Below are 144,179 nucleotides of genomic sequence, written 5' to 3' on the forward strand. Positions count from 1 at the left end.
AAACTCATTTCCTGTAAATATTAATGCACTGGAAGCCTCTTGGAACCAGTTAAAGTTGTTTTTATACAAATTTCTATGTTTAACCGCGGCTATCCAGGATGCTCTGAGTGTACTGTGGGAGGAAGCATGGGGATATATGGTAAAAAATCAGTTTTGTGTCCAGATTGAAAGAAACAATAGAAATTACACTTGAGAGTTATGATATTATTAAAAGGCATAAATATTCTCCCCATTTTAAATCACATTTTGCACATATTTCTCCTAATAATGTGTAAAATCATATGGAAAATCAGAATTACCTCCCTTTGACATAGTGTATTTTTTTAAGCTGTGTTCCCCATGTTAAGTTGTAGATTATGTTGTAAATAAGCACTTTTCAAGTATTTTAACACTCGAATAATCTGACCGTATGAAGATATTCATTTATTTTTACATAATTCATTGCGTTTCTTTAAGTAAAAAAAAATACTAGACAACTTTTCATGATTATATACCCTTCATCTATAAAACTAGTGTTGAAATGTTTGTAATTGGATTGCTATGTTAAATAATTGCTTTTTAATATTCTAAATTGTTACTTTTATGTTCCAAATGCAAAGTTTGGTCATACCCAGTCTTATTTTTTTCATATTTGGCACTTTTTTCTACTTCAGTTTTGTCCGCCTAGTTTTGGCGAAGAAACCATCCTGATGTTGGGGTAACAGGAATTTCTGCAGAGTGGTTGTCAATGACATTTTGTGAAATTTACAAGTAATTAAAACACAGATTTAGTAAAATGAAACATAATTGTTGTTTTTTATGGTATGAAACTGCTTAAAAAACCTTTGAAAAGTCTTTTTGTGGTCTTTTTCAGGGTATTTAATTAAAATCTTCCATATAAGGCAAAATTTAACTAAGAGTACATCAAGACTTTAGTTCCGAGATGTACTTGCAAAACTGATCAAAGCAAACACAGAAAACAATTCATATTTATTAAGCATAGTATTTTACACCATTCTTTTAAAAACAGTCAGTGTGCAACTTTATATACCAAATATACATTGGCCGCAGTATGGGCTGTAGTATAAATTTTCCTCCCGCTTTACAAGTTCAGCCTTTATGAATGTTGTATTGAAACTGGAACTTGAAAATTGGATACATTACATGATTAATACAACAAAAATAGGAAAAGAAGTTAAAAAGTCCCTTATAGGGGTAAATTCAGTAAATAAATATACGTCATCAGGGACCACCCATTTGGGGGAGAGCTTTCTGTACAAAACTGAAGTCCTGTGCTCTTCTGATTGGTAGATAATGTTTGTAATAAATATTTTTTGATAGATGGATCAAAACTAGAGTTAAAAAAAATTAAAAAATGAATGCTGAATGTACTAAATTTTTTTACTACAGGGTTGAAAAGTAATGGGGGTCAGTAAAGGAATTAAGTGCGAATCTACAGTGTTTGTAAACAAGGCCATGTGAATGCCCAAAAATGCCGCATGACCCTATGTTTTTATTGTTGCAAAATATAGGGCTACATTTGTACTTTCATGAATGATATATGAAAGCTCCCAATTTCTAAAGGTAAATCAGGTATAAATTTAATTCAAGACATAGATTAGCATTAAAGTCAATGGGAGATTTTTTACTGAATTTACCCCTAAATAAAAAACATCCAGGTGACCACCCCAGGTAGTATATAACAGAGAGCGTGCTCCTGCCTCGTGCTTTTTGTACAAAAGGCCATGTGTACGTTAGTTAGTCAAGTTGATACTTAATATTGTGAAATTCATTATGGATAAAAGTTCTTGTAACTTAAGCGACATCAGTTCAGTAGAATCTGATAATGATTTAGACCCTACGGTGCTCAAAATTTTTGATACTGACCAGGAGGAAGAAAGTTTCTCTGGCTTTGAGCCTGTTGACAGTGCCAGTGTTTCTTGTTTAGTAGTGCCTAATAAAGTGGCGAAAAAAGGGTCTAATGATTCACGACGTGGTCGTGATATTACAAAACAGAAGCCTTCTGAGAAGGAAATAGTCGCTAAGAGACCCGGAAAAAGGCCCTGGCAAGAATACCAAAGGCAAGGCACCGTTGAAACGGAAAAAAGTAAGTGCTCCTATTAAAACTAAAGCTAAAAAGAGTAAAGACGATTCATCGGAACTATCTCAGATGTTGAAGACATTTTTTCAACAATTTAGTAATGCACAAATGCCTTGTGCAAGTCAGGTTCCAGGCACTAGCCAGACCGGAAATTTACCGGAAATTGATTTTATGCAAGGTCAAGGTGACGACGAGCATATAGAAGAACCTGCTAGTGAGAGGTATGCATGTTCAATGAACGATATTTTTTCAAGCACTGACCCCAATGATAATCAAATTATTAATGCTGATTCAGCAGGTATTAAACTTCCAAGGATTTTTGAAGATCAAACCAAATTTTCAGACCCCGTCACAGAAAGTTTGGCAGAGTTTGTTTATTATGCATGTACATGCAAGGCGGACATAAGTAAATTTTTAGAGGACAAGCAGGTCCCAAGCAATTGCAAGTCGTTAATCCCTTCAACTATAAACATTGAAATATGGAATTGTTTATATTCCAACATACAACAGAGAGACAGATCTCTACAGGAAGCTCAGAAAATCTTGGGTTTAAGCATTGTGCCTATGATTCAAATGGCAGAAATTTTGAAGGGCAATCAGATTGACATTTCCAAATTTAAACAACTCATAACGCAAAGCATTGCGTTGGCAAGTAATGCATTTTTTGAGATTAACATAAAACGGAGGTATTTCATTAGACCCTATGTATCCAAAAAGTTCCAACAGCTATGTTCTGCTTCATATCCTATAGAGGAGCACTTATTTCCAAATGACGTTGGGAAGAGGATGAAGGAGATCAATGAAGCCTCACAAATTAACTGTCAGGTTTGCTCTAATGGTTCAAAAAACTTCAGAAGACCTTGGGGATGAGGTGGCCAAAGCAATCAGCCCCAAGGTTTATATTGGAACAGAGGCCAATCATGGAGATCAAACAGAGGCAGAGGCTGAGGCTACAGAGCCAGGGGCTCGTACAGAGGAAAATTTTAGAATCTAAAGTAAGTTTTGATTATGTTAATATACCATTTCAAGCGGGTTCTTTAACAAAGAAACTTCAAAATTGGCAATTGCTTACTGAAGATGAATGGATTTTAAATGCCATTAAAGGTTATAAAATAGAATTTTTTAAGACTCCATTACAGATTTCATCACCAAAGGTGATAGATTTTGGACAAGATAGAAATGATATCGTTGATCAGGAAGTTTCAGATCTTTTAAGATTAGGTGCAATATCTCAATGCGAACATGAAGAGGGTGAATTTATTTCCAATATTTTTCTTGTTACGAAAAAAGGGGGAAAGTTCAGACCTGTTGTTAATTTAAAAAGGTTAAATGAGTTTATTGAATACAACCATTTTAAAATGGAAAATATCGAAACAGTGTTGAAATCTATTAAAAGAAATAGCTATTTTGTGAGTTTTGATCTTCAGAATGCATATTTTTCTCTTGCAATACATCCTTCAAACAGGAAATACCTAAAATTCGAATGGAATAAAAAGTTGTATAAATTCAATTGTTTATGTTTTGGTCTTTCATGTGCACCTAGAGTATTCACAAAACTTATGAAGGTTATTTTTGCACAAATTCGTAGACTAGGCATTTCAGCTTTTTATTATATTGATGACTCACTGTTTGAAGCAGATTGTGTTGAGAAATGTTTGAATCAATCGCAGATCATAATAAGAATGATGTCTGATTTAGGATTTTATATAAATTATGAAAAATCCAGTTTAATTCCATCAACTAGGATGGTTTATTTAGGTCACTTAATTGATTCAGTGGAATTTAAGGTATATTTACCTGATGAAAAAATTGAAAAAATGCTGAAGGCTTGCTCAGATGTTATAACAGCTACTTCATGTGGAAAGCTTACAATCAGAAATGTTGCTCATTTAATTGGTCTATTTACATCTGCCAGAAATGCAGTGAGACTGAGTGCTTTGTTTTTTAGATTTTTGAATAGAGATAAAGTTGACTGTCTGGTAAAAAATAATGATAATTTTGATTCAAAAATGTCATTGTCTCATGAAGCACAAACAGAAATTAAATGGTGGCAGGAAAATATTAACATAAAAAATGGAAAAGACATAAGACCATCGAAAGTCAGTTGTTATTTAGAAACAGATGCTTCAAAATCTGTTTGGGGTGCTACTTTTGAGAGTGTTCAAACAGGAGGTAGATGGATAGAACAAAAGTCTTGTCTGCATATCAATATTTTAGAAATTAAAGCAGTTTATTTTGCTCTTTTGAGTTTATGCAAAGATCTTCATGACACTCATTTGTGTATCAAAAGTGATAATAGATCAGCTGTTGCATATATAAATAATCAAGGTGTTTCAATCCAGTCCTTGTTTAAGATATCAAAGTTAATATGGCTCTGGTGTGAGGAGAGAAATATATATGTCACAGCAGTTCATGTTGTTGGTAAGCTTAATATCACAGCTGATTATATGTCTAGACATTTCAGTGATTCCACAGAGTGGAAGCTCCATGAAAAAGTATTTGCAAAGATTTGTCATTTATATTATGAACCAGATATTGATCTGTTTGCTACAACACTTAATAAACAAGTTTTAAGTTATGTGTCTTGGTTTCCAGAACCAGATGCAGTGGCATCTGATGCTTTTAGTATTAGTTGGTCAGATTTTAATCCACACATTTTTCCACCTTTCAGCATGATCAGCCGGGTGCTACAGAAAATCCAAGACGATCAGGTGAGAACAGCTATTCTCATTGTACCAATGTGGGCAACACAACCATGGTTCCCTCATTTACTAGATTTATTAATTTCTGTACCCAAAATGTTACCAAACATTCAAAATTTATTACGACTAGTTCACAACAACCAATTACATCCAATAAACAAGAATCTCTTTCTAGTCATCTGTACTGTATCAGGAATTACCTCAAAAACAAGGGGTTTTCAGAACACGTTATTAAACTCGTACGTAAATCTTGGAGAAATTCAACATCAAAGCAATATGATCTTGTTTGGAACAAGTGAATTATTTGGTGTAATAAACAGAAAATCAATCCCGGTTACCCATCTGAAAGTCAAATTTTAAGTTACTTATCTGATCTTGCTTACAGTGGCAAATCTTACAGTGTTATCAATACTCATAAATCTGCCATAAGTCAGAATTTGTCTTTATGTGACAATGAAATGATTTCATGTAGTACAGTTATTTCTCGATTCATGAAAGGTATATATGTTGATAATCCACCAAAGCCTAAATACACATTCACATGGGATGTAAGCATTGTTCTGAGGTTTTTGAAAACATTCTGGCCATTAGAAGAGCTGTCTTTAAAAAATCTTACATTAAAACTAGTGGCACTTCTTGCTTTATCTACAGCTCAGAGAGTTCAAACTCTCAATTGTCTAAAATTGAGCTTATTGGACAATTTTGGTGACTACGTTGTCTTCACCATTGATGAATTGACAAAAACATCAAAACCTGGTAAAAAATTACAAAAAATCAGGATAGATAAATTTAGTGATAAGGCTTTGTGTGCTATTAATACACTTGCATTTTACATAAAAACAACCTCAAAGATTAGAAAATCTGAAAGATTATTAATGTCTTTTAAAACTTATAAAGAAGTTTCTACTTCTTCTATAGCCAGATGGCTTAACGAAGTTTTGAAATAAATACTAGTATATTCTCAGCCCATTCCTACAGAGGGGCGTCTACTTCATGTGTAGTTTCATCTGGTGTTTCTTTGAAGGATATATTAACAACCTCAAATTGGACTAATGCAAAAACATTCTACAAGTTTTACAATAGAGATCTGCAGTGTTCATTTTCTAATGATGTTTTGTCAACCATGGATTAATATTTTATATTTGCAGTGAACGGAGTGACATTGACATGAGAATTGCGTTGGATGAACATTGATGTGATGATTTCGTTGGATGGACACTGTTGTGACTATTCTGATTGATGAAATAGAGACTATTGACTGTTTAGTGTTATGATATAGCAGTATATTTGAACTTTAATACATTTATTGTTTTCTGGTGGGATAATGTTATTTGGGATTACCTTATTAAAGGTTATTGATGGTATCATGTTTTATTCAAGGCCTTTTGTTATACGATTTGTTGGGCTTTAAAGATTCCCAATTAAACATGAGATAGCCTGGAGGCTATATGATAGAGAATATAAACCTCATCCAAGCATCCAAGGGATGTAATGGATGAGGATTATTCTCTGAATAAGCCGTAAGGCTTCGAGGGTTTAATTTCCCTCCCTAGTAATGTTGACCCTCCCTTATTCAACAAATCATTACTTTAAATAAGCACGAGGCAGGAGCACGCTCTTGGTTATATACTACCTGGAGTGGTCACCCGGATGTTTTTTATTTAAATTAGTTCTTTAAATAGAAAGGCACGTGGCTACTTTGTTGACACAAATTCCCAATTAAACCCTCGAAGCCTTACGGCTTATTCAGAGAATAATCCTCATCCATTACATCCCTTGGATGCTTGGATGAGGTTTATGTTACTTAATATAAATCATGAAAAATTTACTGAAATGGGATATTAATAGATACAAATTATATAAATATATCTTTCCAGGGGTCAATGAAAAAGGGAACTCTAACAAATGTGATTTAAACCTAGTTATAGCTTCTGCTTTTAAAATAAGAAACAATGAAGTAATTTCTAATTTAAAAAAAAACTTATCTCAGAATAAAATCTCCAGATTTTTGCCTGACATTTGACAGGCTATTGTTTTATCATTTTTATGTTTGTAAGCATATTACCTTTCCTATAATTTGTTTATTCATGTAAATGTTTGGGAAGGGTTACATGCTTGATAATTTACACAGATCTTAAAACAATAAAATGATTTTAAATTAACAGTCTAAAATTCCAGCAACTGTAGATTGTACAAACACTTCAAATCAACAATCTCTCAACAGTAAGGTGTTAGATAAGATACAAATGCCCCTTTTAGTTGAAAGGCTAGTTTTTACATGGATATTGAATGTTAAAGCAACTCTTATAGATATCAGTAACCTCCTTTCTCACAATGATAAGATTGCTATATATTTACAATTGATCATACATTTACAAAACCGTTTTTCTACTAATTCTTTGGACAGTACATACTTTGTCACAACCTTTTTTCCTCAAATCATTCTTTTATACATCATAGATGCATCACTTTTAACCATTGGTTCTTACTTTATATTATTACTCATACATTTGTATAACCTTTTCCCATTGGTCCTTTGGCCAGTAGCCATTGTGTCTAACATTAGGAGCACTTGATTTCCAATCCCATGTTTTTATTTGTGTCTGCCACTGATTGCCATAGTTTGCTTCAATGTATGGTTGAGTTGGACATGGCACCCTAACTTTTAAATCCAATAATGTTGTCCAACATAATTTAAATCTTGGAAATATATATCTGAAAAAAAATTGGTGATATTAAAGTCAATGTATGTTTTATAATATGTGTTTTATTAATGAAGCTACCATTTGATTTTTATGGGAGGGGTATGGGGAAAAATGTTGTCCTGCATTTTTTTGTTGTTGTAATCTATTCGGTCCTGCCTTTTTTTAAGTTGTAATCTCTATTCGATCCTGCCTTCTTTTTATTAGTTTATCCTGACTTTTTTTTACATAAATTGTCATCCTGCCTTCTTTTTTGCTCATAACTCCTGTCCTGCCTTTTTTTTAAATTTCATTCTAACACCCCCCCCCCCCCCCCCCCCCCCCCCATATCATCCATAAAAATCAAATGGTAGCTCCCTTATACACTTCCAGTTCACTGTATTACAAAAATTATGAAAATACTTGCAATAAAAGAGAAGGTATGATAAGACCACTGTTTTGTGCACTATAGAATCCTAAAATCAAAAAGTACTATACATCTAAATTTATTCATAACCATTCTCCATCTTTATATTCACAAGGCATTTTAAGTCTGGTCACATAATTGATTTCATACCTTTGAATTTTGTCTTTAAACAAAACATACTATCAAAATCTATGCATTTCAGGAATAAAACCACTAATTCATAGCCACATAGCTTTCTATGTTTAATTCTGCAGTTTCAAGCATTCATTGCTATTTTGTCTTATTAAAGTTCAAATAAAGTGACAGTCATTTCATGCCAAAACTATACCTTACCCTGTCTTGTGCTGAAAAATTCAACATACTGGTACCTTTAATTGCATATTAGAGCACACTGGTTCCAGGAAGTAGAGAAGTACAAAAACAGGTATTTCTGATCTGAACAACAGGGCAAATGTGCCCTCCTATCAAAATTTCATACTCCTTTTTATTATTAATAAGAAACTTTGAACAAGGGTCCTACCGTGATCCAAAGATCTTAAGCTTTCATTTCATACCAAAATTACCCAAATATTTTACTTATTGACAAAGTTACAACTATACGTAGGAACTATTTTGTTTCAATATGTACTATTTTCTTGTATGTTCTTTCAGACTGGGCCCAAATTAGTGGTTCTAACCTTAAACTGAAAAAAGGCCAAAATAGCCTCATTTTGAGATCTTGTCATTAACATTAGTCATTTATATAACTCTTATAAGAGATCATGTATTATATAATAAGATATTATGCTGCAAGATGTCTTATACTGTACAAAGATCTATATCTTCTTGGGCAGGGCTGTTTTCCCATTTGTGTCAAATAAGATTATAATTCTGACAAGTTTATGACATCACAAATGACATTTATGCACACAAGTGAACATATTATATCAACCTCTTAACTTGACAATGAAATAAACAATTTAAAAAGATTGAAGAAATTAAATATTTGAGCACGTTCAGGGGATAATAATGGCTCTTCTCTAACCTCACCCTTCCTGAATTTCAAACTGAAGATCAGTATTTTTCATCTACATTTTTCTTATTATTTCATTTTGATTTAATTCTTTATCAAAGAGGATTTACAACAGCTAATGGCTATAAGTGTTTTTTCACCATAAATACACAATCATAATTAAACAATATGGTCCCAAAAACGATTTGTTTAGAGATAAGACAAAAAGTACAAGTTCAGAAATGAAGATGTAAATTTCAAATTCATCCAAAATCCCTCTGTTATTCTCATTATTTATTACTATACCTTCTTTTCAAAGGAATAACAAGAAATGTATGAAAATGTTTCTCAAAGATTTTAGATTCAGAGTTAGTTAAAAATAAGTAAACTAAGCTTAAAAGAACCATGTTTGTAAACCCTTGTACCACTTTCAATTTACCAATGCAAGTATGAGGAAAGGCTTAAAAGTATCAATTTTTATATCATAAAGCATAATGGAAGAAGTTCATTGACATTTACATAGTTAATATGTAAAGTAGTCATACAACAAAAAAATAATTAAAAGCCAAAGCAACAGTATTTTACTGGAGTATTTTTAAATGATTATAAAACATGGATAAAAATGCATCAAATCATATAGCACTCACCTAAGTTTCTCTCCAGTTTCTGTCACTGTTGCAGCATTCCACATAGAAGCATCATCTTCATAAAAGAAAAATATGTCAAGTTTGACTTCCCCTGATAAGAATGCCATTTGATAACTGTCTTCTACCTGTAAAATTCATTGATAACATTAACTGAAAAAGAGAAAAGTTTTTAATATTTTCATTTTTCTCCCAAGAGAAGTAGACTTCACAAAAAACAAGTTTTACCATGCCACAAATGTGTGTGTCTGTCTCTGGTCTGTTCTTGCTCTTTGGTGTAAGTGCCTGTCATTGTTTGAAGACACCTTGGTGGATTAAATATGTCTATGTTTAGTGAAGTTGTGTTTTTGAGATTAAATAAAATAGATATTGCAAAATTTCACAATTTTTGCAAGTATTTCTGTCAGCATTATTTTATTTGGATATGAAAGTAGGATATTTTGTGTCCATAAACTTTTGAGACATATAAGGCAAAAATCATTTGGCTCCCTCTGGAATGTCTTTCATATTAAGAAATGGTTTCAATATAAACTTCAGATCTTTAACTGAAAATATATTCAAACTGTCTTTTTCATGTTAAACAATAACAAAAAATTCCATGCTCAGTAATAAAAATTAATAGTACTGTCAAAAGCCTGACAGATCTGAACATCAGTAACATTGTACAACTTAACATAAAATTCCAGACCAAATATCACATCAATCTTTGATACAGAAGCATAATTAGAGATGAATAAACTTACAGGTTTATATTTTTGCAAAAGCTATCCTCTAGCAATTTCTGCGATAATAAAAACATCCCAAACATTTCCGAATTTACATTACTTACTTTTCCAAATAAAAATCTAAGAGGAAGCCCTGCCTTCTCAAAACCTTGAACCATTTCTGGCTTATAATCTTTGATCCATATACCCAAGTCTACATCCTGTGAGTAAGGTATTATATCACACTGTCTGAACCAACCTGAAATAATAACCAGTGTTATTAAATCTAACAGTTATTTTAAGCATTTTATATTCTCAATAATTTATTGTAAAGTCATCAAAATTAAAATCTGAAAAGCATTACACTTGTTAACAATTCATTTATTGTGACAAACTTGGATAAGTCAAGGTAATTTGTCAGTCCTGGTAAAATTCCAATTGTTTAATGCATTTCTGACTCTGACGAATGGAATGATTGATTCGAAATCTTTGTTTACTGGAGTATGTTTTGAAGTTCTCTCAAAGAAAAATCAACATAAATTTACCTCGAATGTTTTGAAGTTTGAAGTACAAGAAAATTTGGAGGAGTAAAATCAAATTTGTAAGAAAAATTTATATTGTGCATCAAAATGAGTTTTCTTAATTAATGCTAAGACAACATGTCATTAAATTAATTTTGAAAAATCTTACCCAAGGTAGTACCACTACTTATCCAGAATCTTATACCAAGACCATCTAATACTTTTTGTGCTGTTGATATAAGTTGCCTTGCTTTTCTTTGGAAATGTATAGCCGCTTCAGATTTGTCTCTTGGGTTTTTCATATAGAAAGCTTCAGCTCTTGCATAGTTACATTCAATAAATTCCGAATGAGGCACTTGTTGTAGAAATGTTGTGATAGGTGATGGCACGTGTAACTGAACATTGTCTATTGTCTTCTTTTGTAAATTAAAACTGTAAATAAAATATATGATACATTTAAAGGATCACTAACATGCTTATCAAGAAAACATAGCATAACAAATTGTTAACTGTGAACTTACGTTTACCTGTATAGTGATACTATAACAGGGCATCATTGTATGACTTTCTGATTACTATTAGCAACAATATAGTGTTTAAATACATATATAGACTTCAAATCACATAACTGCTCTTTAAAACTCAAACTAGTTTAGTATGAAAATTGATCAACACTTTAACATATGATTTAGATCATATAGGTTCACTGGGGTATAGTAATATGGTACTTTCGACATGTCATCTTCTTGACATCCTTTGTTTGTTTTTTTTTTCAAATGGTAAGAAAACATTCTGAAAGAGATCCTAAGAGCAAACAAAAATAAAGTATGTCAAGTTATATAACTATTAGCTTGCTTACAGATCATATGCTCCAGCTGTTGAACCAAAAGCTATATCTGATGTTGCAATCTGTATTTGACTGTGCCATAAAAAGCCTGGTTTTCTGTTGTAAAACACAACGATATGAATGGTTGGTTCTGGGTATTTCATATGTTGAACAAAAATGTGTGTGGTAATTTTGACTGGTATTCTATTTTCTTTGGTATTAAGTGAATCAGGATGTTCATCCGATGAATCTACAGCTGAAAAACCATCCTGTCTTAACTTATGAACCATTAAAGACTGAAAATAAAAAATATATATAATGTTATTCTATTAGTTTCAGAAACTACATACAATATGCAATCTGATATCATATGTATACATGTATGTCAAGGACAATCAATTTCATCAACCCAACATCACAAAAAAATTACATCTATTGGTCATCTCAAGGTTAATTGACTATTAACACATCCAGAACTTGGACGATTTAAATAGTGCTTGGATTAAGACAGTGCAAATGATACTAACATCAACCAATACATGCAGAAATGTGACCTATAGGTTGACATGTGCTTATAAAAGGATTCATATTTGTGTAAATGTTTGTAAACAGAGACAGAAAAACAGTTATTTAAATTTTCTTTTTTCAGCTAAAAAAAATCAACTGTTCCCAAAATTATCAAACTGCAGTCAACATTACCTCAATGAATATAAGTAACCACAAACAATAGAAAACTATATCTAAAAGACACAATATTATAATTTCATTGAATATCAATTCTTTATTGATGGACATCTTCCTTTTCTTAACAACCAATAATCTTTAAATAGTATCAATAAACTTTTGTTTGTTTTCATACATTGCTGATGTAACCATTTATGTCTAACTGTGAAAAAAAGAACAATAAATTGTACATATATGTATTTACTATTGTTATATTTATTTACCAAAGTTTTGGACTGGTTTCCAATAATACCAAATGTAATAACTTTGTTATTATTACACAAATAAACACAATCTTCTTTTGAGTTGGTTCCAGCTGACACTGCTGATAAGATTGAAGGCTCTATTAGAAACAAGGGACTGTCAGTCCATGACTTCTGCAATAACTCAACCACTATCTAAAACATAAAGATTTAAAATTCATTGTGTTAATTTAATTTTCTTAAAGTCATATGAAACTTCAAATTTTAAAAAAAAGTTGAAAATGTTTTATATACATGTACTTGAATGGCTAGGTTTTACTATAAAACAAGTGTACATCAACTTTCTTGTAAAAATCTGCATAAATGTACTGCTATTGAATTATTGTCTTATTTTATACTAATTTGCAGATATTTTCCTGTATGCAGTGACCTTAACTTCAAGACATGTCGCTAGAACTTCAGCCACCTCACAGCACAAGTGCGAGGGGAAAACCAAATGAAAGAATGTAAACAAACTTGCACTTGCAATAGTAATAACTGATTCTTAAAGAACAAATTTAATACAACAAATCATTTCACATGTACAACTGTTCAGGAAAAGTTTTATTAACAAATTGGATCGGAACACATAGAAAATATAAAAAACAATTATCATGGCTCTTTCAATTCACTTATTTGTCACATGCTCCACATGCTCTATGTTGATTGTTTATCAATGTCACGATCCGGTAAACTTCAGCAACAAACTCGAAAGTTAATTAGCTTGCAATCAACAATCACTGAATGAAATGTTATTTAACGATAATACGTTATAAATTCATATTAAATATAATAAAAAACGTGCATGCAGGACTTAGTTTAGTATACCAGCATTCATTGGTTCAATAATTTAGATAACATTGAAATTACAAGAAACTCGTTTCATATGACTAACTATAAATAATTTATACAATGTAATACCAATACTTGATTTGTCTTTGTAAAATATTGTTACAAAACTGGGTCAGGTGTAACTATAGTGATTTAAATATCATATCACGGATGATGACATTCCTCCTAAGTTTAAATCCACTTTTCATGCTAAACTAGTAATTGTGGTGTTGCTGAACCTGAAGGTTTTTCAGATGTCCATAATGTTCATTTACTTTTCAGACATGAAATTTCCTATTTCATATTATAAAACTATTTCATTTACATTTTTATTCAATGAATTTTTTTGTAATTGATTTAAAAAAAGATTTTAAAACTAATTGTTGAATACAGATGATTTGTTCATTATCCTGCTGCTATTGAAATAATATAATTAATGCTTTCCTAAATTCTAATATCAGTGACTGTACCTTTTTATGAGTAGATTTTAGAAAGCAACATCATGAAAATTTGAAAGACATGAGTTCATGCTGAGGTACAACTTTCTATACAAATGCATACTTTACCTTGCCATTATGGCTATGGGTGTCTGCATCACCCTAAAACAAATAAACAATTTGTATTATTGTACATCAACATGATATATATTATACATGTATGTAGGTAGAAAATAAGCAAAATTTGGCATGCAAAACAATCTCTGTACTGCAATTTCAATGGAAAATACTGACATTATTAGAAAGCAACTGTATGTCTGACATGGTCAGTTTCAATTTCAATTTTGGCGGCTTTAAACAATTAATGTGTTGATTATGAGGGATGTATAATGGACATATGATGGAGATAAAATTGGAGATAAAATTTCAAATGTTTAATTAACTTAATCACCTCTTTTGATCAGGTTTACTTTTCTATAAAGTTGTGTCATTTTAAGTAAAAAGACTTGAAGCAAGAAAACAATCAAGGATTGTAACTCATTTGAGAAATGGTTCCCCATTTGGCCAGTTGAGAATTCTAGACAGTTCGGCACCCAGACAAATCGGCATCCGGACAAATCGGCACCCCAGAAAGACACTTCGGCCTCCAGACAAATCGGCACCTGGACAAATCGGCATCTAACATAGACAAATCGGCACCTCATAAAGATAACATCAATTATTAAATTTTTGATCAAAATAATTATATGAACCAAAAATTAAAGTTACCTGGCACTGATATAGGTATGTGGGCATGCCTATAATGGTTTACTTTTATAAATTGTAACTTGGATGGAGAGTTGTCTCATTGGCACTCATACCACATCTTCCTATATCTATGAACTCAATTTGCAACTTTAGTGTTAATATAGCAATTATTTTCGACTGTTTTTACAAATTACCAATTTGATTCCTGCACTATTTATGACATTATGTATATGGTATCTTCGAAGAAGTATCTTATGAAGTGGTTTATTCTTTTTGTTGTTTATTTGTGAAGACTGTATTGCAGCCAAGTCATTTGGGTAGCTGTCTTATTTGTGTGTATTCTTTTTCCTGATGCATGAAAATTGATTTTATAGATTTCACCATTCATGTACTAGTTTTAATTTATGCATAGTTCTATTCCGATAGTATTCTAAATCAATAAAACACATGTAGCATAGTTACTTATAATATTTATTTTATTAATATTTATTATAATTATATTCAACAGTTTATGGATGCATTAACAGCACTAGATTTGCATAAAAGGTGAACATATGATAGTAATGAAATATTTAAAATGTATCTACGATTATACTATTACTGTAACAATTCTTTTATTTTTCTTTATATATAGAGAGAGAGAAAAATGAGGTGTCGAATTGTCTTGGTCCCGAAATGTCCTGATCCCGAAATGTCTTCAGACCTGGGTGCAGATTTGTCTGGGTGCCGAAATGTCTTGTTACCGCCAGTTGAACCATAAATCTATTGAATATTGTTATTTTAACAACTTTTATAGATGACAGTTGAAATTTTTAGTTTTAACGGAGCCAAACATATAAAAAAATGAAAATGAACATATAATTGCAATGTTTTTTTTAAACTCTCATCCAAAGTGGTTTGGGATTTAAAAAATACCAGTCTTGAAGTTGAACTCGGGAAATTTTACCTACTCTCCACAGGTAATTTATGTAAATACCCCTCCTAAACTTTTAAATTTACCCATAACGTCAAAATAAGATTTTGAAACTGGGTTTGTGATACTTCTCAGCTATTCAGCTATTATATATTCACAGCTAATCAATAATTTGAGAGAGAGAAAAATATGTAAAATTATCTCCCTTGTTGAAATAACCGTTTGATGACCAATATTCACCTGGTTTGAACTTAAATGAATCAATACAAAGAATTGGAGGAGTAGAAAAAATGCAGCAGCAATGCAAAGGGGTTTAAGATATTTCCATCTCCTCATTATTATGGCTGTGGTGGGACATATTCTTTTAAACCTTCATCTGTCAAACTTGATGGTCGCTGACATATTGTAGTACCGATACAAATTACATGATAAAAAAGGGTTATTTGAATATGAAATAATCAGATGTTTTAAATTTGAATTTTTATTATTTCAAGTTATTGTATTTTTATAAAATTTTCAGTTATATATTAAATAAAGTTATTTATATCCTGTTGGAGATCAGCTTAAATTCACCGCTGACTATTTTTATCGTCGGCAACGTCACACGTGTACAAACTACCAGATGTTGACATTTGACAAAACTGTATACATGTTTTCTACAGTATAACGCAAGGAAAATGTAATCTGCTCACTCAAAAAACTGGCCATGGATAGTGAGGCCATATTTTATGGCATCAAGCTGGTCTTGGTGTGCATTGTATGGTACATTTCCAGTGCGAGCGGAAATATTATTGGAAAGTTAGTTTTGACAGAATTTCCGTATCCTATGACAGTGACTCTCGTGCAGCTTACATCAGCAGCAGTTTATTTAGGCCCGATCCTAGGACTTTTAGGTGTCCCTCACACAGGCAATGTTCCTAAAAAATATTACTTCACCATGATTATTCCACTTGCATTGGGAAAATTTTTGTCATCACTGTCTTCTCATGTCAGCATCTGGATAGTTTCTGTTTCATATGCTCACACTGGTAAGTAAATATAAAAGAATTTGGTGATAATTAAAGTAAATGATGGTTGCAATTTTATTTTAATGAACAATTCAACTGTATCCTGCTCAAATCAACACCACTAATGGCACTATAAATTGTATACATTGTCATAATTTTGTATCCTTGTTGTTCACTCAGTACATTTATATTTACATGTACATGGCTTTATAATCTACTTGTTTGTTCATGTAATATATGTGTATGTTGTCTTTATATTTCTTTAATTTATATTACAATAAGAAAAAGAACCAATTAAAAATCAAGTGTTTCTTCTTACAAAAGTATGAAAACATTTACTGACAATTTATCAATAAGGAGATATGTACATGTATTCATCATATACAGGGGAAATGAGTTGCAGGTAGAGTTGAAAAAGACATCATCCCAGTACAGTAACTATTCTGATAAAATTATTTACTTTCTATACTAGGAGATTTAGAGCTTTAATTGCTACATGTGCATGATGTGTTGTATAGTACTCTGCCTTGTGAAGTTTTCTATTGTTGAATATGTTTAGGAGCATACATGACCATACATGTACATGCTGATGCAGTTGTCTTTTGGTTTTTGATTGGTGGGTAGCTGTTTCATTGACACATTCAAAAGTGTACCCGACAATTCATTTTGTTCATCATGTCATACAAGAATGCTTCATGTACATGTATCAATTCATTAAAGACATGCTTGTCAATACTCAAGAATGTACATGTAAACATGATAAAAATCGTTGAAAAAAAATCACATGATCTTAATGAATGTTAGCATAAATTACATGTAAAAATGTAAAGTAGCGAAAGAAAACGTCAGTTTTCAAATCACAATATGTTTAACCATGCAATATAATGAAAGTAATCCTGCAAATGGGTAAACAATTAGCCACAGATGTTAAGCTGCAGAAAATAATTTTATTTTACAAAAGAAATTGTACATCATGTACATTGGTACATGGTTAAAATAAATATCATAAAATACAATCAACCATGTACATTGTACAGTACACATTAAATAGGGCTTTTACAGCTGACTACAATGTATATGGTTTGGGTATGGGGTTTGTAATTTTTAAAGGCCATACTGTACCAAATGATTGCTTAAATCCACATTATTTGGACTCTGTTGGATAGTTTTCTCTTTGCAATCATACTGCATTTCCTCTTTTTTTTACTGCAAAGTAAACATTTCTTATATCAGACTCCCTTATTGTTGGATGAATGTTAGGTCTACATGTACATTTATTTCCACCTAATTGGACTAAGTGAAAGAAACAATTGCATTTTTAGACGGGCTGTACAATTAATAAATGAATGAACTTGGAACAATATTCTCATACATTTCAGAAATTATTTTCTGTTAATTTCACATTTTTAACATTTCACAGCTTGTACTTAAAGCCTTAAAGCTTTAAGACTAACATACATATAGTGACTTACACTTTTTACCATGAATTTAAAATTGCACAATTTGAAAAACATTTTGGGAAAATATGAAAAATTAGCATTTTGTATACATGTTAATACCTTAAGCTTTTGAATTAATAACATATGTTTATAACTTTTTTAGTGAAAGCCACCTTGCCATTATTTACTGTTGTTCTTTCAAGAGTTCTGCTTGGGGAAACACAAACATTGCCAGTAAGTATATGAAAACTGAATTTTTTCAACCACAACACAGGATACATTGTACATTCATGACATTAGGTGATCAGTAAAAAATGAAACTTAAAAAGACATTTTGAAGTAGGTAACTCATAAATACTGGCGTAAATTTGGAGGGATAAGTTGTTGTATTATTGTTTTAAACTTATATAGTAAGGAAAACAAAATTAAGAACTTTATACATTATATTTCTATAAATGGGTTTAAATATTTTATTTTTATTAGCCTGTAAATCTTGTAAAACTGATGTACTTTTATTAGGACAGTCACAGACTGCAAATAAAAGAAGGACATTTTATAGTGTCCATGACTGAAAAACCAAACCAAAACAATTTTTCCAGTTTTTGTAAGATTTTAAAATCACAAAGATAGTGACTAAGAGTCTGTAAAATAGCTCTTTGAACAACTGGGTTTCCTTAAAAATTACTGATACTTACCAAAAATAAGATATGAAACAAATGATTCGAAACAAGAATTTTTTATTTCTTTTTTTCAGGTATATTTATCATTACTGCCTATTATTGGAGGTGTTATCATTGCTACATTAACAGAAGTATCATTTGAATTTATGGGATTACTTAGTGCTCTTGGTGCTACACTAGGATTCTCATTAATGACAATTTTCTCTAAAAAGGTAAGTATTGTGACTATATTTAATGTGTATAATATGACAGGTAAAAATAATCAGAGTTTTGTCGCTCCAATCACCCTGTTTCACAGTGAAAATGTAAACCAAATTCCATCTCCTCTGAGAGACTTAAGTCTGCTGTTTCTGGCGGCCTCAACAATTGATTTTAAGTTCATGATTTGGTCTAATTAAGGAGAAAGTTCTACCAATGCTAAGTAAAGAATAATTGGTATGCAGTTTTTTTTAGCATTGGCACATCTTATTTCCATGGATATTATTTGATACTAAGTCATGAACCATTGTACATTGACTTTTGCATAGTTTATTATTTACATGTTTAAAGTTTGTGTTTGGTCAATTTATCATTATAATCAGTAAATTCTGTCTTGGTATAGTGTGATTTAAACTGAATTACCCAGTACTTGCATGAATCCATCAAATACAGAGTATATAATATTCTTTTTTTCAGTGCCTACATGAAACTGGTCTTCATCATTTACGACTACTAGTGTTACTGTGTAGAATATCAGCTTTATGTTTCTTCCCTGTTTGGTTGATGTTTGACTTCAGAAAAATTATTTACAGTGATGATACAGTAGTGAGTATACACCTTTTTGTAAATGGTACATGTACACGAGACAATAAAATGAATGCTTAAAAAGATAAATAGCCAAATAGATGTCACCTTTGACATTATGAATGCTATATAAGGGTCAATATGGCAATGCACAATTCATTCCAAGCAAGCAGTGATAGCAATTTTTTTCTTAAAATGTTGTCTCAGCATGATGACGCATTTCAAAATTAAGATATTTTCACATATGAGATGAAGTCATATCTTTTAGAATGATCAGATAAAGCAAATATTTGTACAGTGAAGTAAAATGTAGTTTGGACGTTAAATCGGCAAAATATGGAATTCTTCCATTTCCATATTACAAAATCTTGGTCAAAGAAGCGTTTTCATGAATGTTTTAATTTAAGACAATTAAAAAAGCAGTATATTGAATAATGTGCAATGAAGATGGCATCTCTGTTTGTTTTGTTTCATGCCAGATAGTTTCTGATGCAATATTAAAAGAATTCCTCCCTGCCCCAACAATTTTTTTTTAGAATTTGTCTGTGAAACCAATATTGGTAAATTTATTTGTATGGCTTAAATTATATGTTTTCATTACAGGTAGAGGGAAAATCACTGACCACCCCAGTATTATTATTGTTTTTTGATGGCTTGTTCAGCATGTTACAGAATGTATTTGCCTTCACTGTCCTGGCTATGGTGACTACGCTAAGTTATGCTGTAGCTAATGCCACAAAGAGAGTGGTTATTATTGGTGCTTCCCTGTTCGTTTTACAGAACCCTATTACTATGTCTAATTTTGTTGGAATGATGATTGCAATATTTGGGGTATTAGTTTATAACAAGGTTAGTATGAAAAATATGTATTTGTTCACAGTTTCCATGTCTTGCCTTCGATGGTAGAAAGGCATTAGCTTTTCCAGTCTGTCTGTTTGTTTGTAGTCCTTCGGTCACATATTAGGTACAAATGTAAGTGCCAAAGGGGAATAATGACCTATGGGGAAACATTCTTGTTTTTTTTTTCTGGGAGGGGGGTATTTTCATTTTGAAAAACTGTGTTATACAAGATAGCATCATCTTTGAATTTAAATGACTAATTATTTTATGGTTACTTTCACAAATAGAACTTAATATTGAACTGAAGAATTTCTACTAAAAAATTCAGAGTTTATTGAATATGAGCTAATTTCTCATAAAAAAAAAATTTATATTTATTGCTTGGCTATACACTAACCTAAAGTAGGCATAGCATGACAGAAGGAATTATTTCATTCCAATTGATAAAGGGGAGATAACTAATCAGTAAACAGTCTAGTTAGTTTCATGTGATATCTGCTTTCAATCAATTTAACATTAAATGACATAAATTATTTTTTGATAATTGACATTCAAAAATGTATATCCATTCTTTTTATTTATATGTCTTTATCAAAGTCTTTCCTTTTTTTCTATTTTTAATTCTCAAGTTACAACTGCATAAGGGTTAATTTTAAATACTTACTGCCTTTATTTTTCTTAAGGTGCGACCTATATTTGCGCGAATTTGAATATGACAAGCATCATTTGTCTGTAGTTCTTGACGAATAATTTTCGACGAATGTGGGGAAATGTCAGAAGTATTCATTTTTATTTTGTTACAATTTGCTGTCTTTTTAATTTACTTTAATCAATATAATGGTTACATTCATTTGTTCCCGTCAGGAATTCCTGTCTACATTTGCACAAAAATTTGTGCATCTCCAGAAAATGTCTCCATTTTTTAACTTAGTATCAATACAAAAAGTTTATGCATAAAAAAATCATGGGACTTTTTATGCCCCACCTATGATAGTAGTAGGGGCATTATGTTTTCTGGTCTGTGCATCTGTTCGTCCCTTCGTTAGTCCGTTCGTCCGTCTGTCCCGCTTCAGGTTAAAGTTTTTGGTCAAGGTAGTTTTTGATGCAGTTGAAGTCCAATCAACTTGAAACTTAGTACACATGTTCCCTATGATATGATCCTTCTAATTTAAATGCCAAATTAGAGTTTTGACCCCAATTTCACGGTCCACTGAACATAGAAAATGATAGTGCGAGTAGGGCATCCGTGTACTATAGACACATTCTTGTTTCTTTTATTTGTTTGAGAGATAGTAAAGTCCATCTTGTTAGTGGATTTTCAACTTGTATATGGGCAGACAATTAGTGAGAACAGATCAATCATTTTAAAACAAGTATATGTGAGATGACCAATAAAGCAGTTACAATTAATTTCTTTTCTTTTTTATACGACCCCAAAAATTAAAAATTTTTTGGTCGTATATTGGTATGACGTCGTCGTCGTCGTCCGGCGTCGTCCGGCGTCGTCCGAAGACACATTGGTTTTCGCACTCTAACTTTAGTTTAAGTGAATGGATCTCCATGAAATTTCACCATAAGGTTCAATACCACGAAAGGAAGGTTGGGATTGATTTTGGGGGTTATGATACCAACAGTTAAGGAATTAGGGGCCAAAAAGGGGCCAAAAATAAGCATTTTTGTAACTTTCAGACAATAACTTGTGTGTAAGTGTATGGATCTCTCTGACATTGTACAACAAGGTTTCATATCACAAAGGGAAGGCTGTAATTGATTTTGGGGGTAATTGCCTCAAAATTTTAGGAATTAGGGGCCAAAAAAGGGGCAAAAAACAAGCATTTTTCTAGTTTCATGACAATAACTTGTGTGTAAGTGTTTGGATATTTCTGAAATTGTACTACAAGGTTCCATATCACAAAGGGAAAGCTGGAATTGAGTTTGGGGGTAATTGCCCGAAACGTTTAGGAATTGGGGGCCAAAAAGGGGCCAAAAATAAGCATTTTTCTAGTTTCCAGACAATAACTTGTGTTCAAGTGTATGGATCTCTCTGAAATTGTACTGCAAGGTACCATACCACAAAGGGAAGGCTGGGATTGAGTTTGGGGGTGATGAATCATAAGGGGGTTCAAAAAATTTGGGGGGGGGGGGATTTTTTTTTTTTTTTTTTTTTCTTTTTTTCCTTTTTTTTTTCTTTTAAAATTTTCCATTTTAAGTTGGTTATTTCTGATTTATATTTAAAAGCAAATAATAATGATATGGTAGGAGATACACACCAAACAGGATGTGTAAATTATTATATAATAAGTATTGTGCAATAGCAAGAAATTTTCAATTGCACAGTATTGCACAATAGCAAGAAATCTTCAATTGCACAGTATTGCGCAATAGCAAGAAATCTTCAATTTAGTAGTATTGCGCAATAGCAAGAAATATCCAATAACACAATATTGCGCAATAGCAAGAAATTGTCAATTGTACAGTATTGCGCAATAGCAAGAAATATTCAATTGCACAGTATTGTGCAAAAGAAGATACTTCGTATAAATTGCTTATTTCTTGATCAATTTCAATGGGGTTTTATTCTTGAATTCTTGGGGTTCTTTAATATGCTGAATCTAACCGTGTATTAAGTTTTTGGATTTTGGGCCCCGTTTTTAAATTGGTCCACATTGAGGTCCAAAGGGTCCAAAATTAAACTTTGTTTGATTTCATCAAAAATTGAATTATTGGGGTTCTTTGATATGCCGAATCTAACCGTGTATTTAGATTTTTAATTTTGGGTCCCGTTTTTTAAATTGGTCTACATTAAGGTCCAAAGGGTCCAAAATTAAACTTAGTTTGATTTTAACAAAAATTGAATTCTTAGGGTTCTTTGATATGCTGAATCTAAACATGTGTTTAGATTTTTGATTATGGGCCCAGTTTTCAAGTTGGTCCAAGTTGGGGTCCAAAATTAAACTTTGTTTGATTTCAACAAAAATTGAATATATGGGGTTCTTTGATATGCTGAATCTAAACATGTATTTAGATTTTAGATTTTTGGCCCAGTTTTCAAGTTGGTCCATATTGGGGTCCAAAATTAAACTTTGTTTGATTTCAACAAAAATTAAATATATGGGGTTCTTTGATATGCTGAATCTTACCATGTATTTTGATTTTTTATTTGTGGGCCCGCTATCAAATTGGTTCATATTGAGGTCAAAAGGGTCCAAAATTAAACTTTGTTTGATTTCATCAAAAATTGAATTATTGGGGTTCTTTGATATGCCAAATCTAACCGTGTATTTAGATTTTTAATTTTGGGTCCTGTTTTTTAAATTGGTCTACATTAAGGTCCAAAGGGTCCAAAATTAAACTTAGTTTGATTTTAACAAAAATTGAATTTTTGGGGTTCTTTGATATGCTGAATCTAAACATGTGTTTAGATTTTTGATTATGGGACCAGTTTTCAAGTTGGTCCAAGTTGGGGTCCAAAATTAAACTTTGTTTGATTTCAACAAAAATTGAATATATGGGGTTCTTTGATATGCTGAATCTAAACATGTATATAGATTTTAGATTTTTGGCCCAGTTTTCAAGTTGGTCCAAATTGGGGTCCAAAATTAAACTTTGTTTGATTTTAACAAAAATTGAATATATGGGGTTCTTTGATATGCTGAATCTTACCATGTATTTAGATTTTTTATTTGTGGGCCCGCTATCAAATTGGTTCATATTGAGGTCAAAAGGGTCCAAAATTAAACTTTGTTTGATTTCATCAAAAATTGAATTATTGGGGTTCTTTGATATGCCAAATCTAACCGTGTTTTTAGATTTTTAATTTTGGGTCCCGTTTTTTAAATTTGTCTACATTAAGGTCCAAAGGGTCCAAAATTAAACTTAGTTTGATTTTAACAAAAATTGAATTCTTCGGGTACTTTGATATGCTGAATCTAAACATGTGTTTAGATTTTTGATTATGGGACCAGTTTTCAAGTTTGTCCAAGTTGGGGTCCAAAATTAAACTTTGTTTGATTTCAACAAAAATTGAATATATGGGGTTCTTTGATATGCTGAATCTAACCATGTATTTTGATTTTGGACATTGGACCATAATAGGTAAATTAAAAAAATTGAAGTTCTTAGACCACATTCTTTCTGTGTCAGAAACCTATGCTGTGTCAAATATTTAATCACAATCCAAATTCAGAGCTGTATCAAGCTTGAATGTTATGTCCATACTTGCCCCAACTGTTCAGGGTTCGACCTCTGCGGTCGTATCAAGCTGCGCCCAGCGAAGCATTTTATTTTAATTAAAAGTCAATTTGTTTAATTTTGGAAATCATAATTTGTTCATAAAAAGTCGAAGGATTTCTTTTTTATAATTTTTTTTAATTAATCCACGCAAACTTAATGCTTTTTGTGGCGCAAACATGGATGTGTTTCAGGCAAACGTAGGATGAATTTGCTCAAATGTAACGCATCGCTCTTAAGAATTTATAAATATCTCCTTTACTCCTTAGAGCACTAAAGGCAGCTGCTGAAACTTAATAGTCTGTTTTATGCTTCCTATTTTTTCTTTCATCTATGAATTTCAAGAAAGACCTCTCTTATTTTTCTAAACTGTTAATACACAGTTATATATCATGTATATTGAAAAGAAAAAAATAAGTATTAGGAATTTATAATAATTATGTCTTTTTTAATTTTTCTATTTGATTTTCTAGGCAAAATTTGACCAAAATCGAGAGAGAAAGAGACAACAAATTTTGCCACAAATTCAAAGTGATAGCAGCATTAAAACACTTTCAAATAGTAGCTTTTCACATTCAAAGAGTGGGCCAAAATTACATAATAATGATCACAATGTATAAAGAAAATGAAAGAGGGAATTTTGGATTTTCAGATTTATATATTCATTGAAGAGGTGTTCAGATAGTGTGATATGTTTTACATTTTAAAATTTTAATCCTTATCCAGAGGGAATTATTTGCACATACTGGGACCTTGCTTTTTTGTTTTTGAACTTTTAAATAAATAGAAAGTGAATTTTTTTATGTACAAACGAGCGTGTGTAAAGTATCATAGGAAAAATGCTTAGATATTTTGGTATGTATTTGCATGTGGCAAATTATTTTATTATGTATGTACTTTTCATGCACATAATCTCTTTCAGGCACAATTCATCTTTTTTATTTTGGTCTTTTTACATCTATATAGAATTTCAGGTTGGCACTTAATATTAAATATTCATTATATTGTCTTTTTCTGAAAATAACATACTAAAAAAACGTAAAAATAATTTGAATGATTGCCAAGTTCTTGACAATAAACTTTTTGTTTGCATGCTGACTTCAAAAACTTCTCAGTTTATATTTATCTTTTCTTCCAGTTGATGTTTTATTTATTGTTTAAAACCATATATCTATTATATATATAAATGTGTGTGTAGATACTAATGAATAATGTCAATTCTTTTTGCAAGCTCTATTTAAAATGCCCCGAAAGAATATTTGAAATTAACTCTGATTTTCACTTCTAATAAAACTGTGTTTCTGACTTTTTGAGAGTAAGGATTATAAACATCAAGCTCAATTCAGTCTTAAATGTAGGCACCAGTGGCTAAATGATATAATGGAATAATTTGTAAATACCTGTACAAATTCAGATTACAGTAGTATTTGAACATATAAATAAGATGTGGTAGGATTGCCATTGATACAACTTTCCACCAAAGACCAATAAGTTTAAGATTGATTGATTGATTTTTGTTTGATTAACACCTAGTGGCAAATAGTTCATTCAGATTAAGTAGACAAAAGTTAGTTTATTATACATGTACAGTGTCACTTGACATTTACAAAAAAATGAATGTTGACCTGATGCTCTTGACTGTTTATCTTATGTTGATATATTAATTTTCTCTGGTTATTTATGAAATTATTCTAGATTGAATGCAATTTATACAGGCTAACATTTTGATATTTTTTTAAATACATTCTGGTAGCTTATACCCCTGTGTTCTCTGCCAATAAATTTATTGTGTTTTAAGATGTCCAGAATTTTTTTATTAAACAATTGAACAAACATTTCAAGCTTAAAGCTGATAACTATTAAAGCAATAGTATAAGGCACCCTTACTTAAAGCTTTGAGAGTTGCCAAAAAATTATTTTAGGTGCCAACTTTATTTGATCAAGAACTCAAGATAAACCACATAAAAAAGTTGAAAGTTTAACTTGTACTAATCACTTGAGTTAACTATTGATCATTCTTATATTCATATTTTCAGGCTAAATATGACCAAAACCAAGCAAGAAAGAGAGAGACGATCCTACCGTATATTCATAGTGACTCGAATCTCAATGCACATTATAAAGGCAGTCTTCCTCATTCCAAAAGTATGTCTAATCTCCGAGAAAATGGATATGTCCATCCTGATGATCATATATTGTTACAGAATCAAATACAAATGGATCATGTGACGTTACTTCCACCAATGAAACAGGAAAAAGAAAGAGGCAGTTTTGGACTTTCAGATTTGCATTCCAGAGGAGTTCATCATGTGTGATATAAATGTTTATATATAATTTACGCAATGCAGAGAGATCTATCTAAGAAACTATTTGTTTTTTATTGTCGTTCTCTTTTTTTGACTACTCATTTGAGGTTAATTCATTTTTAAACTGTGATAAAAAAATTAGAATATCATTATGTTGTAGCCATTCTGTCAAAGTGAAACCTGTCCAAACAAAACCCCTTTTAAACTGAATTTTTAGTTATTTTTACGTAATGTTGATTCATTATTATTCATGGGATACTAATTTTAGGGGATTTATTGGGTACAGGTAAAGAACAAAGAATTTTAAATGTTGAATGAAGCAGAAATTTTCAATAGACTCATATGCAAACTTTCTTAAAACAACAAAATTTTTAAATCCACGAAAATTGGTACCCATGAAATTATATGAATCCACAGTAGTTTGGTTTACAGAGGTTTCATTACTTCAGAATATTTACTGTATAACCTATTTTAGTTAAATCTAGGTTCTGGTTTATGCATGGTTTATTTCAACAGGTTTTGAATATGCATTAGAAAAATTAAAACATGTATGTACTTTTCATAGCATGTGAAAAACTTTTTAGCTGTACAAAAAACGTATGTTTGTTCATCCTATTTGACTTTCCTTGTGGGAAACAAAGTATGGTTAGTATAGACCAAGTCTTTTAAGTTTTGGCTCTTTAAATAAAGAAAATTGTGTACTTTAGAATTTTAGAAATTTTTGAAGAAAAAACCTAAACAGTAATATTCTTTTTACTTTGTTTAAACCAGATATATTAATATATTTTATTGCTCAAGTTAGTAATCATGTTTTTTTAATAAGCATTATTGTTGAACCGAAGTTTTACTTTTAAATTCCACAATTATTACATAATCATGTGTTTGAAGACTGTTGCAGAAATGATTATAATTGAATGGGACACTTATAAATTTTGTTACATATTTTATATTTAGATATTTAAAGCATTGGAGCAACCTGTTCTGAGTGAGTCTTAATAAAAAATTTCAAATGAATTATTATGTACAGCAAACATTTAGTTTCTGTCACCCTTTATACAACAGGAACAAACAGATTTTTTTTCTGTTTTCAAAAGAAATTGGTGATAAAATAAGCATTTTTGGTTTTATCAACTATGATATTTTTCTTCTACTTCGGGTAATTGTTTATGATGATGCAATATGAATATCATTTGTTTGAACAAAAGGGTGCAGGAATTCATTTGATAAAAGATATCTGCATACTTATTTTATAACTAATCATAGATTTGTTGATGTGAGATTACCTTCATTGGCTTTAGCTTGCTATCCAGTATGTTCTGAATGAAATTGAAATATGTTGAATTTATTTGTTGTTTTGGTATTGATGACTATATTTGGGTTTTTTCCCCTCTGCTTGACTAAATTTTAGTTTGAAGAAGTATCTTCTTGTATCTTCCACATCAAACAACTGTCCTATATCATTGGACTCATCACCTGTTGGACATGGTTCAAATCCTATTGTTTACCATTAAGGTGATTGACCAATATCGATGGGAGGGAGCCTTCTGATCATTCTCAAGCTTTCTGGAATCTCACCCGCAGTATTAAGAATTTATAGTTGTTGAATTTGCCATCTTTGCAATTGGAATGCATTGTTGCTTTTTATCTTATCATAAACTTTTTAAGAGATCATTGTTTCAGTGATTTTTCTGTATTTTTTTTAAATATTAAAGAGAAGGAAGGATTTCCTTCCATGACATTGTCCATGTAGGTCACCTTTAAACAAGAAGAGATAAAATTTACTCATCATATTCAAATGCTTTCTATTTCATGCATCAACAGTACATCATGTAAAAATAGAATGCTCTCATAGATGACAAATGTTATTTTATTTTACACTATCCTAAATCGGATCTAAAGAGAACAGTATTATAATCAAATCTGACACAATATTTGCCTTTTTTTTTTAGGACAATTACAATTTCTGAGAAATATTTTTAAATAGGTTTCATGATATTGACTAGCTTCTTAAATAGAATGTTGTTTTTTCGAAATAGTGATTAAGTGCCCATAAAATGGTGTGAAAATGACAGTACAGGAAATTTCCCTACTAAACATGTTTATAAGAGGGAGGGACATCTCCAAGTTTGAAACATTAAAACACAGAAACTTATGGTATGCAGAATTTTTCAGAGCCTTTGTATCAATTTTATTTTTCAAACTTCTTTAATCTTGAATATACTGTAATACTGTTCACTGCATGTAAATGATCCTATAATCATGTCCTTATTCTAGTGCATCTGAAATCACAAGTCTCATTTTGATACAATCAGGAAATGAAAGATTAGAACTGCAATTGTTTTAAATTTGATACTACTGGTAATGCAACAGTTTACATGACTAAAAAAACATTTTAGTAAAAAAATTATATCTTTCTCAAACAATACCTGATATTTAACACCAAATTTTTTCATATTTTAAAAACTATTGCAGTATGTATTTTTTCCCCCAGATGTATTAATACTCCCTCAGCAAGGGTATATAAAGGAATCTAGTCTAAATATTATTTATTTATCATATTTATACATGAAAGTTATTTGTTAGTGACAATTTTTTATTAGTTGGTGTACTGAAATCAGTCATTATTAATGATAAGCTGATATTGGTGAAGTAAAGTTGTATCAACTATAAATATTTTTTAAACTGAGTCACTTTTTTTTTGTGAGTAGTGTGAAGTGTATTAAACGAATTCTATAATATTGTCTTGAAAAAAGATAGTAGCATGGAACAGGATAGAAATGCCAGGCAAGCATTAAATTTTTACCTGATTAACTAAAATCAAGAAATGAAAAATCCACAAAATACATCTTTTCCTCAATCCGCAAAATTGGTAATTATGAATATAAATGTCTATATAAAGATATGAATTGCCTTGGTCTTCCAGTTTTTTCTAATTGTTTTTATAAGAAATGTTTAACAAACCATGACAGCATTAGACTTATCATGAAATAAAAAAATATATCTTGCCACTGAGTCCTGGAAAATTTTTCATTGAATTTCCAGTATTACCATAACATTAAAGTAATGAAAGATAAAAACAATACTATTCTTTCCTTAAAGTGTTGGTTTATATTAAATGTTATTTGATATCTTTTATTTTGAATATTTAACCTTGCATTATTGAGTTAAAAATTTATAGTGATAAAATGGAAGGAATGCATCCTAATAATTTATGTTACGAAATATTTGTTATAAGTGTTTATTAATATCAGTTTTGAATGTAGAATTATTTAAATATATTTATTGTTTTGTATCATTGATATTTGTCTTACATTTTTATGATGGTTTTAATTGTGTTTGCCATCACTGTTTTGACCAACATTTACTTTATAATGAAATTGTTGATGTTGAATGCAAAGTTACACTGTTAAAGGTATATTTTATATTGAAGGATTAAAAGGAAAAATAAAAAAGTTTTTAAAAGAGATGAAAGTGTTTCTTTGATGAAAATTATCAGTATGAAATATCTCATACATGCTATTGTTATGTAATACTTAAAAACAAACATAACAGGAAATACAAAAAATAATGGACAATACAGAAAGCTCTACCAAACACAATGGACACCACAGCAAGCTCAACCAAAAACAATAGACACCACAGCAAGCTCCACCAGAAAAATGGACACCACAACAAGCTACACCAATAACAATGAACACCACAGCAAGCTACACCAATAACAATGGACACCACAGCAAGCTACACCAATAACAATGGACACCATAGCAAGCTACACCAATATAAACAATGAACACCACAGCAAGCTACACCAATATAAACAATGAACACCACAGCAAGCTACACCAATAACAATGGACACCACAGCAAGCTACACCAATAACAATGGACACCACAGCAAGCTACACCAATATAAACAATGAACACCACAGCAAGCTACACCAATAACAATGGACACCACAGCAAGCTACACCATAACAATGGACACCACAGCAAGCTACACCAATAACAATGGACACCACAGCAAGCTACACCAATAACAATGGACACCACAGCAAGCTACACCAATAACAATGGACACCACAGCAAGCTACACCAATAACAATGGACACCACAGCAAGCTACACCAATAACAATGGACACCACAGCAAGCTACACCAATAACAATGGACACCACAGCAAGCTACACCAATAACAATGAACACCACAGCAATCTCAACCAAAACAATGGACACCACAGCAAGCTACACCAATAACAATGGACACCACAGCAAGCTACACCAATAACAATGGACACCACAGCAAGCTACACCAATAACAATGAACACCACAGCAATCTCAACCAAAACAATGGACACCACAGCAAGCTACACCAATAACAATGGACACCACAGCAAGCTCAACCAAAAACAATAGACACCACAGCAAGCTTCACCAATAACAATGGACACCACAGCAAGCTACACCAATAACAATGGACACCACAGCAAGCTACACCAATAACAATGGACACCACAGCAAGCTACACCAATAACAATGGACACCACAGCAAGATCAACTAATAACGTTGAACACCACAGCAACCTCAACCAAAACAATGGACACCACAACAAGCTCCACCAGAAAAATGAAAACAACATCAAGCTCCACCAAAAACAATAGACACCACAGCAAGCTCAACCCCAAACAATGGACACCACTGAAACCTCTGCCTAAAGAAATGGACACCACAGAAAGCTCTGCCTAAAGACATGAACAGAAAACTCCAGGGAAGACAAAGGACAAGACAACAGACAGCAGACTTCACCAAAACCGCCATTTTAAAGTTCTTGTATTGTCATATTAAACATTACATCAATAATGGAGTAAGCCGTCATTTGTGGTTTTAAATCAAATTTATGCAGACCCCTTATTCCCGGTCATCCTACGCTTCTTTTCGTTGAAAAAAGAAAGATACAAAAGGGGAAACTGACAAAGTCATGGCAAACACGAAAAACAACAAAAAATAAGACAAATAAGTCGAGAAAACACTACATAAAAGACTACAGACTGAGCCTCATTAACCCCACAAGAAACCGGGTAATATCAGATGTTCCAGACGGTAAGGAGATCCTGCTCCACATTTGACACCCGTCGTGTTGCTCATGGTAATTAATCTCATTCCGCCATGTCACAATCTTGTAAAAGAGGACGGTAATGTGATTAAGACAATTTAAGCCTTTTAAATCTACTTTTACCCAGGCCGTAATTACTTCCCGCCCATCTCTATAGATGACTTTGAAGTACTCAGAAATCGTAAGTATTCATTCAGAGTGATTTTAAACCGATGCATGCGTGGCTTACTATCTAGTATTATACAATCCCTAGTTTCAATATGCATTAACTTAATCCGACACTTATTTTTCTGGATTGAGTGTTTCATGCACACATTCTGCACTCCGATAACTGAGTGAAGTTGTATGACCGAGAGCCCTGATGTTGCAGTGGCGTAGCTACCATTGACGCAACGACGCACTTGCGTGCACAAACGAAATGGCCACAAAAAAAATCATATTTAAAAAATCATAGCAGTCAAAAAAAGAAAGAGTGCGATTGACTGTCACTTTATATATATAGGTGTTTCAACTTGTCAGAAAGGTTTCCGTGTTTTCTATCAGTTCAGTTTTGTTGTGCGTACATCGGTATATACAATTTTTAGACCATCTACTTAATGAACTACGAGATCGTCTTGTCAATTCGGAAGAACGTTTTCTTGCCCAGATGCTTCTTCCAAACAATCTGAAAAGTTTGAATCGGGACCATCAAATTCGCATATTTCGCGCCTACGAGTCCGATCTTCAATCAGAAGATCAGTTTCTTCTCAAAATTAAAAGGTGGGTTGCGCGATGGGATATTTATCCATCTAAGAAACCAGACCATCTCTGTGCAACATTGAAGATGACGCCGAAAGAACTTTGCCCAAATATATTCTGTATTCTGCAAATACTTCTCACCATGCCACCCTCAACCTCTACTGCTGGACGCTCTTTCGGCGCTCTGAAACGCGTAAAAACGTATCTGATATCGACCATGGGACAAGAAAGACTTTCTTCACTTGCATGCACTGCTGCACGTTCATTCTGATTTTGACATTGACACTAAAGAAGTTATTGACACGTTTAACAATGCTAGGCAAATGAAAATGTTACTCTCCTAAAGGACCTCGGTTGTTAACTTCAGTCTTACATACGGTCTTACATACGAACGTCACATTTATATATCACCAAACAAATTAAAAATTGATTGTTTGAATTGCTTTGTTTTCGTATGTTAACATATATGTCATGAGATGATCCAGTTCTCTAGCCCTTTCTTTCTTTGAAGCATAATAAATTGCAAAGTTTTTAGAATTTTTTAGTCAGTTTTAGGTCTTTGATTTGATATACTAGTATAGCAAAACACTCAGCTGTGCATACTTCACTTCAAAATTAACCATCTTAGATCCAAAAAAGGTTCATTTTCTGTAAAAAAAGGGTTCAAAATTTTTTTTCGCCTCGCTCCGCTTGGCGAAATTTTTTTGCCTCGCTTCGCTCGGCAACTTCTGCGTGCAGATCATTATAAGTCTAGCTACGCCACTGTGTTGCATTTGTTTTATAAAAATATTGCCAAATGTTGCAGTAAAACTTTGAACTGCCATGATATTATAAATAATGTAAATTGATAACTTTCGTCTATCAATCAGACAAAACATCTTTGTGTTCGTGTGTCGTTTTTAATTCCACACCAATTTGGGTTTTTTTCCGAATCGAAAAAAAGTGTTTAAAAAAAAGATATGCAAATTTACCGGCATGTAATATTGTAGAATTATTTCAACATTGTACTTTTTCTTTTGTATTTACAAATCTAAATAATAATATAATACATTTAAATGTATAAAGGAGGGGATTGTTACCGAAGGCAACAGAATTCCACCCATTTATTGAATAGGCAAAGTTCATCAATTTACTACCGATGACTGGTAACTGAGTTATTTAGGAGATTCCTTAAAAGAAATTAAAAACTTATATTGGGGTACCAAAAAGCAGGGAGTACGTATATATATATACCAAAGTTAATTCAACAAATAAACATACATGAAAGCGGCAAACGTATGCCACATACTTCCAAAAAAAAATAACCTTGAGGATATATATTTCCTCTAAATGATTTTTTTTTAATTATCTTTTAAAACATACCCATGCATTGTGAATACAATCAGTTGATAAAAAAAATCATCTCTCAAAAATGCACAGATAACTTCTGTTTACTTGTAGGATAAAAAAAACTTAGTTATTTCCCTTACAATAGAAAAGGAATTAATTTATAGTCTGTTGAAATGATATACCATTAATTAATGCAATTTCTAAATATCATATGGACATTACAGAACAGAATACAATACTGAATTCCAAATAAAAAGCAAATTAAGTGGTTAATAAGCGCAATATTTTTAGAAAATTTTAATTCTTAGAAATCACATTGTTTGGTTTAAATTGCTCTAAAAATATAATATTTCTTCGGGGATCGATAATTATGCCTTAAAATAAAATTAATTTCTCGTTTTTAGGTCAAAGGAAGTTATTTCATTATTTTAAAATACAATCAATGTTTATTGTTCTGGAAATAGCATTCTGTTGTAGCTTTTACAGTTTCCCAAAATACAACAATCTGCAAATAGACATCATTTTGCTTTTCTATGTTTAGATAACATTTTTGATTATTGTCAATATCAAGACAACAATAATTTGCCATAATTAAAGAAGGGTATTTAAAGTTGGAAAAGGAATATACGAGCTAAATACATGTTCAGTAAAATTACGGTTTTTTTCGAAGTCGGAATTATTTACCTATTGAAGTCATATTGAAATGCCAACATAACGGTGGCAAAATAGAAAGTAAGAAAACACTAGGTTGTCCTTTGCATGATATCAATGATCTAGAAATAATGCTTTTATTTTTTGTTAAAAAAAGTGAAAGACATGTTAAGAAGTATTGTCTCGTTCAACATTCTAATGTGTTAGACATTTTAAGAAGTTTACTCTGGTTCAATATTCGAATGAATACTGTTTTCACCATGAGTTTTTAAAACACAAATGCAATAATCTGTTACCTGAAAAATACCAATTTTATATGATTTACTACGTCGTTCAGGCACAAAGATCAGTGGAATTTATAGTATATGATATTTTTAACATTCTTATCTGTCATCTATTACATTATGCATTTATACATTTATACAATAAACAATGCACGATGCAGATGAAGCAATCAAGAAGACAAGTTTTCTAGTTTGTATGAGATAATTCTTTGAAATTTAACTTTCATTAATTTATTTTTCATTTATTTGTGTATATATATTCTTGTTTGGATGGGAGGGGGATTGGCTGGCTTGACATAAATTAAAAGTCCTTAATTTTTGTTACAAATTACAAATCAAATAATAAGAAAAGTCGAAAGCGTTACTTTCGGGCTGGAAGTTACAATACATTTGAAAAATCAAAGTTTCGCCCCATAATTCGTATCAAAAGCATGATATGCCTGTGTATATTATTTCGTTTAAACGTTTTCACATTTTTTAAAAGAATTGTGTTTCTTCAAAGTGATATTGATAACATCAAATGTTTTAACGTAGAACCGCTAAACAACTGTCTTTTCGCAGATAGCATACGGTATTCTTATGCACTTGTATGCTATGCACTATATAGATGGTTTTATTTGGTTTAAGATGATCATTTTCACTGCGATTTCTTTGAAAACGATGTTGCTTATTTAAACAAGTCACAAATATTTCAAAGTGCATTTGATCTCTCTGCTAAAAGTTTTCCTAATTTTTATACATTATTTTATAAATTAGATGACAGAATATGCAACAATGCTGACATCTTGAAAAATAAGAAATTGTCCGTCCTTGTTCTTTGAACTTGATTTGACGGAAATTGCACCGTACGATTTTTTACGACCGGGCAAAGCAGAAAGTTACGATATGATTTCGAATGATATATGATATAACCCCTACTATTATAATAAATATATAAACTGAAACGTCATTAGAGACCATTAGAACCAAATTAACAGGTCGATTGTCATAGTGTCTTCACTTCTTGAGTCGTTAAAACATTTTTAAAACATTTTCCTTTTGCCAAATGTATTCTACCAAACCAAAATATCACCTGGATATCAGTTTATCAACATAATATACAGGGGATGTGTAAAATATCTTCTTTCAGGAAACTGGTTGGATTGTTATTATGCATGCATGATGATTTATCGGTAATTAAGTTCGACAAAAAAATTTGGTATTAGGTGCTTTCTGAAATGCAAGATTACCACATGTTAAGATGACCAGCACAGCCTAATAAATACTTAAACACATAATGAACTCTTTTAGAAAAACAAGTAAAAGACATGTTTTGCAGATTACATTCATCTTCTTCTTCCGGTAAGGAGTTGACCTCATACTTGAGTGATTTAATAACTCCGCTCGGTAAAACAGGAGGCTTCTCCATTGAATTAAAGTAAATATTAACCAAATTTTGTACAAATTGGCAAGCTGGGTCCAGGGCACACTGAATAATCTAGCCCTGAACTCTTCAAGTTTTGGTGCAGCTTCTACTGTGTCTGGCAGTAGGTTCCAGTCTCTTATAGAGCGCGGGAAAAGGAGTTGTTGTAAACTCCCTTTGTTGCTCTGATCTGTCTAAATCTATGGCCAGCCCTTGTTCTGCTGTCCCCAAGTATGTAGTAGATAGCTGGTTGTATCTCCACTAGTTAGTTCTGGATCTTATAGCTTAGGACGAGTTGCTGGCTCATTCGTATTTACTGTAGGGTAACTCCAAGATATTTTCCGCTATCAACAACTTCTTGTTGGTGTCCGTGCAAGGTATAAGTTGTTTGCAGGGTGTGACACTTGTTAGAAATCCTCATGACAGTGCATTTTTCTGGATTCATGTCATGAGTAAATGATGTTTTTCCAGTCCATCCTGAAAGTAAATTTAATGCCGCTTTGAAATTCAAGATGGTTTTCACCGCAGAATTTATCTTAGCATAGAACCCTGTGGATTGGGAGAACTTGTAAAGGTAAACAGAGTTTATACATATACTTGCAAAACCGTTTCCCGGAGACAAACTATATTAATGTCGTGCGTGCATGATGGTATAATGGCAAAAGATACTGACATTTATTTTTTTGGTGGTGATTCAAATTCCACGGAAACCATCATCGTAGAATATTGTTTAATATAGACCATTTCCTTGTGAATGTGTTGCAATAATAATAATAATTAATCACTATCATCATCGGCAATAGTTTATTACGGTCGTAACAAAAAATAACAATGAGTTCCTGAACGGAAGTAACAGCAATTGTTATAAAATAGATCAAAAATATGTATTTACAGTTGATTATTATCTATATATAATACTTGACACAGATATACCAAAATTCATAAATGTTTTTAATGTTCAGTGCCAACTTTCGTCTATGTCCTTCTGAAATGTGATCATCTACGATCTGTTCGGCAGTAAAAGTAGTAGCGGTTGTTAAGTACTAGAATTTTATCTCGCTGTAGTACTTACCTGAAGCAATGACATACTTATCCACTGTTTTGTCGGCTAGAACGATTACCCGGAGTTTTTAATATATTGTTCAGCCTTAGTATATATAAATGCTTTCAAAATCCAACGGATGCGAGAAGAAAAAAGGGACTGACCATGGTTTTCGAGGCAATGCATATATACACTACAACATGTATATGAAAATCCTTGAAATATAACTTGTAAGTATATGAGTAAATAAACTCAACATAGATACCAGCGACTCATTTCAAAAAAATCTTTACGAGAAAAATTACTCGTAAGTCATGAACATTTCAGTGCAACTTACGATCAATTGTAGTCGTAAGTTTTTTTGTGAAAAGAGCCGCTGGCTTGAAAATTTGTACGCCAGACGTGCGTTGACTCTTCAGTGACCCTCGAATCAAGGTTAAAAAGTCCAAATAAAGAACTAAGTTTAAGAGCATTGAAGACCGAAAATTCCGAAAGGTTTTACTAACTACAGCTAAGGTTATCTATTCCTGGGGTAGAAAATACATAGTATTTCGGAAAGTTCTAAGTTTTGTAAACACTTGATTTATATAAGTATGACACATACATGATAAGTAGGTTTATCAACCTGGCTGTACTTTTTTTCATAAAAAAAACCATACCCCCCGTAAGATACCATAGGATACCGTAGGTTACCGTAGGATACCGTAGGTTACCATAGGATACCGTATGATACTATAAGATGCCGTACTAAGGTTACAATATGATACCGTACGATACCATAGGATACTGTAGGTTCCCATATGATACCGTAGAATACCATACGATACCGTAGGTTACCATAAGGTAGCGTAGGATACTATGATACCCAAGGTATCATATGGTAACCTAAGTACTATAAGATGCCGTACTTAGGTTACCATATGATACTATAGGATACCGTAGGTTACCATTGTATACCGTAGGATACCGTAGGATACTATAAGATGCCGTACTTAGGTTACCATATGATACCGTAGGATACCATAGGATACTATAAGATGCCGTACTTAGGTTACCATATGATACCGTATGATACAATAGGATACCGTAGGGTACTATAAGATGCCGTACTTAGGTTACCATGATGCCGTAGGATACTATAAGATGCCGTACTTAGGTTACCATTGGATACCGTAGGATACTGTAAGATGACGTACTAAGGTTACCATATGATACCTAAGGAAACTATAGGATATCATATGTTACCATTGTATACCGTAGGATACCATAAGATACCGTATGAAACCATAGGGTGTCGTATGATACCGATTTCGGTGCGCATGACAAGTTCATCTGGTACTCTGACCAAAAGATTGGCAAGCAAAATATATAAATCAATTCTTATAAATCATCGCAACCTAAAAAGACACAAACAGAGACACAAAAACTGTCTATGTCTAACTTTGTCTCATTAAATTGTAACATAAGGTTAAGTAAACTTAGTACATCTATACAACAATATTTATATTCGTGCAATACTGTGGAAGAATAGATATTTAACACATCCGGCCAAATACAGACCTACTACAGTAAGATATCAGGTTTAGTTTTGTGTTTTTTGGCGATACAATATCGAAATGATTATGAATAAAACCTTGACAGAAAACGGATACATCGCATAGATGATATCTTAATTATCCCAATAGACCTAGCTGTCTCCTAATTACAGACCGTGTGTCTGAAAATTCTAATTGAAATGGGAATATGTTAGATTGCTTCGGTTTTCTCCCTGTCATTAGTTTAACGTGATTTATTGACATCACTGATCGTTCCTATGGTAACTGAAAAAAAAATACATACCAGAAACGTCGGAATATTTCAATTATTGACAATTCAATTCTTTACAAGCATGGCAAGTTGTTTATTGACCAAATGCAAAGTAACATAAATCAATGTTTGCCTTCAGTTTCTAAAGAATGCTGTTTTACTATTTCCTGGTACGACATATTAGAACCTAGTCCTATCTCTTATTGCGGATATGTACTGTTATAAGAAAAAACAACTTGATGAAACCCATGATTAGAAGCTTACATTTAGGTGCAATATACTGTGAACGTTCTAACGTTCGTTATAACTACACGCACTCTATATAACTAAAATAAATACATACTTGAGGCACTTCCAAAAAACTTTCTTTATTTATTACTTAATCCAGTGATGTGCTTTGTTCATTTTCATCAAATATGAATGGTAACGTTGTTAATGGAATGTTTGTATCAAAGAGTAAATATTTGTTTGACCTTGAACTATTATAATCTGTTATGAGATTCGTCACTAACAAGCTGTTTTATGTCGCATATTTGTAAATGGCCATCCAGATTTACAGTTGCAACCCCGTCAGACAAAGTTCAACTGTGACGGTTTTGTCTTTTCTGTTTATGTCATAAAAAATTAAATACTTTGGCTTTGCAAACACTCTCGTGCTTCATATCTTTGGTGCGTGGCTGTCTAAATAGCAATTGCATCTCTCCATTTTTTTCAAATTTTCATTAATTATGTTATTTTTTACATGAAATGTATAAGAGACAAGGTGTAAAACATGAACGTTTTAACAATTATTAATACACTACTTAAACTAAAATTTACTTTCTCAGCCGTGATCGAATATGTTAATGGTCCATCATCTTACTTTTTTATTTTTCTTCAACCAGTTACAATGATCATGTGAAATAAAATCTCCATAAAAACAATTTTTAACCTTTGAAGAAGCATGTTAAATTTAAAATTGTTCTTAGTTCCAGACCTATAGCATGTATAGATGATAAAAAATATTTTTTAATTGATTGGCATGGGAGCATCCCGGTGAACAAAATAGTTATAAGGATTGGATAATAATTTTAAAACAACTACAAACGACAGAACCATGCATGTTACTTTCCCGATTTTCCGAAAAAGAACAATAATGCCCGTGAATGTATACATAAAACTTGGAAGTATGAAGACTTTTAGTTAGTCCTCCCCTGAATACCAACTTAAAGGTAACTTTATATTACAACATAAATATCATAAGCAAAAAAATGTCTTGAATCATGTCCCTGTATAATGACTACAAAACTATACTCAGTCTGGTATTTGCCGTAAGACAATTACTGAACAGTAAAACCGTGTTTAAGTAATGATCAGATCATATTTTCAACAACATATACCTGCAGAAATCAATACTACATATTCTGTTGAAATAATCAAAATTTTGCTGATTGAAACAATGAAACTTGTCCACTATAAATCCCATATTGTATTACTCAATATAAAGTGTTTTTTTTTTTTTCCCCTTGATATCAAAATTTCTCATACAAATCCGTACATTGGTAACTGAATACCTTCCTTCTATACTTCCTTTCTTTGATGGTTGGCTTCGAATTCTTGACAGTAGCATCTCGAATTTTTATTTTAGTAATGTTTTGATTAAAGATTTTTTTTATAGGGATGAGGTATCATAAATCTATTACTATTTTTTATTTAATCATTACTAAATCCTAAATTCAAAATGATCATCTTCATTTTTCACCTTGATATCAGAATTTCAGAAATCTTTATACAGAAATATATACTCAAATTCGTATATAATAGTGTTCTATATAAAACCAGGAGAAGTTATATATAATTGCCAAAAAGATAACAATCCAAAAGAGTCCAAATAACGTGGATTTTAAGCAAGTATAGGTCACCGATGGACCATGTCCACTTTTGATAAAAATAAAGATAGCTATATATTTTAGATCCAGGTGCAATGATGTATCTTACTATAGCCATATATGATACAAGAATTTTACGTTCTATGATTTTTTTTTAAGAACCAAACTGTTTATCTCTATTATAAATCCAGAAGTACAAGTAAAGTTATAAATGTATCAGATAATTCATGCGTGAATTTAAGTAAAGTGTGATGCTAGTTAGCTATTTCAAATGCTTGAATGATTCCGTCCACCAATTCTTTAGAAACCGTTGAAGATGTTGTTTTTTTTTTTAGTTTTTTTTTTTGTGTGTATATTTTGTACACTAAAATATCACATAACCCTTAATTGTGGTTGCTATTTAACCGACCAATCAATTGTTTTAATCAAATTAAATATGAGAGCAACGTTACTTATGACTGATCAGTAAAAAAATCATCTTACTGTTATTCAGAAACTATTGCATAGTCGTATTTAGAAAAAGCCAAAATCCATGTTAAACAGTATCAGCCTCTCCCTAGCTTAAAAAAAATCTTTTGAATCAAACACAAACACAGTCAGATTAATTGTTTATGACACAAAACCGATTCTCCGATTTCCGATAAGGTAGAAGTTTTTTTACCCCATATTTTTGCAATAGGAATTCATTAAGTATAAACTTTCTTCATAACTAGAGGTGCTTTATACAATGCTGTTTATGTTGAAAAAAATGAAACGATCCATTAATTAAACCAGGATTTTGACTGAAAAAGGCTGCCCACTAACAAGGCAACGTTAATGTATGAATTGTAAAAAGTCTGTACATTAATCATATATGTAACTCCAGAAAGTGGACCGGGCCCCTGCCAACATCCCCTAAATCCGCCTCTGCTTTCAAACACATAATGCAAACAAACCCGATCGTTTAACTAACATTATCAAACAGATATTTGACTACTTTGAGTCAACTCATATATATATATAGGGAGTTTTTTATATAAAATATTCACTAATGAATAACGCACGAAGCAACTGAACTGAATTAAAAACGCGAAGACACTACAGAGGTTTAAGAGAGATAAAAGCAAGGATCGATCGAATGTTATAAATATAGATACAAGAAGATGTGATATGAGTGCCAATGAGACAACTCTTCATCCAAGTCACAATTTGTAAAAGTAAACCATTATAGGTCAAAGTACGGTCACACGGAGCCTTGGCTCACACCGAACAGCAAGCTATAAAGGGCCCCAAAATGACTAGTGTAAAACCATTCAAACAGGGAAATCAACGGTCTAATCTATATAAAAAACGAGAAACGAGAAACACTTGTGAACCACATCAACAAACGACAACCACTGAACATCAGGTTCCAAGTCATTAAGACTGAAGCAACATGTTAGTTGGTATAAAAAGTCATATAGATGAAGAGAAATTGTAATAGGAAAGAAAAATAGAATTAGCATGCAGATAATTGAGGAAATCCTCTTCTGTATATTATACTACAGTGAGATTAAAATGTTTAATATTATTAATCGAACATTTTTAAGGATTTGTGATTCGTTAAAACACATGTACATTTGTATTTACTCAGTTTGCACGCCAATACTGTAGTGGTCAGCTTTTTGTAGGTCAAAAACAGCATATTGCACAGGGCATTCAGCATGTTACTAAAAATTCATTCTAGAAATCCCAATGCAATAGTTGTTGATTAATAATATAACAATTGTAGCCTTTGGTTGAGGTCAATACGATGTTATATCGACCTCATATAAAGGCTATAATTGTATGGTTACTGTATTAAACTAATGTTTAATTTTCTCCCAAATGACAATAACTAACCTATACCAATTAGAATGTCTTTAAAGAGCATAGATAATTAGATTATATCAAGGGAAAAGAAGAAAACGTGAAGGCTTTCTAAACGACGCAAAAGACAACAATATACATATATTATACATACACACATATATATATATATATATATTAAGAACATCAGTTGTTCGACCTGTTAGTCAAATGCGTTTTGTTAAAATATACTTTTTCACGTTTTAGGTCTTTTGGAAAATGTTGTTTGTGCTGTATTTAGACCCCTCTACCAAGAAATTTGTTTTGCATGCACACGTATAAAAATTGCGGTTTTTATCCAACGCAATCATAGGTTTGAACGTTGTTTTCAATTTAGACTTGTATATATATATATATATATAAGTGCCTATAAATAGCAGCACATGACATACAAATCTATGGGAGTGTGGATTAATCAGTACAGAGATTAATTCAATTACACAAATAAAATTATAGATTGCCTAACAATGTAATTTTAACACACTATTTAGTATGTAAATATAAGAATGTTTAAAATATTTACAAAATGATGAAAATAAACGCAATATTTCGCTAGACTAACTAGCTTTATCAAGCGTGCATCTATCCAGGTGAAATCGGATGTAGATGATAAGAAACTTTTGCAGCTCAATGTATATGTTGCACTTGAATTTAGCTGCCTTGAAAATAATACATAATTTGGATGAAGTTCAAGATTTTTACAAAATTGGTAGTTGAAGTTAGCAACGTCCATTGGCCAATATTACAGGATAAAAAGGACGATGCTGTGTACTAAATCGTCTTTTTTATCCTGTAATATTGGCCAATGGACGTTGCTAACTTCAACTACCAATTTTGTAAAAATCTTGAACTTCATCCAAATTATGTATTATTTTCAAGGCAGCTAAATTCAAGTGCAACATATACATTGAGCTGCAAAAGTTTCTTATCATCTACATCCGATTTCACCTGGATAGATGCACGCTTGATAAAGCTAGTTAGTCTAGCGAAATATTGCGTTTATTTTCATCATTTTGTAAATATTTTAAACATTCTTATATTTACATACTAAATAGTGTGTTAAAATTACATTGTTAGGCAATCTATATATATATATATATATGTACAGTCGTGTTGATAAACAATTTAAGAATAAACAAGTGAAATTGTTTTCTCTTTTTTAAATTTGCAATAAAGGGATTGAAATGGGTTTTGTGACATAAACAGAAACCATGATTGCTGTTTTAAAATAGAAAATCATTACACAGCTTGTTTGATATAAATTTTAAGACAGGTGTCGAAAGTAAAATGAATGACTTGTACAAATAATTTCATGAGCAGTGGCAATACCTATTAAAAATAACTGTTAGGACAGTTCTAATACTACGAGTATCCAAGTATTATTAAGTATGATCTTAACATAAGTATTATTTACTAACATAATAGTGTATTATATATATGAACATTAAAATAAATTTATATCAATCTGTCCATTTAAGAGTTACTACGGATAGACAGTAAAATGACAACGTATAACTAGTGTCTCCTGATAACAAGTCCCACCCCTTTCCACCTATACATATTAGCTAAAGTTTTAAAATTACCAAATTCCTAACAGCTTTTTTTTATTCTTGTGTGGATATAGGTTTAAATGTGATGTGTCCGAAGCACTTTGCTGGATTTACCTCCACCAGGAACGCTCAACAACAAACATTTGAATGCTAGCGATGTCTAAATACTGAATACTTGAGGAGCGCTATATATGACAAAAAGGGGACATAAAAAGACTGACTATATCAAACTAAGGTCAACGTGCGGCCTGAAATCAGCATAGTTGTATGCTAGACTACTCTCTCTTTTTTACGAGGATGACCGTGAGGGACAATGATTCATTGAATTATGTTAGAGGTAACATAACATGTACATATTACAAATAGTTGAGAAAATGACCATATCAGTGCCCTACAATTGTATATACAGTGTAGTTGTCTCATCGGCAATCATGCCACATCTCCTCATTCGCGATCATACCACATCTTCTCGTTGCCAATCATTTCACATTTCATAACTTTTATATAATATATAAGATTATGGAATTGATCACGCGACATGCGTGCAGATGACGGGGAATGCACTTAATTCGTCGTCATCATCGAACGATACAGTATCACTTACAATCAGGGACTTGTTAAACGTATTTACATAATTGATAAAGTATCTCATATAGATACACTAATTTTTAAATAATACATGAATGTATATATTTAGAATATATATTCATATTTATATAATTATGATATGTTTTCAGAAATGTTTTATTTGTCCATCGGTGATTTTTTAAATCATTAATTTCAATATTTCTAATTTGAAATCAGTTTTCAAGAGATTTTTTTTATCTCATGACTTAAATTACAATTATAATTTTATACATTCTTAACATTATTCTATATATCTAGTTAGCACCGTGGAGAGAATTTACTATCATGAGTATACACTTTTAGAATCTATATATTTTGAGTTCAATACACCGTTGACACTGAAGAAATGTTTGATAACTAAAAAAAGTATTTAAAAAAAGAATCATTTCAAATAAATGCAAAGAATAGCAAAAAAGTAATGTTTCTTTCCTTTAGCTTTAAGCAAATGCATATTGTGGTATGTGTCATGACATAATGCACAAAACCCTCATTTCTAGTGAATAGAATGAATATTCGAGTGAAAAATTGCTCGTGTTGTGTCGAGCAGCTGATATTTTACAAAATCAATAATGTGATGAAAATCTGATAATCGATTTATCGGATTGTATTTGTGTGGTTTTTTTTATGATAGACCAATAGTTTTTTCTTTGTTTCACTAGCAAACCGGTAGATGACTTGATAAGTAATGGTCAAACTTAAATATATCAACGTCGGTAATAAGTGTGGGTCAACTTATTTGATACCACAAAGCCATGCTTGATATGCATCTTTACGAAGAGCGGAGTGATAAAAGCATAGGGAAGTACGATAAGCACTTGTTTCCGATCGACTCTCTGAATTTTCAATATCGCAAATAGTCAAATTTATAGATGTCTTTGCTGATTAACTTATTGTGTTATGTTGCTCACTCAATCTCTCATTTTGAAAATGATGGAAATCTGTATCATTTACTACCTAAACTTCAGGTCTATGGGCCATCCGAGTTAACAGTACGTCAGTAGTTTGATTGTTATTGTTTTGTGTTTTTATTTTCCGTTCTTATAAGAGAGTACAGGATTTTTTTTTAAGGAGTGCGTATCTTTTTAGTACAATATTGTTCACTGAAACATTTCAGTCATAACACATATAATAAAATTTCCCCGTCAACTTCTCGAAGTTATACACGCGGCCATAGCGAAATCATAGATGTGATTATAATTAGATTTATTAATTACTATTTATTGTAAGCTGAACATGCATGTAACAAATGTCAAAGGGTAAATTAGCAAACGAAGAAGGGGACCAGTCCAGTGTACACGTAGCAATTTAAAATAGCAAGCGAATCCACCCCTTTCTGGACATATACAGCACTGATCAATGATATATTTAAGATAACGTACTGTGAGATAGTTTTGCTATTCTATTTACTCGCATAATATTTTGTTTTCTACAACCTTGTACCAAATATAGTGTTAAAGAATGTGCCAGTAGAGTACTCGACAGTATTTAGGATCAATAGGTTCAAACGATGCGCGTTCCATAGACAATTTAGTGTCAACCTTCCTATTACACGGATTTCAATGGTCACAACACGAATATTATAGACATATATTTTCGCTTACTTGGAAACATGACCACTAAAATGTTTTCCGGTCCAACAAGGACTTCCGCCGATGCAATAGTTTCCTCACGGATGTCCTTGTCTGTCATGCTTAGAAATTCATCCCGATAGAACTTGCTGTAAAACCAGTCAAGTTGGTGTAATTATATTGACTCTTAGTGTTGAGTTTTTTTGTACATGTGCTAGTAGTCCGAACACCGTAAGAGCCATGCAAATCTAAAGATGTTATGAGGAATTCAATGAAATAATTTCATCCAAATTGCAAGAAAACTAAAAAAGCAATTGCGTATCATGTTAAAATATTTTCGGCTCCTTAAACCATTAAGAGATGTTCGTTTACCACTTAACCTATATCCAATATGATTTTAAAACTTCTAAAGAATATTAAAACATACACTTAATCAAATTAAAAATTCAAAAGTTGAAATACTAAAGATCAAAATCTACTGGCATACTACCAAAACCTCTTATCAAGAGGAATTCTTTAAAAAAAATCAATAAAAGTGGATCAAATGTAACCATTCCCGTTATGGAATTAATATGATATCCCTTTTTTCGTCCAACATTTTTCCTCATATATAACTTTAAAGTCATATGTGTTGAGCAAAATCTGTTAAAATAATACCGAACTTCTTTGCAAGTAGAACGCAATGAAAAAAATCTCATTCACATTGAAAGAACACTATAAAAACAGTATGTATACCCAAGGGGGGGGGGGCTTTTTTGACGATCAATGCTTTTGAATGGGGACATATATTTGGAACACCCCCCCACACTTTTTATCCTGGGTTGGAACCCCCTTTTAAAAATGGCTGGATCCGCCTTTGATATCAAAATATGTAAAAGTGATATTTTCTATCTCCTTTTATGTTCTTATAATATATCCTTTAGGGTTTCTACAAATGTTATTGAAAGTGCAAGCAGACATTTCTTATGAAATTCAAAGAAGAACACCACATCAAAGTTAATCTTTAAATGAGAAAGTCTTTGGTTTGGACCCCGAGGGTCCCTTTTTCTCGACAAAGCAAAGATTGTATCTAATGTGCTGACCCATGTAGGGATTTGTATGCACAATAGAAATACTATATCAAAATCTGATGGGGGAAAAAAACTCATTTTAGATCCTTTTTGGTTCTTTTTTTAGAAACGGTTGAGTCCTATATCCCACAAAATTAATTGTTATTTTTTAATGAAAAATAACTTCAAATCTAAATAGGGATAATTCAACTACAACTAACACAAGTTTGAACAACTAAAACCTACGCTCCATCCATACACCATGCCCGCATTTAAGCAAAACGATGAAAACCTGCAAAAACGCATTTGCAGATTGCCGGAAGTACTAGTTACATATAGCTTTCTTTTTTAGATAATTTTATTTTTTTTAAAAGGGTAAATTAACGGCCTGATTTGTGCAAAAACAATACAGGATAAAATACAACAGACAGCAACCATCAACATCCACTGGATTACAGACTCTTAAATTTGGACGGACATATAAAGAATGTGGTGAATATAAACATGTTTGTGAGCGCTCAACCCTACCCTAACCTAGGAAATAGGTGTAACAGCACAACATAAGTACAACTGTAAAAATCAGTTGGAAAGGGCGCAATTGACGCGTCATGCCGGTATAAAGTACAAATACTAACAAGACAAGACACACAGTACTCCCATAAACTGAATGCTTTTTCAAAGCTCAATTAAAATATCAATCAGTACATCTCCAATGGATTTATTGTAAAGTCGTCATAACTTGGCAAAAGATGAGACATTTATAATTATTGTAGACCTTTTCTTTTTTCTGTCGCTGGGTTGCTGTCTCATTATTCACATCTTCTTTTATTCATTTGTTTTAACGCTCAACCCACACCTGACCTTGGACAGAAGTGCAACACCAAAACATGTTTTTTCCCCCGCATTGACATACACGCTTGATTGCAGATGCATGCACATTATAGATGACTGTTGTGATATTGATTTCAATATAAGTTATTCCATCTGTCATACACATTTAAGTATTATTTTTCATGTTTAACACATGTTGTTTATTACTGTATTCAAAGGCAAATAAATAAAAAAACGATATAAACTTAACTTTATTGAGCTTATTTAAAAGAATACCACAACACACTTTATCGACACAAACATTTGGCAATACGGTGATGAGTATTTTTCTTCACACTATGAAATATGATGAATATTCATTCTCGCACTTCTTTGTAGTATCAGTATCATCGCAATATGTTACATTTAGACAACAATGTACTTTTGTTTTCAAACAGAATAATAACAAATCATTTATGTTAAACCTTATTTGTCTCAAAATGACCATATTTATTGTAGGAGTTTCCGATTCGATTCTATTATGTTTTAAAATTCCTTTGAGTATTTCGATCTTCTCTTTTTTTTTAGCAGACACAAACATAATACACATTACAACTGATCAATAAATATATAAACATTTACATTCCTGACATTCCATTCCATTTCACAAGTATACATATAGTTAGTATGTAAAACATTTACTATGGTATAAAACATTTCATATAATCATTTACAAGTTTTTGTCTCGGATGGTTCCATTTCAAAATATGCAACATTTGTATGTTCGGTTCGACCCTCTACCAGTCAGCGAATCCTTCCCCTTGTGCCGATAACTAGAACGAACTTTTTTCTTCTTGGATAAGCTTATGATAACATATAGTAAACACTGCCGTTTCGCTATCAAGAAAGGGAATTGCAGTAAGTCAATCTACACAAATACATTAAACTGATGAAAATGCATTAAAAATTCTCACAATTGCCTAGACCTCGGAATCTGTTGTCGTCATAGGTCTATTTTCCTTAAATCTCGCATATAAAGTAACAAAGTTTGAGCAATGATTAGAATTTAGATCCCTAAAATCGAAAATTACCTGATGTGTGCATGCTTCAATTTATAATGCATGGTATTTTCAATATAAAAATAGACACGAATAACACAAAAATGATAAAGTAAACAACTATTAATTATGGCACTAAACATGTAAATAAAATTATTTTTAAAACTTTCTTCCATTGTTTAGAACCCAATGCCGGTATTTTCACCCATACATACGATTTTTACAGTTTTTTACTCTTAAAAAAAATCATATCTCGAGACATGTTTTTTTGTAGAAATTTCAATAAATTACAGGATTTTAGGAGCTTCAAAAGGAAGAATATTTCGAATACTGCTTTGCCTTTGAAAATGAATTGATAGGTTGAATAATTGCAGATATCGCATTTGACATTTTTTACCAGGTTATATTAAAATTTTCTTCGGTTTGTCATTTCTAACGAGATATTTCATTGAGCTCGATTAAATATCACGTGAGAGTAGAAAATAACATCTCTCTTATCAGCTTCATCTGCATTAAATTTTTTAAGTATTCAAATAAAATGTATAATAGTAAAAAATACTAAATATTTGCCAAATTCTTTCAAAACTGTAGTTTACAGTCAAGTATAAGAAGGACTGCTTGTGAGGAAATAAACATACTTGAGAAATTAGACCATTTAATATTTTATACTTGTGATCAAGGGTTTACGAAGGAAAGTCGTCATAATGACCATTGCTATACAGTGCGCAAGTTCACAACAGTAACAGTTTGATTCTACAAATAACAACAAAACAAAACACTAATAGCCTAATGGCAAGACATTGCAATACAAAGCATATAAAACAACTACAAGCCTGGACTCTTTCCTATATAACATTGTACAATCAGTTTTCATTGTAAATATCCACAAGTTTACATTCGGAATATAACAAACAGCAAGCGTTTTTTCACATCTCGACTTTTTGAACCAGCTTATCTCCAATTACTACAGAATCTTTATGTGAATTTACAATTTCATGATTGAAGTTGATAATTCGGGCAATGCTATAGTTAGGTCTAATCAAGTTCGATACTCTAATTTCAAAAGCAATAAGTTATTTTTCTGGCTAAAACAATATCCCATTTTGATTAAAATTCCTTTAAACTTTTGAGTTTATAGCCAATAATGCAAAGTCAATGATAGAAAAGGTTAAATTTGTTGATTATATCTTAAAACGCTTCTGCAGTTATTTGATTAGACGAAGAGAGACGTATGAACTGTCAATGTTAGCTGATGCTACAACTTACTTTTCTATTCACAGATTAATCAGCTAATCATCTAACGAATTACTTGAATGTATAATGCGAGGTCACGTTTCATTTCTATTAGATACATAAAATAATTTCATTTCGTTGTAATCTGACTTTGGTATTGATGTTGTAAGAAAAAATATCTGGTTATAAACCCTGCACACATATAACAACTAAATTCTTGACAATTAACAAAGCACAAATATAAAAGTTTCATTTATATTAATCAAAACGCTTTTGGCAAATTTTAGAGAATAGCTTTACAAATATCTCTTAAAAAATCTATCGCTAATACAACAAATTGCAATAACTATAAACCTTACACTAATTGTAGTAAAAAGCATTACACTAAAATAGATACGGAACAATTCTGTGTGGTACTCTCTCGCAATAGTCCGTCCAGAAGGGGCCATACTTCAAACTACATTTGTCGTCGTCTCGGTAGCTACGGTGCGTTAAGAGTACAGTGAGGAAAATGACGTAAGAAAATGGCATGAAATTCTCAAAGCCTGCTGGTAATGTCCAGAACAAGGCTAACAAAATCTCAGGTATGTAGTGGAAATGGCGAGAAAGTCCCCACCATCCGGAGGCTAGAAGTATACTTTCCTTCTCTTGTCCATCCTCAAGCGTATATTTGGCTCTTATGATGTTCGGTTTCTTTCCCCATATGAGACAATCACCGTCTGCTGATCGCACACGTTGTTTCTGCCAGTCTGCGAAATAATTAACAGAGATCGCCAGTAGTCCACAGGTTAAAATAAATGTCGACCAGAACCAACCAAGATAAACGGGGTTGTTTACTAGATAGAGGCTAACTGAGGCATATAAAGAAGGTACATATACTAAGCATCCCCAACATATATAATATCCAGCGCGGTCAACCATGATGTCTATTGTGCTTAGATATCCTGCTTCCCACCAAAAGAACTTTGAGATATATGCCAATTGCAAAATTGCTGATACGACCATACTATCAACAAATCCATGAAGTTCGTAGCTCTTTAAAGCATGTATATAAACAAGCACGGCCCAAATTGTCATTCCAAATCTACAATTAGTGAAGACTTTGATGTCAACTCCAAGTACACGAGGATAGAGTTCGGTTCCCCAGTAATAGTCAAATATGATGTTTCCAGAAGACCCACAGTCAGTTGAAGACGGTGAATATAACCCTTTAATGTATAGAAAGATGCAAAATATAGCACTTAAAACATTAAGTGTTCCGAGAATGTCACCAAAGTTATCATAAACTACAGATGGCGACAAGTTATACGTCTTAAGAATAACGGTCAAAAGAAATAAAGTAGTCATGGTAACGACATAATGCGAGAATCCATTGTCTTTGTAAACTGGAGTGTTTCCTTTTGGAGTAATTGGACCTCTGACCTGCTTTCCTGGTAAAAATTTCATCAACAGTAATGCCCAGATGCAATAGCCAAATACGACAGAAAGTGCGAAGTTGCTGCAAATATTAACATCTCCCCATAACTCCTTTAAAGAGTCCAACATTGACGCTTGGGTAATGGAATGGACCATGTTTCCGTAACTCCCTTTGTGTTTTGTAGCTGTGTACCATAACAACATAACGAAATTTGGTGTTGATACCATCAGGAACACAGGAACAAATATTTTATTGAAAAAATCCCGGTTACGCTGTGTAACACCAATCTTTTCCAATTTTTCATATCCTTCTTTGTAGCCATGGAAACCATTACTCAACATGTCTGATCCCGTTACAAGGTCTTGTTGCTTCGAAGCGTTTTCCTTTCTCTTCGACATATCTTATCTAAAATTAAATCAAACTTAAATAATCGAGAGGGTATATACAGTGCTTTTCGTCTGGTAAACATCAATCAAAGTGATGAAGTTCGGTGACAAACAGTACTTTTTCTTACTTTGTTGTAATTTTAAGCTTTTTTTATTAATCTGTTGTGTGTGATGTTGTGTGATAATGGATATTTCTGTATTCGCACTTAATGGTGTAAATGCAAATAGAATTATTTTTAAATTGTTAATTACTAGTAGACTCGAAAGATATGATAACAGTCAGATCCTTATCTCAATTTGAGAAGGAAGTGGTTATCTTCTTACAAGGACTGCGTTTCCGGTACGATTTTTAAAAAAAAGCATGTAGCGTTTATGCAGTGATGCATAGAATTTTCAATCGCATTGATACATGAATTTGGCTATCTTTGATGTCAAATATATGCAGGGGATCCATTCCTAATATCAATTATCAAACTCATGCATGGAAGTAATATAATAAATCCATGATTTCTGCAACAATTTTTGAAAAAGACTTCTTTTTCCGTAGAATCAATTGTTTATCTACGTTCTGAGATATTGACAGTTTTATATAAATGCTGAATTAGAAGTTAACTAGGATTTCAACTCACTCGGGCTAATTTGTAGTCCATTAGATGTTCATTATGTATTTGGTTTCTCAAACATTTGATGGCCAGCGTTCCTTTGGAGGGAGGGACAATATAGAAATTGGATACTGACGTGCAGTTGGGATTTAAATAAACACCAACATTTCATAAATTGAAGTTCATTTAAATATTTCAATGAAGCATCTATGTATACCCTCTTTTTTATGCTTGTTAGCTCCCTCCTGGTTGTAAAAACTCAAGGCGTTCTTAATCAAGATTAACTGAAAATGTGTACAGAATTTTCCAAAAGCTGTGCAGTTTGCTTGTATTACTTCCACCTGTATCAACATTCACTCGTAAAACACATTAGTAAAGTAGAAATAAAAGACAACAGAGGCTCCCGATGCCCAAAAATGAGGTTCTTAGTGTCGCAAATCAAATCGATGGGCGGGAGTGTAGTTAGACCTAGACCTGAGCCAGGGCTGAGTGGTGCGTGTGCCCCCAATTTCATTGTTGAAATGGAAGCAAAACTGTGTCATTTTTTTCAAATATATAAATATATATGCATATCTAATAACCGTGTATAATTAACTTTTCAGTGGCATTTGAAATACATTTTAACAAAGTGCACCTGAGTACTAATTAAAGGATACACGAAAGTTTACTTCATGAACTCTCAAAATCCATGTACTTGAAGTATTTTTATCTTCATGTAAAATTATATCATATGCAATTAAAGTAACTAGTTGCTACGTCTACATGTTGATATATGTATATATGAAAAATGTAAATTAACTTACAAGCTGTGCATTTATCAGTCCATGTAGATATTTATAAAACATGTACACTCGGCTTGTCGTGTGTTATAGCATAAGTTTATACTTATGACGACCTTTTAAGCCATCACATTTCTCGTGTATGATCTCTTATATGACATACCTCGTTTATTAATTTGTCCTTCAGGTAGAAGCCTCTGGCTCTAATCCTGCACACGACCAGACCAATACACTTCTAAAAAAAGCATAAAAATGTCATCCACTTAACAGATAGCTATGAAAAAGGTGATCAAAAGAAAATTCCCTGTCACTAAAAAAAATATTTCAAAAAGAAAAAGCACCACGTTATAACATGTGTCAGTCTGATAAATACTACGAGCAGATTATACGAGATAAATCAGAATTATACACAGATATGTATCTTCCTGTTGAGGGAAATGAATGACTATTTATAACTGTATATAATACGTTTTTTGTTATAGAACATTTCGAACAAAACGCAATTCTTCAGTACTATTACGAACTAAAGCTTTTATCGATCACATGTCCAGTTATAAACAAGAACTGACATGAAAATTGCATTTCCCATCTCATGGAACAGAAGTTCCTTTAAAATGTAAGTTCTAAATAGAAGAAATATTCTGGACTATTAATTCTACTCGAAGAAATATATCAGTTTTTTTGTTTCTGACGGAATAAAAAAAGTATAGAATATTTATTCCGACAGTTTATAGCAAAGTTTCCAAAGGAAATTTTGTCAGGTAGAAAGAATATAATTGACTCTCGAACACCATGAAGGGTGGATATGTAGAAATATCATTTTGTCACAAGATCCCACGAGGGTACGGTACATTAGGAAAAAAGTCGGATGTAAAGATTTATATGCTAGTAAGTCATCTGTCGGATTGCGTTTCCTGTGTCATGGAACGGAAGTTCCTTTTTAATGTAAGTACTAAATGGAAGAAATTTTCCGGAATATCAATTACATTGGAAGAAAAATTACAGTTTTTTTTGTCCCTGACGGTATTACAACTCAAGTATAGAATATTTATTTCAACAGTTGATAGCAAAGTGTCGATAGGAAATTTTGTTAGCTGGAACAAATACAATTGACACTCGGACACCATGAAGAGGGGTTAAGAAAACAATAGCATTAGTCACATGATACCATCAGCTAGGATAGTACAATGAAAAAAAGTCCGATGTGAAGATTTGTATACAGTCTATTGCCGGATTAAACTTAAGGGATTTTGACACGTGTAACACGAATGTTCTTGTCTTCCTTCCATCACTACAGTTAATCAAGTACATTTCAAGTGTCCATGTTCTCTTTGAAGTGTTTTAGTTTAAGTGTTTTACATAACACCAACATTAATATTAGCTTGGCAACAGACCACAACTTGGCCTTATCACTTTAACTTCCTTCTTCTTATGTAGAAGTGTTCACTTAACAATATTCATTCTACCGATTTAAGATTGATCGTTTGGTTGCTATACTTCAGTGGCAACTATTTCAGGCTACTTTAGAACGAACAAGTAAGACCATACAACAGAGTTTTTGATATGCATTGAAAGAGAGAAGACAAAGAGAAGAACAGCATAATTTTGTCTACCCTGTTGGGACTATTACATTGCATACAATGTATGGCAATTTTTCTGCAAACAAGACCCATACTGGGTTTGCACCTGCGTCGCTGAATTCAATTGATTGAGGTAACATATACACTGAAACATAACTGATGAAGATGATTTCCAAAACTATGTTCAATTTAACTTCAATTAAAGTACTTTCAATGATGTAATGTTAAGGGAGAAAATTTTCCTTGTACAATGAGTGTTACAAAATTTCAAACAATCAGCAAACGAGAAATGGTTGCACGGCAGATGTAAAAATTGCTTATTCGCTATTACTCAACATTATCAACCTCCAGACAAATATAAAAGCATTCCCTTCCATATAGAAGCCAAGGAAATTTTGACAAAAAAAGAGTATTGTAAAATTTCAAACTATCAGCAAACAGGAAGTGGATGCAAAGCAGTTCTAAAAATTGCTTCCACGCTTCAACACACCAGTATCAAACTTTGACGAAAGCTATCTACTGGCAAGGTCTTTCGGACGGATGGACGAACGCGGACAGATCGACGGAGTAAGGCGGTTACTAGACTTGCTTTCACTATTAGCGACGAAATTAAAATTACTAGCGAAATTTCTAAAAGAAATTGCCTATTTTTTTTGAACTAGTTAAAATCTAGCTTTTTTCTTATGTATTTCTGTTTTCAACAACTTACCAAAAAAAAACCTAATAAACATGAAATAGCACAATATACTTAGTGAGTATAAAAACACATCCAAACTGGAAAATATAAAAATGTTGACAGAGTATAATGAGAGTATATGAATAAATAAATGAATGAATGAATGGATAAATTAAAGATTATTTCTTAAGAACAATTACATTTTTACTAAAAGTTTGTGGGACTGATGAAGGTAGGGTAATTTTACAAGCCACTGGAAAATGAAGGCCCGAAATTAGCCTTGCAGGAAAAAAAGTTCAACATAAATCGCCTTTTAACAGACAAAGAACGTGACATTCTTCTTTTTAATTTTTTCAGTAAAACAGTAACGAGGTCACAGACTGTTCACAGAACGTCCACATATGCACTTAATATTTAGGATCCATTTATACAGTGTGTAGGTTTCAACTCCATCACGAAAGTCGACATTGGATGGATTTGGTTATTACCTTTATGTCCTTTTTGGTCATATATAGCTTTACAAATGTTTCGGTTCTCATACATTTTTGACTTTCAAATATTCGGCCTTGAACATTCTTGATTGAGGTAAATCCAGAAAAGCGCTTCGGACGCATGAAATTTATAAAGTGTTTTTTTTTTTATTTTTCCGATACAGTGTGTAGAGGTAGAAATACTCTTCTTCTTATTTTTTGTATAAATAATGCATGTATTAAAAGTTCTAAAAGAGCAGAAATGCTAACATTATGTGAAACTATAATGTTATGGATCCATATCATTGTGTACGGATTTTGCCTAATAAGCGATTTTCCCTTTTTCTTCTATCTTTTTTGAAGTTTTGCATATATATCATATATCAGAGTGAAAATGTCTTACCTTATACGAAATCTTTATAATGTATTAATGTCCTTTTCCAAAATAGTTATGGATTGATATATAAACCTTACTATTCACTATAGCTGTAGGCGCTGAATTCAACAGATGTCATTTTTTCATCGTTTGATCGATAGATCGATCGTTATCATCTGGCGGAGCCTATTAATAATGCTACCAAGAAAATATTGCTTTCAATATAATAATTTCACAAACCGACAGTGCCTGTAGCAAAATATGTCAGTTTATCACATGATTAATTCCTTTCAGTATTCAATCTTATACTATTAGGATATTTTTATATTGGATATGATAAAAGTGTCACCTCTGGTCACTTGGTGGGTGAAAATTGGACAATTAAGGCCTTTATTGTTTACAGTTTATAATTTGACACGAGAAGTTTCATGACTTTTTTCTTGTGGCCTTGTCACTTGAGTTAACGATCATATTTTTTTTTATTATTGATCTAAAAGGAATGACCACCTTTACCGATCAAGGCAAAAAGACCAACTTTCATATGCACAACAGTAAAAACACACGCAAAAAAAAACTTGCAAAGTATATATCAGAAGAATAAGCTTTGACAAATGTGGATCCTATTTTCGTAATGCTAATGACTACTTTATAAAGATAAAGACTGCTGGAAAAATTACAAATTTCAGCTTAATAATTTCTTGTATTTGTTTATTTATAGGACAAATAGTATCAAACCCCAATACCGCGTGTTTTAGAGTGCTTGGAATGAATCCGAGTTAAGTGTGGCTTGATAATTTTCGGACTTTGCTCGACATTTAAATTCTAGACCCTCGACACTCCCCCCAAACCACAAAATTAAACAATGAAAAGAAATTTTGAGGTCAATGTTTTGTCTGAATGTAACAACATTTTCTATTTAAACAGGATTTGGCTGATTTCAGGGCTTTGTTTTGATGCTCTGAGATTTTATGTACTGCATTCCAAACGTAAAATAGACAGCATACCTGATGAAAGTTCTTCCAAGTAAACCTGTGCAAATTTAACAGAATTCAAAAATTCAAGAAATCAAAGAATTTAGATTTTATTTTCGTTCTTTTATATTCTAGGTTTCTTTACAAAGGAAAGTGTTAATTGCATGCCGAAACACAGAGGCTCGTATCATAGATGTTTTTGGGTCTGAATTAAGTGCCATCGACAGGTATGCATTTTAGATTGTGTATGTACGCAATCTAGAACGCATACCAGTCGACTAGCACATATTTCCAATCCAAAATCATCTATGATATTGACCCCAGTGCCTGAAATGTCATTTCTGTCTCTTCGGTGTTTTGAAAAATGCATTTCTATTTGAAATTCCAATTTCTTTAATGCTTTGATTATACCGAAATGTTAACCACTTTGCTTGATACTAATTTTTTTGGTGACCTTGGGTGTAATATGACTAAACTATTGAAACCAAATTACTCATCCTCATCCACGATAGAATCACTTTTAACGGAATCATCTTCGTTGCAGCTTTGTTTTTAAAAGTTCGACGACTCAGTGGTCGATCATCCGAATGACATCCAAATGACATTAGCATGCGTTTCACGGCGCCTCTTTTTCAAACACAAGACACGAAAGAACTATATAGCTCGACTACACGTTGATAATAACGCTGACAAATTGAATCCCCTAATGTAACATTATTATATTTATTAGCTGGACCGGTTTTTCAGTAATGATGTTGTGTTGTGTTTGGGATATTTATCGTTCCATTATTGGAATATAATAAAATTGTCTGGCTTTCGGACTTCTATGAATTGATTAATGCAGATGAAGATGTAAGAGACGTGGTTAGGATCAATATTACTCCAGCATGATTTTCAGTTTATTAAGACTGTATAATATGAAGACTAAAAGGTTTTTTAGAAACATCAGTAACGATGCATTTTGTCTAGGTTTTGTGCAGTGTTCATACTATAATTTTAGAAAATCTATTGTCTTTGGTTAAAATTAAGGAAAATTGAAACAAATGATGGAATTACCAACACTGAAATTATTTTCAGATACAGAATGCTCAGGCCAAACAAATAAGTATGTGAACGATTTCCTCCTTTAGAAAAATAGGGTTGATACGTAAGTTTTTAACCTTGAGTATATTAGAACAATCTGCAATTTTCAGTTCAAAAAAGGAAATTAATTTTTGTTCAAGGTAGGCATCTTGGGTTTTATAAGGAATGAAGATGAAACACTTAACACAAGAACAAGAATAGCAGGTAAGAGCTGAAAATAAGTTTGCACAAGGCACGATGAACATGAATATTCCGCAACACAAAATGTCGGAAATAATTGTGTACAAAAGTGTAAATAAAGCTTCGGAAAAAATGCGAAGCAACAGATGAAAATGATATATAGTCAATCCGCAACCCCCCCCCCCCCCCCGCCACCACCCGAATTTCAAATGTTTGTCCCCCTTGCACATTGCATAGTTGTAGCCGTAGATGCTATATGATAGCTGACTTTTGTTAAAGTTTTAGCTAAAAGTGATCTATGTGTACTGTTGTTATCAATGTAAGCTGGCTGTATGCATGGAGTTGTTACTTCTATTTGAGGTGATTGTGAATCTTTCCTTAGTAAATGTCTGCAATCATCGCAATTCAACTTTTTAAAGAATACAACAGTTTTATATCTATTCTGTAATTTCAAACGGTTCTCTTTAAACATCTTTAATTGTGAATAAAGTGACCCCTGCTAGTCTGAGTCTTAACTTTGTTCGCGTTTTCCGCACAATTTAAAACATTCCCGTACAAACATATATTTAATGCATCATCCAGGTTCAATCATCTGGATTTATCACGACTGCTGCCTCTCACACACGTGTGCATACATTTTTGGCAAATAAAGCATTATTGCATTAATGATTTAATAATTACAAACTTATGTTCATTTCGCATTATACTTAAAATTTGTTGGGGCAATCGCTGGGTATAAACTTCTTTGTTAATTTCTAAGGATATATTAGTGGCAAAAAGAATGATTGCCCCGAAGTAGAGTAAAATACGACTTTTGAATGTTATCATTATAAAAAAATATTTTTCTATAATTTATATGACGAATATGCTTAAATGTTCCTAACAGCAGTGCATGCGCATGATGCACCTTACTAACATATAATAGACAAAAAATTATTAAAGAAAATCTTAGAGAGAATTTTCCATCTGAATATATAATCGTCAAATTTGCCAGTATATATGCCTTAAAAAATAGACAAAAAAACGTCTTATGTATAAAATTCGAATTTCCTTATTTACTCAAGTGGCAAACTGCGAGCAGAATTAACAATTTCAAACGCCCTGCTCTCATCATCTGAAAATCCATCCTGTCACTAATTTAGGATTAGTTGATGGACAGAAAATGCCTACTACTGCTTGTCATGTTTGCGGAATGGATAAGTCTATTGGAATCTCCAAAAATTAATCGGATCTAAACATAATAACAGATGCGAAATGATATTATGCAATAGATATAGATGATAAAGAATTTATGTTTGGTATGATCAAGGAGGTTGTTACAACTCCTTCATTAGTATGATGTTGGCTCAGTATACCCATGGGTATATAACAAATTCTGGTAAACCAAGATTTCTAAAGCTCTGTGACTGTAATAAATATTTCCATTTTAGAATACTAAATGTATACACCTTCTCTTCACCCCCCCCCCCCCCCATGAAAAAAAAATTGTCATGTTTGCAGTTATTGCTAAGTACATATTTGCTAGAGGGAACCACAAATGTCAATGAGATAAATAAAAAGTACATGAAATGGCAATATTTTCTGAAGTTTTTTCTGAGAATTTTAATCAAATCTAGCAAGCGGTTTAAGAACAGTAACATTCACAGAGAGCTGGGACGATCGATCAAACGAACCCACGCCCGGATAGCATAAGGTTTCAAAATAAAAGACACCATTTATAAAATATCATCGTCGTAGCCAGAAAACAAAGTTTTAGCATGAAGCAATAAAACAATAATGAATGGCAATTAAATGCTCTTCCTATGTTCTTTCCTAAATGCATCTGTTACTAAATACTCAGCTCCTTAATTTATGTATGTTGATATACATAATGTTTCAGTTTCCATCAACACGTTAAATTGGTATCGCTAAATCCGATGCCTCGTGTAAGGTGAATGTAACGCTTTCAGCACGTAAAAGAACCTCCGGCAACATTTCTCTGAGTGGTCCGTATATACGTGTTTTTGCAAGCGTTCTGCATGTTAAAGAACCCTTGCAACAACTCTCTGAGTTGTTCGTGTACACGTGTTTTTGCAAGCTTTCTGTACGTAAAAGAACCCTTGCAACAACTCACCGAGTGGTCCGTATACTAATACCACGTGTTTTTGCAAGCTTTCTCCACGTTAAAGAACCCTTGCAACAACTCTCTGAGTTGTCCTTTTACACGTGTTTTTGCAAGCTTTCTGTACGTAAAAGAACCCTTGCAACAACTCACCGAGTGGTCCGTATACTAATACCACGTGTTTTTGCAAGCTTTCTGCACGTTAAAGAACCCTTGCAACAACTCTCTGAGCGGCATGATATACATGTTTTTGCAAGCTTTCTGCACGTGAAAGAACCCTTGCAACAACTCACCGAGTGGTCCGTATACCACGTGTTTTGGCAAGCTTTCTTCAAGTAAAAGAACCCTTGCAACAACTCTCTGAGTTGTCCGTGTACACGTGTTTTTGCAAGCTTTCTGTACGTAAAAGAACCCTTGCAACAACTCACCGAGTGGTCCGTATACACGTGATTTTGCAAGCTTCCTGTCCCTATTCAATTGCAACATTACTCCTTTCAAGTGACCGCCTAAATGTCTGGCATTTCATCCAGTCCAGTCTTCTCTGTGAAAAACCTTTCTATAGTATTTATTATTATTTTGTTTTCGTCCTGAATATGCATGAAATATTTGCCACTGGACTTTAATCAAACAACAATCAATCAATTGATTCACACTGTTTGTTTCTTACTAGTCAGATAATAAACTGGACATTGAATACATCAAATATACATGAATTTACCTTTATGTAAACGTAAATTCAGTCCGAGAACTCGTACCCGTTCCACCGATATTGCATCTGTTAAAATTGGTCGTGTCTTTTTTTAATTATATATTTAAAGTACTGAATTTCTTCTACTGAGAAACTTTTCAAATTTTTAAGAGGTGTTGTATCATTAAACATTATTTAGACAATGTGCAAAGTTAGTCGTTAAAAACTAATAAAACACATTTAAATAAATGCGAAATAGACGATCGTTTAGAATATATAAATCAATAAATGACTTTTTCTAAATCTAGATTCTTCACGCATATTGGGTGAATTTCAAGTAGGATATAAGAGCCACTGAGAAAGAACGAAAAACACGAATGCTTTATTGTGTTGTTTAATCTAGGTACGTGACGAATTGTTCTGGTTACACGTGACGAATAGTTCTGCAACAGCATGAAATTTTGTTTGCTTCATTTTGATTTGAAAAAAGTTAAACAGGTTAAGACAATGGTTTGATGGGGTTCGCGTTTCTCAGTCTTTAGTCTTTGAATGTAGTGTATTAAATATAAAAAGAAGATGTGGTATGATTGCCAATGAGACAACTATCCACAAGAGACCAAATGACACAGAAATTAACAACTATAGGTCACCGTACGGCCTTCAACAATGAGCAAAGCCCATACCGCATAGTCAGCTATAAAAGGCCCCGAAATAACAAATGTAAAACAATTCAAACGAGAAAACTAAATGCCTAATTTATGTACAAAATAATAAACGAAAAACAAATATGTTACACAGCAACAAACGACAACCACTGAATTACAGGCTCCTTACTTGGGACAGGCACATACAGAATGTTGCGGGGTAATACTGGTTTGAAGCCCCCCCCGCCCTTAACCTGGGACTTAATTATAGACAGTATTTTGTTCTTTCTTTATTTATCGTTTTACTCATGGTTTTGTATGTCTTTCTTCGACTTGCGAGATTTGATTGTACATCTGGTATCTTCCGCCTCTTTTTAACGTATATTGTCGAAATTGTTACCTAGCAAGAAACCACAAAAGAAGTAAATTAGTTACGTAATCTAAATTCATGATATTCACACACACAAATAATTTAATTCCCCTTAAGATATCGTGTTTTCGTACATATTCATCCTCCTTTAAAAAACTATTTAAATATACATTTATTTACGAAACGGGTTTCAAACCTAGGACTACAATGTTTAAAAGGTAGGTTGTGATTTTCTCATCAAATGATGTCTATCAAATTAACAGGAGAAGGTAATCTAAAAGAACAAAAAGTACATATATTGAATCTGTTATCCGCTTTGATGAGAACCTATATCATGATGACATAGATCTACACCTCGCCACGTATTTAAATGTACTAAATAGCCATTTAACAGTGCCATTTAAGCGAGTGTCATTATAATCCTCTAATTCATTGCTATTAGCATAATTTTCAGCTTATTAATCAAAATTACCATACAGCGGACGTATTTTAAATGTATTTATACAGAAATATATCGAATACAACGAAAATCACACAACTACGACAGATGAGATATTTTACCAACTTGGTTGGAATACAATGTATACTCTCTTCTTTTACTTGAGAAAAATTCACCTATATATTATGCGGGAACTTGGTCCCGTCTTTGTAATCTGTGTTGTAGTCTTTCTTTCATGATTTTATCAATTCTTTTTGCGGGGAACTGCTCATATTGATGTTACATTATTTGGGAACTAGCTTGGACTCGGCATGACAACGGGACCTTAAAAGACAATCCAGTCTGCTAACTACATTTTTATTCTGGTTCACAGTCTAATCTTATTTACAACAGTTACAATACAAATTACATTTCTTTTCCCAACATAGTTATACACCAAATATTCCGCGATCTAAATCGAACAATAATACAAAACCCGACAATAGTATATACGCGCCATAAATGAACAGTCAAGTCATTTGTTATCTCCACTTAACTCGTTTACTTTTAATATTTAATCAAGTATCAAAATAAGAATTGTATTTTCAAAAGTTATCTTTACAAAGAAGTTTAATATCCTTTTTATAAGTTAAGAACCTTTTATTTAAATCATTTACCTTAATATTATTTTTAACTTTGCCTATAATTTATTTAATCTATATCACGATTTTACTTGCGAATATGAATAAAATTTACTTTACTGGAAAACATCTTTTAAATCTTTAAACTCATTTCTTCTAAATTTATAAAAGCAATCTATCAAACAACAGTAAAATATTTACTAACCTTAAAAGACAATCCAGTCTGCTAACTACATTTTTATTCTGGTTCACAGTCTAATGAACCAAATAATTTTGCACGACTTTATATAGCAGAACTGGACTTCATCTGACACGTGAATATTTTGTTACTCAGTACAATAGTTTTCTTTGATCTATTCTAAATAAACAATGAAATATCGGATAAGGGTAGAATTACTTAATCTTAATTGTTCAAGTCTATTAATTTCAAAAGTATGTATAATTATCTTTATGCCTTCTAAGCTGACACATTTATCAATTAGCCGGGGAATATGTTTGAGACAACGTTATTAAATATGTTTTAAAAGATAAAACACTTACATGATAATTTTAGGAAATTGTTCTATACACAAATTAAACTTTCTTAAACTTGTTTTATTTGTTTTATTTACGTTCATTTCTTGGTTTACTTATTTTGTAATAAATATTCTCCTTAACTTCTGTGCATTTTTCCATTATTTAACAAAACTTTACTTGTAATTTATTAGTAAATACTATCTTTAAATATCACGCATTTTTGCATCATTATATATATAGTTATAAGATTCTATATGTACGTACAGTCTAAAAGTGTACATTTTGCCCACGTTTCTTTGGAAGAAATGTGACTGCCATATGTTCAAGCGATTTTCAACCAAAAAAATGTTTACATTTTAAACACCAGAAACAGAACTTATTTAAAGAATTATAAACAATCAGTCAGAAAATATAACCAAAAGTTCTTGTCATAGAAATTCGATGAAAAATCCCGATCCCTTTGAATTACAAATCATTCGAGTATATATTATGCGTAACATTTCAAAGTGTTATTGTCAGTCTCATTGGCAATTTTCGTATAGCTCTGAAATAAGCACTGCTATTAAATGTAATCAATAACTATTAAGCAAAGATTCTATCAGGGGAAATTGTATTCAAATAATTTTGCTCCAGCATTACAAATGTCAAATTATACCGAACGGGCAATCAGGGACCAACATTAACTATGTGTGTAATAATTTACACCGGAAGTAAAGCCACCAACAATCAATCAGTTTTTGTCACAAATTTGATAAATTACTACGCACTTCAACTTACTTCTCATTCAAGATATTCTCTGTGCACATTTATACATCACATAAGCAACAAAATACCAACATTTTATTTTGCGCATATTTAGAACCGTCTTTGAAAATCTCGAGAACTAGTACAAATGTAGTCTTTAAAAGGTTTGTCAGTTCGGTGGTATATGTATATTAATGAAATTTCAACAAAATAGGTTGGAATCGCATTCCATTTTATTTTTTTGTCACAGTATGTACTTCAAATCGTGTTTTTACGGCAATGCTTAAAAAGTTTGATTGAGCTAATATTTCATGCCCGTTTGTCATACAGGACAATGGACAAAGTTTAAAAAAACAGTCACACACACAAAATTGAGTCAAATTCCAGTGACGTTATTTAATGTCGGTATCTATTGTGACCACCATGTGCGGCTAACACTTTTCTACATCTCCTTAGCATCGATCGAATCAACTTTTTGATTATTCGTACTTGTGATATCCTTTGACATTCATATTGCAATTTTGACCGAGTTGGTCTAATGATTGACTTGGGGGTTAGCGTTGACGGACGCGTCTATCAAGTTCGACCCATAGATGTTCTATGAGGTTCAATTCTGGTCATGGCAATACAATATTTGATGTTGTTCTGTGTAAGGAAATAATGTATATTATATACGTGGGTATCTTTGCTGTATTGGGCCGAGCTTTGGCCTGCTGAAAAATCTCCCTCTGACATTGAACCAGTTTTATACGCGATAGTTTCACGGTGATTTAATAACAAGTTTCTTGTGGAATACACAAACAATTTGTCTTGCACACTATAACCGCAACCTTCATTTTTCAGGTCTTATATAAAAATACACTTGCGGCGAGTTTCGAAAATACTCGTACCGGCATTTTGTATTTTAAATACTAGTACACTTTTAATTACTCGCTTACATATTTAGATATTTAATACCATTTTTATTTATTCATTTTCAAATACAAGTATATTTAAAAAATCTGACATGTTTGTTTCCTTTTTAGCAGAGCATATTTTTGATTAGTTACACGTGCATTTTTGTTAAAGTTTAATATAGGTATGTTTAAACAAAGACAAAGTAAAAAAGCAATCTTTTTTTCATTTTAAATAGTATGTTATTTGAATATTCGCCCATCGATACAGACTGTAATATAGCTTCAACTTAAGAGAAGAATGGTCATTTAAATATTAAATTTGCAACCGCATACTTTTAGGTAATAATGTAAAAAAATTGTACTTACTAAACACAACAGAGTCGTTCCTTTTTCCTGTTCTCTTCGATGCAATATAAAAATTCGATTCAATCAACTGATTCTATTGTACATTGACATACACACACACAAAGAAACTTCTGCTAATGTGATTAAACAAGTAATGGGGTGATCGTCATCTTCCAGTCAGCTGCTTAATTTGCATGATGATTCATCCCGCACGCGCATATTTTCAGTCTCATAGTTTTTCTCGCTTAGCCGTGAAAAACGTCTGAAAAACTGTGGAATAGCATATCATATATTGTGCTTTGTATTTCTTAATAATAATTGCTAAATGGAGATGTTCAAATAAATGTTTTCACAGTTAATTAATATTATCAGTGATAACAATAATTACTGCTGAATGGTAGCGATGGGACATTGATGAATATGTCTGTATCGATCAGAGAGGAGAAAAACGCTTTTTCATTCATTATAATTGATTCTATGGTAATGAACAAGACTAATACAGTTAATGATACATGGTTACAAAATATTTAAACGAGATAGAAGGAAAATTATATCATGGAAAAACTGAAAGATATATTTATATAGAGATTGAAAAATAAGAATAAATTAATTCTAATTATCGTGTAAGTAAATACTAGTGCTGTAGCTTGTTGCAAATATAAATCATAAACAAACACAAAAATTGATTTGAACGTATAAAAGCAAACATAAATTAAGAGTTTTCTGTCCTTCGTTCGACTTCCAATAACCTGTTATTTTAATTTGTTGTAGATTTGAGGGATTTAGTATATGACTATAACTGAATGGTACCAGTGAAAATGTTTGATTCGAAACATTGATTTGTATTTGAAGTTGTAAGTCAGCTTTACGGAATGAAGCATTGCAAATTCAAACAGTAAAAGCATAATAATTGTCCGATTTACGGAAAGATGAATAAAATAATCAACATTACAAATTTCTACAATGCGCTTGTTTTGCTCCCGGAATCCGGAAAGAAAAAAGCCATTTTAATTATCAGTCATCTGAGTCAGTCATCAATAAAAGGGATTACCATTTGATTTGCTGGGGTGCAGGATTTTGAAAATGAATATCCTGGCCTGGTAAGAGATGAAAATAAATGATTTTGCCAAAGACAGGATGAAAACCTTCAGTCTGCAACACAAAAAGCAGGAATAAAAATCCTTCTCCCCCATCCTGGAACACCAAAAGGAAAACTTTGTTGACTTTATAAAAGATTTTGTACTGCATCATCCTAGAAATATGTGGAAAGATTTATTCTCAATTTGTTTTCTATTAACATTTACTGCAGATTTTGAAATTTATAAGGGAAAAGAAAGCATGTGATGTAGCACATTTTCAATTCCACATTGAAAGAGTCATTCTTTTAAGACAAAAACAAAAAATATTTGCCCGCATTTACTAACTTGAAGAAGAGACAAACAAACAAAAGTCTTTATAATTGATGGTACATATTGTTTGCCTCTAGACGATTAGCGAGTCAATTGATATGAAACTCCTTAAGACAAGGGAAAGTATAATGTTTTATTCCATTACCTATTCTTTTTAACTTCCTGAAAACACACGAGTATGAGATGTATCGAAGGAGATGGGAGATATTTCAATGGGGTATCAATCTAACAACACAATAAAACGAAAGAAAACATAGAAAACATCCCAAACTACAGATTGGAAAATAAAAGTTACAAGGAGGCAAATATCCCTACCATTTTACTTATTTCCATTCAATCAAAATGTAATGCCGCGCTGAATGTTGTTAAGGATTTTTTAAATGTTGTTGTTAAGGTTTCTTTATAGAAATCGCAAATTTTCATGTTTTGAAAAGATTTACTTCCGACTAAATTGCGGTTTGGGGCTTCCGACGTTTATTTAAGTAAAGATTGAGTTGAAAGGCTTTTTTTAAATGACCCTGGTCTGAAACAAATTCAGAGAAAGTTGACCATAAACGTCTTTCAGCTAATATTAACTTGCTGTAAAACAGTAGTTCGGTCTCATTTATTATATCAATTAATTTTATATTTTGTAAAAGCCAAAATAAAAATTAAGAAATGCATAAATTTAAGACAATAAGACATATCTGATTTATTCCATAGGTCCTTGGGGACAGGGCACAATTTTTTAGCCCTCCTCCTTTTTTCTAAAAACCGTAATTTTTTTGTATATCTTATTGTATTATCAATATAGATCAATATATATTATCAGTGACCGCTGTGGATAGTAAACTAGGAATTGATAGAACATAGTAAATACATGTCATTTCTACTATATTTGTGTTATCGTAGCACAGAATAAACGCGAAAGTTATTGAAAATAAAAGAAAAACCAAAAAAGAAAAAAAGAAACCGGATATTAGGAAAAAAAAGGGGGGGGGGGGGGGGGTAAAAAATGTCCTGTTCCCAAGTACCTATGGTTTCAACGGGTCGAATGAAGATTATTTTTAATTTGTGGCTTATACCTGCAAACGTTTTCTTTTTAAATGCAAAAGAAGTAAATTAAAAACATGTGGGAATGTCAATTCTTCTAGTAAGAGATAAAAAGATAATAAGTAGATACCGTGGGAGCAATCAAAACTTATTAGAAATTTACTGGCAGTTTTGTTGACCTATATAGCAAACATTTATTTTAAGGAATTATGTCTTTTAAACTGTCACAGACATTTATAACTTAGTTTGAATTATGAGACAAACACATTTTCTCAAATCATTTTTCAAAATCTCTTTTATGCATATCAAGCGGCCAAAAAAGTGCTTTTCCCCCCTTTAATTGCGATTTCTCTTTCGTGATCCGTTCCAAATAATTTTGTTTAAAATTATTTGTTATTGCTTTGAACATTCTGTTTTAATGATGTAAAATATTTGTTCTCGCCCTAAATGTGCATGAAATAATTTAGCATAGGCGTTTTAAATACGACTATAATAAACCTATTTTAATGTACGACAGTGTAATTATACAGGTATATTCAAAACTAGCTCTGCATCATTCCAGAAAGAAAATGAATATTCACTACAGGACATTTATATCAATGATTTTTATACGCCCGTTTACGGGACGTATTATGGTATACCGTTGTCCGTCTGTCCGTCCGTCCGTCGGACAATAACTCAAAAACGCTTTAACCAATTTGCACGAAACTTTGGTGAGTTGTTTATATCTATTGACGTGAGCTCCCTTTTGATTTTTATAAATTTTGGATTTCACGTTTCCGAGTTATGGGGTTTTATTAATTAAAAAGGGGTATTTTCCAGTTTTCGGACAATAACTCAAAAACAATTTGAGCAGTTTTCATGAAACTTTGGTGAATTGTTCACATCTATTGACGTGACCTCCCTTTCGATTTTTATAAATTTTAGATTCTACGTTTCCGAGATATGGGGTTTTATTAATTAAAAAAGGGGTATTTTCCAGTTTTCGGACAATAACTCAAAAACACTTTGAGCAGTTTTCATGAAACTTTGGTGAATTGTTCACATCCATTGACGTGATCTCCCTTTCGATTTTTATAAATTTTAGATCCTACGTTTCCGAGATATGGGGTTTTATTCATTAAAAAAGAGGGATTTTTTCCAGATTACGGACAATAACTCAAAAGTGCTTTGAGCAGTTTTCATAAAACTTTGGTGACTGGTTTATATCTATTAAAATAACCTACCTTTAGTTTTTTTTTATAAATTTCTGATATGACATTGGGGAGTTATGGAACTTTATTCTTTGAAAAAAGCAACGGGCGTATCATGCGCTCATGACGCAGCTCTTTATCTTTATTTAAATCTAATTCTACATATATGAAGTATATTTTATGTGTAAATAAAAAGTCCTCTTACTTAGGTGTGCTAGGAGAACATGGTATATTTCCCAGGGGCGTAGCTGGACTTAATTTGAAGTGCAATCATAACTATCGCCAGCGGAGCGAGGCGAAAATTTTTTTTGGACCATTTTATGCAGAAAATGATAACTTTTTTCGGGCATTTTCCAGGTATGCCATCATATAAAATTCCTTCACGCCCAAACTCCTATTTTGTGAATACTTGTGGACTTTATAGTGATTCTGCAAGGGAGGAGACTATGGACCGCTCAAAGTCCCCAGCTGGTCCAAGGTAGCACCCTAGTCGGGGATCCATGCAGGGTAGCATCGTAGACGGTGGTCCAGGGAAGCGAATCCCCATGAAGCTCCGGGCATATGAGTAATTACAGTGACTGCATTGAACATGAAAAATACCCTATCTGTTTCTTACTACTAGTATATCATATTTGCATGAAACGATAGTAAAAGTCAGGGAGTTCCGTAATTTGCTGCTTATATTATTAACATGGTTATTTTCAAATATAAAATAAATTTTATAAAACGGGATGATCAGGAAGAGTAGACAACCGAAGCGTTAAAAGCCAATGGACAATTGACAAACCCGGGAACAGATAAGACACAAAAGGAGAAACAAAAGCATTCAACATTGAAAACTAAATACAGATGAAAAACACGGACCCAGAAAATAATGTGGCGACCTCCGGTGCTCCGGAAGGGTAAGCAGTTCCTGCTTCTTGCAAGACACCCCGTAGTGTTTCTCACGAAGGTCATTCTCAAATCAAAGGAGAGGTTTCTACGACAACAGTAGAAGGTCATTTGGGACACAGATACCCCAGGTGACCGTCTTTTGGACGAACGGACAATGGGAATACGAAATCTAACGGCCACTTTTAAGTCTTGACTTATAAGTAAGGGATATAAATCTAAGATGTTTTCAAGGTAATTGTATTGAGCCTGTATCATTAAATGTTAATACTGAATAAAGTATAGTTAATATCGAAAGTCCATATATTTATTTTTTTGCCAAGGCAAATTATCGCAGAACTCTCTCGGTGTTGATATCCATTTCTTTGTGAACATGTATGAGCGCCAACGAAGATAGTCTGTCCTGTATCATGGTTGAACGGAGATACGTTTTCGGTCGCCGTAATGCACTAAATGACCGTTCAGTAGTTGATGTGGTTACTGGCATTGTAACTAGAATTGAGAAGATTGCGAATATTGAAGGATATAGTTCCTTATTAGTCACTGCTAGAGACGACATTAGAGATTTTGGCTTTAAACACCGCCCGACACGATAATCTGTAAAGACTAAAGACTATCCGTAATTCAATTTCAGAATATTTTTTTTGTGAAAAAAATGTGCAAGCAAATGATTTTTTGCGTAAAGGCAGCTACGCGCCTGTTTCCGTTATATTTTTCAGTTGTATTAATATGATATATTATCAATGGTGAATTGGTTTAGAATAAAAAATATGGAACATGGTAAACTGTATAATACCTATATGTGTAACAAATAAAAAACATGTTTTCAGATGATATTGAATTCGTCCATACATTATATTTTTTAAAAGCTGAGTATTCAAAATTCAGATGTAAAGCTTAACTTTTCTATCAAGTCAGTTATACAAAATCTTAGTAAGAGTTTTATAAGATTTTGGAACACAAAAGGAGCAGATATATAAGATAATTATTTCAAAGTAAAAACTTGTTTTTCCAAAGAAATTGATCTGTCTTTAAATAATTTTCAATTGAAAAGTGCCATATGTGAAACGAGAATCAGCGTCCGTGATCTCAGTCTGATATCCAGTTGAAATTCAACAGAGAACTGGAACTCTTTATTAGAGAAGGTAAAAATGACCAAGTTGGTATTTTTGAATTGTTTACATCTGTTTCTATGGCCTCTAAAAGTTTAATACAGTACTGGTGTATTATTTAAGATTTTTGTGCATCTTATACACGTGTTTATATTTAAATTACGGTATGGAACTAAGAGATATTTTTTAACTTTTAAATTTACGACAAATTTTCACAAAGCAGTCGATTATGGTAGGTGTAAACAAATTTGAATCTTTTTTTATGCATATTAAAGCATAAAATCCACAGAATGACGAAAGATTGATCTTTTTAAAGTATTACTTTGCATTTGTAGAATTTGGTTGAAAATGAACAACATTTCATTATATAGTTGTCCATCATACAATGATGACCGAAAGATATTTTTCAAAGAGATAAACAATATTTGCCACTACTTTTCAGATCTCTCAAAATGAGGCAAAATTTGTTTGTTATTTACTAATGAAAATTTGTCTGTCCTTAAATGTTGAGGGAATTATATTATTAAATGTCTAGATGTTAGTCGAAATGGATATAATAAGAAACTTACTAACGATGATTACATTGTAACTGATTTTATGGTTCTGATCCTGCCTCGAATAAAATGTACATGATTTGCATGAGATAAAGAAATATATGTCGGTTTATGATTTTATGAACATTTATATGTCATTTCAATGTAAAAATGTTTTAAGAAATCATTGTATAATATTTTGTATGTGAATGTCATGCTGCCCATCAATGGTCCAATTCACATTCTTTTTCTTATGATTCTTCAAATTTAACAAAAAAGGTGAATATGCTAAACATTTCTTGAATAGCTAAGTTTAACTATAAAACAAGGGTACAAAGGCTTTCTTAAAGAAAATCCTTTGTTTTATCCAAATCCTCAGAAATGTACTGCTATTGAATTATTGTCTTCCCGTTCTATACTTCGCCATTGACGTGTGTAGTGACCTTAACCATGACACCTCTCGATAGAAATTCGACAATTCCACAGTACAAGAGCGAAGTGAAAATCCGTGATGGAAGAACAAATTTTAAAGAATGTGAACGGATAATTTATGGATCTTTACTTAACGCCCAGTGGCAAATATTTCATACATGTAAAATATCAAATCATTTAATAACTGGAATATGGAAAAGTTGAATTAAAAAATGGAAACGCAAGAAAATATAAAGTAAATACATTTAAAACATCGCTCAATCATATCCCTTTTTAAAGACATGCTCCATGATTATATTTATATTTGTTGTTGTTGATCAAGGTCACGATCAGTAAACTTCCGGTTACTAAAACCCAAAGTTAATTAGTAGCCAAAGTTTTCGATCAACAATCAACGAATAAATAAATTATTGTCGATTATACGTTATGGATTCGTAATAAATGATAAAAAATAAAACGTGAATGAAGACTTGGTTTAGTATACATGCATTGGTTCAATATTTCCCTAAACATTATAATCACAAGAAACTCGTTTCATAAGACTTTAAGCAAACAGCAAACAATCGAGCATTTTACATAAATGCATTATAAAAAGTAGACCTGTTAAACCTTGATGTTAAAAAAGTCATATGAAACTTCACTTAAAAAAAATTGAATATGTTTCAATACTTGTACTATAATACAAGTGTACGTGATCTTTCTTGTAAAAAATCCTTTATATTATCAAAATCTTCATACATTTACTGCTTTTGAATTATTGTCTTCCCGTACACTAATTTGCCAATATTTTCCCGTATGCAGTGACCTTAACTACGAGACCTCTCGTTAGAACTTCAGCCACTGCACAGCGTAGGTGCGAGGAGTAACCCGTGATGAAAGAATGTAAACAAACGTGCACTGGTAAGTAACAGTATAATAAATGATTCTTAAAGAACAAATTGAATTCACCAAATCATTTAACAACTATTAAGGAAAGGTTTAATAAACAAATGGGAACGCATGGACAATATAATTTTTGTTTTATCACGGCCCTATATATCAATTCACTTATTTTTCACATGCTTAACATGCTCTGTGTTGAATGTCATGTCCCAATGCGGTAAAATTCGGCTACAAACTCGAAAGTTAATTAGCTTGCGATCAACAAGCAAAAAGTACTGAATGAAGTATAATTTGTTAATTAAATACGTTATAGATTCGTAATGCATGTAAAAAAAAACGTGCATACAGGACTTAGTTTAGTATATGTGCATGCTTTGGTTCAATAAATTCGATAACATTATAATTACACCAAACTCGCTTCATATGACTTTAATGATGCATCATTAAAATCTTAAGCATTTCATACTGTATATAAATTATGTATATATCATATTGCTTTTTAAGTATTTTAATATCACATATATAGGTATTGCAGAGCATAGTTACCACAATTTACGTAATGTTGATCATGTTAGAAAAAGCTTTTTATTCTAAGAGGCACATTAGTAAAATTAAGTTTGCTTGTTTCTGAATCCTATTCATTAATTTACATGTTCATGTATTATATTGTGTGATGCTAAATCAAATTAATATAAATAAGAAGATGTGGTATGAGAGCAAAAACTGTTTTTACTAACATACTGGCATTAGTCTCTGATGCATGATTTTTTATTATTAATTGCTTTGGCTTTTAACTAGCTGTCAGTAACTGCGAGTACTCTCAAATCGTACTTTCTTTTTAATTTGACCTGTTGATACTATTTGTAATGCCTGTTTGTTATTTAATGTTAACATGGATCTTGTCTATATACCAGCTTTGATTATTTGGTATTTAATTACTACAAATTTTCACTTCTTCGTACTATGAACATCACAATTATTTCATTTTTCCTTAGATGCTGTTCTTGGACCTGTACAGGAAGTTTTATCTAGCACTAATTGTATATTTGTATTGTTGATATTCACCCCATATGTACCAAGTGTTAGATTAGTTTTATTGATATTAAAGAAATTTCTTGGTATTCCTAAACGGAAGATGTTATACACACAGAAGAAGAAGTATACTTAACAACAAAATTATTTCATTTTTCCTTAGATGCTGTTCTTGGACCGGTACAGGAAGTTTTATCTAGCACTAATTGTATATTTGTATTGTTGATATTCACCCCATATGTACCAAGTGTTAGATTAGTTTTATTGATATTAAAGAAATTTCTTGGTATTCCTAAACGGAAGATTTTATACACACAGAAGAAGAAGTATACTTAACAACAAAATTATTTACCTGTGTATAATATGACGCAGGTTTCTTCAAAAGTGATGATTTTCTATAAATTGTTTGAAATTTTACAGTGATATCATACGTTAACTTTGTTTAAACCTGTTTATTTACTTTTGACTTTAAATTTATCCCTTGTATTTTTTTATTAACTGTGTATTTGCATTCAGGTGTCACAGGTCTCATTGGCACTCATACCACATCTTCCTATATCTATGGCATGTCTAATTATATAATTGTAATTACTAGTACTTCGTGATGTAGAAAGATGTCCCGGCATTATTGGGTTTGCATTAAATTCGACCTTGTACAAAAAAGTATCATGTGAATTATTGATGCTGTACTGTTTTTGGTATAGCTGCGTACTACGACGTCGACGTATATATAAGTCTTATTGGACAATACATTTAAAAAAATTAAACATCAAATTCCTTGTTCTTTGAATTCACCGTGAATATCATGTCCAGTGAACAGCGAAACCCGGGTCAAAACACTAATTTGCCATGCATTTCAAGGTATTGGGAAACATACGTTTGCGCCAAAAAAATCGTCATCTTGCGCCACAACTCGTTTGCGCCACTAGTTTTCAAAATACCTAGTATCATTTGCGCCAAAAAATTAAGCATATGATTATGCCAATTTAAAAAAAAAAAGCAAAAGTTTCCTCCTCCTTTATTCGATTTTAGGACTGACATTTTACACTGTTGGAGTTAAGTCATTTAAAAGCACATTTGAAACATCAAAATATTGACAGTCAGACAACATAATTATATATTAAAGGCTGAAATTTGTAACTCAAGACACAAACATAATCTCTACAGCTGAATTCTTCTCTCGTATAATTCTGATACTTTTTAACGGCGATTTCCTTTTCTGATATATGCCTAGTTGGATTAATACTATTGCACAATTGTAAAATTCATGAGTACAAGGGAAAAGTCTGTGTATTTTCTATGAAATTGTCATATGTTTAGCATTGATACAACAAAAGGATAAATCCTTAACACATTTACATCTTATTAAGACGTGTATAGTTAGTTTAAATCAAGTTGCTGTGACCCTCGTGTGATGTGACCGGACGTATGCACATACTGGAAAACATTATGCCTCCTTCTGTACATGTCGTAGGTAACTAAACTCTGTGACTAGGATGTACAAGGAAAATCTTGATTAAACTTGACAAGATTTGATTAAATGCGTCTTCTTTTGTAATTTTATTGATTTGTAAAAGCATTAATTGTCCATGCTAAAATTACTAAAATGAAGTGCTTCTGTCAATGCTTTTTATACCACAATAGAATATTTAATATTATAATCTAGAGAACAGATTCTTGGCGGGAATTTATGAGATATTAACATGCGGGTAATCATTTTCTCTGAATGATTATCTTCGTTATTTTTTTCAAATTGTTAAATATAAACCCATTGGTGGCCTTCGGCTGTTTTCTGCTCTTTGGTCTGGTTGTTGTCTCTTTGATACATTCCCAATTTCCATTCTCAATTTTATTGATATTTAATTTCTACGATGACTTCGTATTTTTTTATTGAAAGAAAGACAACTCTGTCAGAATTACTAACATTTTTATCTTCGGATTTTAGAATTAAGCTCTAGGAGGGTGACTAGCATTTTTTTTTAAATGCAGGGGCGGATTCAGGCGGGGGCATGGCAGGCGTGCGCCCCTCCTAAAATTTGCAAAGCATGGGTTGTCCTCAGCTTAATAAAGAATATTTCGATAATTTTACCTCAAAAATATTTTCGCCTCGCTCTGTTCGGCGAAAATTTAAGTTTGCGCCCCCCTAAACTAAAATCCTGGATCCGCACCTGAAATGTAACTTTCCAAAAGTTTGATAATATTTTTCCTTCGAACTTGCATACCTAAGCAAAAAGTTGCACATCAGGGGCAATGTTACAAATTTGTTAACAAGTACATGTAAAAGATAATGCAGTGAATCTAATATTTAAGCTAGTGGTCAGGTGTTCTATTCATTATTATAAACAACATATTTTAAGTATGAAAAGATATCATTTTGGTCAAGGATCTTTTATTTGTATTTGAGTGAATGGCACTGCTAAGGACACTATTGAATGGCTATTGTGGTCATAGAATGTACCGTCCTTGTTTAGGTTGATTGTGAAATACATATTTTCTATGGAGACCTTATGAGCAACTTTTTATGCAATAAGATAAAATTCTGGGAAAACAAATCCAGAGTTCGTATAACAAAGAGAAACAAATGGGATATAAATGCAGCAACCAAATATATTATGAAATTTTGATTTTTATCATTTATTGTTGAAGCTTTAAAGAACTTAAACGCACTTTAAGCACTGTTTAGAGTCCAGAACATTTCCTTGTATAGTCGATGTAAAAGAGGTAGGGCCAATTTCCCCTGAAATTTTTTCACAGAATGGCCAATTTCAAAAAGTGCTGAAAGAATAAAATTTACGATAAAAACATGAAATAAAAATGTTTTTTTGTCAATATCTCGATTTTTATGTATTATGTTATGACTGGAAAATATTTAATTTAACCTCCAAAAAAGGATGAAAGTCAAATATGCGGAATTTACCGTGTTTTTAGGTTGGAAAAACAGGGAATCCCCCTAGAAGGACACTTCAAACCAAAACAAAGTTATGTTTTTTGTTGTTGTTGTAATCTATACAACTTTTCCCCTCAAAAATGAAATTGGTTTAGTGTGTCCAAAAATGAAATTGGTTTAGTGTGTCCTTAATACCTAAAAAAACAACTTTTTTAATAAAAAGTGGAACATCACTAAATTTTACCTATATAGCTGCTTGATATCGATTCAAGAGTCGCCGTGGCTCCATCGGTAGCGCTTAAAACTGTAAATAATGGATTGTTTTTAAGATGGGGTTCAAATCTCACTCTAATTTTTCTGATTTTTTATGTTGAAATATTAAAATGTTATGTTTCTATCACATTTTTTCGGATGTTTGTTTAATTCAAAGAATCACACTGAAGTAGGTGCTTGTACATAACCAATAACACGAGAATGGATTATATAGCAATGAAGCCCAAATGTTGTGTGTGTTATACACATAACGAAAAAAGGCCATAGCATAAAAATTTCAAAACAACAATTTTTTTTTTCTTCTAAATCTTGAACAAGAATGTTTTAGAAAATGGTATGATATGTAACAAATGCAGACAGTAATTTTATCGCCAATCCACCAACTGTGTAGATACTAGTACTGGCATTGTTACATTGTCCCTACACCGGAACCTAAGTCATAAGAAAATGTAAAAAAACACCACAGAAAAAATCAATTACACTACCAATTGTGACTATAGGTAAAACATCAAGAAAGTGTTGAATCTGTTTCACAACATAGGGTCGATCCATTTGGTACAATGCCATGCAGAAAAGACCAGATTGCATGTGTTTGTTACGCAAGCCGTTCTAGTACCAACTGGTGTAAGCTGTTGTCTGGTTCATTTTGACGGTAAACCTTAAAAGCTGGAACAGTGTATAGATATAGATACATCCAGACTGAGCAAAACAACATCCCAGTTAAATGCGTCCTATATTTTTTGGCGTCTTGGCATTAAAACAGAGACCGATCTTGAATCAGATTAGCTGATTTATATCAGATAATTAGATTATTAAATGTTTCTTGTATTTATATTTAACCCCCTTTTTTAGGCGCCACTTAGGGGCATTCAGTTTTTCGGTCCCTTCGTTCGTCCGTCTGTCCCGTTTCAGGTTAAAGTTTTTGGTCAAGGTAGTTTTCCATGAAGTGGAAGTCCAACCAACTTGAAACTTAGTACACATGATCCCTATGATATGATCTTTCTCATTTTAATGCTAAATTACAGTTTTTATACCAATTTCATGGTTCACTGAACATAGAAAATGATAGTACGAGTGGGGCATCCGTGTACTATGGACACATTCTTGTTTAATATTTTGTTAGTTTAAAGTTAAACAAAGCTGTGAAATACATATACGCTACAAATCACCTACCAACATTAACACGCTAACTGAAGCACCATGTTTTTTTTAAATACAAAACTAATTTTGAATATCTATTAGTTGATAATTCATATTTTAATGCTCCTCAGGGGCATTAACAAACAAAATCAATAATGGTTTTGATAAACAAAAAAAAATCAATTGTCTTGGCCTTGATTATTGTAGGAATACCTGTTCAAGGTATGAAAATAGATGATGTGACGTGTTTTCATATACTATAATTAGTATCTATCGGGCTATTTGAATTGAATGAATGAATGAATACTTTATTTGCAAGAAGCATATACATGCTATGGCAAACGAAAAAATATATACAATATATGACAAACAAAAGACAGCAGAGAACAGTAGTTACAAAGTATACAATAATATTATGACAATATATGTGATCTAATTTTCCAAGCTGCGTTTAAATAATTGCATAGTTTTACTGTCAGAGATTTACAATGAGCTTGTAATAAATTGTCTAACTTGTACCGATTTGGCCAAGAATAATAAAATTTAGGTAAAAATTCTAGTCGCACAGATCTATATGCTGGACATGATAAAACAAAATGATATTCGTCCTCTAAAACATTCATATTGCAACATATACAAATTCTATTTTCTCTTTGAATATTTAGATAACGACCAACTTCAACATTTAATTTTAAATTTAAATTTTCTCAAAATATGCAATGGCAAATGCCCAAGTTCACCATATAAAAAATTTGTAGGGACTTTCTTGCCAAGTTTTAAAACAAATCTACAAAATCTATTATGTATAAGCTCTATATCACCAGCACGATGAAAACCCCATATTTCAGCCCCATAACTTAAAACGGATCCAACCATACTATCGAATAGAAAAATCTGTTGTTCAGTAGTCAGATACAATTGTTTCAAAGAATTTATAAGTGAAGACAACGCTCTTGAACCTTGCTGAGATAAACGCTTTTGAGTTTGCAAAAATTTTCCATTATAGTGGAGCAACACACCGAGGTATACATAGGAGTTCACAATTTCTAATTCTCTGTCATTGTAATAAAAACGATTTACCACAGGCCTCCATCCATTTCGAAAAACAATAACCTTTGTCTTTTCCGTGTTCACTTCTATGTTCCATTTATTACAATATAATAGTAATTTATCAAGTAAATGCTGCAACACATTCGGTGATTTTCCAAAAAGTACAGTATCATCAGCAAATAAGATCAAATATATTAAAAATCCACTTAGAGACACAATGTTATTATCTGATTCAACGGAAATATCTTGAATAATGTCGTTGATAAAAAACAAAAACAGCAAAGGAGATAGAGGTTCCCCTTGTTTTACACCAAGAAAATTATCAAACGCATCTGACAGCACTCCTCCGGATCGTACACGAAGACGCACTGATGAATATAAAGTTTTAACAATAGATACAAATTTATTACTTATGCCATTATTTAGCAGTTTGTATATTAAAATTCTTCTGTGTAGCTTATCAAAAGCCTTACGAAAGTCCACGAAGGCACAAAACAGCTGAAGTTTGTGTACTAATACATGTGTTATAATTCCATGCAATGTGAAAATGGCATCTACAGTTGAACGACCAGGACGAAATCCAAACTGATTGTCTATTAATTTCTGTTCGTCCTCCGACCATGAAAGCAATCGTTCCGTTAGTATGCTAGTAAAAATCTTAGAAAGAATGCTTACTAATACTATTGGCCTGAAATTGTTTGGGTCCGACAAGTCACCGCTTTTGGGTACAGGGATAACTATACATTCGGTCCAATTATCTGGATATATTCCATTGTCATACATAGAGTTGAAAAGAATTTTAAAAATAGGCGCAAAGAAAAGAGGATTTGCAGCTATCATTTCACCAATTATATCGTCACTTCCCGAACTTTTGCCTGTTTTAAGTTTCTGTATAGCTTTTTTAATTTCATCTTCTGTAATTTCGGAATCAAGAATATCAATACTTATGTCACCAAAGTCGGTATTGTTTAATAAATGTAAAACTTCATCACAAAGTTCTGGAGGGTCCGATCCCAAAATCTTTTCAAAATAGTTCAACATTTCATCATTTTCAACTAAACATTTTGATCTGTTTTTCGGTTTTACAGCGGATTAAAACTTTCTAGGTTCCCTTTTTGCAATATTACAAAGTTCAAGGCCTTTTCTTTTTTTGTAGTTAAACTGTGCATTACGTTTAGCCTTATTAAATTTGTTTCTAGTCGTAACATAGGAATGTCTATTTGTGTCTGTCGGATGACGCATATAAAAATTTCTCGCAGTGTGAAATTCTATTCGAGCGTTTGAACATTTCTCGTTAAACCATTCGTTATTTGGTCGTTTAACATATATATCGTCTCGAATTAAAATGGTGTGTCCAAAAACTTTAAATGCACTTTCGTAGATAGTTCGGGTTATCTCCTTCACTGCGTTATTAATATCAATTTCGGAAGTTACATTATTCACCAAGCTCAATAGGTTGTCACAGTGAGACTGTAAAATTTGAATATACTCATCGCATCTATTGTTGTCCCATTTGATGAATTTATGAATTTGGGGGAGATTTTGTTGACGAATGACAGATAAGTCTAGTTCGAAGTAAATAGGCATGTGATCAGAAAACTCGTTCATAGGTAGCACTATAAAGTCATTTATTAATCTACATTCGCTCTGGGGCACGAGTAGATAGTGACTGTCATTTACACTTCTTCCTTTGGCCGTACAGAACGTAAAATTACCATCTTTGTCATTACAAAGTCTGCCATTGGCTACAACTAAACCCGTGTTAAAACACATTTGTACCAGTTTACGGCCAAACGCATTAACGATTTTGTCCATTGATTGTCTATCATAAATGATAGGGTTAACAACGTGCTCAACACTTTCAACATATTTATCTAGATCATCATTGAGTAAAAAATCACTTAATTCACCTATGCGGCTATTTAAATCTCCACATACCATAACAATACCTTTATCACTATAGTTATTTACAATACTTTCAATAATGTCGTGAAAATCTATATCACATAATTGGTAATAATTAGATCTTTCATGTGGTACATAAGAAAAACAAATAAAAATATCTTTATCAGTAGCAAAGAAATTATGATCAAGTTTTAACAGAATAATACCATCATTTAATTCTTTTTCAACAATTATACCGTTACACAAAAAACTTTTACAAAATACAGCAATACCTCCTTCATTTCTAGTACCAATATTTTTATTACGAAATACACAAGAAATTCTTTCAAAACCATCTATAACTATCAAGTTATTTTCTTTTAGCCAGGTCTCACTGAGAAATAAAATATTGTAATCATTAATTAAGTTCAAAAAGTCATTATCTTTGTAGACCGACGTCAATCCATGAACATTCCAACATAAACATTTTAATTTACAAAATTGTTCTCTGGGTTTGTCCTATGGCAAATATTCCTTCCCATTTACAAATATACGGTCTTTCACAAAGTAAGCCTTGATGTCCCGCTCTCGTAGGTTCTTTAGGATCGGCAGCTTTTCTTTTCTTCGTTTCTGAATATCCAAAGGTAATTGTTCTGAAATACCGAAACCTGTTTCTTTTAAATTTTTTGCGCTTTTTTTCACCAAATCCCGGCTTTCAAAATTTGAAAACTTTACTAGTATCGGACGAGTCTTCTCACCATGCTTTCCTAGACGATAGGCCTCAGCAATAGATAACTTTGTAGCCACATTTTCAATTTTCAGACTTTCGTAACAAAATTTGTTTATAATTTGGGTACAGTGTTCACCTTCCGATTCCGGGATATTGTAAAATATCAGGTTATTCCGCATGGACCTCATTTGGACGTCTATTAACTCGGACTTCAGTTTTGTATTTTCTTTCCGAATGTCATCTAAAGTTTCTCCTAATCTATCGACAGAATGTGTTCCCTCTGATTTAATATGCTTCGAAATATTATCAAGTTCGGTTTTAAATTTAGAAAAAACAACTTTCTGAGTATCAAAATCGTTGCTTATTAGCTGGGAGCTTCTTTCTACCTGGTCCATTCGATCGTCTATCGATTTGGCATTTTGTTCCAGTTTAATAACTTTAGAATTTATAGACGTAACTAACGAGTCAATTTGATCGAGCTTGCACAATTTAATTTCAAAGTTATCCATTTTTCGGAACAGTTCGTCAACCCAACCTGGCCTTTGATCTGGAATTTGTTGGGCGAGAGGTGATGTGTGATGTACTTGGTGTATTGGAAACGACATCATACCGGGGTTAGGTGTAGAGCAAAGATGTTGACTCTGGTTCTGCATTTGGAACATCGGACTGGGGTTTTGTGAATACATTAAATTTGTATCGTTAACATAACGTGGTTGATCATTAAAGCTAGACATTAAATTCACATTGTCTACTGTAGAAGAAGTTTGATTGTTTACATTTCGAAAGTCACCTGAACCATTCAAGTGTTCACTTTTGTGTTCACCTTTGTTTACGTTTGACGACTTGTTTTTATTCCTTTGTTTACTTTTCTTTTTGGACGGTTTTTTCTCAACTGATTCATCAAAAACAGTATTATCACTTGTGTTGCTATAACTGTTACTGTTATTTGTTCGTTTGATACCTCTGCGAGGCATATTACCATAAAATTTTCACATTTTCTTTCTCTCATGAAAAACACTGCCGTCCTCCATTTGTCACATCGATATTTAAAAACATGATTTACCTAGCTAATCAAATGAAAAAAACTCACGGGAAAATGGCCCTACCTCAAAGTTTGAAGAAAAACAATATTTTACCTTCCTACCTAACCTACTCTAGTTTAATATATTCTACATTACGGCAGGGAACCAGTATGTACATTTTGGGGCCTAACTGTAAAAATCCTCTCAGGTTTAGGAAATCACCACAGGAATTAAACACAAGCTCTAGAATATAGTATCATATTGGTGATACTTTATTTATTCCATAGCCATGATAGTAGATGTCGGCTTTTAAATTCTCCTTGCATATGTTAAACATGTATGGCTCAAAACTTATTTACCATACAGATAATATTCGCTTATAGGTTTAGTGTTTGCCATTCTATAGACCATAAGAAGATGTGGTATGAGTGCCAATGAGACAACTCTCCATCCAAGTCAAAATTTATAAAAGTAAACCATTATAGGTCAAAGTACGGTCTTCAACACGGAGCCTTGGCTCACACCGAACAGTAAGCTATAAAGGGCCCAAAACATTACTAGTGTAAAACCATTCAAACGGGAAAACCAACGGTCTAATCTATATAAAAAACGAGAAACGAGAAACACTTATGAACCACATCAACAAACGACAACTACTGAACATCAGATTCCTGACTTAGGACAGGTGCAAACAAATGCAGCGGGTTTAAACGTTTTTATGGTACCAAACCTTCACCCTTTTTCTGAAGCAATAGTGTAACATCACAACATAGAAAGACACACTATAAAATATCAACTGAAATAGCTTAACTCAATCAAAGGACATATTAACACCAGTGAACATACACTGAACAAATAAATTTGACCTATGATACAATGTAAATACGAAATGAATAAACTAAGGGAAGAATAATAAAAGTAACATGTTATATCGGTATGAAATGTTGAACAATTTAAGAAAAACAATATGCTCGAACAAAAATATCAGCCATTTGGAATAACTATTAACTTTAAACACAGGTAAAAGAAACTTAATTTTGTTGTTAGGTATACGTGTACAGTTCCAATAGAGAAAGGAAATATTTTTACAAAATAAATAATTTTGATTTTCATAGTACGAAGTGAAAATTTATAGTAATACCAAACACTTATCAAAGCTGGTATATAGACCAGATAAAACCCTGAATAACATTAAATAACAAAAAAGCATTACAATTAGTATCAACAGGTCAAATAAACAAGAAAGTACGATTTGAGAGTACTCGCAGTTACTGACAGCTAGTTAAAAGCCAAAACAATTAATAATTAAAAATCATGTATCAGAGACTCAAATCAACTAAAACACATCCCAGGGATTTAGTATTTTAACGTCATGGACAGTCAAAGAAGACAGGACTTGTGCAATGCCAAAAATAAATGTATCGACAGACAGTAGGATAGTAAGTATTTCTTAATTTCCTTGTACGTTAATTTGATTCCTATATAACTTTTTATATCTCAATCAAATATTTATGATATTGCCATATGCGCTTTTAAACTTTAATCTAAGATTTTACAACTATTACCAAATAAGAAATACATCACGATTAGATTCACACGATGTTTATGACTCAAAAAAAATAAATTTCTGCAATGAAATGCTTGGTTAATTTCCTACAACTGTCAAATTCAAGGGAATATTTTTTTCGACCCTTTTTTCGTACGAAACCGGATGTGATGTACTATGTTTTGGTGGTATGACACCTAGAAGGCGGTTTGAGGAATGTCTGCTTAGACACAAACATATTGGATGCCCCAGTGGACTATAACATATATGGTTGTCTTCTCTTCGTTTAAAGAAGTAATAGGTAACGGAAAAGTCAAATCTTACATACACTAGAAAGGTCATGGTAATTAGAAAATGGCGACGGAATGTAACAAAGGTAGAATCAAAACCCAAAAGTCAAAGAGAGACCGAAAAAACCATGGCAAAAAAACCCGAAAAAACGACGGAAAGACAAACAGCAGTAAAAAAAAAAACAACACTAGATTTTGTAATTAAGACAAAATCGTAAAACCATTCCTTCGCGTGTAATTGATCTGTTTTTGAAAATAACAATAAGGGACAAAAAAATGGGGCCAGACCTTGCGAATGCTAGGAAATAGGTTTGGGCGTAGAAATCGCAAATGTAAGTCCCTTTATAGTAATACTATGACCATTTATCACAAAAGAGAGACTGGGTATAATAGCCCTCACAAGGACAACAACATATATTGATCACTAGAAAAAGTTTAATCATGACATTTGAGAATATGTATTCACAATTTATGTTATATGGGACAATGCATGATCCCCGTAGGATAAAACCTATGATGCACCAAAATGACCTTATCATGACACTTAAGACTATATATGGTTAAGGATGGGTACCAGGTCGGTTTTTGAGATATTTCGCGTATAAATAAACGAGTTGACGGTTCATCTTCCCCATATTCAAACCTAAAGAGCCCAGACATGTCTTACTACGACAAACAAGAATATAACGATCAACTATTTGACGTTCAGTTCAAAGGTCAAGGTCAGGGACATTTGGAATGGTATTTGAAAATTTATCTTGAGGTAATGTTTATATATACATGTGTCAAATGTTATATAAAAAACCTACGTCAAAAGATAAAAATTCCCCGGACAAATAAATGTTAAAAACATGGTATTTTTCAAACGTTACATGAAGTTCATAATCATGATGCAAACCTTACGTTTTATGATAATACACATTTAAAGCAAATATCATGAGTCTGTGTCAAAAGATAAAAATATGACAAGGACGAGGTCAAATGAGAACTAGAAGAATGTATTATTACTAACCTTTTAATGGATGACATCCAAATACGAAACTTGGAAGTACTTCAATGTTTGGTTTTAAACGAAGCTTTATACAGGGACTCTTTGTAAGATACAATCAATAGATAAGTTCTGTCAGTGTGTTAGATCATTGAAGTTATACTTAAGAGTTACGACTTAGATATTACAAAAATTTGCATTAAAAAGAAACGGCACCACGACATCAATGCGCCTAGCATATCAAATGTATTATTCCTGTCTTTGATAATTAATATCTATTCATCGAAATGAAAGATGAAAAGGAATAAAATAGTGGGTACATGACGGATTCTAATAAATTGATAATTCAAATCTAGGGATTACTTAAGAAGCTTGTGTAATCGCAAAGACCACGTGTTGTACTAGAAAATTGCACTATGATCTTTACATATTAATTACTAGTGCTTAAGGCAGACCAATTCAAGGTAGTATATATCAATTATTATATGAAAAATCACGAGCGTAAGCTCATTGAAACAGCAACCCAATGCAAAAAAAAAAAAACAACAATAAGGTCAACATATAATACAGTCTTTAACAATGGACAGCTGCAGATGTTATATAACCAAATTTCTAGTTCTAAATCGTCCCAGTGCAGGTAAATAGATAAAACAAAAACAATTAAAGATCTGCAATAATTACCCAATTCTCTAAAAAAAAAAAGAGCGCTATTGGAACATTTTATACAAAATTACAAATTTTATATTTTTGTTTGCTTAAAACTGCGAAGGACGTCTAGCCACAAAAGTTTGTAAGTTGTGGAAACCTATGTCTTGCATGCGACTTCTGTTGTTAGTGTACTAATGTATTGTTGACTGCTACAAAACTAAGTCCATTTATCAGTCAGATATACAGAAAAATTAATGAGAAAAAATATTTTGCTCCAGAGGTTGTCTATGAAGAAGTTTACATCCCAGCTTTGTACAGTTCAATGAAGGTTTGACAAAATAATAGATGTCTAAAAAAGGAATCAGGACAACCTGCGGCTCTTTTCACAAAAAAACTTAAGAGTAAAAATACTCGTAAGTCATACACATTTCAGTATAACTTACGATCAATTTTTATCGTAAGATTTTTTGTGAAAAGAGCCGCAGGTGCAAAATTACGGAGCAACTGAGCAGGGTTAATTAGGGACAGGTAGGTACATTTTTTTGGGCTTTTTATCTTATAGAACTTACCAACGACGTCACAATATAAGTGGGAAAGTTAGAAGCGACGTCACAGTGTAAGTGGGAAAGTTATCAGCGACGTCACAGTATGAGTACTTTATTTCGGTAGGACAACCAAGCGTACAAATGACTAGAGTTGATCGGGTAATTACCGTATATACTAGTATTACATTTCGCTAGTTTTTATGATAAAATTGAGAAATGTAATGTGTTTTTATATTATTTACTGATCATAAGATATTTATAACCTTGTATGTTTACGTGTTTACGATCTTCTATCATAGAATAGTTTTGTTTGCGGGCGTTTTTTTGAAAGATGATCTTGTTCAAAAAGTCACCAGATTCTAAGTTTGGCTTATTTAATGTAAGATCTTTATACTTTAATCGAAATTTAGAAAACTGATGGAAACTGAATGACAGATATTTTTCCATGTAGTATAAGTGAAAACATTTCCTTTAAAACGGACTGGGAGTGGGTGTACCCATATAATGTCAAAGTACCATCGTATAATGTTGAAGTACCATCATATAATGAAAGTTTTTAACATAAGGCAGTTACGGCGTTCCATAGTGTACGTTATATATATTACCCTACATGATATTTTACAAACGTAAGGAGTCTAATATCGTACACGTCAGCTTTTTGCGTGAACCCCTGAGGATTCACGCATATTAATTAGTTAGAAATATAGTCTATGGAGGAATATTCGGAAGCTAAAATAAAGTTGACAGTTGCAACGTTTGATAAACAAGTGAAAGTTAAATGGTCAAGATTTAACGACCTATGGTATCGAACATACGCCAGATATCAATGGTGTTGTGGTTTCTACATAATGAGTTCTATATATAAAAAACAAGATGAGGTATGATTGCCAATTAGACAACTCTCAACAAGAGACCAAATGACACAGAAATTAACAACTATAGGTCACCGTACGGCCTTCAACAATGAGCAATGCCCATATCACACAGTCAGCTATAAAAGGCCCCGAAATGACAATGTAAAACAATTCAAACGAGAAAACTAACGGCCTAATTTATGTACAAAAAATGAACGAAAAAACAAATATGTAACACATAAACAAACGACAACCACTGAATTACAGGCTCCTGACTTGGGACAGGCACATACATACAGGTTGCATTTCTGTAAATATAGACAATGCAATTTCCCATGGGAACTCCCTTTGCGGCTGAAACTGTGACACTTTTACTATGAAGTTTCGTGAAAAATAATATCCCAGAACGGAAAGTTTATATGCACTATACTATTTTATTCAAAGGTCAAAATATAGGGCTGTGCGGCATATTTTCAACATTTATATGCCCTGAACTTCTAAGAGTTTAAACTTGTACTAAAATTCTATACTACCCTTACCTCCATATTTGGACCTCCTAAGAATTAAAATTTAGGCGCTACCATGTTTTTCTATACTGGTTACATTCCCAAGTGATGTCTCTATGAGATGAAACACAGAGATCATAAATGGGAACCAGTACGTTAACAAATTAACATATCTATGAATATTATATATCTCCCTAAAAGAGGCGTGGTTTGAGAAACAGCTGTATTTACAAAGTGCAACCTACAGAATGCTTTGGTTTGTAACAATAAATTTTATGCACATGTCATTTTGACAAATCAGATAAACAAAAATGTCCGTTTCAAAAACTGAAAATAAAACAAATAAAATAAAGACTGTTTGTTAAAATTCCCAGGAAATAATCATATTCTTAATAATAAAAAAATATATTATATACTTTTTAAATAAGGAAATAGATTTAACAATTGCATGTTAATCTTTCATGAGGTCTTTAAGAAATATGTTATGCAAAAGAAAAAAATACAAATACACAAAACAATTAACTCTAGATTTTTACACTGAATAAGCATACAATGGATTCTGTAAACATTGAAAAGTTAGAAAAAGAGTGTATTTGATCTTACGTTCGGGTATTTGTTTAAGCAATTATATATCAATATAAGAATAAAGATTGAAAATACATAATATACTGAGACCAACATTCTTTTAATGAATATATCTGAATTTATGAAATTGTGTTTTAAAGTTAAAAATTATTATGAAATGCGGTTCCTTCAACCAACATACGTAATAAATCTCAAGACTTTAAACCGTTTTTGCTAACTAAATAAATGTTTGTTGCCTATAATTCAGAATTTTATCAGTGTTTCGGGATTTTTTGCTTAAAATTGTTTAAGCATGGGTCCCTTTTCAAAAGTCTCCCAACTACTACCTCGCAAGGTATTCCTGTGGGCATGCGTTTATATGCTTTTTTGACCTCGTGTGACTCAATTTTATTAATGAAATCTTTTGTATCTCGAATGTAAAAGTTAAGCCTCTTCAATAATGGTTTTATAATTAGATCAAGAAATCTCTCAATGCGTCTCGTGGGAGAGTTACACTTATTGATAATTGGTCGGTAAGGAACATTTAATGTCTCCTACTATCTGACCAGTTCGCAATGTCTCATTAATTATGTCTAGATTTATTTTATGAATTTTTGAAAGAAGGTACATGTTTTGAATCATTATCATTCTTTGGGAATGTATACGTCTGGGAATCCATTTCTTTTTATGCCCCCTACGTAGCGGTGGGGGCATTACGTTTTACCCTTAAATGAGTTGGTTTCCGTTCTCTAACTTAAGTTTGCCTCAAACAAATGTTATGAAACTTATACACAATGCTTATTACCACAAAATACAGATCAAGTTCGAAATTGGTGGCGTCACTTTAACCGTTCTAGAGTTATGCCCCTTTTCAAATGAAAATTGCTGAATTTTTCATTTCCGTTCTCTACCTTTAGTTTTCCTCAACCAAATGGTATGAGACTTATACACAATGCTTATTACCACAAAACACAGATCAAGTTAGAATTTTGGTTGTGTAACGTTTACTGTTCTAGAGTTATGCCCCTTTACAAACATAAAAGTTTCCGTTCTCTTACTTAAGTTTGCCTCAACCATATATTATGAAACTTATACACAATACCTATTACCACAAAAGTCAGATCAACTACAAATTTGGGTAGTGTCACTTTTACCGTTCTTCAGTTATGTTTTTAAAACTGTATATGAACTGCAAGCAGGGGCATCATGTGTGTCCCATGGACACATTCCCTTTTTATTTTCATCTCACTTTATAATTAACACCACTCTCATATTGTCATGATTTACAATAATTTAAAAAGAAAGTATCATCCTCCACACACATGGCCATGAAAGCACTGAGATATAATTTTTAATTTAGTTGAATTAATAAATAGCATAAAAAAGTTCTAAGGTTCACGTATTGTCTTTTTTTCTTTAAAGCAACTTGTAAACATGTTAGTTTTGATTGAGTGATAAAGAGACGTACAATATTGACTTATCTTTACTTATATCTATGATTTTTGTTAAATTATCAAATTAATTGCAAAATAAAACAAACAGAAAAACCCCTAAAACAACATCAATTCGATCTGGGGAAAAAGAGGTCATGATCAAAAATATGTTATTTTCGATTCTATGAACCACATGTTGGCTGCCAAATGCTTAAGGGAAGACAGAAATGTGCATGTCTTCAAACTGTTTCTCGTTAATTGTGAGGGTTCTGTGTGCCCAAGTGGGCTAAGTAGTTCGTCTACTGTATCGCTAACCAGTCAACACTAATGTTGTGACTTCGAACCCCGCACATGGTAGGTGTATTCGAATATTAATTGAATAGGATTGTCAGTTTTCCCGACGAACAATAAAACATAAAAAAAACTATACTACAAAAAGTATTGCAAGATGTTAAATATATATGTTATTAAGAAAAGTGTCCATGAAATATTGCTTGGACTATTGAATTAAGATGATGCTATAAACCAGGAAGACCAACCGACTTAAAATCATATATATAGTAAAATTTGCTGCCTCTCAGCTTACAATGCGGAACTTGATTGTAAAGACCGGTTAGCTTAGAGTTAATGTTATGTCTAAAGAGGGTGACAAAACTTTCTTCAGACTGTGAACTATAACGTTAAAAAGCTTTGTCTTTTATACAAATCAGGCTCTATATGTATATCCCTTATCAAACTAAAGTCATGCATATCACATAAACTGCCATGTTCTCGTCTTGATATCCATGTATGATTTGAAACTCAACGTTACTGTCTGAAACACCAGTCCGTCATAATCATGTCTAAATTCATACTGATGATTTATGGAAGCTTTAAAACAAAAACAAAAATCGTAGGACACTTGCTTTTTTGTCCTTCTTTTGCAATTTTTGCATAGTTACTCAAATTTTGTCAATATATATTCAAAATTGTAGCTTTGAGTTGTCTTTGACTGTTTATAATGTTGCATTCTGTAATCAAAAATACTGTTAAAATCTACATCACGACATGGAGCTGTGATACTGTGAATTTAAGTAAAGACCTTTTTTTAAAATGACTCTGGTATCAAATAAACAAGTCCTAGTCATTTCCAAATAGCAATCCTATTTTGAATTTAATCAATCCACGGAATTATACACATCAAGATGTACAGAAATACACGACATCCGTACGATGTTAGCCACATTGACTTTTCTGTTCGATATGATTATTCTCGGTATTTTATCTTGAATGGCAAGGAAAAAGGCATACATTTATACTTTCTACGAATGATTTAGTTACCGGTGTCCTTCTAGAACATTGTAGTACCAAACAGGGAACCAAATGGCATTCATTTGGAACCAATAGTGTACGAAATTACCCGACCGACTCTATGGGGCATTTGATGAAACGAAATGTTTTAAAAAAGTAAATGTAAAACAGTTTGGTTTTCATTTACTTTTTTAAAGATTTGATTGAATTATTTAGCGAACTTGACCAACCACAAAATGGCCGCTTTGACCTGCAGCATTGTAATTATGGGACGACCATTCGATTTTTTTCGGGGGGAGGGGGGATTTTTAGCGGATTGACTATTTATTTTTATCTGTTGCTACGTATGCTTATAATATTCATCACATTTACCTGTTTCGCTTTTATAGATATGCATGTAATATTTGCCACAGGAAATTGAACGTCAATCCATCATCGCCATAAAAAAATGTGTCGGAAAATCCTACAGAAGGTCAGCGAATGCGTCAGTTCATTAGAGTTTAATTACCAAAACAATTAAGCAAGTTAAGAAATTCTAACAACTCTGTCTGGTCATTTGTTTTAATTCCAAATTGTATAAATCTGTGTTTTAAAAAACTAATGCCAATTTTATGTTAGTCTGTTAAATATGCATTTGTTTTAGTGCATGAGATTGCAAAGAAATTGCAAGCAAATTTCCACTTAATTATATTCACATCGGGGGCATTTTCTAAAGGTTCTTTATTTTTTCTCAAATTCACAGGATCATAGATTCAAATGTATATTTAAATGTTTAACTTGCGGTCAATTATGGATGCCTAAAGATGGCACACAACTGCAATTTTCACATATTTTGGCAAATTTTAAGTTTTTATCAAAAAATGTATCAGAAGGACACCCTTAACTTATACCTAGATTGTGTGGAAAGTTAAGCTACATGACCGTATACAGTTTCCAACGAATACAAAAAAGTTCATTTTTTTAAAATGACTCTGGTATCAAATAAACAAGTCCTAGTCATTTCCAAATAGCAATCCTATTTTGAATTTAATCAATCCACGGAATTATACACATCAAGATGTACAGAAATACACGACATCCGTAGGATGTTAGCCACTTTGACTTTTCTGTTCGATATGATTATTCTCGGTATTTTATCTTGAATGGCAAGGAAAAAGGCATACATTTATACTATCTACGAATGATTTAGTTACCGGTGTCCTTCTAGAACATTGTAGTACCAAACAGGGAACCAAGTGGCATTCATTTGGAACCAATAGTGTACGAAATTACCCGACCGACTCTATAGGGCATTTGATGAAGCGAAATGTTTTAAAAAAGTAAATGTAAAACAGTTTGGTTTTCATTTACTTTTTTAAAGATTTGATTGAATTATTTAGCGAACTTGACCAACCACAAAATGGCCGCTTTGACCTGCAGCATTGTAATTATGGGACGACCATTCGATTTTTTTTTGGGGGGGAGGGGGGATTTTTAGCGGATTGACTATTTATTTTTATCTGTTGCTACGTATGCTTATAATATTCATCACATTTACCTGTTTCGCTTTTAGATATGCATGTGATATTTGCCACAGGAAATTGAACGTCAATCCATCATCGCCATAAAAAAATGTGTCGAAAAATCCTACAGAAGGTCAGCGAATGCGTCAGTTCATTAGAGTTTAATTACCAAAACAATTAAGCAAGTTAAGAAATTCTAACAACTCTGTCTGGTCATTTGTTTTAATTCCAAATTGTATAAATCTGTGTTTTAAAAAACTAATGCCAATGTTATGTTAGTCTGTTAAATATGCATTTGTTTTAGTGCATGAGATTGCAAAGAAATTGCAAGCAAATTTCCACTTAATTATATTCACATCGGGAGCATTTTCTAAAAGTTCTTTATTTTTTCTCAAATTCACAGGATCATAGATTCAAATGTATATTTAAATGTTTAACTTGCGGTCAATTATGGATGCCTAAAGATGGCACATAACTGCAATTTTCACATATTTTGGCAAATTTTAAGTTTTTATCAAAAAATGTATCAGAAGGACACCCTTAACTTATACCTAGATTGTGTGGAAAGTTAAGCTACATGACCGTATACAGTTTCCAACGAATACAAAAAAGTTCATTTTTTTAAAATGACTCTGGTATCAAATAAACAAGTCCTAGTCATTTCCAAATAGCAATCCTATTTTGATTTTTATCAATCCACGGAATTATACACATCAAGATGTACAGAAATACACGACATCCGTACGATGTTAGCCACATTGACTTTTCTGTTCGATATGATTATTCTCGGTATTTTATCTTGAATGGCAAGGAAAAAGGCATACATTTATACTATCTACGAATGATTTAGTTACCGGTGTCCTTCTAGAACATTGTAGTACCAAACAGGGAACCAAATGGCATTCATTTGGAACCAATAGTGTACGAAATTACCCGACCGACTCTATGGGGCATTTGATGAAGCGAAATGTTTTAAAAAAGTAAATGTAAAACAGTTTGGTTTTCATTTACTTTTTTAAAGATTTGATTGAATTATTTAGCGAACTTGACCAACCACAAAATGGCCGCTTTGACCTGCAGCATTGTAATTATGGGACGACCATTCGATTTTTTTTGGGGGGGAGGGGGGATTTTTAGCGGATTGACTATTTATTTTTATCTGTTGCTACGTATGCTTATAATATTCATCACATTTACCTGTTTCGCTTTTATAGATATGCATGTAATATTTGCCACAGGAAATTGAACGTCAATCCATCATCGCCATAAAAAAATGTGTCGGAAAATCCTACAGAAGGTCAGCGAATGCGTCAGTTCATTAGAGTTTAATTACCAAAACAATTAAGCAAGTTAAGAAATTCTAACAACTCTGTCTGGTCATTTGTTTTAATTCCAAATTGTATAAATCTGTGTTTTAAAAAACTAATGCCAATGTTATGTTAGTCTGTTAAATATGCATTTGTTTTAGTGCATGAGATTGCAAAGAAATTGCAAGCAAATTTCCACTTAATTATATTCACATCGGGAGCATTTTCTAAAAGTTCTTTATTTTTTCTCAAATTCACAGGATCATAGATTCAAATGTATATTTAAATGTTTAACTTGCGGTCAATTATGGATGCCTAAAGATGGCACACAACTGCAATTTTCACATATTTTGGCAAATTTTAAGTTTTTATCAAAAAATGTATCAGAAGGACACCCTTAACTTATACCTAGATTGTGTGGAAAGTTAAGCTACATGACCGTATACAGTTTCCAACGAATACAAAAAAGTTCATTTTGGTGAAAGTCGTCTTTTACAATCAAATTTGATTTTTTTTTGTTTTTTTTTTTATCTTCAACAGCGATATGTTTGGCTAAATAACATTTTCATTAGAGCTTAATTCCTAATGCTTGTAGAGTTCGACTTTGGTTGTCTTGCTTGCTTTGTTTGTATGAATGTTTGCTCAAGCATTGTAATTAAGATTGACATCTGCAAACAATATAAATAGGCGGAGTTAAACCTGTATACATTATATTTAGATTCCTTACCTCCAGGATAACATTCAATCAAATTTAAGTACAATGTATACAAACAAAGCAAGTAAGCCAACCAAAGTCTCACTCTGCAAGGATTAGGAAATTAGCTCTAAACTTAGGTGTGTAAAATTGCTGGTAACTTGAGTGAGAATATTATATAGACCTAATGAAGATCACCTGTAAGTTTTGAACAAATTTCAAATTTTGTCCCTGTTAGTGAAAGAAATGCAGGGAAAATCGGTACTGCCTGATTTTGTGGTGCCGTATAATACTTACAAAACACAAGTGTATATATGTAAGGTAAAATTGTCTTTGTCGAATTTGACCAGAGTCCAGCAAAGATATATTAAAAAGCTGTCATCTCAATGTATACAATATATCTTGCACAAAATTATTAGTCTTTATCTAGGAGATAGAGTTACCTTTCTTTATATATATATAAGAAGATATACAGATATTTCAATATTTCAATTCACACCACATATAAAACCAACAAGACGACAACCGTAAGAAATGCTTTTAAATATGTACTAGTATAACAAGCCATACGATTTTTACTTGATAACAGGAACAAATTTTTTCTTCTTCATTTTATTATATGCATTTTGTTCACTTTGAAATGTTAATTTGACCATCGCCGATTTTGGCTTTAAGTCACTTGATTAACCCTGGAACTAATATACTATTATATTATGTCCCAGATTAACCGTGTGCACATTTCTATAGAGTAACCCTTTGGAATGCGTTTGGGTAGCCAAATACTTTGAATAAAGTTTAGTTGGAAAAATGTATGGAAAATTCCACATGGAGTTGGGAAATGTCGATGGAATGCATGTTTGTTAAATATTGTTACTATAGAGAGCAGCAAGCAAGTCTGTGTCAAAAGTAATTTAAATGTTTTAAACCCGAATGCGCTTTCTGATAAGGCTATCCCTGAATTCTCTATAATGACAAATTAATGTTTTTACCTTAAATGTTGAATACATTTTTTTTCCATTCAATGCCATTGCATCTTACTAGTGCTTTTAAACATTAGACATGTAAGTTTTGATAAAAGAAAGGGGGAGTAACTACTGCATATTGAACGGATCTAAAAACCCCAGTGATATGCATACCCTGTTACGGTTAACCGGGTCTTCTTTATCATTGATTCAGTAGCATCTTTGTAAGGCTAAGCAGCAAACCTTCTATGAAGATAATTCTGATGAGAAAAACAATTTATGGAATATAAAACAAAATTGCAAAAATTATTTTTCCTTTATAAGGAAAAAATACTTCATAGGCATGTGTTGTTGGATTGTTGGTACATGAAACTGGGTGATTTATATTTTGACGTATTGTATACTCTAGATGAATGTTGGTTATTTTTGTCATTGGATTGCTGTCTCGTAAATTGTATACACACATCTTCTTTTATTCATTTAGCGTGAAAGTTGAAATTGATACTGATGCGCTTATTCCGGAATTCTGTGTTCTGGATGACCAAAGCTCTTTTACGTCTACGATATATAGATATAAGAAGATGTGGTATGAGTGCCAATGAGACAACTCTCCATCCAAGTCACAATTTGTAAAAGTAAACCATTATAGGTCAAAGAACGGCCTTCAACACGGAGCATTGGCTCACACCGAACAGCAAGCTATAAAGGGCCCAAAAATGACTAATGTAAAACCATTCAAACAGGAAAACCAACGGTCTAATTTATATAAAAAACGAGAAACGAGAAACACTTATGAACCACAACAACAAACGACAACCACTGAACATCAGGTTCCTGACTAGGACAGGTGCAAACAAATGCAGCGGGTTTAAACGTTTTAATTGGCGCCAACCTTCACCCTATCTGAAACAATAGTGTGACATCATGACATAGAAAGACACGCTATAAAATATGTTGACCCATTGCCACTCGCAATTAATCTTATCAAAGCAAATAATATGATTTTGCGATGATATATCGATTCTGGAATCTCGGGGTTTTTTTTCGGGGGGGGGGGGGGGGGGTGGGAATTCTTCAATCATTTTGTGGTAAAGTGAGCAGCTGAGACATCTAAAGTATCCCATCCTTTTTAGATATTTTGAATAAAATACAAAATACATACAAAAATTGACCTAGAGCTATGATTCGTTATGTCATGGAGAGTTAAAATAGATTTGACAAATATCTGATGCATTTACATTTGTTCGACTGTGGTCTTAATCGCATCTTTTATGATACTTACTTCTGATTCAGTTATTTAAGAAACTCATGATATTATCAGCAGCATATTTAATTTAAATTTATCACGGTTGTTATACATTATGAAGCTAGCAATTAGTGATCTTTACCAGCGGCTCATCCCCACCACTCAGTATATAGACTAGTGAATAAATCCCCACCCCTCGATCCTACTATATATGCATTTAAGTTGGTAGGGGAAGGGTGGAAAACACTATGTGTATAAATCTAAGTTTATGCATAGGTAGTACTTTAATAAAGTGTCTTGTCTTGTCAATCTGTTTTCATGTCAAAATGTATACTATAAGTAATACTAATAATCAGCCATTATCTTATATATGTGAATACATGAGCATCTTGTCAAATGTTATCACTAACTTCTTTAGAAAGTATGTTTTCGTTGTGTCCGTAATGGCGACTTTACTTACACTAGATGTTTACATGTCGGACTTGCTGAAATACGTATGATGCTTTTGAATTGTTTTACATTTTGTCCTTTCGCGGCCTTATATAGCTTTCTATATGGTATGGGCTTCGTTGGAGACCGGTGACCTATATTGATGCATACATCGAAGACATTTGGTCTCGGCTGATAATTTCACTGTCTCATTGGCCATCCATATCTTTCTATTTTACTATAATGGAGGACGAAACATTTTTAGAGTTGTCATCATTTTATTAAAAAAGAAATCCGATTCATTAAGTGCAAACATATGCATATCGGTAAACCAGGACCTGACCTAGACTCAAAGTATACACTGAAGTCTACAATATTTCCAAGAGCTACTGAAGAAAAAGATCTTGGAGTAATTATTGACACTGAACTAAATTTCGAAAAACATATCACCGAAAAGGTAAATAAGGCAAATTCAATGTTTGCACTAATGAGAAGGACATTCCAATATTTAGATACAGATACCTTTGTACCACTATAAAAGACACTTGTAAGAACACATTTAGAGTTTGCAAGCTCAGTATGGCATCCATATAAAATAAAATATATTGACATGATTGAGAATGTGCAGCACCGAGCAACGAAACAACTACCAGGATTAAAGAATTTAACATACTCAGAAAGATTACAGAAATTAACTGCCATCACTTAATTTTAGAAGGGTCGGAGGGGACATGATTGAACTATACAAAATATTAAACGGAAAATACGACAGAGAGACGACACAGTTTGTAAAACTATGGAAGGGTATGACCACGAGAACAGGGGTACGAGGCAACAGTCTGAAAATCTTCCCACAGAGAGCCAGAACAGAATTAAGGAGAAATGCCTTTGCTCCATGCGAGTGGTAAAACCATGGAACACGCTACCAGATAATATTGTGCCATCAGCAACTACTAATACATTTAAGAACAGACTTGATGAATATTGGATGAACCAAACAATGATGTACGAAGACTATAAAGCAAACATCACCGGAAATGGGGAGGAACTAGATGTAGACTGATGAAGAGGAACCCAGTGTTCCTGTAGCAGTAACAGATCCTAGTTAAACCTAATTATTAAGAACTAGAACATACAAAAAAAAACAATATGATGTGGCCGAAAACGAATCGGACTACATTAACAGCAACAGAGTTATTGTTCTCCTTATTATTACTATTTTGACAAAATAAAAACATGTAGATCAAACTTTTAACATATTTTTTAATTGAAAATAATAATAAAGCTATATTAAAATATATATAATATATATATATTGTATCACCTCAACGGGCGTTTGGACGGTAAACTGTTTACTAGTATTTTAGTTTATCCGTGTCAACGAACGCATGGACGGTAAACGATAGATATTATCCATCCGTTAACAACGGACGAGTAAACTTAAAAATACATCCTTCCTTTTATCACAGATACTTTGACGATAATTTCAGTTCAAACTAAACAAAAAAATAAATAGTACATTAAGAAATACAATTGTTTTTCGTGGTTGCGTTTATTTTTTGAATGCATGAAATAATTGTCCACAAGCCTCGCAACATGGTACACAACAACAGTTAACTAATGTAGCATAGATTCTCTGGCAAAGTCCGCAGTTGATTTCGAAGATTTTCATGCATGGAGAAATTATCCAGATATGGTAGAAAGCGATAATAGCAAATTCACATCCCCATTCAGCAGCAATACAGATACCGTAGAAAATGGTCATAATGTTGTAACAAAGCAGCTTCCAGCAGTCGAAACATTTGGCTGATATTTTCCATACGCAATCGATACTGTGTATCCCATCAGGTTCACCAAAAACGTCATTGAAATGCAAAGTCTGGAATAGAATAAAACATATATATATAAATAAATAGATATGGTATGATTGCAAATGAGACAACTATCCACCAGAGTTCAAATGAAGTAAATGTAAGCATTTATGGGCAACCGTACGGCCTATATATACATATTTGTTTTCGCGAAGAAGCACGTTACCTTGTAAAATCGGATTACTGTTTGAAAAGAGATATACGTTCGTGTAAAACAGCGTTTATTATAAATGTCATGCTTGTGTGCACATAAAAAAATATAACTTGTACGAATACATTTCAGAGACAGATTCTGGTAGTAAATTTTGAGCAAGTCAGAGTTCAGGTTAACTTTGTTGAACACTTTGGGTCAAAGAACGCTTTGAAAAAAAGTTGAAGGTAGCATAAAATTTAACTGTAGTTTGAGAACTCAATTTCGATTGACATATTTCAAATACTTATTTTATCTTTAAAGTAAGATATTTGACATTGGACAAATTATCAAATGCTTAATGAAAACGATAATCAATTACGATTATTAGTTCTTGATAGAAACTGACTATTCATTAATTATTTAAATGGCACTCCGATTAAACATGTTAAGTCATTCACATGTAGTTGTCGCTTAGTTACAAGAAAAACAGATTTCCAAAACATAACTAGATGTTTCTTATTTATCTTTGAGATAATGAAACTAGTAAGCTTAAAAAATAATAAGAATTAAATAGTAAATCCGTATATAAATTTACAATAAAGTCAAATCACACAGTGCACAATCTTTGCCACCTATACTTCTCAAGTTATCTTGTTCCAATACTAAACTTTTTTTTCTTGACACAATATAAGGGAGCTACCATTTGATTTTTTATGGGGGGGCTAGGATGAAAAATTGTGTCCTGCATTTTTTTTAGTTGTAATCTCGGTCCTGCCTTTTTATATTTTTCACTTTATTCGGTCCTGCCTTTTTATATTTTTCACTTTATTCGGTCCTGCCTTTTTTTTATTAGTTTACCCTGACTTTTTATACATAATTTGTCATCCTGCCTTTTTTTTTACTCAAAACTTCTGTCCTGCTTTTTTAAAAATTTCATCCAGAGATTTATGTAAAAACATCAAACTAAAAACAAATATGATATCCAGTAACAAACGATAACCACTGAATTACAGGCCCCTGACTTGGTACACGCATGTATAGAATGTTTTTATGAGTTAGTCGACAGTTAATTCAATTTGACAAAATATTGAAAAGAAGTATCGTAATAAATTCTAATATAATTTATAAAAATATCATTTAAAAAAAATTCTTTGACAAATTATTTTCATATTTATTCTGATTTTTTTATTATTTATTTAGAGGATGCTTTTAGAAGTGACCCATAGAGATATTCATGTTACATTCTTTTTCTATTTTCCACAGTTTAAAATATAATATTGATAAAATATGATTAATTAAAAACTTACCCCTAAATGAGCATTAAGTCCATTAGGATCTCTGTTAACCAAATCTATTTCACCGCCAGACATTTTGGAAAAGGAGATGTGAGAAGTAGTGCGTCAAAAAATGTTGTGTTGCTTTGTGACTGATCTGTAAGAATTTTACTTTTATGGTCAGTTTTTGTTTGTTTGCCTATGACTTGACAACCCTGACCAGTAGTCGTTTCGGTCAAATGGTCATTACTAAGGCTTTAAATAATTAAAGTTTTATTTTTACGCTATTTTTGATATTTATGTTTGCACTGTGTTATTATTAAGTCAATTCAAAATTAAATGCTAATTTAATTATATAACAATATCGGTAAAATAATAATGTAATTAATTACTTTTTATGTACTTTTACTGACACACATTATATGAACAGAAATACATGTATTTACATGTAATATCCTGTCAGGTCGATTTTTTTTTTTTTGGGGGGGGGGATTTACTAGTTAGAGTTTAGAAAGCTTTCAATACAATTTGACAACTAATTAAATGGACTTAAAAAAATAAAACCGTGTTGTTTGATGATGACATGAAATATTTAATTCACAATTCACACACACACACAAACAGTCTTAAAAGCAAAGAAGAGTTTTTTTAATTCTTTCTTTGCTGATTTCTTTAAAAAAAAATAACGAAGAACAAAATACAGAAAATCACAATCTTCAATATCAACGTAAAAACAGTAATGCTTGTTTTTCTTAGTTTACTACATAAATTCCAATATGGCCTTAAAATAGTTTTTCAATCCAAAATTCAATAATCTCTTGTATAAATAAGTTATAGGAATACTCAGTTTTAATTATGTGACATGATGAAACAGAATTTTTTAAAGATTGCCTGTAAAGTACACGCAACTTTTTAGTGATGGTAACTCTTTTAAATTTACGTATCCGTAGTCCTTTCTTCTTTCTTTAGCACCAGTGAATATGTCAGTCAATAATTACTTTGCAGTTTTAAGTGTAAAATACTGTCATTCCGATGTTTATTTTCATTGTTTTGTTTATATGTATAATTCCCGTATTCCCAATGAATCTTGCCGTTTTTGTCTGGTCATGTTAACTACGTCGAGTTTTGGGTGGTTTATTTGTTCTTTTTAATAGGTTTTTGTGGGTCGTTTTTGCTTTGCCTGTTCGTATTCAATTCATAACGAATTAATACACGTGTATGTATATTTAGCGTGATTTTACGACCGTATAAAAATATGACTTTCAAGATCATGAATAAAGGTCTTGTGCGTTGCATTGCAAACCATTATATAGCATACGGAAAAGTGAAAGATCTTTTGCTTTGTTTCTGATTTTTTTTTTATCTTCTGTCGCTGATCTTGAGAATCTTTTTTTTGTATCGCAACAAGGAATTTGGATCATGATATCAAACAGTTATTGCGCTTTCAAAACTCACAGCCTGTCATCTGAACACTTTTCTTGGTTAAAGTTATCCACTAACGCCGTCCTTTTTATATGTTATCGCTACTTCTTCGAAACTGGTTAAAGATATCAATTAACTTTTTCTTCTGAAATTAGTCTTTTATACTCAGGATATTGCAATCAATTCGAACCGATGACTTGTTATATGGGTTATTTCCCTTTTGTATTGCAAAAAAGTGGTATGTCAGTGTAACTCATAAACCGTAAGTCATAGATACTTATACTCTTTTGATATGATGTCCTTGGTTCAATTCCAGGAATTAAAGGTCAAGGTCAAGATATTGTTCTAAGTTTTTAACTTTGCTTGTTATTGCTATTAATCAGAAACCTTTTATACGATAACAGCTTTTTGTCAAATTGTTAGATACGATACGACACAACTTCAATACATTTTGGCAGAAGCCCTCAAGCAATTAGGCAGTATGATTTTCAAACCATAAATATATGAGTCAGCGGCCTATAGATTTGATATCCTTGAACGATCACATTGAAATTTAGGTCAAGGTCAAAGCTCAATTTGACGTGCTATATTTTGACCTTAGTTCACCTCCAAACTGTAGAAAGAGACGGAGCAACATTTTTGGTACGTTATGGCAAAGATTTGATACATATGGTTCAAGTCATTGTGAGTTACATTTATATGCTTCCGAGGAGTGCATTAATGGTAGAAGGGTCGATTTGAATATACTATGGCACTGAAAAGTTCAAGTTTCGACAACATAGCAGAAAACTTCTTTCCGGTTATTTTTCGCGGGATTTTTCGTAAATATCAAAAGTGAGAATACGATTACCCTTAAATTTGTATCAACTTACACCAAAAAAGAGCATAGTTTTACGATTTCCCGCTCATTTGTATATCTGATTACCGAAAAGTATGATGACAAGTAGAACTAACTTGGAAAATCCGATTGTGTAAAACCAACTGTCTCCAGGAAAAAAATAAGAATAATCTTGAGAAGATGCGATATGATTGTCAATAAGACAAATCTTTACCAAAGACATAATAGCGTAGGAGTAAGCAACTTTAGGTCACCGTACATCCTTCAACAACGAACAAAACCAAGTCCGCATAGCAAGCTATAAAAGGCACCGACATGACAAATGTAACACAATTCAAACGAGAAAACTAACGGCCTGATTTGTAGGAGCTCACAAGGTAGTATCTGCCTTAAATATAGAGTTATTGCCCCTGGAATATTAAAATTAAGGATTTATTAATTATAGTTGATAAAGAGCTATGTGGATTTTTGTAGTTAGTTTACATATCGCACTAAAAACGGAAAAGCGGAAGTGTAAACAGAAAGAAACTAGTTTGCACAAATTTCGAGAAAAGATACCTAGTAACCATATATTTTTGGAATCAGTGTGATGAAACCTATCATATGACATCAAAAACGACATTGTATTAACCGGAAATGACAAATTATCGCACGGAACGTGCATAAACACCTTATATTTTTGGAATCAGTGTTAACTAAGCTATTATTTCCCGCCGCTAGTGACTTTTCAGTCGGAAGTCCTTAAAGGGACACTAGCTGTCAAATTCATGTTAGCCGATTTGACTCAAATTCTCATATTTGATTTATAACAATGTAAAACATTTATCCAAACTATTAAAAGTCTAAAATAAACAGTTAACAGGACATGGGCATGATAACACGTAGCTTCGTTTCGTGTGTATTTTAGTCTAGACGCCATCTAATTAACTATCAAGTTGACCTCCAAAGTCATCCGATGACCATATAAGCGATGTGAACATAAATAAAGATATAAATAGATTAAGCGAACTCGTGCTATTGTATTTTTCTAGGTCTGTTAAATTTCATATTATAGATTAAAAATATATGTTTATCATCGTTTTTACCTGTATAAGAATGATTTTTTGTGGATCGAATCAGTCAATCAAATGATTTACCTTTGTTTCACTTTCAATGTTGACATTCTTTTCCTTTAAATATATTTACACATACATTTCACGTGTTATCCATCTCTAGCTAAGGGGTTAAATTGAAGTTCATATGAATACGGATTCAATGAGGTCGAATTATTCACTTGCAAGTGAATAATTCATCGTCAATGTTTCTTAGCTTATTTTGACAAAATTGAACCATACTGGCGGCTAAAAGCGAATAATTATTTCACTATTTCACTTTCATTAATGATTGAACAAAAAAAATCATATATTAGATTTTTTATATATCTCGTAGCTAGTGCCCCTTTAACTGTATCCCATATTCCATGAAAAAAAACTATATTATTCCACTGTTTAAACATATTGATAGTTTAATCAATATTTGATTGGTTGAGACTATCCCACGTGTCATTGAAAAAATCTTCATATTCCATTCTGAGGATCATATTCCCCTCTGAAATGTCGGGATTACTTCGTGCGACGTTACGCGCGGTTAATGTACATAACGTTTTGAACTTCTTATTCTTCTTAAAATAGCGATAGCAAAAATCATTATCATGTTCAAATTTATTTCAGACGATAAAACAAATGTTTTTGATCCTTACTGTTTATCAATGGGTATGTCGTGTTTAGTTTGACTTACAAAAACAAGCGGATAAGAAAAAAAATGTATGCAAAATAATATTTTTATGTATTGATAGTAAACAAAGCATAGGCAGTGGAATAAAACATTCATTTCCCTTTGCCTCGGGAGATATGAAGATTTGCTCACCCTCGAAAAAATCATATTTCCCTCGGGCAGAGCCCTCGTGAAATATGAATATTCTTGGGTGAACAAATCTTCATATCTCCCTTCGGCACGGGAAATAAATGTATAATAGCCTATGTATTGTTGGAATCAGTGGTGGAAGATAATATCTTTTCAGACACCAGAAGTAACTTTTTAAATCAGAATCAAATTTTTCTCACCCTAATTTTCTTTTCAACGGATGTGCATTTAAGGTGTAAAGACCATCAACTGTTCTCTGAACAACTTGTTTTTATTGTTTCCTTTTCGTATCCTTGAATTTTCTTTTTTATATTTTTGAGTTTCTGGGTTTTCATGGTGTAAATTAGCACCATTTATCCCTTAGTATTGTTTGAAAATGGTTAAGTACTATCGAGCAAAGAATTCTGCTCAAACTGTTGCTAAGGCCCGTCTTTCCCTTGTAGGGAGATGAGAGTTTTTGCTTCGTTTTGAAGAACTCTCTTCTCAAACCGGTTCTAGGGACCTTCTTTAATTTACAGGGGGTGAGAGTTTTTTGCTTCCTTTTAAAGAACTCTCTTCTCAAACCGGTGCTAGGGACCGTCTTTAACTTGCAGGAAGATGAGAGTTTATGCTTCGTTTGTTTTGAAGAACTCTCTTCTTTAACTGGTGCTAAGGACCATCTTTAATTTGCAGGGAGAGGAGAATTTTTGCTTCGTTTTGAAGAACTCTTTTCTTAAACCGGTGCTAAGGACCGTCTTTAACATGCAGGGAGATAAGAGTTTATGCTTCGTTTTGAAGAACTCTTTTCGCAACCCGTTGATAGGGACCGTCTTTAATTTGCAGGGAGATGAGAGGTTTTGCTTTGATTTGAAGAACTCTCTACTCAAACCAGTGGTAGGGGCCGTCTTTAACTTGCAGGGAGATGAGAGTTTTTGCTTCGTTTTAAAAACTCTCTGTGACTATAAGCGATAACTTCTCGAACGTGTGCTACTTAATTTTCTTGATTTCGGTCAGTTTATTGTTATTTACTGTTATGTAGCCCATCCTATTATTTGCTCCATGCACACGTTATATCCTGCCAAGTTTTCAGGTTCATTTTTTTATGTGGCCCGTATTTGTAATAATATTCGTATTGTTTCTGTGTTTGGCTTTTGGGATAAATTAATGGTAAAGGCCCACTTAATGTGAATTTGAACTGAAGAACAACAACAAAGGCGCTGTTTCTTCACTTTTGATGTTTTACATGCGTGTAGTGATTTAGTATCAAGAATTTTTACATCTTTTTTTTTCTTTTACTATTGTGCATTCTGTATTTGTGGCGTACCCTTTTAAGTATACATGTCCATTGAAGACTGTTGTTCTTGATTTAATATGTATGAACTTTTTAGGGTCATGAGATCAAATACAGGTGTGAAAGTATCAAGCCTCTCTAGGCTCACGAAGCCCTAGCAACTATTCTTACTTTAGGGTGTCTCTGTTGGTTGCCCGGGATGTTTAAATACATAACTACGTCCGTTAGGCTGGGCAATTACACATTTTTCACCTTTAGGGACATACAATTATACAAGCAACATGATACACAACATTTATTGTGAAATAATTATTAAAGTGGGAACCCTCCAAGGGTTACATGGGAATAGAAATATGGTCACTTAGGTCTTCTTCCGGCCGGCAGTAAAACCCTTATCCAGGTGGGGCGTCCGTTTTTCTGTGCGGGATGTACAAGTACGCAGCCACATCCGGTCAGAATGAGGACGTTAATGGCCTGTTGCAAAGCAAAATTTCTGTCCCTATCTAATATACCCTCATTTTCTAGTGGTAGTCCAAATTTCCCAGACCTCCATCCCGGACGGCCTCTATAACAAGACCTAATATTGTATTTATTGCCACGTTTAATATGTTCTCGTTCTGAACGTGCATGTAATATTTGCCACTGGACATTAAGCAACCAACAATCAATCAATCAGTTATCTCCAAAATCTATGTGGGATGTTTGGACTGTGAAACCATTAAACCCAATTTTTTTTATTACAAGTTGAAATAGTATATTTGCCAATTCCGTAATTTACCCTGTAATTAGAGACCCATTAGAACAATTTGTTTGCCTCAAGAGGGATATACATTTTCGTTTACAATGCGTCGCTAGAGGAAAGAGTAAATTTATATGAGCGTAATGTGTGTAATCGTAAAGTTTTTCAAATCTTTAACTTATATTTTATCTTTAATTAGCTAAAACTTTTTATATATTATAATTATTTTTCATTAAAAGTGGTTAAAAAGCCTGTATATCATTTTCAACACTTATCATGCTTTGCATGGACAACCTTCGGAAGGCAACTTTAAAAACGTTTCGTCCTTCATCATGAATGCATTAGGAAGTTCCTTTAACAAACAAAAAATCAAATACATTTAGGTTGGGGTTGTTAACAAAGAGACAGACGATACCAATGCGACATTCAAACTCATAAGTCGAAGAAGAGAAACAAATAACGCCATATCAAAAACACAAAACGACAAAAGAAAAGAAGTCCACCAAACACTAAATAGAAAACTAAAAGCTGAGCAACACGAACTCCATCACATAAATGAGGTGATCTCAGGTGCTCCGGAATGGGTAAGCAGATCATGCTCCACATATGGCATCCGTCATCTTGCTCATGGTAAGTAGGAACAGAGTACAGGATTGTGTTAACCATGCGCGGATCCAGCCATTTTTAAAAGGTTGAGATCTAACCCCCGGAACACCATGAAAGGTTCACATAATATTAAAAATCGAAAAAAAGGGGGAATCCAACCCCAGGAACCCCCCTTGGATCCGCCAATGTTTACGACAATTGGAGCATACCGGTATCCGTAGTTTTCTGTGATTCAAGATTTCAAGATGTGGCATAACAGGATCTGCTTAAAGAAACATATGATACTGTTCTTCTTAAGTTGTTTTGAAAAAAGAGACAAAAGTAAAAAAAAATAAAATAGAACAAGATAACTATATTTTATTCAAAACAATTATATATATATAAAATGTACATAAAATGTATCCCCTCAATGGGCATTTGGACGGTTAATTGTTTATGTAAATTATCTGTGTCAACGGACGTATGACCAGAAACGATAGATATCCTCCCTCGATTGACAACGGACCAATAAACATAAAAAGTTTAACTTAACAATTACAATATATCCTTTCTTTTATCACAGATACTTTGACGATAATTTCAGTTCAAATTAAACAAAAAAAATAAATAGTTCATTTAGGAAAACAATTCTTTTCATGGTTGCGTTTAATTTTTGAATGCATGAAATAATTGTCCACAAGCCTCGCAACATGGTACAATACAGCAGTTAATTATTGTAGCATAGATTCTCTGGCAAATTCCGCAGTTGATTTCGATGATTTTCATGCATGGAGAAATTATCCAGATATGGTAGAAAGCGATAATAGCAAATTCACATCCCCATTCAGCAGCAATACAGATACCATAGAAAATGGTCATAATGTTGTAACAAAGCAGCTTCCAGCAGTCGAAACATTTCGCTGATATTTTCCATACGCAATCGATACTGTGTACCCCATCAGGTTCACCAAAAACGTCATTGAAATGCAAAGTCTGGAATGATATAAAAAAAAAACACTTAAATACATATTAAACATATTTTTTCGCGAAGAAGCATCGAAAACTTCATAGGAATACAGTTAACTGAAAAAATAGATACGTTCATGTAAAACAGCGTTAATGGTTAACGTCATGTTTGGGTGTAATAATAATAATAATAATAATAATAATAATAATAATAATAATAATACATTTACAAAACACTGCTTTCAAATTATATGATAAACATAAGATGTAAGTTCAATATAGTTTTTGATTATAAAATATTCAAAACTTTATGAATAATTAAAATCAAAATGTTTGCGCTTCCGTTCATTCATACATTTAAATGGCAACAATTAATAAAGTTTTGATATTCTAACCATAAAAGAAAATTATTTAACTTGCATAGAATTTTCAAGAAAAATGATTGTAACAATGTTTCTTGAATAATTCCACATTACGACAACTTTTTATTGTGAATGGTAAATCATTCCATACCTTGGTTGCAGAATAATGAAAGATTTTTTTTATAAAAATTAGTATTTGGTCTTGGAACAAATATATCATTATTAGAGACAGATCGAGATGGGCGGCGATTGCGAGGGAAAATAGAATATGTACATTATGTAATGAGGGAATAGGTGATGAGTTTCATATATTGTTTACCTGTAAAAATGCTGATGTTTCTGCTCTTAGATCAAAGTTTATACCAAATTATTATGTAATGAACCCAAACAAGAACAAATTTACCGGTCTGCTGTCTATATGTAACGTACAGGTACAAAAGAAATTATCAATTTTCATAAAGAAAATTATGAAATACTTCAACTAATTATATCAATTGTCTTTTATAACATACTATGTATTTGTGTTTTGTCTGTCCTGTCTCGCTATGTATTATCTTATGTTTGTAATTATATTGTCCTCTTGTACACCTGTATGTGTCCGAGGTTATAAATAAAATCTTGAATCTTGAGTTGTAGTGTTGAACATCAATATTAATTAGCATTGATAAGTAATCAGATGTTAGTCCATTTACAATTTTATACATTAGAATTGATTGTTGGTATTTTACAAGAAGATAATTCAGAGACAGGTTTTGGTAGTAAATTTTGACCAAGAGTTCAAGTTAACTTTGTTGAATTAGACTTTGTGCCAAAGAAGGATTTAACTTAAATTTAACCGCAGTTTGGCAACTCAATCTCGACTGACATAAAAAATACTGAATGAAAATATGAAAAATGTAAAAAAAAAGAAAAGAAAAGAAGAAATCGATTTTAATTCTTTAATTATGCGTGTTTTTACTCATTTAATCTTTAAAATACGATATTTAACATGGGACAAATTATCAAATGCCCAATGAAAACGATAATCAATAATACGATTATTAATTATTGATATGAACTGACTTTTCATTAATAATTTAAATGGAACTCAGATTAAACATGTTAAGTTCATGTACATGTCGCTTAGTAACAAGAAAAACAGACAAGTAAAAACATAACTGTACGTTTCTTATTTATCTTTGAGATTATGAAAACAGTAAGCTCAAAGAAAAATAAGAAATCAAATGTTAAATCTGAATACTATTTAAATAAAGGTCAAGTTATGCGACTTTTCCTCGCATTGTACAGTCTTTGCAACCTAAACTTCTCAACCAGGGTAATATCCACTCTTAAATTACATCACTTTAACCAAGTAATCTCTGTTCCAACAATCAACTTTTTTCTTGACAGAATATCAAATAAGGAGATGTGGTATGATTGCCAATGAGACAACTATCCACCAGAGACCAAGTGATGTAGATAATAGTAGCTGTAGGTCACCGTACGGCCTCTAACTCCAACAATGAGCAAAACCCATACCGCATAGCAGGAACATATATATTGATATATATTAGATATACTGTTTCTAGCGCATAGCAAGCTATAAAAGACCCAGACATAGCAAAATTTGAAACAATTTAAATTAGAAAACCAACGGCCTGATTTATGTATCAAACAACAAACGAAAAACAAATATGATATACATTACCAATCGATAACAACTGAATTTCAGGTTCCTGACTTGGGACAGGCACGCACAGAATGTTTTATGAGTTAGCCGACAGTTAATTCAATTTGACAAAATATTGAAAAAAGTATCGTAAAAAAGTATCATTAAAAATTCTACAATAATTTATAAAAATATCATTTGAAAAAATGACGCTATATATAACTATCTTTACATTATTATATTTATTCTGTTTTTTTTATTATTATTTAGCTTCATGCTGTTTTAAGAGTACCCCCTAGAGAGATTGATGTTACATTCCCGTTTTAAAAGTGACCCCTAGAGAGATTGATGTTACATTCCCGTTTTAAATGTGACCCCTAGAAAGATTGATGTTACATTCCCGTTTTAAATGTGACCCCTAGAAAGATTGATGTTACATTCCCGTTTTAAATGTGACCCCTAGAAAGATTGATGTTACATTCCCGTTTTAAAAGTGACCCCTAGAAAGATTGATGTTACATTCCCGTTTTAAAAGTGACCCCTAGAGAGATTGATGTTACATTCCCGTTTTAAAAGTGACCAATATAGAGTTTGAAGAGTGACCCCTAGACAGATTCATGTTACATTCCAATCTGCTTTTTACAGCATTTTTATAGATATAATATGGCAAAATAAAAACTTACCCCTAAATGGGAATTAACTCCATTAGGATCCCTGTTAACCAAATCTATATCACTGCCAGGCATTTTTTTAAAGGAAATGTGAGATGAAAGCTACGTCCAAAATCTCTTAGTGCTTTGTGATTTTTCTCTTTTATTTTTACTTTTATGGTCAGTTTTTGTTTGTTTTCTTATGACTTGACAACCCTGACCAGTGGTCGTTTCGGTACAACAATAACGGTAAATTGATTTTGTAGTTAATTACGTAATATTCTGTCTAGGGCGGATTCTAATTATTTTTTGTACTAATAAGAGTTTTGAAAGCTTTCAATCAAATGTGACAAATATCAAACGGATTAAAAATAAATCCGTGTTGTTTGATAATAACACGGAATAATTAATTCACAATTCACAACAAATTAACAGCGAAGTTTTTTTGTTTATAATATTTCGCTGCTGATTTCATTAAAAAAAATAACGGATAATAAATACAGAACAAGTTGTTACAAATCATAAAAACATCAGTTGTTCGAAAAAAATAATAACTATACTCTCAAAATCCTTTACAAAAGGAACATTTCAATATATATATTAACATAGAGATTAATGTAAATATCATCAACATAAAACGGTCACATGATGGTCTACCAAAGTGTCACAGGCATCGCTAATTTTACGTTGACTTTCACTATACAGATAACGTATGTTTGCGTGATGGTGTTTTTGTAACTTATCTATTTTATTATAAGAATACCTGAAATATGAATTTAAAATGTAGTTTTTTTTTATTACACCTCGTTGAAGTTCGTTCTTCTTTTTTTTATATAATACTATTTTCATAAAACGTGATTTGGGTACACTTCAATTAGACAGCAACTCAACAACAAAAATAAAACATATTTACACAAATCTTCCAAAAAAGCAATGTAGAAATTCAAATATTTCTTACATCATACATGTATAATATTCGTATCAATTAATAAGTTCATCGTTTTTCACTTATAATACATTAACCCAAACTTTGGCTCAACTGTTTTCGACTCTTCAAAATTCAAGAGTCTATCCTAAATTGAGGTTAATTATACGGCCTTCCAAATACCGTTTCGATTCCTAACATCACTGAAGAGACATTAATTGTCGAAATCCGGATATGGTGTACTAATTTTTGCACCTTTTGTTTGCGGTATACCATCTATTCCCCAAGTTTATTGTTTTCTGTTTGGTATTAAATTAATAGTTAAGATCCATTTTGTTACATCTGGTGATCCGTTTATTTGGCAATCGCCAATGGCAGTCAGCAGGGTTTAAGAACATCAGTTGTTCGACCTGCTAGTCAAATGCGTTTTGTTAAAATATACCTTTTTGGTCTTTTGGAAAATGTTATTTGTGCTGTATTTAGACCCCTCTAACAAGAAATTTGTTTTGCATGCACACGTATAAAAATTAGACAGCAACTCAACAACAAAAATAAAACATATTTACACAAATCTTCCAAAAAAACAATGTAGAAATTCAAATATTTCTTACATCATACATGTATAATATTCGTATCAATTAATAAGTTCATCGTTTTTCACTTATAATACATTAACCCAAACTTTGGCTCAACTGTTTTCGACTCTTCAAAATTCAAGAGTCTATCCTAAATTGAGGTTAATTATACGGCCTTCCAAATACCGTTTCGATTCCTAACATCACTGAAGAGACATTAATTGTCGAAATCCGGATATGGTGTACTAATTTTTGCACCTTTTGTTTGCGGTATACCATCTATTCCCCAAGTTTATTGTTTTCTGTTTGGTATTAAATTAATAGTTAAGATCCATTTTGTTACATCTGGTGATCCGTTTATTTGGCAATCGCCAATGGCAGTCAGCAGGGTTTAAGAACATCAGTTGTTCGACCTGCTAGTCAAATGCGTTTTGTTAAAATATACCTTTTTGGTCTTTTGGAAAATGTTATTTGTGCTGTATTTAGACCCCTCTAACAAGAAATTTGTTTTGCATGCACACGTATAAAAATAGCGGTTTTTATCCAACGCAATCATAGGTTTGAACGTGGTTTTCAATTTAGACTTGTATATATATATGTTAAAATATACTTTTTCACTTTTTGGTCTTTTGGAAAATGTTGTTTGTGCTGTATTTAGACCCCTCTAACAAGAAATTTGTTTTGCATGCACACGTATAAAAATTGCGGTTTTTATCCAACGCAATCATAGGTTTGAACGTTGTTTTCAATTAAGACTTGTTTATATTTTTTCGTTTGGGCTTGTATTATATTTGCCTTCGGGTTTATATGATCCGTTCATCCTATTTTGACTCCTCAAAATTCATAAGTCTATCCTAAATTGAGGTAAATTGTATGGCTTTCCAAATACCGTTTCGATTCCTAACATCACTGAAGAGACATTAATTGTCGAAATCCGGATATGGTGTACAAAGACCTTTGCACCTTTTGTTTGCGGTATACCATCTTTTCCGCAAGTTTATTGTTTTCTGTTAAGTATTAAATTTATAATTAAGATCCATTTATTACATCGGTGATCCGTTTATTTGGCAATCGCCAATGGCAGTCAGCAGGGTTTAAGAATATTAGTTGTTCGACCTGTTAGTCAAATGCGTTATGTTAAAATATACTTTTTCACTTTTTTGGTCTTTTGGATAATGTTGTTTGTGCTGTATTTAGACCCCTCTAACAAGAAATTTGTTTTGCATGCACACGTATAAAAATTGCGGGTTTTATCCAACGCAATCATAGGTTTGAACGTTGTTTTCAATTTAGACTTGTATATATATATATATATATGCCATACATTGCCATATTCTTTATTTAACGTTTCTTGATTAATATTTTAAAACAAAAAAGGCTTACGGTACATATCCATCCAGTATAACATTGATAAAATGCTTCCTCCGCATCATTTCTAGACATTTACCTCGAATTTGTCATCTCAGTACCAGGATCTATGACATAGGATTTTGAAATTATAAGTTTTCCTCACCTAAGCAGTAATAAAACCAACTTCACTCGCGTATGGAGTATACATTTCTCAACTCATAAGATTTCAAGAGCTGCTACCCAGACTTTGCAAAATGTCATCGGTGTCTGAGCAAAAAAATAATGAGCTAGGGTTTTGTCGAAGAACGTCTCGTCCTTTTTCTCAAAAAGTTCATCGGAAAGTACCAAGACCTAGTAGATAAATATTCAGTGTCTACTTCACAAATAATACAAGATGGTCTTGAGTTATAGATTCTAGGCACTGAAGTTGTATATCATTCTATTTTACTTTAGTTTCCCCGTTATTTGTCCTCGTGCTATTATGTTTCTTTTGGTTGTATGACTTTTGACGTGACTCGGTATTTATGAATCCCGCCATCAGGTTTTTGACTGTTTGACTTTGGGCATTCCTGGTGCAGGTGGGTCCTGATGTGCTATTCGGACACAAAGGGTTTTTACATTGTTTTTGTTTCTATTTTGTTTACCCTTGTATTTATATTTACCTAATTTTTACCTTATACAGGATCTACAACGTACGTCACGAGTCACGTGATTTGTGTAAGTTTCAAGCCGCTATATACGATATGTACTATCAACGACAAAAACTTTTTTGTTGACGTCATTGTCAAATTAACTATTTACACCTTTTAAGATCACTGGGCCCAAAGGGCCCCATGTGAGCTTATGCCATCACTTGGCGTCCGTCGTCTGTCGTCGTCGTAAACTATATCAAGAATCTTCTCTGAAAGTACTGGGCCAAATACCTTCAAACTTTAACAGAATGTTCCTAAGGATATCTAGTTTATAAATTGTATTATTTAGAGCAAATCTGTCAAGGAGTAATGATGTTCAATAGGTCAAGATCTTTCAGCCCTGAAATTTTCAGACGAACCGAACAACCCATTGTAGGGTTGCTGCCACTAAATTGGTAATTTTAAGGAAATTTTGCAGTTTTTGGTTATTATCTTGAATAAGATAAACTGTAAACAGCAAAAATGTTTAGCAAAGTACGATCTACAAAAAAGTTAATATGACCAAAATTGTCAATTGAACCCTTAAGGAGTTATTGCCCTTTTAAGACAATTTTACACAATTTTTTCATGTTTGCTAACATTTAAAAATCTTCTCCTCTGAAGCTACTGGGCCTAATACTTCTAAACTTTAACTGAATGTTCCTTAGGGTAACTGGTTCATAAATTGTATCCGAAGTTTGGATCCATTAACAAACATGGCCGCCATAGCTAAAAATAAAACATAGGGGTCAAATGCAGTTTTTGGCTTTTATCTCAAAAATTATAGCAGTTAGAGCAAAAGTGTTGAATAAGTCAAGATCTATCTGCTATGAAATTTTCAGACCAATTGGACCACCCATTGTAGGGTTACTGTCCGAAATACTTCATTTCTATGAAATTTTACTGTTTTTGTTTATTATCTTTAATATTATAACAGATAGAGAGAAAGTGTAAATGACAAACATGTTCAGCTAAGTAGGATCTACAAATAAGTCAATGATCAAAATAGTCAGTTGACTCCTTAAGGAGTTATTGCCCTTGAAACGTTTATTTTTTACATTTTTTCGTGCAAGTCTATTACTTTTTCAAAAATCTTCTCTGAAACTACTTGGCCAAATACTTCCAAACTTTAACTGAATGTTCCTTAGGGTATCTAGTTTATAAATTTTATCCGAAGTTTTGATCCATCAACAAACATGGCCGCCATGGCTAAAAATAGAACATAGGGGACAAAAGCAGTTTTTGGCTTATAACTCAAAAACTCCAGCAGTTAGAGCAAAAGTGAAAGGAGTTAAAGTGATAAATGGGTCATGATCTATCTGTTATGAAATTTTCAGACAAGTCCGACAACCCATTATTGGGTTACTGTTGGCAATAGTTTATTTTTATTAAATTCTAGTTTTTTGTTATTTTCTTTCATATTATAATAGATGGAGAGAAAGTATAAATGGCAATAAATGTTTAGCTAAGTAAGATCTACAAATAAGTCAACATGATCAAAATAGTCAATTGACCCCTTGAGGAGTTATTGCCCATAAAACGTTTTTTTTTTCTTTACATTTTTTTGAAAGTCTAATTACTTTTTCAAAAATCTTTTTCTCTGAAACTACTTGGCCAAATACTTAAAAACTTTAATTGAATGTTCCTTAGGGTATCTAGTTTATAGATTGTATTCGAGGATTTGATCCATTTAAAAACATAGCGGCAGTTTCTAAAAATAGGACATAGGGGTCAAATGAAGTTTTTGGCTTTCATCTCAAAAACTAAAGCAGTAAGAGCAAAACTGACATAGGTGAAAGTGTTAAACAGGTTTAGATCTACCTTTCAAGTAATCTTCAGACCAATAGGACAACTTATTGTTGGGTTACTGTCCAGAAATAGTTAATTTTTAGGAAATTTTACATTTTAGGGTTATGTATTATCTTTAATATTATTATAGAAAGAGAAAAAGTGTAAACGACAAAATTGTTCAGCAAAGTAAGATCTACAAATAAGTCAAATGCCTGAAAGTGGAATTACAGTTGAGCGATATCTGGCTCTCATGAGCCTCTTGTTTGTTGGCTTCTTTGTTAGATTAATGTGTATGTTTGTTTGAATTTTTAAAGTCAGTTGTGTTGTATATACTGTATATATATTATATATATTGTGTCTGTGATGCACAGTTTAGTCGCTGGATCCTAATTATGATCACATTAAGTTAATAACCTGTCATATTTGTTTGTGTTGCTCACCCAATTTTGTCAATATAACGGAACTATAAACAACTGTCATACAAGTGGGGTGTTTAGCTAGCTATAAAACCAGGTTTAACCTTCGGAAAATGCCTGTACCAAGTCAGGAATATGGCAGTTGTTTTTCACTTTTTCTGTTGATTAATAACGTTTGATTTTGTCAGTTTTCATGGACTTCCCCTTTTTGAATTTGGCTTGGAGTTCGGTATTTTTGTTATACTTTTTTGCTTTTGTTCATTATATAATTTTAAGTCAAGGAGTAATTTTTTATGAGATAAACAAATGAAAGAGTTGAGTGAGACAACTCCAAACTCGGCCTCCTATTTGTCAGATAATTGTCTGATAAGTCGACCTAAATATCTGCAAAAAAAGGAGACTTAAATTATGGGACATATGGGAGAAATCCTCTTGTACAGGTAAATGAATTCCGTATATCGGCGCAATTAGTACCATTTGAAAAATAATATTTGGCGCAAATGATACATGTAAAAAATTACAATTGGCACAAAAGGGCTGCTGCCTAAATTATTGACAATAGATATAAAAAGATGTGGTATGAGTTTCAATGAGACAACTCTCCATCCAAGTCACAATTTGTAAAAGTAAACCATTATAGGTCAAAGTACGGCCTTCAACACGGAGCCTTGGCTCACACCGAATAGCAAGCTATAAAGGGCCCCAAAAATGACTAGTGTAAAACCATTCAAACAGGAAAACCAACGGTCTAATCTATATAAAAAAAACAGAAACGAGAAACTCTTATGAACCACATCAACAAACGACACTGAACATCAGGTTCCTGACTTAGGACAGGTGCAAACAAATGCAGCGGGTTTAAACGTTTAAGTAGGCACCAACCTTCACCCTACCTGAAACAATAGTGTAACATCACAACATAGAAAAGTCAACTTAAATAGTCTATCTGACAAGGTTTCTTAAAAAAAGACACACTGATTTTAAATGAAGAATACTTGAAAGGATACTATTTTGGAATGTGAGTGTGTATGTGAACTTATCATTTAAGAATTTTCGAGGCCTCGTTTGCCGAGTGATCTAAGAAGTTCATCTACAGTAATCACTGCCTGTCAACATTGAAGTTTTGAATTCGATGAACCCCGCTCGTAGCAGTGGCGTTCGACTCCGGTCCTTATTGACTAGGATTGCCAGACGGTTTCCTGTCGAAGTTCGGGGGATTCCTCCGGGTACTCCGGCTTCCTCCACCAATATTGACAAAACTAAACGCCACTATATAGCCAAAAGTGCTGGATTTGGCGTTAAACATCAACAATCAATCAACCAATCAATCAACCAATCAATCAACTTTCAACGATTTTCCGATTTAGCTTGTTTCACAGCACAAGATGGGAGTACTGATATTAAGGAAACGATTAAGCAATGGAGTTTTGTATTGATCTTTTCTCTGTGTAAAGCTTACAATTTCAAGAAAAAACTAAGTTGTATTTTGTTAAACATAGTTTGCATTATATAACCTTCCGTTTTTTAAACATAATTATTTACTTATTCCGCACTCCCTTATTCAAAACATACTTCTTTACCTATTCCACACTGTGTATTTATTTTTTGCTATTATTTTTTGGAAAAACATTAGTTCTTTCACTTGGTAAAGTTTTCCTTATTACATCCGATATATAGCAAAGATTAATTGGTATAAAATCACATAACGCTAAATCTGTTCTTTAGTGATTTAGTTATCAATAAGATTGTATTGAAAAGTACAGGAAAAATCCTGAAAAATATATACAATACGCAAAAGTTTGAGCTTAAAACTTCGTTCACAGCAGGTTTCCTTATAGCCTGATAAATATTCTACAAAAAAAAGAAAGAAAGTAACTTAACACAAAAATTTATAAATTCACGGCGCTACTCCTCTTCACTACAATTTACCTGAATTAAGAATATTTTTTTTTAATCGGTGAACCATTATGTAAAATAAATCTTGTATGAATTCGTCACCGTGTACCTTGATGTGGTGTACTGTTTATCAATGGCTATATGATAGTTTAACAATTGTTGGTATTGATTCAAGACAAGAAGAACGTTCCTATTGCCTTTTTCTTATTTTCATGTTCTCCAGTGCTTATACATTTTTATTAGGTCTGTCTTTCACAAACACAAATAAATTGGTCAGTGAATATAAAATTATAAATATTTTTCTACGTTTATAAAAAAAGACATATTTTGAAGACATTTATAGTTGGATTTTTCACAAATCATGTGTTGAAAAATTGATTGATTGATTGATCGATTGCTAGTTGCTTAACGTCAAGTGGCAAATATTTCATGCATATTCCGAGGACATGGACAAATAAACAATTAATACAATAGGTCAGTCCTGTATTAGGTGACGTCCGGGATGAAGGTCGGGGAAATTTGGAATGCCATTGAAAAATGAGGGTAAATTTGATTGGGACAGAAATTTTGCCTTACAACAGGCAACCTACGGACCCCTCAAAGAGTTGTTGCAAGGGTTCTTTACGTGTAGAGGCATCTCATTAACGTCCCCATTCTGACCGGACGTGGCTGCGTACTTGTACATCACGCACAACCAAACGGACGCCCAAATTTGGCAAGAATTTTAATGCCGGTCGGAAGAAGACCTGTAATAACCACATTTCTATTCCCTGGGGTTGTGTTGAAAGACGCAGAATTGTCCGAAGTATATTTGGTTATTTGGTCATAATTTTTCTTCAGTGATTTTTGTTTTTTCCTGATGCAAACAAGTATTGAATGTATTTACAATTTGATTTGGTTGAAATATGTGGCAAATTTTCGGACAAAAAAGAAATGTTGTGTTTATCTCATTACGAATTGGTAACGTATCACAACAAATGTATAACCAAATAAACAAATAAACCTAAGACAGTTCTGCTTCTATTGGTACCAAGTTAATTAAATTTCAACCAGAAGTGGCACCTTAATATTTTTGCTAGGTAACAAGAAAAACGGACAGTCCAAATCATAACTATACAGACCATCAACTGTTCTCTAAACAACTTGTTTGTATTGGGTGGTTTTTTTATCCTTTTTTTACATTTTTTGTAGCGTTTTCTAACTTCTTATAGTGAAAATTAGAACCTTTTATCCAAGAGTACTGTGTGTAAATTATTAATATAAATAAGAAGTGGTATGAGTGTCAATGAGACAACTATCCATCCAAGTCACAATGTATAAAAAGTTAACAATTATAGGTCAAAGTACGGCCTTCAACACGGAGCCTTGGCCCACACCGAACAGCAAGCTATAAAGTGCCCCAAAATGATTTTAAAAGTACTATTGAGGGGATAATTCTGCTCAAACCGGTGCTAGGGCGGTCTTGAACTTACAGAGAGATGAGAGATTTTGCCTCACTGCGACTTTGAGATGAAAAGCAGTAATAAAAGCGCTGTTCCTTTGCTTTCGGTTTCCGCATGGGCGTGAAGTGATTTGGATCATGAATTTATACATCATAACGTGTGTAACGCGTGTTGTGTGGAGACCGTCAAAAGTTTTTCCGTGCTTGAGGTGTATGCTCTAATATAATATTTTTACAGTTATGACGTATTCATTCTATTATTTAAACTGTTAAAAGTTATGCAGTCCATCAGTATTATTTGCTCTATGCATATATTATATCCTGCCAAGTTATCTGGTTTATATCTCGATGTGCCCTGTGTTTGTTTCTGTAATTTAATGTTGGAATTTCAGGCAATTTACGACAGTATATATGTAAGATTTCTGTGTCATATAATTTATAACTTTTGCTGTTGTTATTTTTTTATTAACCCGAAGCTGTGTTCTTCAACTACAGACGTAGTGTGATCAAATTCCGCTCAAACTGTTTTCTAGGTGCCGTCTCGAACTTGCACTGAGGTGAGAATTTTTGCATAATTCATGGTGAAGGTCTCGCTGATATATGAATTTGGGACAAAGAACAGCAATAAACTTGGTGTTCTTTCACTTTTGTTGTTTTACGTGCGTGTAGTGATTTATTGTCAGGAATGTATACACCTTTTCTCTTACTAGTTTGAACTCTGTATGTGTGTGTAGTGTACCCTGACTAGTATACATGTCCGTTGGGTGTGGTATGAGTGTCAATGAGACAACTATCCATCCATGTCACAATGTGTAAGAAGTAAACAATTATAGGCCAAAGTACGGCCTTCGTTGGGGCCTGTTCTGGACATATTTAGTGTGAACTGTTAAGGGTCATGAGCCCTATTTCTGCAACTATTGAATAATTATTAAAAAAAAACAGACAGTAAACGTTTTCATCTGTTTTCAAGACAAAAATTTATGCTATTACTGATAATTAATATCTACCTTACGCATATATATATACAGAGAAGTGTCTTATCGAATTTTATCCACAACTTCTTGTATTTTAGTCGTTCGAAAAGCAACGAAACTTATACTTTATTTACATATCGAACTTACTGAAATACGTATAATGAATTTATGATGGAGGTTTTTAAAGTTGCCTTCCTTTAACAAAACAAATCAGATACATTTAGGTTGGGGTTTGTTACCACAGATGCAGAAGATACTAAGGGGACATTAAAAAGTCGGAGAGAAACTGACAACGCCATGGCAAAATACTAAAGCGACGAAAAAGAAAAAACAACTTCACAAAACCTTAACTAGAAAGCTAAAAACTGAGCAACATGAAACCCACCAAAAAAATCGGTGATCTCATGTGCTCCGGAAGGGTATGCTGATCATGCTCCAAATTTGGCGTCCGTCATCTTGCTCACGGCAAGTGCAAATTCGGCGATAAGTACAATTCAATCATGTAAAAATCGAGAAACAGAGTAGAGGTTTATGGTTACGACAATTGGAACATATATGTAGGCATCTAGGATTAGAGATTCAAGATTTCAAGACTTAAAAGAATCTGCCTAATGGAACAGCAACATTAAATATTATTCTGAAGAGAAATACAAAGTATAAGAAAAATAAATAGAACAGACCTTTTTATAACATGTTTTTTTATTCAAAACAATAATATATGTATATAAAACTTATCACCCCAATGTGCGTTTGGACGGTTAGTTGTTTATATAAGTTATCTGTGTCAACGGACGCATTGAACGTAAACGATAGATATCCTCCCTCGATTGACAACGGACCAATAAACTTGAAAATATATCCTTCCTTTCATCACAGCTACTTTGACGAAAATCTTATTTCAATTTAAACGAAAAAATAAATAGTACATATAAGGAATAAAAAGTATTTCATGGTTGCGTTTATTTCTTGAATGCATGGAATAGTTGTCCAAAAGCCTCACACCATGGTACACAACAGCAATTAACAACTGAAGAATATATTCTCTGGCAAAGTCCACAGTTGATTTCGAAAATTTTCATGCATGGAGAAATGATCCAAATATGGTAGAAAGCTATGATTGCAAATTCACATCCCCATTCAGCAGCAATCCAGATACCGTAGACAATGGTCAGAATGTTGTAACAAAGCAGCTTCCAGCAGTCGAAACATTTGGCTGATATTTTCCATACGCAATCGATACTGTGTACTCCATCAGGTTCTCCGAAAACGTCATTGAAATGCAACGTCTGAAATATAATAAAAACACTTTTAGAAAAATTAAATGTACATGTATATATATCGTATCTAAAACAAAGTTTCATGTGTAGGAGTATGTTTTTTAGCGGTGAAAAAGCTTCGAAAATTAAATCGGATTACAGTTTATATTTGATAATATAATGATATGTCTAGGAAAAAATAAATTTAGAAACGGGTTTTGTTAGTTGATTTTGGGCAAGCTGTCAAGTTAACTTTGAGTGCAGTTTAAACACAGGCTTTGAATAAGAGATGAAGATATCTTTGAACAAACGTAACATGGTATCCTGTTAAATAATAATTGAAAATATACACATTTACGTTTCTTTCTCTCAAAAAGTTTTTTTTTAACTTTATATATGCATTTTCTTCTACTTATTGGATCTTTAAAGTATGATATTTCACACGGCACTCATACTCGATTTTTTTTAAATCCTGTATATTTCACACTCTTGTATTAAAAATGACTAAATGAAATATTACGAATTAATACGAAATTGTAATAAAAGTGTGATAAATGAACGAATGTTTAATTAAACTGGTAATCAATTATTAGTGATCGATATTAACGAATCAATGAACAGACTTTTCATTCACTATTAAAATGGTACTCCTATTAACCATGTTAGGTTCACAACAAAGATTCATATAATTGTTGCTAAGTTACAAGAAAAACGGACAGTCCAAAACACGACTATATATGCATTATACATTTCTAAATTGTCTTTGAGCTTATGAAACTAATAAAAAACATAAAAAGAAGATACAATGTTTTATTTTTATATTCCTGAAGAACAAGTTAAAGTTTTGGTAATTTCGTATTCTTACATTTCAAATAAACTGCTCTGTCATTGTAATATTCCCAATTTATATCACTTCTAAAACTAACAAGAACTAACGGTCACTATCAATAATTTGTTACTGTGTAAATAATCATATTAAGGAGAATGTTTCAAAGATTCCTAATCTTTCTCGGTGGTACCCTTATCAGATTTGACCTCTGCCGAAAAATATAACTGGACGTGCTTTCCCTTCCAGGACACCTAGGCTCTTGGTCATAAAACTTTACTCAGTCCTCGGAGTACAAAATTTGTGCTTGAAACACCATATCGAGTATTTTGATTGGTTGATTTCTGAGTCTGAGTACGATAATCATACTCGAAAGTTTTATGACCGCAAGGCCAGATATCACTCAAAGTTTTAGTGGTATTAGATCCATATTTTTTTTAAACGCAGATTACTTCGAAGACTATTTCATTCATTTCCCATATTTGTGACTGTATATGAAAACAAATCTAAACTCAAATTAAGTATAAATGTTGTATTTGAAAAATCGGTATTCGAAAATGATATTTGTAAAATTGTCAGTTCATGACCTACAAGCAAATTGAGCACCAACAAACATCATTTTTGTAATAGGATGCTTTTTTTATTATTTGATTGGCAATTATTTCGACTTAATATTGAAAAGATGTATTAAAATAATTTTGAAAACAGTATGAATTACATTTGAAAAATTGACTTGTGCATAATATTCCTTACATTTTCATTCTAGGTTATTTTTACATTATCCCATTTTTTTTTACCTATAACGTTTTTTTTTAGAGTTACTCCTGAATATATATGCACGATTTCTCTCTACTTTTGCATTATTTTATAGAATAAATGCAATACATTAAAACTTACCCCTAAATGAGCATTAAGTCCATTAGGATCCCTGTTAACCAAATCTATATCACTGCCAGGCATTTTAAAAGTAGAAATCTATAGTACACTACGTCCAAAAACTATGGTGATGCTTTGGACTGATCTATAGGAATTTTGTTTTTATGGTCAGTTTTTGTTTGTTTTTCTGTTGACATGCCAACTCTGACCATTAGTCGATTCGGTCAAATGGTCACTAATATGGCTCTGAATAATTAAGGTTTTATTGTTATTCTCGGTTCAGTATCTGTGTATGCATTATGTTGTTATTTTTGCAATTGAAAATTAACATGCTAATTTAATTATATAACAATAACTGTCAGATAATTATGCTTTTAATTACTTTTTATGTACTTTTACTGACACATATGTCAAGATATACATGTATCTACACATTCTAATACATGTAATATCCTTTTTAAGTCGGATTATTTATTTAGTAGATAGTTATTGTAGGTAGTTTTCAATAACATTTTGACAACTAACGAAATAGTTTATATAATATTAAACTTAAAAAATAAATCCATTTTTTATGGTCACATTGAACAATTGATTCACAATAAAAAAAAAAAACAGTACGAAAAGAAGAGTTATTCTAAAATTCTGTCTTTGTTAATTTCTGTCACAAAAAGTACGAGGTCAGGAAAACATATATGACGATCTTTGATATCAACTTAAACATTGGTACTCGCTTTTAAATTTCAAGTTCAAAGTTGTTACTACACGAATCCCAAAAAAGCCTTAAACAATTTATAAATCGAAAATATAATTATCTCTCGCATCAACAATTTATAGAAATATGTGACAAGGTAGAACATGACTTGAATTAAGATCGCCTGTGAACTGTGAAGTACACGTATATACATTATAAAAATAAGAAGATGTGGTATGATTGCCAATGAGACAACTCTCCACAAGAGACCAAATGACACAGAAATTAACAACTTTAGGTCACCGTACGGCCTTCAACAATGAGTAAAAACTATACCGCATAGTCAGTTATAAAAGGCCACGAAATGACAAATGTAAAACAATTCAAACGAGAAAACTAAGGGCCTGATTTATGTACAAAATAATGAACGAAAAACAAATATGATATACAGCAACAAACGACAACCACTGAATTACAGGCTCCTGACTTGGGACAGGCACATACAGAATGTGGCGGGGCTAAACTAGTTTGAAGGTGCGCCAACCCTTCCCTAACCTGGGACAGTGGTGTAACAGAACAACATAAGAACAAACTATAAAAATCAGTTGAATAGGGCTTCACTCATCCTATCGATACAAAGCAGAAATAATGTAAGTTGTATTTGATGATAATACATAACATATATAAAGGTTGAGATTGAACACGGATGCGGCCACTTTCATTTTTGACAAAAACCATCTGAAAAGTGACATATTATGGCTTATTTGATAGATTTTTCATATTTCAGCATGAATTGAGCGTTTTAAATGACTAAATCAGTTCAAATCTTTCACATAAAATAATTGAATCGACTGAAGTAGACACTTAAGTGTTTAAAAAGTGTCCAAAATCTCTCATCGAATGAACCTGAAATTTGAGGCCAAAATCGGCCCTTACCGGACCTACTCCTTTGTTTTTCAACGAGAGAAGCAACCCATAAGACAAATTTGATTTTAGTTAGAGAAGCACACTAATCAGAGAAAACAACGCATACGGTTTTATGTTTTTTTACTTAGAGAGTACATAGCTATACAAAACACTTAATTGTTCTTTCTTTATATAGACATTTTACTTTGGGTCTTTTATAGACATTTTATTTTCGGGTACCCTCTCGCTATAGGTTTATTGCTTGAATGCATGGAAGAGCGATCCACAAGCCTCACAACATGGTACAATACAACAGTTAATAATTGTAGCATAGATTCTCTGGCAAATTCCGCAGTTGATTTCGATGATTTTCATGCATGGAGAAATGATCCAGATATGGTAGAAAGCGATAATAGCAAATTCACATCCCCATTCAGCAGCAATACAGATACCATAGAAAATGGTCATAATGTTGTAACAAAGCAGCTTCCAGCAGTCGAAACATTTGGCTGATATTTTCCATACGCAATCGATACTGTGTACCCCATCAGGTTCTCCAAAAACGTCATTGAAATGCAAAGTCTGGAATGAAATAAAAACCCTTAAAATAGAACATACTTATACGCATATAAACAATGTAACTTTAGTATATCCATGTGTGTGTGTTTGTGTGGTTTAATTTTTGATAAAGAAGTATCGAAATCTTACCTGTATTTTATAGCTTATCTAAAACAGGTACGTTCATGTAAAACGGCATTTACGTCATGCTTTGGTGGTCACATACATCCCGTGATTGAAAAAACCCATTTCCCCTTTCTAAATTTGCCTAAAGTTTTTGTTGTTTGTTGACTCGAAAGGTTTACTACAAGGTTATATAAAATGTGAGTTTTCAAATGGCGACCTGTGTCAAGATGCCGCCCCCCCCCAAAAAAATAGAAATCTCTTAGATTATAAACTATCAAATCGCAGGTGCCCAAGTTAATGTCCTGTTGAAAAAACTTAACGAGTTTGGTTAAATTCTGTCATGCCGTGTTCAAAGAGCTTCGGATTGACAAAGTGCTTCAGACGACGACGACGACGACGCAAAACAACAGAAGTGATCACTATGTGTTGAGACAACTTCACTCACAGACAACACAATACTTTTCGTCTTTAGACATTGAAAAGAACAGGAACTATGCAACTCTACTACAAATGATACACGATTTTTTTTTTCATTTAGAGTCAGTGAATTTAAATATTTGATTCGCACTCCTTGCACTAATCCACAGACACATAAAAGAAAAGCAATGTCAGTTTTCCCACAGTTTCAGTTGTTATTCACGATTTGTGTGTGTTAATTAATATTTATGTCACCCGGATGACATATTGCTTTTCCTCAGTTTCTTTTTCCCAATTATTATTATTTTTCTTAAACCTAATTTTGTCCGGGAGTTTTTCTCGGAGCTAGTGGAACCAATCTCAATGATTGTTGAACATAACGAGAGTTGAAGTGAAAATTTGGAACTTTAAAATGGCCACCGTTTCCTTGGAAACCGAAAAAAGGAGAAAAATATTTTTTTGTTCTTGGTGACTAATTTGAGAATGCCTGAACTAAAAGTCATGAATTTTTCATACAATGTAGATGTCCAATATATACAGGCTTTGGGTGATTTTTATAATCTTTGGAACTACTATATTACCATGGAAACTGGAAATGTTTAGCATTGAACTTTTGGGAAAACCTTAAAGTAGCATTTACATTCTTAACATGGTAGGCCAAACCCAGTGAAACTTAATGGTATGTTCCCTGTCATGTGCCTATGTGGTAGGTGTTTTCGCAATTTTGGAAATAGTCACCGTTACCATGGAAACAGCAAAATTGTCAAATTTTTTCAAAATGCTCCAAATGATCTGAATAATTACAGAAAGATGTATAGCCATGCATATAAATGTTCATTCACTGATTAAAATTTTCGAAATGGCTGCTGTTAAGTGGCAATCGGAGAAGGTGACATACGCTATTGCTTGCAATAACAATTCTAGTCATTATTGCGTTTCGTAAAATAGGTTTTAGTTGTCGGTTACAAATCGCATACTAGATGAGCAAGTATGTTTACAGACAGATTACTCAAGAATGACACCAATGGCTGGACACGTGAATTTAACTTTTTCTCTTACATGTTTATGTGTAAATTTTAACAAAGCATATGATACACAAATATTTTTCGTAGATCTACTAGTATTATCATACATAAAAAAGAAAAGATATGAAGTATAAATTCACGACACGAAATCACTCCCTGCATATTAGAAAACTCAAAAACAAAGAATCATCACTTTTATTGCTGTCCTCCCTCTCAAAGTCACAGTGAAATCTTCAAAGTGAAACAAAAACTCACCACACTTTAAATTCAAGACGGACCCTAATACCGGTTTGAGCAGCATTCGACCATCCTACATTTGTGCATTGTAAAACACATTTGTTAGGTAATATATTTTTTTATCAGCAACTTCTAAAACATTTTAACAAATACTGTAAAACAAAAAAGCCCGATAATCTCAGTGTAAAAGAGGGACGAAAGATACCAGAGGGACAGTAAAATACAGTACTAACAAGACAAACACGAAGCATATCAAGCCATATCTTAGATAACTTGTCTTGGCAGTTAACGTATAGGAATGGGGCAAATAATTCGGTGGGCTAAATAATAATTTAGATAAAGAAGCAAAGTCAAAGTGAGGCCTTCAACACGGAGCAAAACAAGAAGATGATATAAAACTTTTTATAGTGAAGTTATTTCAAAAATAAATACGCCTTAAAAATATTGCACAAGAAATATTTAAAAGACTTCATACAGCACGAGATACAAACTTTTAATATATTTGTTCTCTCTTGGTCCCAGTTGATACGATATTCCAGGGCTTATATTTCCTAATATGATTTCCTTGGTGAAGGGTTGTTGTTCACAAAGAAGCTATTAAACCAAAAATTCCAAGTGGTGAAGTTGAAATCATTGCTTCGTAAATGTTACAGACGCCATCACGAGTTTGTTGACCGTTATGGAATATCCGTTTCACAGATAATAGCGGATATGTTCCAAATGTATTTACAATCCCGTCCCCTTTTCCCCGAATGTGACCTACCGAATCAGACTTATTATTGGGTTTGTACTAACATGAGCAACATGTGGAGCAGGATCTGCTTACCCTTCCGGAGAACCTGAGATCACCCCCAGGTTTTGGTGGTGTTCGTGTTGCTCAGTCTTTAGTTTTCTATGTTGTGTTTTGTGTACTATTGTTTGTCTGTTGGTCTTTTTCTTTTTTAGCCATGGCGTTGTCAGTTTATTCTCGACCTATGAAATGAATGTCCCTTTGGTATCTTTCGACTCTCTTTTCCATTTGAGATTAACGTTTGTGCAACAACAACTTAACAAAAAGGAAAAAAATATATATACAAGTGTCCATAGGACACCATGATCCGCTTGCACTATTACATTTCCATGTCCAATGAACCTCAAAATCTAGAACCAAACCATTATATGAAATATTTTAAAAAGTCAACATCCTATATAATGACCCAATAACTTGTGTACTAAGTTTCAAGTTGATATAACAACAACTCCGCGATAAACTGCCTCAAACCAAAAAACTGTAACCTACCTTAACCAAAGCTTTTACATGAGGTGCACCGTTAAAACGATATAGTCTGGAAATATATTAGGAAATTTCCACCTCAAATTGAACACGTGTAATTAATTTCAATTTGATTTCACCGCATCTTCATTGTAACTGCCTTACACTTAAACTTAAACCTGATGCGTGATAGATTCATTGCTTGACGGAAGGATGGACTCGAGTAACGAACGGACAAACAGACCGGAAAACATAATGCCCCTAGGCAGGGAATAAATTAATAGGAAATTTATTGATAGCTGTACATTTAGGTACACTGTTGAGACATTTACCAACAAAAAAGCAAAGAAAATAAAACATGAAATAGCATTGAAATCATGCTCAAAATGTACAAATACATTGTTTGCCTAGTTTTAAGTTTAATGAGTCTGACAAAATGTCTAAAAAATGCATCTCTATTAACAGTAAAAAACTTACCCCTAAATGAGCATTGATTCCATTGGGATCTCTGTTAACCAAATCTACTTCACCACCAGACATTTTGAATAACAAAAGTGCACAAGTACTGTAAAGAAACTAGCTGCGAGTCTTTGGACTGTTGAATCAGTAACTGTTACTAGAGATTTTTTTCTCTCTTGGTCACTTTTTGTTTTGTATACTGTTCATATGCCAACGCTAAGCATTTGACCAGTAAAGAATTGAAAGGCGATTATTAATTAAAGTCTAAATAAATCAATATAGGATTATTTTCATACATTGTAGTGATTGAAATTGTACATGTACCACACAATAATTTAACCTCTTCCATAATTTATAAAATATCAAAGACGATCATTAGATAATTTGACTTCTTATTTACACGTGCAAATATTAAGCACACATTTAAAAAAGCGAAATTGACAAATGTGCATGTTGATGCCTCATTTTAGGAGAGTGTTACAGTATTTACAGGTTAGAGAACCATCGCAATATCTCGTCGAGAGGTCCCGTCTATCATACATGACCTCTTTTACTATCGACATTCCAAGATGAACCACTTTGTAGAACCTACCATTAAGATTTACTTGAAATTTATTCTTGTCCCGAACGTGTGTGAAATATTTGCCACTGGATGTTATACAAAAAAAAACAATCAATCAATACAGCAGAAACAATAGGATGGTCCAGAAGACACAATAAGTTTGATCACTTATATATCTTATTTTTTTATTTCTCTTGTTTGGGGGGAGGGGGAGAGGGGGGTCACAAATATTTTGTTTTTGTTTTTTTTAACTTACTCACAAACATGAAATAAAACTAAATATTACCAGCCCCTACATTTGTTTCCATCACAGATTCCGATTAACGAAAAGTTAATAAATCCAAGTGTAAGTCTGAATAGTGGTCTTTGAAGATATTTCAACATGCATTGTTTACAAAACTTATTCGATCCTCCACTATACTTTTATAAAAAAAAATCATATAATAAAATTCATTCTTATTCATATTGGTTGAAGTTAAATAAATCCAGATGTATATATATATTTGAAAGACTACAATACATAGACACGAACGGCTAGGCTAAGACAAATGAAAAAAATACATATAGCTAAGCATATTTTTTTTCATTTTCAAATTTATACATTTGCTCTAGCAAACAGGTAGCAAAAATAATTGACATTTCCTATGTCAAGTTTGTTTTTGACACGTTTAACGTGTTCAAACAATTTCATTTGCTTTTCTATACAAATAAAGTAAAGTTTACATTATAATATATAAATGGTCAGATTTTTACACCTTTTACTATATAAAATAGCCAAATTAGCGTTTTCAGTTCGTAAGGTATTCCTATTTCTTTCCATATCGTTCAAATAACAGCTTCATTAAAAAAAAACAAAGAACGATCAATTTGAAAACAATAATCTTGCAAATACGGTTTAAAAATAGCAAGAAAGTCACTGAAGTCATGTTTGGTTTTTTTTATGTTGTAGTGTCGTGTCTAATTGAAACTTATTCTTCTTGTGTCACAGATTTTCTGCTTCAAATGCAGCAATGGTAATTCAATTTTGAATGACACTTAGCCGTTTATTTTAAATATTATTTATCATTATTTATGGGCAGAATCTGATATTGTCATTGTGTAAATTTCATTGGATAATACTATTTAATAAATACGTCTTTTTTATTGGTCATTAACTGTAGCACGCTAGGGACCGGTCATTATTTATATCAAAGGGGGGGGGGGAGGGGGCAATAAAATAGAGGGGTCATGAAAAAAATGGAAACTGATAGAGGGGGGTCATTCCTTTCCATGTTGATCAAGCAGGGGGTCATGATTTTATTGGCCATAGATTCACTGATCGCCATATTGTGCCATGACTATAGACTATATAGTTGGTTAGGCCTTTTTCAGAGCTAACTTGCAGCTTGATGTGGGTTCCACATGTTGAAGACATAAATGTGGTGACATCTGAATGTTATTTCTACTTCATGTAAAATAAGAAATGGATTTGCATATAAATGGACATAAAATATATTCAGCCCAAGAAAATGTCTCCTAGTTTTACATTTTGCCAAATATCAATATGTATGATATTTTCCACATTGCTATTTATCGTGTTTATTTGATTTGAATATTTTATTTTCCATTCTATTTTTTACATTTTTTAAAACACTTTTGAAGACTGCAGAATATTTTCTTTACATTCAAAATTATATTCAAGAACACAAAATTCATTTTTTAACATCCTGACATTCTGTATGTATACAATAAAAAGTAATGCTCAGATATCAAAACAAAGTTCAAAGTATTTACTCTTTAAAACTGTAAATGACAAAATTATAATTAAATAACCAACTGAAACTCCAATTAGTTTTGAGTTTGACTAGATGGTGCATATCATTCGATGAAGAATGAGCTAAAATATGCCACTTTTTAAAATCTGGTTTTATATAAAATATATAGGAAATTTTGACATTTTGGAAATACTTTTGGTCCAAGTCTGTATTCATTTATAAATTGTTTTGGAAAAAAAACTTTGGTGTTGGAATCTTCACTATAAATGAATATTTTGTTTAACTTAATAAGATTTGCACTATATGATATACTGCCTCATGATTTTGTTTTATTATAGAGCAGTTTTATTATATTTAAGGGTAATACTATTTTTAATATACAAAATTTGTGATTTAAAATAGCAATCATAATGCTGATTTGAGATTATTATGGAACTATTGTTTTAGAATAATATTTCAATATAAACTTATTGTTGATATTATAGTACTTTGTATTTATGGCAAAAATTCTTGACACTGTTTCTTCAAACAATGGGCATTTGGCTTGTTGAAGACATAAGGGTATCCTTCTATCGGTTGTTGTTGTCTTCAATGCATTTCTCTGTGTATGTTTATCAAAATACCTTTATTCAATTCCCTTTGTGCTATTTTATCTGTTAATAGGAATATTAGCAATGACCGGTCCCCTAGTATTCACAAATAATTCTATTCGACAGAATATGTAGCCCTTTATCAGACATCGTACAGAACCCACAAGACGTCACTGATAGAAACCAGCCCTTTATTATGTTCTCGATAAACAGATCTCGTAGTCATTTAAAAAGTTCTTTTTCAGTTCCTTATTATTTTTAAACAGATTTGGAAACCGAACGAAGCTGCATGAAGTTACGATGGTTTCTCTTGTTTGAGTATACTGGATAGCCCTTTGAGTACTCAGCCCTTTCTTTATTATCTCCGTTATCATATCTATGTATTTTTGTCAACATATTAAGGTAGGCATGTAGTTCAATTTAGAAATGTTCTTGCTTGAATCGTACTAACATGTACACAACTATTTGTTTGGGGTACTATTCGTTTGTCATGCAAAGACCATTAAAATATATTACTAGTATTTCATTCCCGTTAACACATTTTTTGTTTCTTCGAGATCTAGAGGTTGGTGTAAAACAGTTAATCAATTCCATCAACATATTTTTGTTTATATATTACAAGTTTCGTTTCACTTTTTTGTCAGTTTGAAATCTTTGCTCTTAACAGACCATTGAAATTTAATAAATCTGCATTTTAATGTAAAATTATAAAGCCTACCAACTTAACGATAAACTATAATAGAACTCAGATCTGTTTGGTTCCTTCAAATCAATCGTTTTATGAGATCTACACATGGAATGAACGGATTGAACGCATGTATGTTGGTCAGACTAGAACCAGATTGAACACCCAAAAAAAAACCCTTGAATATAGAAGCATTTGTTGGTTATAAGATTTTCTTCATATTGTGATCACAAATGAATAATGTCTTTTAGCAAAAGGGCAAATTGAAAACAGTAAAATGAAAACTGCAATAACTGAAAAAAGTATTTTATTTTAAACATATTAACTATGTTTTTCGAGTCCTACATGCGTCATCTCTATGCGAGAAAACAAATCCTGCAGTAGTTTACGCAACGTAATGGCATCGATTTAATTAAATCCTTGTCACAACACACTGAGAAACACGATTCTACTGTATTGTCAAGTCAAAGTGTTGTTATTATTTTAAAGGAATACATGACAAAGCGGTTTTATGATAATATACAAGTTTGTCTAACAATCGTGATGTTGAAGAGGTTAATTTCTATGCTACAGGGCTAAATAAAGGCCAATAAATAAGATGCTAACAAGTTATATTGATGGTTGTTTTCTTATAAAATCAATAACATAAACAAAACAAAAAATTATAGAATAAGACACGAAAAAGACAATATTAATGATCTTAAATCAATATCTACAAACGAATGGCACGCTGAGGTAATCCGTATATTTCTTGATTTCATTTCTTAAAAGCGTTAAATATAGCTCCACAAGCCTCGCAGCATGGCACCATACAACAGTTTACAAGAGTTGCATAAATCTTCTGGCAAACACCGCAATTAATTTCAAGAACCTTTAAGGATGGTGTGATGCACCAAATATGACAGAAAGCGATGTAGGCGAACTCACACCCCCATTCAGCAGCGATACAGAGACCACAACACGCGGTCATGACGACGTAGCACAGTTTCTTCCATAATTCGAAACATTTCCATGAAAGTTTCCAGACACAATCAATACTGTGAATTCCGTCAGGTTCGGCTATTACATCATTAAAGAAGAGGGTCTAAAAGTAAAAAGAAAGATATGAGTCACACATATGGAAGAGATTTTTTCTTATTCAAAATATAAAACAAACATATGAAAATGTCATCAGAAATATTTTTGAAAGATTAGTTTAAGCGAAAATGATCATTATCTAAAAATAAAATGACAGCCCACTTCATATAAAAGTATTGCTCGAGTTACATACAAATAAAAATATAATACACAAACGGTAATACTCTTTATTTTGTTCTCATCTTGAAATATTAAATCACTGGACCTTCTGTCATTGTTTCAATTATTTATGTCTACTTATCCATAAATTCCACTTTTCTTCTGGCGGGACGAAAAAGTCTAAGCATACAGCAGCTTTGCTCGGGAATGTTCAAATTTTGATTTACTTTATTTAATAGACCCAAAAATATCAGTCTGTAGAATTGCAATACAATACACTTCACAAATACACACCGAAAAGCTAATGTTTTCTTTTTATGGAATCTAGCTTTAAAAAAAGACGGACACCAATGATTGACAGGGGAATATAAATGAGGTTATTTGGCGTCGTTTGGTTGTGCGGGATGTATAAATACGCAGCCTCGTCCGGTAAAAATAAGAACGTTAAATCTGATACCTCGAAAAAAGGAACCTTACAACTACTCGTCGATGGATTCGAAGACCGCATATTGCATAGTAAAATATTGGCTCCAATATATCTTTTTATGCTTGTGGCATTCTCTCCAATTTACATAATTCACAATTTGGAGTTATTGTTCGTTTGTTCTCGTCCTGAATATGCATGAAATATTTGCTACAGGACGATAAGCAATCAACATCAAAGTTGAAAGCATAATATCGCCACATGGCACTGTTACTCAAAGGTATTTTGTTTTGGAGTCTTTGATGAGCTGCTTTCTAATTAACATGCAAATTGTATAACGTTGTATCTAATTTTATATTTTTATACCATATTTTCCTCGTAAAATTTACTTACCCCTAAATGTGCATTAATTGCATTCGGATCCCTTTGGACTAAATCTATCGGTTCCCCCATTGTACACTAAAACGCACTTTATATAGCTCCCTGAAGTATATATAAAATTATGTCTTGGTCATATAAACAATACCCTGTAGACTGCTCCTATATATATCGGTTATTTTTTGTTGATGTGTATCTATAACAACGATTGCCTGTAATTGGTTCTCTCGCAGGATAGAGCACTTCCTTCGGATTGGAGATAAAATATTTATATGAGAAGGGTCCTTAATCATTCCACACGGATAATGAAAGTTTATGTTTATACCAATTGACGGTATGAACTATACAATTAATAAATCTAATGGATATTCTAGGTTAATTTGCTTTTTATCGAATTTCAGTGAATTCTAGGAGTATTCTGCAAGTTATGAAAGGACAAACGTAGATATATGAAAGAGTGCGTGATATATCTTTATTTCTCAATAAACCATTTACATTGGAATGGTACAGAGAACACATAATATTAATAACAAATCAACATGTATGAGAGAGATGTCAGCCCGGATCACACAACCCTTTATTAACAATTTTAATAAATTTGCAGAGTTTCGAAAGTATCGATTTTCTTTTGCAGGTCATAAGATTACTAAATTTAAGTGTATTTGGGCGTTTTGAAAATTTTTCTTGAATAAATAAATTTCGGATGTTAGCAAATTTCCTGCATGACATAATGTAATGAAATTCGTCACCAGTTTCATTCGAGTCGCATAATGTGCAGATTCGTTTTTCACGTTGGATATTTTGCCATCTTCCTTGTTCAATAGGTAGCTTTTGATTTGTTGTCCTGAACTTGCAGAGTTCTACTGTTTCGTTGGTTTCTAAAATATCAAAATAACTTTCGAATTCGAGTTTTTGTTTAAACAGCCGGTAACAAATTGATTTTGACGAGTTTTCCATTTCACTATGCCAATTTTGTTCATATTGATCTTTCATACTTTGAACAACTGTGTTTACCAACCATCCCTTGTTAATAAAAGTGTGTGTGTTCCATACATATGCCAATCCACAATCATTGAGTATACTCATTATACTCGATAACCATGGAGACCCTACATTATTTACAATATTCAATTGATAAATCAGTTTGTATGTTATAGAGGACAGTTTCGAACTTTTACCCTCAAGTAATTTTGTCCAAAATGACACAATTCTTGTTTTTATATGTATTTGGAGAGGAAACCTTCCAAGTTCGCCATATACCATAAAAGATGGTGTTGACGATTTAAGTTGTAAAAGCATCTTACAAAACTTTAAGTGAACCCTTTCAATGATATCGTTGTTACCTGTTCCCCATATTTCGCAACCGTACAAAAGAGCGGGCACGACCATTTTATCAAATAGGTCTAACTGTATTTTAATAGACAAATTGTGTAATCTTCCTAGCTTTAAAACCTCATACATGGCTTTTAGGCCTTTACGAGAGGCTTCTTCTTTTGCTTTTTTAAAGTTTCCTTTACGGTTAAGTAAAACTCCCAGATAGTTAAAATCTTTCTCTGTGAAAACAATAATCGGACATATATGATTAAACACTTGTACATCAACACAACTAATCGTTATTTTCAATGTACATTCCATTAAATTTTGAAAACTTTTCATCACACATATATATTTAAGTAAGTTTAACTAAATTTACCATTTATTCGGGTATTCGTAATTTATTTTAGATTTTGTTCAAATTCTTCTGTCTTGATGACCTTCAACTTGAACTAATTTGAAAATAATTTGCTCTTTGACAAATACCAATATCGGTATATTTTGGAAGAGGGACGAAAGATACCAGAGGGACAGTCAAACTCATAGATCGAAAACAAACTGACAACGCCATGGCCAAAAATAAAAAGACAAACAGACAAATAATAGTACAGATGACACAACATAGAAAACTAAAGACTAAGCAACACGAACTTGGAAATTAGTTTCTATAGATATGTTGAGCAAACATCATTGATTGCTGGAAAATTAATAAATGTCCAATGAGAAACATCTCACGCATCTTTATAACCGGAAAACCAGCAAGGGTGTATTAGACATATTAAGAAATAACCCTTAAAGCAGGTCATCTGAAAGTTCGTGGATATTTTGCTTCTTTGTGAGGCATTCTCCAAACACATCACTTGACACTAAATTCGCCAGACACAAGTTTTATCGGTCATTATGGTGTGACGTCATATTGTTGGACATCTGACGTCACAGACGTCGAGCTGTCGTAGTTTCTGGAGCACGAAATGCAACCTTGAAAAACAACTGGCAGCAAGAGGCACGTAAGAGGGTTAATTAAACAGTTTTAAAATACACCTGTGACGTAAATCTTTTGTTCAAACTCTCCACTATTTTTCAGGAATGGAGAGTTATTTTCTATTGTTCATCTTCATTCATCCGGACGTATTGCCCTTAGGATATTTCCATGGGCACTTTCTTAAAAAGTGTTCACCCATGGGAATAATTCTAAAGGACGTAACGCGATATTGAATGAAGATGAAATCTTACTAAAACGACTGATAATGGATTTTTTTAAATTGGGATCGTAGTAATACAATGAACACTAAATATCTCATTATTAACAAACAGCTTTTATTGCGAGTCGTAATTCCATCGTGTAAAATATAGTATCGTATTCACTAAAATTCAACAATATAATCCACAATTTGTTTTCCGATGCAAATCTTTGCTGAATTTTTGTCACGGATAGTATCCAAGTGGGTAAAAACGAATATTTTCCATTGAGTCCCATTCCTCTTCTGTGCATCTACAAAATATCAAATGTGTTAACTGTATGTGAGTCAGTGAATTCTATCTGTCTATTGTAATATTGAACACAATAACATTGTGGTTTAATAAAAAATATAGTTCAAGAAACTGAAATGGTCAAAATGGCGTATTCGGTATTTTATTTGATTGTTCGTTGTTATAATTTAAATATAGTACTAATGAATACAATTTGAGGGGGGTGTGTTTAACATTTGAATAAGGCTTGTGTTAAATATTGGGCGGGGTTTTTGTTCAATTTTCAACAGAAACGCGTGACATAATCGAATTCATTCACTGTTGTTATATGTCCAGTGGCAAATATAACAGTTATATCGGCAGTGCAAATAAACGGCGTAAATCTTGAAATAAATGTTTAAATGAAATTAAAAGGTAGTTGTCCACTTAAATTAAATACATACAAAACGGAATCCAGAAACGCTTTAATCATGCGGATTTTTGTTTCTAAAACTTTTTTGCTTCCTTTCTGATAATAGGGAAGAATGAAAAATACTTTCAGTTTGCTTGTATTGCTATTTAAAAAAAAATGCATAAAAGTTTTGTTCGTTGTAATTAGCAAAGGGAAAGAAAGACGAAATGTTGGGTTGTGCATGAAATACTGTTTTCTTGTTTCATTTTATTTCATCGAATAAAATGGTTTGAAATATAGAATCACATTTTGTTTTCGATATGACTTAAAATCGAGCACACCGTTATTAGTTAAATAACCTATACTAGAGTGTTACATACCTGGAAATTCATTCTAGTTGTACCATTTCACTTTTCACATACGATTCTACATCCAATATTTATCAAACGAAAAACACACATAATCCATTAACATATATGCATAAATACTAGTTTTTTTACTCTCCCGAAATACCACTTAAAGACACAAATAAATATCCTTTCAATCCCACTACAAGAAAGACGTGCGTATCCAATGACTTTAAACATAAATCTGAATGAACTTTATTCAAGATCTTTTTATAGTAATTATTCTACTGTTCATAAATACTTTGTTAAGTGAGTAGATGGTCAGCTTGATCTTAAATTTTGCCTGCGGATTCTTGGGTACAACACGGGGAAAATGAAAAGAAAACCATTACAAAATTAAATAAAATTCTTTAAAATGTTATAATCTGAAGATTCGTTTTTAATATTTAAGGTGTATTTTAAGTTAGCGAAAGTCCAGGGAATCTGAGGTGAAAAGTGGCTCAACCTCAAACTAATTGCAACAGAAACAATTTATATTAATTTCACTTCATTGGATACCTGGTTGTGACATATTAAAAATCGGCGTTTCATAGACAACGGGAAATTTGTATTTTTGGGGTAAAATGGGGATTTTTATGTGAAAATCGCTAAAAACTGGAAAAATTGATTTTTTAAAAAGTTTTTTACTCAAAGTCCTTATTTTTTTCAGGAAATGTTTCATTCATATGTATCATCGTGATGAAATATTAAAAATGCATAACCATAAGTTTTTTGGGGGAAAAACGCTGATTTTGAATAGAAAATCGCTGATAACTGGGAAAATTTATTAATCTAAAAAATGTTATAAAATTTCATTCTCGTGTTATATTTACATTAAGAATTTTAATACCTCAAAGAATGAGCAGGCTTCAACAGAAAAATAGTACTCATTATTTTGACATATTAATGTAGTTTAAATCAAAAACACAGTCATAGAAGAGGGAGACCAAAACAATATTTCTAAATTCACATTGTCATGAAAGAAAATCTTATAGAACAAACTGTCGTTTCAAAGTTCTTGCTTAAAATGTTATATTAGAGACACATCACCAACCAAACATGTAAATATTAGAACTAAATGTCACTATCGTCCTCATCCTCATGAATCTCAAGTATTTTACAGTTTGAACAGTTCAATCCCTTACATTCGCTACATGCTGAGCTGCATTCAAGGCCATTATTTCCCAGGAATGGACAGTTATTTGGACTTTCTCTATAACATAAATTGCTTCATATTTTCTATGGTCCTTCATGTGGTTTTTGCTTAGTATCATATCAATCAGTTGCTCTTTGTCCAAACATTTCCTATGATTGCTATTTAAGTCTTAAGATTTCTTGTAGATCTATATACATTTAGATTCTTGGTCATAACAGTGAAGCGACAAAACTTTTTTACCATTCTGTCCGAAAACGGCACTTTCAATTCGGCAACAATATTTCTTTGCTTCCGAATTTTGATGTTCTTTGGCTTTCGCAATCTGTATAATGTGAGACCATATCCGCCAAAAACTCTTCTGGATTTGGATCCTTTGAAATACATTTTTTTCCGCTTACTAGATATAATGTCACTGTATAATGTACCCCTCATTTGAATTAGTGTCCTGCAGTGACGTCATATACTTGATGACGTCTTGCTATATCTGACATCACCACATTTCAGTCGAAGAAAGGACATAGATTTGAGACGAAAATAGCCATAGATTTGAGTAAATAAAGGACATAGATTTGAGACAATACAGGACAGAGATTTGAGACAATAAAAGACATAGATTTGAGACAATAAAGGACATAGATTTGGAACGTCTATTACGCAATATTAAAAAAGGACATAGATTTGCGGAAAGGACATAGATTTGAGGCTGGACATAGATTTGAGGCTTACATATATATAAACTCTGTATCTAAAAAAATACATATTTTGTATTGTTTTACATGCATATGTATGCATTTTTTATTGTTCTTATGACAGATCATATTGACTATAGACATTTTAGGACATTTTAGACATCTTTATCAAACATTACACAGTCAAGTAGATTTATATTTCTATAGTTTAACATTTATATTGTAATTATTTTGTCACTTTTTGTTTCAAATGGTATTATACATCATTCTTCCTACTGTTAATTTGGTTCCCCATATAACCCATCTTCGCTAGCCAAGGGTTACGATCCACTTCCCTCCTCTCCACCCTTGGCAGATTAAGCCAACATTTGCGATAACAATGTTGCGCAGATTAAAGTCACGCCCTTTCCGAATACATTATTCTTGACCAATGGTAGCACTTGAACTCTTTAATTTGGAGGTAAAACACGGTAGCGTCTAGATTCTACCAAGGATTTGTATCTCACTATACAAATCCTTGATTCTACACACTTGGTAAAGCAGGAAACGAAAATATACGTTGACATTCATGCATTTGTGCAAGAAACATACACAGGAACTTCTATTAGTTGATTAAAAACATTCAAATTGTCACTAAATATAGCCGTATGTTTAGGGATGTAAAGACTTGTTGCACAATAAGCACGTGGCAATTATTTACATACACTTTGTACATTTACACGTGATCATGTTATAGGCGCTTTTTGATTGGATGCAGCGAGTTTCGACTGCAACCAATGAAAATCATTACCTTGTGTCTCCGAAATTCTATCTCAATCCGCCAAGGGTGGAGAGGAGGGAAGTGGGTCGTAACCCTTGGCTAGCGAAGATACATATAACCTAACATAATTTTTTCATAATATTTGCATTGTTTTAAACTTTTTAATTGCTCGCTGATTCTATCTTATTATATATTAAGTCTGATCTGGGATCGTTATTCTATTACAGTTGAAATTAACAATTATACTGAATTAATGAAACGTTTTTATTAATCTTAAACGGACAGCGAAATTTTGTATGAACTTTGGATATCTCTGTTCAACAAAGAAAACATTATAATTTACGACCAAGAAGACGATTAATCGATCCGGATTGTAAATTTCCCTTTCTAAGGTGAAGTTTCTGGTTTCTATAATCGTTATCTGTCTGCAAACAATAAATTATTGTCAAAGATGTTTGGTTAGAAGTTAAGAGCTGGTTAGAAGTTTAGAGCTGTTTAGAAGTTTGACCAAACATACAGTTTCTAAGTTGAAATATTTGTTTCAATGATCTCAAAACTATATATATTTACTGTAAACATATTTTATTAAAGAAATCGATATAATATATAGCTACAAGGGTAAAGACAAAAATACGAAATATACAAGAGATTCAATAATTGGGATTAGGAAACAAGAGCAGTGCTCTTATATAAATCCGTCTCCCTAAATTCGAAAATAAGATTACAATCTATGAATACATGCTGAATAGCAAACGAATAAATATGTAACAAAATACAATCAATGATTACAATAACAAAAGGAAAATTCATAAGAAAAAAATATATAGCAAAGGAAGGGGGTGAAAGGCGTTTTTAGAAAAATGAAAGTGTTATTAAAGAATGAAACAATATTTTTTATATAGGGGAGGAGTGATTAATTAGAATTATATGATTGTGGATGTGAATCGATTGCTACTTATAATAAAGTTTTGCACAGCTTTGAATATCAGTATGTTTTGTTCTACTGCGAGTCTATCGGAGCCAAAAAGTAAGACATTAGTTGAAATTTTGATTGGAATCTGTAGGTTGTGAATGTGTCTTTGGCGAGGTACATTGAATTTTTTGCATTTTAATAAATAGTG

At 32.3% G+C, this 144,179-nt stretch overlaps 3 protein-coding genes across 5 annotated transcripts; 1 reads left to right on the forward strand and 2 right to left on the reverse strand.

Moving 5' to 3' along the window:
* Window positions 1–6,916: 6,916 nt before the first annotated feature.
* Window positions 6,917–15,870, reverse strand: LOC127701259 (ribitol-5-phosphate transferase FKTN-like). Its single transcript, XM_052205085.1, has 8 exons — window positions 15,710–15,870; window positions 13,939–13,971; window positions 12,524–12,697; window positions 11,610–11,872; window positions 10,920–11,182; window positions 10,355–10,488; window positions 9,529–9,653; window positions 6,917–7,497 (listed from the first exon to the last, which is right to left on the reverse strand). Exons 1-8 carry the CDS (start codon window positions 15,803–15,805, stop codon window positions 7,281–7,283), a joined length of 1,305 nt encoding a protein of 434 aa, XP_052061045.1. The 5' UTR covers window positions 15,806–15,870; the 3' UTR covers window positions 6,917–7,280.
* Window positions 15,871–16,057: 187 nt separating this feature from the next.
* Window positions 16,058–30,214, forward strand: LOC127701279 (solute carrier family 35 member E1 homolog). The gene is made up of 6 exons (XM_052205138.1): window positions 16,058–16,497; window positions 18,079–18,149; window positions 18,670–18,807; window positions 19,271–19,399; window positions 19,982–20,227; window positions 26,485–30,214. Exons 1-6 carry the CDS (start codon window positions 16,176–16,178, stop codon window positions 26,761–26,763), a joined length of 1,185 nt encoding a protein of 394 aa, XP_052061098.1. The 5' UTR covers window positions 16,058–16,175; the 3' UTR covers window positions 26,764–30,214.
* An 18,500-nt stretch (window positions 30,215–48,714) lies between these two features.
* On the reverse strand, window positions 48,715–67,045 carry LOC127701228 (uncharacterized). 3 transcript variants are annotated; one of them, XM_052205048.1, is made up of 3 exons: window positions 66,651–67,045; window positions 54,094–54,165; window positions 48,715–52,568 (listed from the first exon to the last, which is right to left on the reverse strand). In XM_052205048.1, the coding sequence occupies exon 3, from the start codon at window positions 52,559–52,561 to the stop codon at window positions 51,131–51,133; it is 1,431 nt and encodes a 476-aa protein (XP_052061008.1). In that variant the 5' UTR covers window positions 52,562–52,568; window positions 54,094–54,165; window positions 66,651–67,045; the 3' UTR covers window positions 48,715–51,130. The 3 variants fall into 3 exon arrangements, with proteins under 3 accessions (XP_052061008.1, XP_052061018.1, XP_052061025.1); XM_052205058.1 differs by lacking the exon at window positions 66,651–67,045 and adding an exon at window positions 57,060–57,280; XM_052205065.1 differs by lacking the exons at window positions 54,094–54,165; window positions 66,651–67,045 and adding an exon at window positions 53,955–54,080.
* Window positions 67,046–144,179: the final 77,134 nt, after the last annotated feature.

This window comes from Mytilus californianus, unplaced genomic scaffold (genome assembly GCF_021869535.1).
Source record: "Mytilus californianus isolate M0D057914Y unplaced genomic scaffold, xbMytCali1.0.p SCAF_1, whole genome shotgun sequence".
Lineage (NCBI taxonomy): Eukaryota > Metazoa > Mollusca > Bivalvia > Mytilida > Mytilidae > Mytilus > Mytilus californianus.

Coding starts and splice junctions, on each gene's coding strand:
- LOC127701259 (XM_052205085.1), bottom strand. CDS start 15,805: ATGAGGAGATGGAAATATCTTAAACCCCTTTGCATTGCTGCTGCATTT. Junction 10,489..10,919: donor AAGTAGTGGTACTACCTTGG/GTAAGATTTTTC, acceptor TTATTATTTCAG/GTTGGTTCAGACAGTGTGAT. Junction 7,498..9,528: donor GAAACTGGAGAGAAACTTAG/GTGAGTGCTATA, acceptor ATTTTTTTTCAG/ATATATATTTCCAAGATTTA.
- LOC127701279 (XM_052205138.1), top strand. CDS start 16,176: ATGGATAGTGAGGCCATATTTTATGGCATCAAGCTGGTCTTGGTGTGC. Junction 18,150..18,669: donor GGGAAACACAAACATTGCCA/GTAAGTATATGA, acceptor TCTTTTTTTCAG/GTATATTTATCATTACTGCC. Junction 20,228..26,484: donor GGGTATTAGTTTATAACAAG/GTTAGTATGAAA, acceptor TCATATTTTCAG/GCTAAATATGACCAAAACCA.
- LOC127701228 (XM_052205048.1), bottom strand. CDS start 52,561: ATGTCGAAGAGAAAGGAAAACGCTTCGAAGCAACAAGACCTTGTAACG.